The sequence below is a fragment of the Paramormyrops kingsleyae genome, chromosome 13 (assembly GCF_048594095.1).
Source record: "Paramormyrops kingsleyae isolate MSU_618 chromosome 13, PKINGS_0.4, whole genome shotgun sequence".
In the NCBI taxonomy this organism is placed as follows: domain Eukaryota; kingdom Metazoa; phylum Chordata; class Actinopteri; order Osteoglossiformes; family Mormyridae; genus Paramormyrops; species Paramormyrops kingsleyae.
The window spans coordinates 9,810,457-9,930,235 of record NC_132809.1 but is presented as its reverse complement, the minus strand read 5'-3'; the positions used below and the strand labels follow the sequence as shown (position 1 = coordinate 9,930,235).

The window sequence follows — 119,779 nt, the reverse complement described above, 5'->3', positions numbered from 1 at the left end:
AGGAAAAACCCCATTATACCAGAAACTGTTAGAAAAGATGTTTGTGGATGAATATCACGTTAATGTGTAGGTTGCCCTTTAAATATTTAAGTATTGCCCATAATGATTTAACTAGAACTCAACATCGGCAGTGCAATTTATCTTTGTTGCAACAATTGATTACATTTTTGCCCTATTGTGTGTATATCCATCCGTCATCTTCCAAATGTTTATCCAGTACTGGGCTGAGGGCTGGAGCTTTTCCCAGCAGCACTGGGCACAAGGCACACAGAATTAAACAGTTACAGACAATTTCAACTCACTGAAATGCATGTATGTGGACTGCTGGAGGAAGCTGACGTGCCATGGGGGGAACATGCGGGCTTCAGATCACAGAGCGGGGGCAAGACGTCGCCTGAGGCGACAGAGCTGCCCACTGAGTCACCATGTCATCCTATTTAAGCCTGAATGGCTTCATTAAAACCCTGCCTATACACACTGACTTATACATCCACTGCTTTGATGGAAACAAAGCAGTGGGATTTGGACACTCACCTACACAAAAATGTTTTCAGGGCAAAATGAAGAATGATTGGTTCAGTGAGATCAGCAATCACATTGTAGAGGTGGGTCCAAGCTAAATGACCAATCAGATGTCTTGGTCCTGCCTCCTCTAGTTGCTTGGGCCACATCCTCTTAAAGCTGAGTGGTTATCTCTCCTAACCAATCATGATTCATTCTGTCCTCAGAACATTTTTGTTGAAGTAAAACTCCCAGGAGCGGTTTGGACAGGCCATGTCAGTTTATTAGGGTTTTTTTCCAGTAGTTACAAGTTGGGTGGGAATAGGTTCACCACTGCATAATAGCCAATAGGAGAAATTGAGATGCATACAGAGAGGGCAAGAAAAAAAAAACAAGCCCAGGTGTGGAAGCTGGGGCAGCAGAACAGCAAAGAGATACTAGGCTTGCGTTAAAGCCACAGCCCAGGCTGCTAGAAACAAAGAAAGCACACCTGTCTGTAGATCTTAGAGAATGAGGATTTGGTGGAATGCCCCCCCCCACACACACACACACAAGGAGCCCCCCCCTAATATTGAAGGCAGATAGGTCTGTAAATGTTGCTTTATAAACCCCTGATGATACGTCTCTGTAAACAGTTCCATGACACCGCAGTGCTTAGTGTTTGTTCAGTTCTTACATTCAGCAGCTCCGTGTTCGCTGGGAGTTTTAATTCCTGTTTAGTGGCTCACGTAAGCTTTAGAGAAGAAATCTTTCATATTTCATTTGGGCTGTTTAATCTTGTTTTTCTTTTAGTTAAAATCAGTATGTGGAAAATATTTGTGCAGGAGGGAGTTTGATATTGAGGGAGACAGCTTAATAATAATATAAAGGCAGTGGTCAATTTATGTGGGGGGCGAATTAAGCCAAATTAAATATTGGGGGTTACACGTCCCCCCTGGTTCCTATGCCCCTGATTGAAAAGGCCAGGAAATTTCAGGCTCCTTATTAGGCAGAATCTTCCCTTTAAAGCACATCAAACAAATGTAGCAACTTATTTAAGAGCTGGAGTATGAATGGTAGCTGTGATACGAATAAAAGCACCGGCTCCCTCATGACGGAATTGTTCTCAAAGGTTGGCAAAGAGGGAATGAAACACATCTCATTCATTTCACTCTGCTTGCCATTTACCTGTGGAAAAGGGTCACAGCTGGGACACTCTCAGGAGATTAACTTGTTTTCCTATTAAATGTGGAATCAATAATGCATGGAATCCTGGGGCAGGTTGGAAAGGCAGCCAGTGGATTCTCTTCGCTCTCCAGCCCTATGTTTAATTGCTGTCAGTGTGAGTGTGTGTGTGTGTGTGTGGGGGGGGGGGGGGGGGGGGGGGTTCATCTTCGCTGTGGGAGGATCAGCCCGCCAGCTTGAGAGATGGTTGGAAACCACCTCTGATACTGAGATCAGGGGGGAACCACGGGAGCCGGGATCCCTGAGGGTCAGATGGTCACACCTGCACATCACTTACCAGGCTCTGCCTCTGTCTATAGTATTTGTAGGTGTTCTGAATTTCCATCCAATGTGATGCATGCACACCCGGCAGAGGAGAGCTCCCAGAAAGCACTGGTGCAATTTACAAAGCCCCCGAGGATGTGGAGTGACTGTCTTCGATTCCCACAATCTTCATTACGCATCTCCATCCAATCAGTGGCCTGCACTATCTCCCTCAATCTGCAAAACAGAGCTCTGTCTTCCTGCAGAATCTTTTCTTTCCAGCAAGGTCTAACTGGAACCCAGTAACAAAGAAACCACTCCCACCACGAGCACAGGCACATGTGTTAACACACCCCAGCTCTGAAGCACACTGATATCATTTTGTGCAGCGATTCAGTTACCTGCTTCGGATCACTGTTCCCTAACTGTACTGATGCTGAAAAAGCATTTTGCAATTTTTATTTTATTTTTCTTACCATTTCAGCCATGAACATCCAGTCCTTGTTGGAACGGCAGAAAAATGCACATGAAACAGCCACCCCCGGCGAAGATGAAACACGCCGTTATGTCAATCAGCTTCACTGGCAGCGGTGAATCTAAGCCCAGTGCCTCAGAGAGCAGCAATTACTGTGACCTCATTGGGTTCGTAACTCCAGAGTGGCAGCGGGAAGCCGCTCGTCACGCCGTTCCTTTCATGTACCAGGATCAGCGTGACTCAGAGCTAGTTGATGACAGTGAGCTGGAAAAACACGCTGCGGGTGCAAACGAGGGTGTCGGTGTCATCGTGTCACCATCGCAAAGCTATCTACTGACTGGAATATACAGAGCTCATTTTAGTATATTCTATTAGTTCATGTAAATTCTGTTGGTTTTGCTTTATTTTTTTAACTGGCAAAAATGTATTTCATTGCTGTTGCCAGCTGAAGTGAGCCAGTGTAAGAACTTAGGCCTGAGTTCAGACGATCTGTTCACCATGCCTTCAGGTATCCTCATTAATGACACCCAGCTCCGCCTTGTTAGCTTAAATGCCCCACTAGGGGGACCTAGCTGGATGGTTCGAGGCAGCGAAGGGAACGCTCTGTTTTGATGAGTTTCTTGCTGGCAGAATGCAGGTCGTGACTCCGTTAATTAAAAGATTGGTACATTAAAAGCAGGAGCTCAATGTGAGTGCCTGATGAGTTAATTCTTCCTCTCCCAAACAGCGGTAACTTTGGGCAAGATTCTTTAGCTAAAGTATTATAGAATAACTATACAATTTTATTGAGTAATTGAATTTAAAAAGCATAGTAAATAATTATAATACATGACCTAATAGTTTTGATGTACATTAGCGTGGTCAGCTGCCATTCTGATCTCACTTCATTTCATGCATCTAAAGTTGTTAATGGACTAAAGGAAGAGGGCGTGCCACTTCCTCTATGCTGTGTCTCTTTTTTGTGTCAGTGGAAGGGACAGGAATACTAATGGCGAGGGGGGAAACTGGTGGAGGAGTTGCATTTAAATAGGATCCGCTGTGATGGGCTGGCTCGAGGCGTTGCGCAGTGGAGAAGAGGCCATGACCGGCTGCTGCAGCACCGGCCTGGTGTTTTACCCCAACCGCTACAGCTCCCTGAGGAAGATGACAGATAAAACACGCTCACCCCTGCTGCTCCGCATTCGTCCCAGCTGTGGCACGAGCCGACGTCTTGTGCAGCCCCAGCTGCATCTGCTTTTGGCAGGGGAATAATATTGTGGAGGATTGTATAGTACAGAATGTGATTTGTCTGAGTCTGTGAGGCTGAGGCAGGGGAGAGACAAGTAGTTTTCCCCAAGGAATCTAAGAGAGAAATGACTAGGTGGCAACATACAGCTAAATGATCCTCCTGAGGTCGGAAAACACAGCTCCGTAATGATCTTAAATGTTCTTGCTGGAGCACGAGAGCAGAGGCGAGATTCTGTGCAGCCTCAGAAGACTTCCTCTGCTCTCTTACTGCCTCCTGCAAGCTCTTGGTGCTTAATCATCATTGATTTCTGCAGCAGACGTCCTCATGCACCTTTGCAGCCTCTTGGATACCCCCCCTCCCAAGGTAGCAAATATTCCTCCCTGGAAAGAAGGATGCTGGAGCCAGTGGCGGACAGGCATACCCTCAGGATATCCTGGCTGGAGGCCTGACTGAAAGGAAGCATTCTATGCTCTAGCCTTCATTGTCAACACTGTAGGACAAAATAAGCTCAAAAAGATGAAGGTTTCTTGTCCACCTAATGCTTTGTATCATGGAGGCAGCAATGCCCATTTGCATCCATATATGGATCTCTCTGATCCATTTATCATGGGACCTGCTACTACTTCAAGAAGAATTCTTTTAAATCTCATCAGTCTAAATTTCTTTATCAGTTATACTGTTTTGATGAATATGAACGACCACAGAGGTTACTGCCCCTTCACTAACAAGTTGCAAATTGGTGTCTCTGTATTTCTGTGTGTGTCTCCTGTGCTAGACTGGGAGTGTATCCCTGTATAATGAATCAGGCGGAGGTCCGTGTGCAGAACCCTCCACGGCCTTTTACTCTCCAAAGCCGAAAGAGAATCCAGAACACAATGTCGCCGCCGGGCAGGAAGTCAGAAACCCAGAACAGCGCAGAAAAATGGCAGGATCAGAATCCAAGTTGAAGTTGAAGTGTCTTTTGTATGGGCTGATATTTGTGCCACTAGAAACTGAATATGAATTTTGTATATTTGAATCTGCAGTTATCCGCATTACAAAACTGAATCTGAATTTAATAGTTTGAACCTGAATTTCAGTAACTTGAAGTAGCGTTTATCCTACCTCGAAAAATTCAGCTCGCAAATTCAATTTCAATCTAGTGTGACACACATCCGGGTCCTTGAGGAAAAGTAATCGACCGCAGATTCACAACGCAACTCATTTCCACGTTTACGGCAGTTCTGCAGGTCGGGGTAAATCATCTCTTTTACTATTTGGTCCCTCGGTTGAACATAATGGTGGCATGACCATCTCTAGTTGTGTTTTTTTTAATACCCAGCCGTGAATTTTTGCGAATCCCTTCCTTCAGTAGCAAACCTTGCATCGGTCTAGTGGCACAAATATCAGCCCATAGAGCTTTTACTGTCATTAGCTGCCTGCTCCTAGCTTACAATCCATGCAGAATAAAGCATGAAAATGAACCTAAAAGGTATTAAATCATTTTAATGTTTGTGCAAATACACTTTTTCAATCTTCATTTTTTTTCTTCTTTTTAACGGTGAAACACAAAGATGAGTAATAAGTTTCTATTGTGCATGTAGGCTAAAACAAAACTGCTTCATTGCAAATATGAGACCTTATACTAGTAAGGTCAAAAGGCCCTCACTAGTGCAACCAGTGGACATTTTGTTCTTTACTAGTGCCATAAGTGGACATTTTGGTACTCACTAGTTAACATGTAAACTGCCACATAATGTCACTAGTACTAGCACTAGTATCACTAGTAGACTACATGCAAATTAATCAGGCGGGACAAGGATTTTGATTGGTCAGAATTCAAACTGCGAGCTGGATAGCCTTAAAGGGCTCGCTCTGAATTGTGATGAACTGTTTAGCGGCAGCCTTTAGTGTTACACTGCTCAAAAAAATTAACTAAAGGAACACTTTTTAATCAGAGTATAGCAACTAGTCAATTTAACTTCTGGGATATTGATCTAGTCCGTTAAGTACAATGGGGGTTGTTAATCGGTTTCAGCTGCTTTGGTGTTAAAGAAGTTAATAACAGGTGCACTAGAGGGGCAACAATGAGATGACCCCCAAAACAGGAGTGGTTTAACAGGTGGAGGCCAATGACATTTTTCCCTCCTCATCTTTTCTGACAGTTTTTTTCACTAGTTTTGCATTTGGCTACAGTCAGTGTCACTACTGGTAGCATGAGGTGATACCTGGACCCTACAGAGGTTGCACAGGTAGTCCAACTCCTCCAGGATGGTGCATCAATATGTGCCATTGTCAGAAGGTTTACTGTGTCTCCCAGCCCAGTCTCAAGGCCATGGAGGACATTCCAGGAGATAGGCAGTTACTCTAGGAGAGATGGACAGGGCCGTAGAAGGTCCTTAACCCATAAGTAGGACCAGTATCAGCTTCTTTGTGCAAGGAGGAACAGGAAGAGCATTGACAGAGCCCTACAGAATGACCTCCAGCAGGCCACTGGTGTGCATGTCTCTGAGCAAACAATCAGAAACAGACTTCATGAGGGTGGCCTGAGGGCCCGACATCCTCTAGTGGGCCCTGTGTTCACTGCCCAGGACCGTGGAGCTCGATGGGCATTTGCCATAGAATACCAGAATTGGCAGGTCCACCACTGGCACCCTGTGCTTTTCACAGATGAGAGCAGGTTCACCCTGAGCACATGTGACAGAAGTGAAAGGGTCTGGAGAAGCTGCGGAGAACATTATGCTGCCTGTGACACTGTTCAGCAAGACCGTTTTGGTGGTGGGTCAGTGATGGTCTGGGGTGGCATATCCATGGAGGGACACACAGACCTCTACAGGCTAGACAATGACACCTTGACTGCCATTAGGTATCAGGATGAAATCCTTGGACCCATTGTCAGACCCTACGCTGGTGCAGTGAGTCCTGGGTTCCTCCTGGTGCACGACAATGCCCGGCTTCGTGTGGCGAGAGTAGTTCCTGGAGGATGAAGGAATGGATACCGTTGACTGACCTAAATCTAATGGAACACCTCTGGGACATCCGACGCCACCAGGTTGCATCTCAGACTGTCCAGGAGCTCAGTGATGCCCTGGTCCAGATCTGGGAGGAGATCCCCCAGGACACCATCCATCGTCTCATTAGGAGCATGCCCCGACATTATCAGGCATGCCTACAAGCACGTGGGGGCCATACAAACTACTGAGTACGATTTTGAGTTGCTGCAATGAAATTTCGCCAAAATGGACCAGCCTACCGCATCATTTTTTCACTTTGATTTTCGGGGTGTCTTTGAATTCAGCCCTCTGTAGGTTTATCATTTTCATTTCCATCAAACAATGTGGCATCCTTTCATTCCTAACACATTACCCAGTCCATATCAGTATAGATATACAGCATGATTTTTCCCCCCATTGAGATCTGATGTGTTTTCAAAGCGTCCCTTTAATTTTTTTGAGCAGTGTAGTTTGATTCATTAGACCAAAATGTATCTGTGTATAGTGACCTATTTGTTGTTGTTTGTTTTGTTGTATATTTTTTGCAGCACGAATCTATCTGAGTTTAGTAAGGTTGTGTTAGTTATAGCAGCAACCAGATAAAACTGATCTTTTAAATAAAATACAGTACAGAGTCACTGTAACAGTGACAATGTAAAGCGAGAATAGCACTCAGTAATACATTTCATGTCCACATAGAAATCCAGAAGCCTGCACGGTCAGACGCTTGGTCTGTTTCCTGTATTTCGTTACACTGTTTGAACTTGGAAGCGCAACTCAGCTGATCGTTTGCAAAGTTTCCTCCAAGTATTATTTCAGGTCTTATTGGCCGTTTAGGAGAAGACTGTTCACTTTGTTGGAAATACGAATTTTACTTTTGTTTCACTCGTGCTGTATCCTGAAGCTTGAATTAAATTTGTTTTTGTGGGGTTAATATCTTTCTCCTGGTTCTCTCTTGGCGTTTTAGTGGGGATTTCGTTTTTCTTGTGAGAAAATACGCTGAAGACGATCTGAATATTATTGATTGCTTATTGATTGATTTGTGCATATAGCGCACATTCTTTTCTCAAATGAGAAAACGGTACTTAGGAAAATCACTCTACGCATCAACCTCTTCACTTAAATTTCTTTCCCACTATTTTCTAAGTAAATTAATTTCCAAATATATACAGCTCTGGAAAAAATCATCTGTTTTTCTAGTGTCATTTTTTAAGGGTAGGCTGTCATGACCGTGCCGAGCACGGACCAAGGAAGCATGCGACGAAGACGAGGAATCGGGAGTAAGGGTTTTAATTGACATTCGGAGAGGCAGACAGGACAGAAAACGGCATAACACTACAATGACAGGACTATGGAAATAAACTCTGACGGGGACTTAAATACACCTAACTAACGAAGACAACTCAAAACAGCTGATAAACACTGGGAATCCACATGAGGTTAACGAGGGGGCGTGGCACAGGAGGATCGGCACGATCGGGGTGTGACATAGGCCTATGTATTTGAGCAATGGGAATGTTTTTGATTTATTCCATAAACGTCTTACAATATTTCCTCCACAGACTCTGTAATGTCATACATAGAGATGCTGATTTAAGAAATAATTAAAGTGGTTTCCTAATTTTCTCCAGAGCTGTATGTAGGTTCTTTCAGACACGTTAATTAGTCCCATATAAGCAGGTGTTAAATAATGTGAATGTAAATATTAAATAATGTGAAGCCCACTGCAGTGATTAGACTTTGGAGACTTGAACTGTGGTGGGCTATCAGTGCAACTCAAGATTTTTCACAAGTTCACAATGACATTTTAACAGTTTTCAGAATGATGATTGGCTCCAGTTATGTCCATTTAATCATTATTGCCCTTATTTCTGATTAAGATCTAATTCCATGATTAATGTCCAAATTCTATATAAATCTACATCCAAATTTTAGTATAGGTGTCACGTCTGGTGCACGAAGGGTGTTACGTCCCGCATGGTTTGGGATGAGATGTGGGGATGCTCTGGGCTCTTCGTGTGTGTTCTGTCTTTTTCCCTTCTAACAGGCAGAAGCGTCGGGATCGGATTGGGGGATTGATGACTCCGCCTGTCATCCCGGTTGTTCCGGTTGGCGGTCCAGCTGGCGTGGCATTTTTAAAAGCGAGCCCGGCTTGCTGGAGAGAGATCTCTTGGAGCACAATAGCATTTCTTTTCATTTGATACTGCCTGTGGTTGTCCGGTCGTTGCCAAGACCAGTAATGCTAATCGCTTTGTAAAATGTGAATAAATCACTGGAAGTAAAAAACAGACCGAGGAGATTGGGCATTTTTGTTCGGCTGGTTATTAACGTGACAGGACCATTTTGTCATTTGTCCTGACCCTAGACAGGGACGTGACAAAGGGATTGTGGGGAAGCAGATTCGGGAGACAGGAGTCCAAAAATGGGGTTTTATTCACAGAATGGGGAGCAGCACAAGAGAAACTTTAATGACAGACCTGGGGAAACAGATTTGAACGCGGACTTAAATACAGGACATGACATCAGAATAAACGCAAGATAAGTGATACGCTGGGAATTCACACGAGGGTAATGAGGTGGGCGTGGCACACATGAGGACTGGATGCGCTGGTCATGACAGAACCCCCCCCCCTAAGGCACGCACTCCGGGCATGCCCCAAGGGGAGCGGCGGACAGGACGAGACCGGAAAAACAGGACCTGAAAAAACAAGACAAAAGCATCACTGGGGCAGAGGGAACAGAACCGAAACAAAAAACAAGCATAAGGGCAAAAGCCAAGACAACACCTGGCACAAGACGGGAAAAGCAGACAGGCAGACCAGGAAGGGAGACACAGGGGAAACACCAATGGAAGGGACAAAAGGACCGGGAGTGAACGGAGGAACCACAGGGGGAAAAGAAACCGAGACAGGAGGGAGAGAGGGACGACGAGCAAACACAGGAGGCCAGACGGGAAAGGTCGGGGGGCAACGGGGAGCCTGATGGAGCCACAGCAGGCAATGGGCGGCAACTAGAGGGGCTGTAGGTGAGTGAAAGGCCGAAGCTGGAGGGACCCCGGGCGGCCGGGAGGCAGGAGCCGGAGGGGACCACGAAGGGACTGAGGAGGAAGCCGGAGGGACCAATGGAGGGGGCGAGGAAGAAGACGAAGGGGCACCAGCGGAGGCGAGGAGGGAGCAGAAGGGGACCATGGCGAAGGCAAGGAGGGAGGGGAAGCCACAGCAGGTGATGGCGCAGCCACAGCAGGCAGAGGCACCGTCCACCGACGAGCCATAGTGGAGGGACCCGCAGGTGAACGAGGCGTCGGAGGCAGGACCGCAGGCAGCTGACGAGGCAACGGTGGGGGACCCGCAGGCAACAGTCGAGCAGGAGCCCAGGGGACCGCAGGCGGGCGGGACCTGACCCCTGCGCCTATGTCCTCTCCCTTTACGGGACACCGACAGGCGGGGTTCTGGCCAGGATCGACTCTTCTGCGGCGATGGTGGAGGAATCCTCCTCCTGAAGGAGTCCTTTGGGGCAGGTTAGGGAGGTCCCTGAGGAGTCCCATTCGAGCTCCTCCTCTCCCTCCATCAAGGGGGGAGGCTCAAGGGTCAGGTAGTCTGGGACCTCCTCGGGGACAGGAACTGGAGTAGTGGGAGCTGGACCAGGTGCCAGAGGGTCTGGAGCCTCAGCAACGGGTGGAACTGGGACCTCAGGTGTGGGTGGAGTCGAAGGCGTGGCCGGGGCCTCAGGCGGAGCAGAGACAGGCGGAGCAAGGATGAGCGGAACAGAGACAGGCGGAACAAGGACGGGCAGGACATCAGATGCAGCAGGAGTCTTGGGACATCGGGCTTGGGCAAAACCTGGGCCAGGCCCTCGGGCAGAGCAGCAGGCAGCACCAGGACCTCAGGTGGAGCAACAGCCGCAGCAGGGGCCTCGGGCAGAGCAGCAGCCGCAGTAGGGGCCTCAGGCAGTGCAGCAGCCGCAGCAGGGGCCTCGGGTGGAGCAGCAGACCTGGCCCCTTTATGGACACTCGGGACAAGCAGATCAGGCTTGACGGACAGCACAGGCAGGTCAGACAGCACAAGAACCGGTGGGTCGGGAACATCAGGTGCCAGCGGGTTGGGAACATCAGGTGCCGGCAGGTCAGGCAGAACAGGCGCTGGTGGGACAGACGGGTCATGCAGAACAGGCGCCGGCGGGACAGGCAGAACAGGCAAGTCAGGCACAGGTAGAACAGGCACATCAGGCAGCATTGAGGGCAGTGTGTCAGCTCCCGGGACTGAACCCCAACCAGGTGGTGTCGCAGCAAGAGCCTCTGAGGGCAGCGGCACAGCTGTCGGGACTGGATCCACAGATGAGTCAGGAACTACTGTACAGGTGGGTCTAGAATTAAAAACTAGTCAGGAACTATAGGCAGGCCAGGATCCTCGGACGGGGCAGAAACCTCAGGGACTGGATCTTTTCCGCAATAGGCGTTGCCCCTTTAAGGGCTTTAGGGACCCCCTTTAATAACTGGGCTTATTCCCAGGAAGGGACGAGCTGCCTGAGCCGGCAGTGCAACGGCAGTATCGCGGGTTGGAAGTACTTGCCTGCTGGGCTCGGCGGTGGAGATGTCGGGGGCGAATTCTGCCGGATTCTGGATCGGGGAAACAACTTCCTGGAATCCAGCGGGGGGAGACGTGGCGAGAGAGGCGGCCCCCAGGAAGATCTCCGGCTGTTCCTTCTGTCTCTGCTCCTTTCGCTTCTTCTTTTTCTCTGGATGTTGGTGGTCAGTGGAGGCTGGGTTCTGTCAGGGAGGGCAGGCGGCTCTGGACTTTGTTTGCTTCCGAGCGAGATCGGTTGGAGCCTCATCTCTGTAACCCTCTTGACCAGCTGCCGGAGATTTTCACGAACCTCGTTAATGAGGTTCGTGTTCCCGAGCGGAGACATCCTCTGTAACAGGGATCCGCTCCGGCGGGCCATATTCAAGGCTACAGGATCCTCTCTAACCTCGAGCAGATTAAGCCAGTAAATGACCTCCTGAAGCAAGCTAACGTGATCGCTCTCGGCTTGTGGACGTGCTGCGTTGTGGAGGTCTGTTATTCTGTCACGTCTGGTGCATGAACGGGGAAGCAGATTCGGGAGACGGGAGTCCAAAAACGGGGTTTTATTCACAGAATGGGGAGGAAAGACAAACTTTAATGATAGACCTGGGGAAACAGACTTGAACGCGGACTTAAATACAGGACATGACATCAGAATAAACGCAAGACAGCTGGTACGCTGGGAATTCACGAGGGTAATGAGGTGAGCATGGCACACACGAGGACTGGACACGCTGGTCATGACAATAGGCTAATGGCATTGCTCTGTTTTTGTCCAGTTTGGTGTCTCATATTTGCAATGAAGTAGTTTTGTTTTAGCTTACGCACTCAGTAGAAACTTTATTTCATCTTTGTATTTCACCATTAAAAAGAAAAAAAATAAAGCAAGAAGTGAATTTGCACAAACATTAAAATGATTTAATACGTTTTTGGTTCATTTTCATGCTTTATTCTGCATGGATTGTCAGCTAGGAGCAGGCAGCTAATGACAGTAAAAGCTCACCAGGCTTTATAGGCTTACATTTTGACTGGGTGGAGCTTTTGCTGGAGAACCAAGCTGTTCCCAAGCAGCGTAAAGCAAGGTACAAAGCAAGGGTTACATCCTGGATGGGATGCCACTCCATTGCAAGGGACAGATACTCATACACTTTGGTGATTCAGAGACACTAGTTTATCTGGATGTTTTTGTGCTTTGGGTGGAGTTTCCAGAAGAAGCCTATGCACTTAATAATACAGAGCAGAGGCAGGAAATGAAAGCACGACAGTGAACATTTGTAGCAACAGGGTTATCTGCTTCATCATCTTAGCAGTGTTGAGCAGTCGTTGTGATAATGCGCTATACAAAAATACATTTGTTGTTGAGCTATTCATTATAAATATTCTCCTTATGGAACACAGTCAGAAAAAAGGGTACAGCCCTGATACTGTTTTATTCTCCATGGTGCAAACAACATCTCTGCATGCCCACGGGAGTTTCACTTACAGAAAAATGTCCTGAGGGCAAAACGAAAAATGATTGGTTCAGAAAGATACCCAATCAGATTGTAGAGGAGGTGGGTCCAAACGACAATAGGAGGTGGGGCCAACCAATTAGATGTCTTGCATGAATTTCGCCGAATAGGGGAAGGGGGTGGGGCACGACAAATATTGCCCACATACCGGGAAAATAGTCTGTTGGCCGATCCATCACACCCCATCAAAAAGAACCATCAGAGAAAGGCAGAAAATACTTTTAGGGCGAACTTAATTTTAAAGCTAAATATCTTGCATTGAGGTTATCGGCAACTTATGATTGGAACTATTCATTGCAGAAACGGTGGATTGACCCTCTTGCAATTATTTATTTGTAAAAATAGAAACTTTGTGTGGAAAGTAAATTAATGTCTTTTTATCCAGCTCCTAGACCTTTCCTGCGCATAGAGAAAGGGTAGAACAAAAATTTGATCTGTCAACGATTTCCATCTTAAAACAATTTGGAAAAATTTACAAAATTAAAACTGAAACATCAAAAAAAGACTGAATATTCGATATTCTGCAGATTTGTTACTCACCTGCAGATGAATATAGACCTATTTATAAATTTTTTGGTATAAGTATTTCATAAGAGCGCGCAAATACTTTTGAAAGAATACATGATATATTCGGGTCGGTATAACCAATTAAGTGGGGAAGATGTCAAGACATGTAACTGTGATAACAGGGATAAGCATCGCAGATCCTTTCAGGAAGTCACGGCGTTTTTGGGCTGATACGGTTAGGTTATCGGGGCAGAAATTACCAGGGAAATTGGAAGTGACGCAGTCCTTGAAAGCCGCGATCAGCGTCCTGTAGGTGTCACAGCGCTGGGCCAGACTACCGCGCTATGAACAACTTCTGCGAGTTCACTTCCCCGCGTCTCAGAAATGGTACGTCCCTCCCATTGTGAAGCCCCCTTAAGTAAATCATTTTAGCTCGTTTTGAGACTCGCCTTCAGCGGCAGCGGATCTGCTTTCCGGTTGTGCTTTTCAGGGCAGGCGATTCGCAGCTGCTCGCCCCAGACTGTCGGACCAGAGCATCGCGGCGCCGTTTCCATCTCTAAACGGCACCGCTGACCATGATGGATGGAGTCAATGGCAACAGGAACATGTCATATAGCCGATGGAGTTATGACAGGTAGGCTGCGTTGTTTTTTCTTTTTACTACACTTTTTCTTTTGCAGTATAAGGCATCACGCCGATCTTGCTCTGCTTATACAAGACTCATTACACGGTTTACCATGTTGACAGTGTGAAATACTCCGCTTGCAATACGTACCTGTATATCACGGTTAGTGGGCAAGTTGTGCATCGCCTGTGTGAGATGCATTTGACTGAATGATACGCGCAGAATTACGGCGTGTTCATGCGAATTATTTTATTACTGCGGTCGAAACGTCTTATTTGGATACTGATTTAGACAGCAGACTAATAAAGATACCTCTTGTACTGTATTTTGGCGACAAACTTCAATTACGGTGACTGGCATTAACAGCTCATAAAAATAAGAACTTATTATTTTTTTCAGTGATTAAAGTTTCTTCAACATATTTCATTGCGTTTATAATTGCATGCAATTTCTTGCAGTTGGTCAGATTTTGTAACGCTTTGTTTTCAAAGGATTTTTGAAATCGCATTGATCATTATTTAATGCAAATAATCGTTTTCTGGGTAACGTATTGTACATTCTCCGTTATATTGGTCATTGATGCTCGTGGTTTTCCTGGTTAGGGATCGTTTCTGTCCTGCTAGCTGCGGCTTTTTGTATGTGTTACTATTCAGCGTGTCGGTAAGTGTAGGATAGCCTTGTTTTGATTCAGCTGTGTTTTACGATACTGTCACACGCTGTAGACTCGCAGGTTCCCATTTGTCGAATATGCTCTTCCCCTGTATATCCGCTGACAAACCCCATAGTGTGATATATTTTGTATTGTGAAGATGCTGATCGTCGGACACGGGGGGCAACATGTAGCTCCCTCAAGTCTTAATTAACACAACGCGAATCACCACCCCGCAGCTGCTGCGGTTGTTTCTGCACAGTCTTGCATGCATGTTTTTAGATTGGTATTCAGTTAAAGGATCCCAGCGATCCTTAGAGACTGTCGCTAATCTTCTGGGTCTCTGCAGAGCTTATTGTCACTGAGCAGGATGGGGTTATTTGGGGGGTGCCTCATCTGAGATCCTTACATCACGTGTTGCCTTGAGTAAACACTTTCCAATGAACGTGAGGGTGTGGCCTACTGCTTCTGGTCTATGGATCTGTCCGCTGCTGAGGTCTTCGCTAATGGTGGAAACAGCTTGTTCATGAGACGACCAACACATGAACATATATGCAGGAGTCCAAGCAGCCCCACTAACAACACAATTTAATGTCCTACTGTTTACTGATGAGATGCTTTTGAATGAATTCTTTACATAGGTGAGTTCAAGCAATTTGACCCCTATATTTCCTGGTTAACTGATACATTTTCTATGTCCTCATTTGTATGGATGCAGCAAAGTGGTGACAGGGATTATTGATACGGTTTATCAGCCCTGAGATGTTTCAATCCTGGCTTTGTGGTGCTTTATGGGTCCTAGTGGTGGTAAACGGCGTGCTCTTTTATTGACATGCATATTTCCAGTTGGGTTGGATGTTGGCTCCTTGGTAGGCGAGGGACTGGAAAACTGTGGGTCCATTAACATCCCAGAGGTGACCGGGGCACAGGGACTTGTAAAATAAACCTCAGATGATCTCCCCCAAGGTGCAAAACGCAGCTGTATTATGCAGGAGAGCAACCAACATGTGCAAGTAAGATATGGCTCACAAATCCCCATATTTGGGGCTCCTCATGGCCTTGTGTTCATAGTGCAGGCCGGCATGGCTTTTCCCTGCAAGACGTGTGTTGCTCATATGGTTTCATTTAGTTGTTGTATTTTCTTTTTCATCTTGGGAAGAACATAGGATCTCAGAATATGGAAAGTATTGACATGTAAAGCTGTGCTTTTTTCCACCGTTTATGGATGCAATATGGAGATTCTCAGGGCGCTTTTTTCTGATGGGTGTATTAGCAAATATGGAAAACGGACTTTATTGGATAAATGCCTACAGCTCCCCTCATGGAAGAACAGACCATTTTACTTTGTGCTTTGGGGAGTAAGATCATTATTGGTTATGAGCAAAGGGGTATGAGCAGAAACGGCGATGGCTGTGTGTATGTGAATTAGCCAGGGAAATATCACAGAGGATAATACCGCCTACAGTTATCACTGGCTAATTTAATACTCATGTTGTGGTAAGACTAAAGCAGAGCACGCAAACTTCAAGAGCGAGCTGATGCTTTCAAGACATGGCAGTTTGAACGTGTCCTTGCTTTGATGGACTAGCAGGCGTTTCTGTCATTATTCACAGTTATACACGCCACTGCCTGTGTCATCCATTACTCACTGCCTCCCACTGCGAGATACTCCAGGTTCTTTGAAAGACATTTGTGGATAATGTTCCTTTGGTATTGCTGTGAAGATGTGAGATTGTGGTCAAGAACAGATCGATACTTTCATTATGAATTTGCAATTAAGCGTGCCCATCCATCCATCCATCCATCCATCCATCTCCTAACGATTTATCCTGGTCAGGGTTGTTGAGGCGCTTGTGTCCTCTCCCACGCAAAACATGGAATAATTCTGGGGTACACCCTTGACATTTTTGCATTCACTTGTTTTTGGTTCCCTCCCTGGGTATTGTAAGAACAGGCAGTCCCTGAGTTAAGAATATCCAACTTACGGACAACTTGTACCTACGAAGCCTATAATATTAAACATTTGAGTTAAATACAGCTTGTAATAACGAATGCACGCACTCCTTTTGTGACGCTCGTGAAAACATTGCGCGGCTTCAGAAGTTCGTCGCCTCGAGGTGCAGTGCAGCACCGTATGTAGTTACGTTTATTATTACTGTTACTCTTATGAAGATTGTTAATTACTTTTCTGACTTACCCGCAAATTTGACTCGGCAGACTTGGTGAATGGATCTCGTCCGTAGCCTTCGACTGCCTGCATTTCTCATAGTGCAAATATGTGTGAAAATGGGGGCAAGTGTCACGGTGAGCAGTGCAGGTGCTTATTCGCTTACTGACAAAGTTACATCGCCCACAAGGGAGTTTTACCAACATGTACTCCAGCTGCATTCACTAAAGTCTCCAACCTTTGTTTTTTTTATCATTGTCTGATTGTAATTTTAAAAAGGACTCGTTCCGAAGAGGCCTCTCTCCACAGCTGAGGGGTAGCTTACTTTATAAGCAAGTTCAAAGTTTTGGTTTTTCTTGGGTTTGACAAGGACTTTTCTGACCAACACAAGTTATTATCCATATTGTAGTAAAGAAAAAAATTATCTTACAATGTAAATTAATATAAAAATAATCTCTTCCCATTCCACAGCAGTATGATTAAAAGCTGTACATGTTTTTCATTCCTGTATTTGTTTTGTTTTAAAAAGATTTTAACAGTTAACACATGTTCCTGGCTTCTTTGCACTAACCTAGAAGGCGTATATGATTGTTATGCTTATGCTAATCCCGTTAGCAGACAGTATATTATCTCAATTGCTGGAGGAGATTTGATGGATGCCTGGGATTCTGAATGTAAACATGGCAGTTTCAACACCTGTACACCATGTCAATTAGTTCAGGCCTCGGGTCCCTAGTAATCCACCGAAGTATGTGGTCATGCTCTAAACCAGTGTTTTCCAATCCAGTCCTCAGGCACCTGCAGACATTCCATGTTTTCACTCCCTCCCAGCTGGGAGCAAAAATGTGGACTGTCTGGCAGGGGCCTATGAGGGAGCAAAATTGTGGACTGTCTGGCGGGGAGCTACAAGGGAGCAAAAATGTGGACTGTCTGTTAGGGAGCAAAAGCGTGGACTGTCTGGTAGGGAGCTAAGAGGGAGCAAAATTGTTGACTGTCTGTTAGGGAGCAAAAGCGTGGACTGTCTGGTAGGGAGCTACGAGGGAGCAAAAATGTGGACTGTCTGGCGGGGAGCTACGAGGGAGCAAAAATGTGGACTGTCTGTTAGGGAGCAAAAGCGTGGACTGTCTGGTAGGGAGCTACGAGGGAGCAAACTTGTGGACTGTCTGGCGGGGAGCTACGAGGGAGCAAAAATGTGGACCAGCTGTGGGTACCTGACGACCAGGTTGGGAAACACTGCTCTAAACTAGTATTGGTTTATCCCCAAACACTCGTTTTTGGGGGAAACTGTCTCAATGGATCATTGCAGTGAAATGTTCAACAATGGCTGTTGAAATGAATTCAGCCTAATTTGGCTCCTGCAATTTTCCCGTTTATGTGGAGGGTGGAGTGGCGACACTCTGATGCACTAATGGGGATGGAGAGCCTCTTTGGCCCTGGTCCGGACGGCAGCTCCAGCCTGCGGCTGGCGGGGTGCTTCGTGGTCTCTCGACCTCCCCCTATACCCACACCCCCCTCCAGATTCACTGCTGAGTCACTGGTTGTCCGTTGCTGTGGTTACTGTGCAGAAAGATCACCTTAGCCTCTGTGTAGACATCCAGTGTCAGAGCCCCTGGCAAGCTCTGCAGCCTCACTTCTGTTACGCTCGGACCTGCATGTGCACCTACTGCAGTTACAGAGCCCTTCAGCAAGGTAGCACAGCGAAGCTTTTGTATGTCGACCATCCAGGGTAGCATATTCTCACTCCAAAGAAATGAAATGAAATTTTGCTTTATCTTCTATCTGTACAGGCAGGAGTACAGACACATTTGAATGCTTCTTTTTTCACAGTTGCCATCTTAATCACCTTGTGATGGGAAGCTTGGATTCCGAACACAGGATTGGCTATTTTCTGGCGCCCTTGGAGGTATCAGTCTTCTGACTAGGGGTGGGAATTGGCACTGACCACCCGAATCAATATTATATCGATATATGTTTACCGATTCTATATGTATCACATTTTTAAAACAGATTTTGCTGAAGAGCATTTTAGCTCTACATTTAAAGACAAAGGCAGTAATGGTACATTCATTCCCTGTAATGGGGAAGCTACTTTTAATTACTTTTTTACTTATGATTAAAAGTAGTTAAGCTACAGCCAAGCTACTGTTTTAATATAGCAGTTAGCTACACTACAAGCTACAGAGAAAAAGTAGCTAATTACATTGAAGCTGTTTCATTCTTAATGTTTCATACTTAATATTTGTGCTATAGGATAGTCTTAAAGCAAATTAATTACAAAGAATGTGAAGCATGATATTAAAAGCTGAAATGAAAATCTATATTTCTAAACAATGTAACGTCAAATCACAATAAGGTTTTCAAAAAAAGTTTCTGTATTTGGTGTGAACCAAGATGCTTCACAATTGCTGTGTGGAAATTAGAAGGGTTGCAATAAAAAAAAAAAGATTTTGATTATCTGTTCAAGAACCAAAGTGCTCCTATGCATTTTAATGAAAGTGTCTAAAATATTATTTGCCATGAAGTATTTTTCAACCCTTCATTCATCCCCAGAGGATTCAAGCAAAAAACATGTATCAGAAATACCTGGTAGTTGAAAATACCCGTTTTTGTAGAGAGAGAAAAATAAAACTGACTGGTCGGTCCTTTATTTTATATGCAAAAATTATCATAGGTATAATATTCTGTATAATATAATTATATCATCTTTAAGTCATATTGTTGGGTGTTTTTTAACCTTTTTATCACCATTTTCTTTCTTCATTATTGTTACACAAACAGATACGAGTGTATACTGTACTGTGAGCTAACAGGGCGAATAGCAGCCTGAGCACGAGATGAATGAAGAAGCGTCTTGCGGTGAAGCTCGTGCTGCCGGCCGGCGCAGTCACGGTGTCAGAATGATCGTGAAGTAAATCAGTCCTAAGTTGGATACGTCGTAAGTGGATGACCTGTAGTATTTTTTAACAATGTAGCGTTTTACCACACTAAATAGCTACCTGTAAAAAAAAAAAAAAAAAAAAGTTACTGGAAAAGCTACAGCGTTATGCTACTTGTGGCAATGAGTTAGTTACAGCTAGTGCTAGAGAGCTCAAAGATCCTCCCCCATCACTTAAATCAGCAGTATGGGAACGTCAACACTGGAAACAGATAGAGTCGTTGAAAAGATTGTGTGTCTCTCGGTTCTGTTGTACTGAACTGATATTTTTCTGGAAATACAACCAATACACTAACTCTTTTTGGGAGTGAGGTGAAACCCAGAGAGGAGTTTTTTTAAAAAAGGTGTAAATAGTTCAGTTTGTTCAGAAATTGTTCTCAGGGAAGAGGTATAGAGATATTCAGTGAAAGTTTACATTTCACACACTTGTGGTTAGTTGTGGCTTTAAATTGAGATGGTGCAGGAAAAGTCTCTGTACATGCTTAGTCATCCATGATAGCACTGTGTCAGTCCCTCAACAAAATCAGTTAGGGAAACAAAATCACTGCTGACCATGGATTCAGGCTGACGGACTAATGATCACAGAGTCTTATCCTACTGAGTCACACACTGACCCCCTCCAGGACTGTCTGTTGGAGATTGAGGTTGGATTTGCATGATCAACTGACTTGTGCTTAGCTGGTGAACCATTTGTGCATGGATGTTCGTAAGTGAATGCAAAAGATGCTTTGTCGTCTATTTTATAGTGAATTGTGCTACAGTTTGAACACAGTGGTTCAAAGAGTTGCTTTACTTAAAAGACAAAAATAGACTACAGAATTTATTTGTATTAAAAACTATAGCTGCTAATCATGCAGCAAAAATCAGTAGATAGGTATGGAAGGCAGCACAAGAGGGATGGAGGGAGAAAAATAGAAAAATACTGATTTTGTTTATGAAGCAGCCACAAGGATCAACGATTTTATTGTCATTGTGCAGCTGGTGACACTCGCACAATGAAACTGAGCAGCAGCTTCCGTTGATGCACCCTTAAAACACATATGCTAAAGAAATGAAGCACAGTACCTGAATACAAATGCCGTTGTTACATTTGAGATTCTAGGAAGGCTGGAGTCAGGATGTCGCACAACAGAGTACTGGGCAAAATGAGTAGTACTGGGCAACAAAGTATTGACTGAGTACTAGACAGACTAAAGTGCAGAACATGAATTTAAGGACATTGACATGACGTAAAGACAAAAAAACGGTGGAAAAACAGGAAATGCATAGTAGTGCATATGGCAGCAGGACAACACTGTAGTGCAGCTGTGGCAACTAATTGGGTCGTCAGTGATGGGAGGGGGCTACCCAGGAAACAATTCTAAATTCTGAGAATGTTTACTGAATGTTACGATTAAGCTATAGAAACAAAGTGCCAAGTTTTCCTGATCTTCTCAGAATGTTATCCCACTACTACAGCTGCTACTACAATTAGTGCTGGGTGATATGGCCAAAAATGTTATCATGGTAAAAAAATTTCATATCAGTCGATATCGATAATTATCGCTAGAAATCTCAAGCCATTATTTCTCTCCAGTATAAGAAGAAAAAATATGGTTTATTGTAGTTATTAACTTTTCTTTATCTTCAGAATGTAACAGACACTTGCCAAACAGTAGTACATGTAATGGCCAAAATGACACTTCTGGAACAATTTGCTATATTTTCTGATCCCACTAGATGGAACTCTCTTTTCAAAACAGGGCTCAAAGCACGCTCGCTCAAAAGGAAACCAAAACGGTCATATGTACCAATCAGCATTTCGCAATTCACAAGTCTGAGGTAGATGATGAGCAGGTGGTTTTAATCATGGGAACGCTGTCCCTGGCATTCTTCCTATCAGTTCTTAATTCTCTGTGGATTATTACTGTCAGGATTTCACATGGACTGAATTTTACTGTGGGGTTTCCTTTTGGATTGCCCTTATTGAATGGGTTGCTTCCGATGAGTTGCCCTATTGTTTTGATGGTTTTGTCTGTTGTTTGCCTATGTGCCCTATTGCATTCTGTTTTGTGTTTGATAAATAAACTAGTGGCATGTTGTGTTTAAATTATATTGAACTTTCATCACGCTTCTGGTATATCGATATTGAGGAAAATTATATTACAATAATTATCGTTATCGTTTTATCGTCCAGCTCTAACTACAATTAAGAATAATACATTAAGGTTATAGTTAGAATGTTCTCTGCCAACTTTGAGAAGACCTATAAAGAACTTTAGCTAAAGTTCTGGGAATGTTCCCTGTTAGCTGGGTAATTCTTCTGGGGAAGATGCTGTTTCTGGGTCTAGCTGAGTAGTGAGGCATGATGAGATCTTTCACCAGATGGCAATAAAGTTAAAAGCTTAATGCTGGGGTGAGTTGGGATTGTGATGGGGCTGAAGGCCCATCAGAGGTAGTGATTGTTGTAGATCTTTGTGGTGTCTTGCTGTTGCAGGCCAATGATCTGTTCAGCTGACTCAGCCACTTGTTACAGGGATTACTGATCAGAGGCAGAGCAACAGGTGCACCACGCTGTTGCACATTAGGTCAGCATACTTTCCATAGTACACTGGTAGAACTTGGCCAGGAGTTGTTGGGGCACTCTGGCTCTTGAACCTCATTTTGAAAAACCAGCGCTACTGTGTCTCTTTGACTAATGAGGAATAATTGACAAACCCTGTATCAGTGATGTGAATACTAAGGAACTTGAAGCTCTACAATACATCTCTATTTATGTGGACAGGGAGGTTTTCCCATATTTGAATCTTCTAAAATCTGTTATGAGATCATTTGTTTTTCTGGTGCTGAGGGCCCGGGTGTTGGTCGAGCACCAGCTGGCTGGTTTTAGCACTTCCTCTCTGCTTGTTGACTCGTAGTTGTTGGCGATCAGCCTTATAACAGTAGTGTAGTGGTGATTATGATGGTGTTGGAGACGGAGGTGGGACAGTCATAGTGATGAGCGCTTTGATCAGTGGGCTCATTACACAGCTCTGTAGAGCATCTGTGCTGAATGGAGGAGGAGGGGGTGCCCATTCAGACAGTTTGATGTTGACTGGAAATTCCAATTACAAAGTTGTGTGTTGGAGTTTGGAGACCAGCTTGTTGGCAATTGAATGCTGAGTTGACATTAGTAAACAGCCTTCTGACATAGGTGTTATGATGGTATCTGAACAGCATAGAGAACAGCTGAGATGGTCTCTTCAGTTGATCTCTTTGTCCTTCTGGCAAACTGGTATTTGTTCAAAATGGGGGATATGTTGGCCTTGATATAGGCTAGGTCATTTAAAACACTTCATTATTATGAGACAGGACATAAGTCATTTAGATTTCAGGATGCATTTCATTACGTGTTGTACTTTGTATAACTATGTATGTGACAATTAATCTTGAATCTTGCTGTGGACTTTGGTACTATAATTATTGCTGGTGATGTTGGGTTGGAGACAGGTGGGGACTAGAGTCTGGGACAATGATACTGCTGAAGACCCTGCTAACTTTATGTGGATGCCCTGGTTTGCCATCTGGTCCTGGGCCTTTGTTCACGTTCATCCTATACACGGCTAACCTGACATCAGGGATGTATAGTGGCAGAACCTGATCATTTGAGGGTGGTGTGGTCTTATGGCTCATCCACAGTGTGATGGAAATCGTTAAGCTCATTTGTTATGGGCGGTATTGCCTGTGGCTGATGCTACTACCCTTGTAGTTCACGGTGGACTTGATACCTTGCCACAGTATTGATGTTTGAAGTGGTCTTTGGTCTAATTTTGGGATGGGCTGGCTACATGCGCTTGAGATATTCGTGTATGTACTGTAAGCTATTTATCCATCTGGTTGGGAAGGGATCACTGTTCTGAGATCAGTCTGATTAAAGGCCCCTGCCACAATGAAGATATTGCCAGAGTATGCTGTTTGCTCTCTGTTGGTGAGCCGGTTAAGTGCCTGTGGTTTTATGTAATCAGCAGTGAAGATGACTGCTGTGCCTTGCTTTTAAGCATGATGAATTCTCCAAAATATTTTCTGCAGCCTAAAATGTGTTAATGGAAATCTGCCTCATATTTTTGAATGTTTTAATTATTCACTCATACCGTATGTAATGAGTGGTCTCTGAAAACTATCCATATTTGCAGTGTGAAAAGTGGGAAAGCTAAAGGTCTTCTCATTAAACGAAATAAAACCAATTTCCTGCTTTAATGCAGTGAAACCGCACTGTTTTGTTTTATTAGGATTGATTGTTCCCAAACATTGGTTTGTTTTTTTATCTCTACCAGAAATCTCAGGCATGTTTTATGTGGCTCCTCTTCTAAGCCACTGCATTTAGTATTCTTTTGTTTAGTGTGATCTCTGTCCATGGTAATTTGAACAAATTTATTTTTTCTTATAAGAAGCAAAAATATTTGCATGGCTTCTGCACAAGTTTCTTTTGAGAAAATATTCCATCATTACATTTCAGTAGCTATTGAATCTTGATGTATCTCACGACCTGACCACTCTAATCCACCTTTGCACGTTATGCATGACATCGTTTTTAGGTACATAATTCCTCAGGAATGGTGTCCTCAGGAATATCACCCCCTTTGCCATAATATTCCAAATATTTGTATTGTATATGAACGTGCAATGTTTACTTTTTTTGCTCCCTTCCAGCTCTCTGCCAGACTACCCACATTTTTGTTCCCTCCCACCAGGAGCGAAAACATGGACTGTCTGGGGGTCCCCGAGGGCCGGTTTGAGAAACGCTGCTTTATAGCACATACTCATGCATTATACGTTTTAGTATTAATCTACTATCTGCTGCATATACACATGCATACTTCTTACATCAGGGTTGTAGGGAGTAGGTGTTGGATCTTGCAGGTAAGCACTCATTTCCAGCGAATCTTAATTTTATCTTGCTCTTTCATTAAGTCATCCATTGAGATTTTACGTAAGATTAATTTCACGTTAAAATGGTTAAGACCACTAGGTTTTGGGACACCATCAATTTTGAAAGTGGTGATAACAAAATAATTGATGTAAAGAGCATATCTCTTGGTTTGTCTGCTTCCCCTATATCTGGTTTCACCTCATCTGTAAGTTCGGATCCGTACTCCCATGTGATTCAAGGCTGATTATCACCATGTGACAGTTATACTCATGGGCTGAATCTTGTTTAATGGTATGTAAAGCTTCAAACTTCACTTTAATTTATGTCTCATTCTGAATGACTCAGTAGCTCTTTACTTAGCATATGATTTTTTTTCTATACAATATGAATTAATTAATTGCTGTGTGATTTGGTCGCGGCGGCACTTGAAATCAATGGTGCTAAAATCACAAAATCAATTTGGTGCTCAGTTTCAAGAGGACATCAGGTGCAACATTCCTGCCCCCCCAAAAAAAAATGACACAAAGAGCAGATCTTCTGTCAGTGTCTTGAGGAGGTCAGCTGAAATATTCCTGGCCCTGAAGCTCAGCCTTCCGTTTAAAAAGAATAAAAAATTCTAGTGCCCCTGGGTTGAGGAGAGGGAAATGGCTTTTGCTCAGGCAAGTGAAAACGGATACTCAGCTTTCGAGAGAAGAAGATGGGTCCCGTGGAGAATTTGCACCTGTTTCCTGTGAAGTGCTCTGTTTTATAACGGTTGAAAGGGATAAGGAATTGCAAAATGTCTGGGCTGCGTCGCTCCTGTGTCACACAGAAGGCTGCTCTATTAGGGTTCAAGGCCCAAATGGTGGGAAATTAGCAGTTGTGTTCCGCTATCCTCAGTCAGAGCTGTGCATCGACCATCTTGTGAGGGGAGACTCGGAGACAGAGGAATCTGAGAGATGCTGCGTGGTTCCGAAATCGGGTGACTGGGAGGTTTTGAGTTGGATCATCATGCTCCCGTTAAAATGGAATGAGGCTGATCAGCCCTGGTGTGATTTCAATCTTCATAAATTGAAGACTCTGGTCTGACTGTGTCATTTCACCAGCGATAGAGCCAAGTGTAACTCGGCAACCGAAGGGAGCATGCTGTGGAATCAGCCTGTTTTTTCTTATTTGATTACATAATAGGGGAAATACGTCTCCTTTCTTTTTAAAAAGAGTAAACTTTTCAAGGGGTTGTAGTGCATGCAGAGCCTCGGATTCTGATGGCATCCTGTGTTTCCTCCCTTCACATTGCTCTGAATGTATAAAGTGGACACTTCCTCCACCTTGCAAATCAATAAACTGTGACGTCAGTGTGGTATCTTCTCAGTGATGTATTGCTCTTGTCCCTGTATGGATGATAAGGTTGGAGAGAGAGTTCTTTACACAGGACTAGTTTTCATGCCCAGTGAAGTAGGGATGTACTGATCCACTTTTTTGGCACCCTGATCCAATCCGAATCATTATTTATTTAAATACACATACAGTAGACATTGCTGCATTTTTCATCTAAGCCTTGTGACTTCACAGTATTCTTCCGTATGATGTTTCTGCGAGTGCCTAATTACATTTGTTGTATTAAGTACACTCTGTTACTACCTTCTCTCAAAAGGATGGCTTTGCAAGCATTGCCTGGAGATGCTGGCTGACATCTCGATAATAAAGCCCTGTGCCTCGGGCTTACTGCAGCGTGTGATGAAGTCTTACAATCTGCGGGAGTGACGTAAATGAGGCGGACACGGGAAATTAAATAGGGTGGGCTTTGGCTCGACTTGTGGTAGCCGATGCTGATCGATTAAAAAGAAAAAAAAAGCCTGGATCGGCCATGATTCCGGTCCAGAGTCCGATATCACCTTGGGACATTACAGCAGCCAAATGCCGATGGCTCCCGGACACTATAAAAGCATTGCTGCTGATGCTTTCGATAGTCCCCAAAACGGTTCTGACGGATATGAGCTGCACCATCCTTGTCATAAGCAACATCTCAGGGTATTTCCTCCAGTGGAGAATTACATGTAGATACATTATGAAGCACTGATTTCCTGAAATATATTGACAAATTTTTATAAATATATAAATAAAATATAGTGATTCATGCACTTGCATTATTAGTTGTGCAGGTTTCACAGCTAGGTCACAAACATTGTTTGGCCTTTGTGAACAGAGGAACTTCCATCCATCTACTGTAACCACTTACCTTATTCAAAGTTGCAGGGGATCCCTGAGCCTGTGGCACCAGGCAGGGAACAACCCAGGATGGGGCACCAACCCTTCAGAGGGCACACTCACTCCTATGGGCAATTTGGTAACTCTAATCAACCTCAGCATGTTTTTGTATTGTGGGGGAAAACCAGAGAAGACCCTATGATGACATGGGAGAACTTGCAACTGCCACACTCATGGAGCCATGGTGGAGATTTGAACCCTGGTCCCACACATGTGAGGCCATAATGCCAACCACCATGCCACCCCAGAGAGGAACTTATTGAGGAATAAAACTGAGTGTAATACAATATTTAAAGTATGCAACAATATATATTATTGATATTTTAGGATTTTTTTTTTGTGATGGTACGGGAGAAGTTAAGACGTTAGTGTAGTGGTCACCCCTCATGCCATCTTGCACTGGGACTCTGCTCTTATACATGATCGGTTATTGGCACCAAGACCCCAAGTAAGTATGTTTTCCCAGGCTGTGGACTTTCTGCTCTTTGCTTACTGATCTAGTAAGCAAAATTTACTGATTTTGTCGAGGGGGGGAAGAATTCTTTGCTACACCCCTGCGTCTATTGATAAAGATGTAGAAATAAGACATGTAGAGTATGGTGAGAGAGAAAGCTTGTTTTTTATTGGTATTTCAGGAAAATAGCTTCTTGTTTGGCATCATCTTCTCGACATCCATAACTCAATCATCCTCACCTTAAACTCCCTATGCTGGTTATGTAAGTGACTCTTATTCTCTGTTCAAGCACCTTAGCTTGACTAAACATACAGTATATAAGATATGGTCTGGGACAGCATGTAAAATCCATGGATCGCCTGCAGGCCATTGGAATAGTTATACTTCATTGATCCCCATGAAGAAACACCATTAATTGCATTGCCCCCCCTTGCTTTCCATGAATCTTGGGGGTAATGGTCAAAGGGCAGCCACCTTGCAGCTCCCAGGGCATTGGGGGTTAAGGGCCTTGCTCAAGGGACTGTGGGCATGTGACCATTCTGCTAAGGCTGGGGTTGAACCAGTGACCTTTGACTCATGGTCAGGCGATGCCCACAGCAGGTCAATCAAAAATTCCAAGTGAGTATTCTGGAAAACGAGAAAAGTAATTTTCCTGCAGAACATAGGCTGTCCCCTCCTCCTGGGAAATCTTGCCGTGGTTATGGATCAGGTAAATGTTCACCTCTAGAGAATAACAGTAATCCCATTTCACACCAATTTAGCTGGGTACACACTGAGTACCGTTCGACGGGGCCTAACTACGTTCAATGGCAATTTCAGCCATTTTTCCATTTTCTCCAGAGCTGCTTTTTTTCTCTTTTTTTGTAAAGTCTCTTCTGGTCGAGGGCGGTACATTTTTTTTCATGATTGGGGCGGGGGGACTAGGATGCAGGAATATTGCCGCTGACTTCCTCATGAAACTGATAACCAAATCTGTTTTAGTTATTCTGCACTATTTCACGGAGAGGGATATTGCACCTGGTGTCTTCATGACACTGACAGCACAGCTGTGTTCCGAATCAAACGTTCTCTTGGTATCAGATTGTGTGATGTCATAGACACGCATGGGAATGGTGTGTGACATCCCCACAGCCTGTATTATCATATTTGCTGGAAAAGCTTGGATGTTTCCTTCTGAAATATGTGGAGCTGCTTTTTTGATATGACCAAAGGTGGTATTTTTGTGTTTGCTTATGGACATAGTCCTCCAAGAAGATCTGGACCACAATGGTTAATCGTGAAGAAAAGGAAGTATTTTAGATTGTATTCTCTGTGTATTTTCATAAGCCGATTTGAGACTGGATTGTATGTCTAACACAACAGCACAGCACAGCCCACATTTTCAGCCAAGGGACAGGTGATAATGTTCCATAGCCTTGCATAGTTGAGTTCGTTAGCAGGACGTCATACATGCATGAATTGTGTTTGATGCTTATTGTCTGGGGTTTAAAGTGACTTACAGTTTCATTATTCATATGTTGTGACTTAATTATTTGTCTAGCTATATGTATCACCAAATTCAGGTAAAGTATCTTACTTTAGGGTACAACAGCAGGTCCCCTTATTGTTACCTTGGGACTTTACCACTATTATCCTTCCTGTGTTTTTAGGAGTTTGAAATTTAACTGCATATTTGCATCTGCAAAATTTCTCAAACCAGTCAAGGTCATTGTACATACAGTATTTATATGCTTTCAGGGGGCACCAAGGTTAGATACTCCTACTGACCGGAGTACAGGAGCGGGTCTCAATGATGCCTTGACCATTTACCAGGTGCCATTGCATGGTTTATCCTTGCTGATGCATACAGTCAATAACAAGAAATTGGGGCACACGTCTCCGATCGATTACGCTTATCACCTCCTTCACTGCAATTTCAATCCAGATTTTAATAATATATATCATGATGTCGCTTGGGAACACATCTGTCTAGCAGGGATCACATTGCGCTCGTTGTAATCATTTGGGGCGCGAACATTCAAGTAGCCTTTAACACAATAGCCCTAAAATGACGTGTTGACTTGATGCTATCCACTAACACCTGTAGCGTGGCAGCATCCAAACCAGGAATTGGCCTCATATATCGCTGCTAGCTTGAGATCACTTTAAAAGTAGGATTTGGGTAATCTAGTAAAAGTAAAATAAACTATGATGAAAGTATATTTCACCCATAGTCTTTGCAAAATGTGTTTAAGTCGGGAAAGCAGCCAAAGTTTCAATCTCAAAAGAGTTAGCGGTTTTCAGGGTATATGTTTCAAAGCAGTGGGGATATCAAAATGATATTTTGTGTTGGCGGATAGTGCTGATGTACTGGCTTGACTCTATGGTAACTGGCAGCTTTAGATATAAAATTAAGTGACTAGCACAGATAAAGAGAGAAGAAGGATGAGACCTCTTGCAAAGAACAAGTCTTAACTTGCCGGAATTTCCGGAAACACTAAGCTCAGGACAGTCCTGTCCCATTTCACAGCCTGTAGACTATAAGAGATCCCAATTAATCCCCGAGGTCAAAATTTCATCAGCGACATGAAGTCAAGGTCCAATGCCCCCAATAAAAAAATTTCCGAGGGAGTCTTACTCAGCAGATTTCGCTGACCTGGGTGTCCCCGGGGTGCCAAGTGGGGAAAACGGAGGGTCATATGGTCCGAATTAATTGTGTTTCGGTTCAGATGACTGGAATCCGCCATTTGAGTACCCATGGCCTAAAATAGTTTAGAAACTGGATTACACACGCTGGACGGCTGCGGATGCTGTGCGTGTAGCCCAGATGGTTTCGTCTGGCGGAGATCATGCACATTGACTGCACATGTGGAAGATAATTGGTTAGGTGTTTCCTGTAGGTGGCAGTATACAGTATTTTCGAAAGCAGCACTACTCTGGCATTTTGTGTGGGAGAGGGGGTCCCAACTAGTTTTGTAGTAAGGATTTCAAAACACTGTGGTATGCTGTATTGACTTAAACTGTTCATAAAAGTTGACCCGTTTCACTACATTGCTTGTATTTGTGTTTGCTGTAATACATCTGCCCTCTCCTGGTCTGGTGGAATATCGCTGCTGTATGCCTGAACCGACCGCGACCATCCGCATCCGCAGCCAAATGTAGTACGAACACAAGCTTCTGTGAGCACGACTGTCCATATCCCGAAAGCGGAAAAGTAAAGAATGAACTAGACTTTAATTAATCTTGATTTCCAAATGTTGGGCAAGCTGGTGTCCACATACATGTGGTCCTATAGTGTATGTCTGTTCTCTCAGGTTGCTGTTTCATAAAATAAGACACAGTACTTATATTAGCATTGATGTTATAAGAACATAAGAAATTTACAAACGAGAGGAGGCCATTTGGCCCATCAAGCTCGTTTGGGGAGAACTTAACTAATAGCTCAGAGTTGTTAAAATCTTATCTAGCTCTGATTTAAAGGAACCCAGGGTTTTAGCTTCCGCTACACTAGCAGGAAGACTATTCCATACTCTAACTACACGCTGTGTAAAGAAGTGCTTCCTCAAATTTGTTTTAAAATGTTCTCCTGCTAATTTCCACTTATGGCCACGAGTTCTAGTATCTAGTAACATAACACTGTTGCTTTCTTCGTTGTCTTATAATTTATTTTGTCTGTTTACAAAACTGTGATTACTTACCAAAGGCAGTTATTCACAAGTAAATGCCAGTGTTTGAAAGTTGAAGTATGACTACATTTAATAGGTCACACTGTTGTCTGTCAAACTATGAATTCAAATTATACTAACAGAACTGAAAGCGTTTTTTAGTATGTGGCTCACAGTGGTGTTTTTCATGAATGCAGTAGTTTATTTCTCCAAAAACATTTGAAAATGCATTAATAACAGTGTGCCTGGACAATAAACAGTCTCTGTGTGTCTGAACGTGGTTTGGTAGAAAGCCAGAAAAATACTCCTCTAGAAAATGATTTCTTTTTTGCTACAATAGTGCATGTAGTAATTAATGGCAATCCTGTTTTTCACAAGAGGGCAGTGGCACCTGTTTATCCAGTACCTGTATGAGAAACAGAAGGCAGCATCAATCCCACATATTTGTATCTATGTACAAATGTATGTGCGTGTAAACTACTGGTTTATATACGGTTCCTTCATATTTGCACTAATTTAAATCTTACAGAACCCCCCCCAGATAAGCTGTTTTTCTGGCACGCGGGACGTAAAACAGGCCATACATTTAGGAGTATGTAGGGTGACTGCTTTCTGTGGCTCAGTGACTAAGGATGCAGTGGAACATAAAAGGCTGTTTTGTCACATGTCTCTCAAGCTGGAAATTGAAATTCCGATCACTCGTGCCAGAATAAAAGCTGTTTACCCATTTCCTGTCATGTTTCAAATGCATTGTGCGGACAGGTCACCATGACTTCAGCTGAGGACATTTTAACCTGACAGTTGATTCTCTTTAAAGGTTTCAGAGGATCGATATTATCTTTCTCCCTGCTTGGGCAGCATGTGCTCACCCCCTGTGTAATTTGTGTTCAATTGCGTGTCCTGATTGGATGTGTTGAACAGCGACATGTGACATGTTGCATTCATGCAGAGAGAATCTGAATCAAGAAGATGGAATCAGCTGTGGATTGAGATGAGGACAGCTGTCTGATCTTTATAAAAGGAGCTCTCGCACACTTAAAGGAGTGTCCAGACGTTATGTGCTCCCTCTGCGAGCGGCCATTATGGCTCATGGAAGAGAAATTCTGTTTCCTGATCCATTGTTTCTTTAGATGTATCTATTTACCCCTTCAACCATCAGTGGTTGTATGCAAAGCAGTCGCTGTGTACATCCTCGTCAGCACCATTATCACCATCCTGGTTGGTACCATTACTGGCAGTATTTGGAAATAAAGGCTTCAGTTTTTCACGTGTGGCTCACGGTCAGCATTTGACTTTTGCATGAAACAAAATTAGAAAAACTTGGAAGGAATGAAGAAGAAAACAAGATAATTGGGTAACACTGTGTTCCTAGAATAATTTAATTGAATTTGACTACTCACCCAACTGATGTTATATGAATTGTTGAATGTCAACTAAGAAGTTGTTGAAATGTTACAAATACTCTGTATATCCTATTTTAGGTGGACAATCCAAGTAAAGTGTTACTGATGATTGACTTTTCCAGACATGCTGTATTCCTTGTGGGTCCCAAAAAGACTAATAATGCCCAGCAGGGCTCCGGATTAGACTTATCCTTGCTCTCAGTTAGTCTCTAGAAGACGTATTTGCTCTGTATGTCTCCAGAAGATGCCTTTATATTTATAATTGCTTCTGCATGGAACCCAGTGAAGCCTCATTCTGTCTCTTCCCAAAAAGCGCCAAGCTATGTTCCACTGAAAAGGAACCTTTGGTGAAAACCGGTCAAATAATCAGGGGGCCAGTTCATGATTTACGGGGGTTACCTGTTCCTGTGTGCTCCAAGGTAAGGCTGGACGTGGATGGGTGGAAGAAAGCTGTTTTTTTTTCTTCTAAACACTCCCAGACTGGGAGCTAATTGCGGCTTCTCTGGGGTGTATGTACCCAGCTGATGGGTCCGGTTATAATGAACGAGGATATTATCCCTTCTCTGGATGTGATTGGGTATTAAAAGTGGACTATGGCTTTACACAGCCATGTGACTTGAGTGTGGCATGTTCTGAGTAGGCGATGTGGATAACGGAAATGTAACTCCATTGGACATGCATGGCGTGTTCTGTCTGGGTCAGGCTCGGTGATTTTCCATGCGAGCAGGTGCTAAATTTTCATAGCACAAGTGGTCAGTGATCTATGTTGTTCTGCCGACTGCGGTGCTAAATGAGTGTCGCCTTATGGCTTCCCTGCGATTGGGGAGGTTCTGGGCATCTGCACTGAACGCCAGATAAAGCCGCCATCAATGTGAAACGAAAAGCATGTGGGCACCGTACAGTAAATGGCCAATGGCAACAGCGCTGGTTTGCCTTACCGACTGTGTACGCCAAGCCAAAGAGAGGCCAGGCATCCTGCTGGCTGCTGCATTCATTCCTGGCCACCGCCTTGGTTGGAGCTGAATAATCCCATTGGGGCCGTACATGTTTACTGCTGTCCAATATGTAGCTCAGGGTTGATTTAAAGAGGCACACAACTGCCTGTTACACAACTGCCTGTTTTCTGATGAGGAAATGTCCTTAGCAGTGGCTTAGAACTGCGTGTGATTTATCACTCTTTCTGCAGAAAGGGCAAGACTGGCTGGTCTTCACGGGAGATTGTGAATTGTCCCCCTCATCCCTGCCACCCAAGCCCCCCGTTCCCCAAGCAACACTTTGAGGGCGAAAGATATAAACAATGTCAGACTGGCTCACACACAAGCTTGATTCTGCGGTCAGCTAAGCATTTTTATGTTGATCTGGACTAGAGATGGGCGATCCACATTTTTTCAGTTCCGATACGATTCCGTTACACAACTGCCGATACCGATACAGATTCCGATACAATTAAGAGCTCTTTTTACTTTGTTATACTTTATATACTAATTTTTTAAGCTAGTAAATACAGATGGAAAAAATGTATGACAAAATATTTAATTAGGCTACTACAAACATACATAACGTACTGTTCCACCTCGTTTGTTTTAAGCGTTTTTGAGGCATTTTCAGTTCAATATGAATATCTTCAAAGCAAGTATACACAAATGGCGAATGCTTAAAATTTTAACACAGTTTTTCTCCCATTGGTGTCAGCACAGTTACACCTTTGTTGTGATGGCAGCCCCTCTTGTAGCACAAGCTGCAGCGAGTTCGCAAAACAGTCCAATTAAGTTAGCGACTCTCAAATCATCCATTGCTTTGTTTTGTCTCGCAGTTGTGTGCGCTTTGTTAAATCGGATTGTCCATTAAATGCTATTCCCACCTCAAAACTTTATTTTACATAGATTGCAAATCGCTGTGCTACTGGTTGTGCGAAGGGTATGCGCATGACGTCAGAGCAGGCGGAAGTCACTGTACTCACACCCGCTGAGTAGCAAGAAAGAGTGAAGGGCAGCGATAGCGTTCGATTTGAATGCCGCAAAAAAACACATGTAAAATGGGAAAGAGCTGTCGTGCGATTGATTGCCAAAAACTAAATAAGTAAGTATAGGACGTGGATCGGTCACGCATGGCTGATACCCGATCCGTCAAATAGGTCTGGATTGGCGCCGATACCGATCCGAATATCAGTATCGCTGCATCTCTAATCTGGACATGTGCTTAGGATCATTATCCTGTTGGATGATCCAGTGATGGCCCAGCACAATGTTTCCAGGGCCTTTGGAGGAGAAACAGCCCCACAACCCCACAGAACATCCACCATATTTTACGGTTGGGATGAGGTTCTTTTCACAAACCCAAACCCATCTTCAATGTTTATTGCCAAAAAGCTCCATTTTTGTTTCATCAGACCATAGAACATGGTTACAGTCAAAGTTGTAGTACCATTTTACAAACTCCAGGACACTTGCATTTGTGGTTAACTGACAGACAAGGCTTCTTTCTGGCATGTCTTCCAAATAATCTGTTAGCATGAAGGTGGTGTCTGATGGTCTTTTCGGAGATGTGGTAGCTCCAAGATTTAACTTTGTCTTGTAATTCACCAACACTGATCCTAGGGGACATGGGGGAAAAATAAACTTGGGTCCTCTTCCAGGCAAGATTGTAACAGTTCCAGTTATTGTCCACTTTTTTATTATTGCCCTAATAGCAGAAATGAGCATTTTCAGGTGAGTGGCTATTTTTTTCTAAATTCATGACTTATGAAGGCCAACTCACTTCTCCCTCATTTGGTTTGTATGTTCTCTCATCTTTCCCATGTGGATGGATGACTAAAAGAATTCAGCCTCTGTGTCGCCTCATATTTGTACCGCAGTTAATCAGGAAGTCATGGATTACAGCTTGAAGGTTCTTCCACACTCCAATCAACTCAAAGATGTACAATTTACATGAGAAACATGATTCAGTTACATTGTGTTCACTATAATTTCAAAGGGTGCCAATAATTGTGGCACATGTGTTTTTGTTAATCGTTTCTTGACAGATTTGTTTTTCTTTGATTAAATTTATTTCAATGAAAGGTTGGATCTTCCTCATTATTTTAGTGTGACATGAAGCTACTTTAGCAAAAGGTGGATTTTTTCTAACCCTTTTTAGAAATCTTTACAAGGGGTGCCAATAATTGTGGAGGGCAGTGTGCATCATTGTGGGGACTCTCCATTCATTTCTATGCGGAATACTCTAATCCTGTGATTCTCAACCCATGGGTTCTGAAAGGAAATGTAAGAATTTTAAAATCAGCAAGCTCCTATGCTGATCCATGATCAGATTTCTCAGCCCCAATCGTATAATTAACCTATATAAACAGGTCTTGGGTCTGCAAATGCTTAGTGCAAAACTAGTCAGCACACTCAACTAATCCAAGAAGCCAAACCACAGATGCTTAGTTTAAAATTCATTGGCACATCCAATCAGATTTGTGTGATAGGCATTGATTGGTGTAAACTTGCTTGATCATAGCCTGATATAGGGTCTCGACTGACCTGACATGGTAAAAATTGGGTCGCAGTATAAAAAAGGTTTGAGAACCACCACTAATCATGGCATGACAGCCTTAACCCCTACCCAACCCTAACCTTGACCAAAGTCACAATTTTTTATAAAATTGAGTTTCCCCTTTGTTTACCATTTTTTCAGTCCCCACAATGTCAAAATAACAGGTTTTTATCACTTTGTGGGGTCATTTGGTCCCCACAATGTAATGTATACCCGGGCCACACACACACACACACCTATATATTCCTGCCTATATCCTTGTGCCCTGTATAACTTTATATTCTGGCTCCAGGTAATCATCATTTATGGGTCATGTAAATGTGAACTAACAACATCTGAAAGGTTTGCTGATGTAAACCTGTTACAGCTTTCAGTTGGTCTCTTGGTATTTCTTGATTCCTTTTCTGCTTTATTGGGAGGGTAGACAGTGTCGTCTTTCTCCATCTATAGCCAGTGCCTCTGGTGTGATGCATTTACACTACAGGCAGTGTAATTAAACAGACAAGTGGAGCTACTGATGCTAATTATGAAAGTTTTGGGGAGAAGATTTCTGAGAAGCAAGAAACTCACAGGTCCAGTTCTTGAAGGACCTGGTACAAGCTGCTCTCTTCATCCCTCCTCCTTCCCATCTCCACCTTTCCTAGTTTATGGAGGTCTTACAGCCTGTTTCAGTGGACAGGTACAAACCCTCCAGTAAACACCTAGACAAATGTAAGGATGTTAATTACTTAAATGAAAAACAGCTTGGACAGACAGTGGTGTAAATCCAGGCTGGTAATGGGTAGCAGATAGACGCCCACAGTGCCAGTGCTTGAGCCCGCTAAAGGGTTGCCGGGGTGACGCCATCGCTTTGTGCCTGGCTGGCACTGGGATGTCGGTGGTCGGTCAGAGGTGTAGCCTTTTGTCCGTTCTGTAGCCTTTGATTCATCAACCCCACGTTGCTTGTGACTCTCAAACAACAGAGCTGGTTTTCTGTGTGGAAAAGCTATTAGAAAAATATCCCCTTGTGTAAAGGAAACATTTTCTGATCTAGGGAGGTCTGTGAACTGTAATTAGTGCGACGGTACATCGGTATGTTAGTCGCTGTGAAAGGCTTCCTGTAAATGCACTAAATAATTCCATGGGTTTGCAGTTGGATGTTGGGAGCTGGTCATTTAGTTGAGGCTTCCGAACTCATTAGCGTAGAGAAAAAGAGGAGACTGGAATGTTCTATTGATGTCACCTACTGGTCACACAGTCAGTTGTCAACACGCGTTATGGACATTGTTCTGGTGGCTCTGGGAGGCTGCAGCTGGAACCAGGGGGAACCTTTGAATGTTCTGGCTCCTCATCATCTTCACATGCTGTGACGTGCAGATTTATGTTCAAGCTGCTCTTTATTCCCTAACCATGTGTGTCATTTTGCGTTAAATACAGCTCTACTAACAGCATGTATATGTATTAGACAAAGCGGCACAGCGGGCAGCCAGCTGAAATGTCCCACTCCTGTTTATCTGTCTAAGCATCTCAGGCTGTACCTACCTGCTCAACAGGGGAAGCCTCGGGAAAGCATGTATAATCTAGTGATGACAGAACCGTGACGGAGAACCGGCCCACCTGGAGAACCGCGGCGAGCAAAGTGAGAAACTCCCAGGATTCCCTGCGAGACCCACTTTTGAGCCCAGTTCACCTCGTTCTCTTTCAAATGCCTTTTCCTACAGCGCTGGTGTAGCAATGCTTAGTGTTTTAGTTAATCACTGGTCAATATCAATGAGGGGATACAGGGATAGTGATGAGGATTAAGGACTGGACACTTATTTTTAAATGTGTTATTAAATGCCAATGTCACATCTGTGAAATAAGGAAATTAAAAATGCAAAGCGTGTCGGTTTAGAGATGTTAATATTCATTAAGTGTGCATGATTTCAGTGTAACATTATCATTTTTTTTTTCATCGGTGTCTAGTATAAAACAAATGGTTCACGTTTTATAATTTTATAGTTCAGTGCACATTAAAATGTTCTTTTCTGTCAAACAAAATATAATTGCAGTCAGTAGCTACCTTTTTCAATATAAAAAACTAAGGGGAAAAAGCGTGCATGTATTTTATGTTACTGTAAGATTTAGAATACTTGGCTTCTGCTTACAAACCTCAACTATAAAGCTCTGTTCTAATCTAAATCAATATTAAAGAACATATAACGCAATATAACGGCATGTCTGAGACGCTGGTTCTTAGCGAAGGCTGCTTAGCACCGCTGTGCTGTCATAGTGACTCAAGCCCCGCCCCCCCCAGTCCCACACACTGTGTTGTGCTCTCGCTCCCACTGACCGCTTTGAATGTCACTGTATCTGAGAGATGACTCATCAAGCTAATTAAACAGCTGATGTATTTTTATTCAGATTTTTCTGCATGGCACCTCGTGTGTCCTAAAGAGCGGAGTAGAAATAGCCGGTCATGGGGTTATGCTGTTTTTCTGGATACGATATCATGGTCTACGTGTGAGATGCTTTAGGTCCAGCGTGATCGTGGTGTTGTTGTTTCTGTTGTATTTTTCAGTTGTTGTTTACTAAAGATAGCTAGAAGTTCTGGCTGAGAAAGGATGTATTGACTGACTATGCTAACCTGATTTTATCGGGGTATGTTGCTTGGTGGTTCCAGTAGAAGGTTCTAAGTTGAAGATCTCCATCTTTCCAGGTAGCAGCAGCTTGAGTTTGAGTTTTGGATTCCCCTCTTGCCATATCCTTGAGCGGCATGTACTTCAAATGGATTTACCATTTTTTACAGGTACGTTGGAATTTTTTGTGGGGGTCATTCAACCGGCCCAAACATGAACAACGCAGATGAGGTGCATTACACAGACAAGCGTAGGGAGTTACGAGGCTATTATATGGCTTGGTGGAGATATCTTAGCCCAGCCTGAATGTCCTTAGCAGCCAGTCATATTTCAGAGGAGAAGAAGCTGTTGGGGCACCTGTTCCTCTGGGTTGTGAGGCTTAGGGGCATGTGGTGGAGGTTAACTTGATGTGAGGACTTTCAGAGGTTAGAAAGTGTTGCGTACAAGGTGTGTTTGCCAGTCTTATTAGGCAATTTGGTGAGGATATAACTGTTTGAGGTGGTGAAACAGGGTTAGAAGATGTGTAGTTGGTTTGGAAGCGCGGTGCCAATATGTGAGTTGGTTTTATTTGTTTTGTTGTTTGTGACCGCCTGGATTCTCAGCCACATTCTGCAGGTGTCTTCACTCAGGTAGCTTCGATTTCCCTTAAATGTGTCTGCTTAGCGTCTTTGATGGTCTTTGCTAGTGCATGGTGGGCTGCCCTGTGCAGGGACTCACCAACAGGATTAAAAGCTTTGTTATGGTCTGTGATTCTGTCGCGGATTTCACTGCTGAAAGACAAGTCTTTGGTTTGGGAACAGGATCTGATAAGGCACACAGATAAAGATGCATCAGCTGATTTAGCAGCTTAATGTGTACATGGATATCAGTGCAGGCTTCTCTGAATGAGTCCGAGTCCAGAATCGTAAAGTGATCCTGCAGCGTCTGTTCTTGTCTGTCTGCCTTTGGACAGTAAGCGGTTCTTCCGTTTTCTTATAGCAGAAAACACTTAAGAGCTATAGTCCAATGTGCCAAGGTTCAGTTTGGTGGCTGTCCTGTACCTGGTACTCCTGAGATTACTTTAGCAGTGGTCCAGCGTTGATGTCCCCCTTGGTGGGGATATCTATGTCTATTCTGGTGCCTGGGCAGTCAAGCCTTAACATTGCGATGGTAGAAATCCCCATCTGTGATTATTGCATTCCTCATGTTACCTAATCATATTGTGCAAATATTGTATTGCTTTGTCCTCATTAGCTGAGAGGGGGGTAATTATAACTGTATGGGTAAACAGGACATTATATTATTATACATTTAATGCATGAAGTATTCCAGACTGGGAGAAATCTGCATAATGTTATTATCGTAGTTCTGGAATTTACCTCTGATTTTATATACCCTCTCCTGTTTGACTGGGATTGTGGTCCCCCATCTACCAAGTCTTACTGGGGCCCTTGGCATTGCAGTCACGTCTCTATGTGCCGCATCCAGCCAGGAATCTGTGGGTTTAGCCTCGTTTCACAAGAGCGCATAATTGAACAGTTTGCTATGTAGATGAAGGTAGGTGAAGTGTGTGTAAGTGTTTGGTGCACTCGGGCAAATACCTGTAGGCGGCAGACATGCAAACAGATTATAACCCACCTCTGTCATGCATGCCTGAAATTTCCACTCTTATCAGAGAGCCAGTGTGGCTCAAGGTTAAGGGTTAGGACAATGAGCTAGGGTGTGCATCGGCAGGCTAGGCTCTGTTGGTTTTGTGCCTCTTTACTTAACCACCGAGAAGAAAAAAAACATCTTGTTTGTTTATTCATTTATTTATGTTTTTTATTTATCTATTTATTTATGTATGTTTGTTTCTGCGGGGTCTCCTCTGAATTCTCTGCACGTTGTGGTCCGCCGTGCTGACCTTGCTACTGGGAGAAGTACCGGCAAAATGGGCAGCGGTCCACATTGCCACACCTGCCGTCCCCGGGCTGAGTTTGTACCGAAGCGATGTCCTCTGTGGTGCTGCCCAGCGGGTTTTTGCTGAAGGGGTTGGCTGTAATAAAATCAGCAGCTCGTAAATAAATCAGCCGGGCTGTGCAGATGTTTTGGTGAAGATAAAGGCATCTGGCCGTCTCGGGGGAGAGTCATGTGACCTGACTTATTTGTAATGATTTCGTTTTGCGGTGAACCTGTGCCCCCTGTTCTCTGCAAGATGTATAAACTGTTGTATTGTCTTGCTTTGCCCAAAAGTAGCTCAGATGTGAGATGTCATTCCATAATGTCCTTCCTAAAGCCCATATATTCCTGGATGATTAACCCCCATCGATTCAACTTTTACTCATCAGTCTTGAGTATATTTTTATACTCTTCTGTGAACTAACTTAAACCTGACCCCATACCTGTACACTCCAGAAAAGGGACACCCCCTGTCACATGCCACTAACACCATGGGTCTGTCCTTCCTTTTGACAGGAACATTTCCGCCATACCTCTCAGGGAATTCAACTTTTTTTGTTTCCACGTTCCCTGCAGACTCACTCCACCCAGTACGTATGCCACTAATGTCACTGCTGTAACCAGAAATTGTATTATTGCCGAAGACTGTAAATCAAGGAATGGAAATGGAATGCAAAATGTATTAGTGTCAGGTTGATCGCATGGTTTGAGTTAATCATGCTTTATTCATTGTCATGATTCAGAGATTGCTGGTATTCTTAGAGAAGTTTGTAGAATTTTTAGAATTGTCCAGGATGTAGCCTAGACTCAGGAAATGTAGCAGAAAGTAATGGGTTATGGCCATGTCTTCACCATTGTTATGATCTTAACCAGTGAGGTTGAGAATATTGAGGACAGCTGCGTTTATTAGACCACTAAAGGTAACTTGGGTCACTAATTCTCTCTCAGCAGCTCAAATTCATCCTTCTTATGCAATGAGGAACAGATATTTGGATCAAGATCCCTGGTTCATCAGATGGAACTTCACCTTGCATCATCTGGGAGGGGGGAGCTGTGAGAATTGAGAAGGTTCTTGATTTCTTGATGATGTGAGCCCTACGTTTCACATGGAAGTGGGCAATCAGTGCTCTTGGCTGTGGTTTGAAAAGGAACTAATTGGATTCTATACATGACAGCTGAAGCTTTGGCTAATGTGTAAAGGAGGTCTGAGGAGAAGCCATTTTTAACTCTCAAAGGTACACAAGGTGCATTTAGCATCCTCCCTTTGTGCCAGAGAAGAGGCCTATGCAGTGTGCTTGAAGCCTGCAGCGTCATCAGGCAGTCGCAGCATCCCTGAGGAACGTAGAGGCCTTGTTCAGTTTTGACAATCTCTACTGCCTTTGCTGTGTTACTGGGAGAAGAAGAGACCCCCAGATTATACAGACCAGTTGGAAAAAAAAACATTAGAATTTGCTTGTTGACGTATGAACACTTTCTGCGGCAGACTCTGTGTGTACGCCCGCAGATAATTCTAAGTACACTCGACAGACTTTGCTAAATTGATTGGAGGTGTAAGTTTATTCTAGAAGAAGCGGCTTCTTTCCAGCCAGCTGCTCTGTTTGAACTTCAAAGGTCAGTTTGCTTGACTCGATTTTGCTCATCTCTCTTGGGATTCCCGGCTCCTTTCCTCAAGGCCTTGGATAACGCACTGTGGTTTTAATCGTTTTCGCTGGGTGGGCTGTAGACCACACTTACATGACTTAATATCCAGTCCTGCCATTTATTGTAGCAGCAAAAACCTTTGCAGCTTGGAGTCAGCTGCTCCCTGCATCTGCTCTGTCCTACCAGGAGGTGAACAAGCTAATGACAAACCAGCATTTTCCCCAGGCATTACCATGTGACCCAGGGACACCTGACACCTAGGACTTCTTCCCAATGAATTTTTAATTGACTCTTGATTGACACCTTAAACACTAGACAGGGTCACTTACTTGCTGAATAATTACATCAACGAAATAATAAAGAGCAAAGGATGAGGGGAAAACTGAATAGACATGTAGATTAGATTAGATTAGATTAGATTAGATTAGATTAGACTTTATTAATCCCACAATGGGGAAATTCTTTGAGAAACAGCAGCAATAATGAAAAAGACAGTACAAAAAAGGACAGGATCCATAGGATCAGCAAAAAATAACAATACAGATAATAAAAACAATAGAAAACAATTTCTAAAACTGTATAAATATATAAGTAAAAATGTAAGAAAAAAAAGAAACATATATACAATGCCAGGTATATGGATGAACAGCTGCTGATATATATATATATATATATATATATACATACATAGACACACATATACATATATATATATACATATACACACATATATACATATACAGGGATTATATATACATACATACAGCTCTGGAAAAAATGAGTCCTCTCCATGTTTTTTAAAAATCTGCATTTTTAAATCCTGGTTTAATCCTGGTTCTGCTGACAGAAGGCTACACTGTAAGGCAGGCTGCTTCCGGGCTCAGTTTCTAAGACATCAGTACACAAGAACGAGGGGAAACAAGAGACACTGGCAATGACAAAAAAACCACCAGGTAGAGGGCTGAAGCAACTTTCTAATGCCAGAGATGACCATCAACTTATCTGGCAGTGTCTCATAAATGGAGGATGACCTCAAGTGACCCTCAAAAGGTCTGGGAAACATTAAGTGGTGTGAAGTGCACTGCTAAGACAATTCATAACAGGCTCCTAGAAGCAGGACTGAAGACCCATAAAGCAAGGAAGAAGCCCTTCATTAATGAGAACCAAGGAAGAGCCAGGCTGCACTTTGCAAAACAATGTATATTTTACACAGGTGCATAAAAACCCATAAACTGGAGAGATGAGTGAAATTAAAAATTCTGCTGTGGTCTCTTCATTTTCTCCAGAGCTGTCTAAGCCATTGTCCTTGGTGAGCTGAGCTGAACATGCTTAACCACCTTGGTTTCGGTGTGAGGAGTCACATCTTCCCACTGACTGCTGATACACATACTGATGATTCTGTGGTCACTCACTGTACCACTGGATTCTAGATGTGACCCCTAAGCACCAGTACAGTCCAAAGTCCCACCACTGGTTCCCTCTTGTCACATCTTTGCAGGGGCGAGGTGGCAGGAGGGCATCCCAATGGCAGCACAGGCCAGGGTTCTGTGCCCATCTGTTTATGGTGTGTGTGACAGCAGAGGCTGTAACTGTGGTGAGCTTTCTTCCTGGACATGGATACTGATAACGCACTTCTATTGGGAAACATCACAGCAAACAATAAAGCTGAAAGCCTTGCATGCAGTATGAAAACATGACTCCTTCCAGTTAGAAAGGGCTGAAATCTGAGCTGTATCAGGATTAGGTGAAGGTGCACTGGGGGTTGGGGGCGCTCTGTGTGGGGGCTGTGACTGGGATACGGAGATGCAAGCGCAGCCAAGGAAAGCACCAGGTATGATGGGTTTACTGGGGAGACCTTCAAGCAGCAAGTCACTGACTGGTGTTTTACCAGGCTGTCAATCCACGTCTCTGTTGTTGTACGGCTGAGAACGTTAGTAGCCCTGTATTTAATGTTTCCAGCGTCCTGCGGGATGTAAATTCGCATCAGCAAGACAAGTGAGGAATGCATGGTGCTATGCATGGTGAAGGTACATTATCATATAAGGTTATCACCGTATGAAAAACAATGATCAAAGATAAATGTGATATATTCAAATATGATATATTCATTTTATTTAAAAATTTATGAACATCAGTCAAAAAGGTCAAAATGGGGGATTCCCATCATTGGGGGACCTGGAGCAGGGCAGAAGGCTGAGGAACATTCTGGATGGAATGCCCGTACATTGGACAGCACTGCGCACATGCACTCAAATACACAATTATCCACTATTAATTCAGAGACACTGATTAACCAAAGTGCATGTGTAGGACCAGAATACGGAATGTGAGGAATCCTGTTGAGAATATTCTACAGGTTCTATATCTTTCAAAGGTTTAAAATGTCCTACTCGTTCCTAGCGGTCAACAAACCCTTCACCTAATTGGCTGCGTTTACATTCCATCAGGCACTTTGCGTCATTTACTGAGACACTGGCAGAAATCGCCATCTGGTTAATATGGCCGATTAGCTCCGTTCATCGGTATGAATTTACGAGCTGTGCGTTGTTTTGATATGACAGGATATCAGACTGCTGACTCGTGATGCTTTAGGGATAACAGCCATTAGAGTAATGAATTAAAGTGCTCATTAAGGGTGATAATAAGCAAAACAAAAATACAGCACTGAGAAATTAATTTGGGGAGATATGGGCTCTAACCTCATGCGGTGCAGGCTAAGTCATACCCCCCCTGCTCCCCCCCCCACCCCGTATGGTTCTGATTTGTTACTGGAGGCTGGTGCCGTCAAGCCCAGATAAGCGGCAGATGGGGGCAATGGGAGTGGTTTTGTAGTTGGGGATTTATGACCGGGGTCTGATGACAGGCTGATGGGAGAGGGCGAGACAGACTCTAAGGATGGAAACCCAACTGGCTACCAGCAGGATAAAGGAGCGGATCCTCTGGGAAGAACACAGTGTCTCATCGAGTGTGTTCCTCTGCCTCGATAGAGTCTCAGGGGAGTTCCGGAGGTGGCCGTCTGTACCTCCATGAAGACCAGGGAGATGTGGTGCCATCAATCCAGCACCGGAAATCCAAGCTTTCGGTGTTTGTGATTAATGGCCATAATTATTAAGGCTTGTCTAGCCATTGGTTGGTGTAAGAAAAAACAAATCAATCAAATGAAAATGTGAAATGAAGATTTCATCCCATTTCCTGCTGTTTGTTTAGGGTTAGAACTTGACCCCAGATTCCTTACGGTCACATTTCCTACCTATAACATGACATATTTCTGTACTGTGCTGAAGGGAGGGAGGTTTTGATATTGAATTTTTAATGTTCTTGCCCCCTCTTGTGGCTAGATAAGGTAAATCTCGGATCACAGGTACGGAGGAGGGAGCTGGAAGGGAAGTTGCAGGACTGTTTAATGCAGGGGTGTCAAACTCCAGTCCTGGGGGGCTGCAGCCCTACACATTTTTCGGTTTCCCCTCCTTTAACACACCTGATTCAACTCCTTGTGCTAATTACCACACAGCTCTTGAGCTGGATCGTTTGGGATGGAACAGGGACAGACCTAAGCTACACGGGGCTCCCCTGGTTCAATGCTTACAGCAGTGTTTCCCAGTCCGGTTTTCGGAGACCCATAGCCGGTCCACATTTTCGCTCCATCCCAGCTCCCTGCCTGGGAGTAAAAAAGGGGGCTGTCTGTGTGCCCCCAAGGACCGGGCTTGGAAACACTGACCTATAGGGATGCAGCTTCAGTGACATGGACATGGTGAGCTTATGTCTTTAACTGAATTATTAATATTTCTGAATTAGTGCTTCAAATGACAGTTAATAAATATGCCCTGATCCGTGGTGTACCTTATTTGATCTGTAATGTGGGTTATATTTGTAAAAAAAATATTCAAAATTTATTAGTTTTGCCCTGGTATGTGCTAAATAGCCTAAAACAAATGAAAATATAGCTAATTGTTATGATTCATTTATATTTTAATTGAAAAGTATTTTTGCATCTTAACATACAAAGACATATTGTATAACCTTTAAGCATTGCTTTTTAATAGTGGATGCATTGTGATCGCCAGGTTCCCATGGCAACAGTATACTTTCAGGGATACCAGACAGACCCCACAAAGAATTATTATAGCTGACCAGTAAAATGAAAGGGGGTGACTCGTCTCTTGGCAGTGTGTGAAAAATGTTTCCTTCCTCTCGGCGTGGTTTCGCCTGTTTTTATGGTTTTTCCTTAAGCGTGATGGCTCGCATTTTCAATCAGCTGTATGTAGCTGATGATGTCATACAGAATGATGTTATTTATCTGATGTCATACACAATGATGTCATTTAGCTTTTGATGCCGTACACAGTGACCTACAAAACTGTGATAAGGAAGCCTGGTAACAGTACTGTGACAGTGATACGTTTCCAGCGCTACCAGGAAAGGTGTTTCGATGACCTGAGACAGAATTGCCAGCCCACAGAGCGAAGATCAGCCAAGGGAAAAACAGGCTGATAGAGTCAAAACAGAACTATATCATGTTTTCAGGAGAAAAATAAAACTTTGGGAGGCACAGTAGCATCACACCTCCAGGGTCATGGGTTTGATTCATTCCCCACGCTTGTGTGTGTGGAGTTTGAGGTTCTCTTCCTGCTTTTTGTGTGTATTTAAACTCTCTACTTGGGTTCCACCTTCAGTCCATAAACATTTAGCAGTTACAGGAACTAGTGCCCTTACATTGTCTTTGTGTGTGATTCTGTGTGTGTGCCCTGTGATGGACTGGCATCCCGTCCAGGGTGTGCCCTGTTCTGTCTGGGAATGACCCATCACGACCTTGTACTGGAAAAGCAGTGTGGGAAATGGATGAGAAGGAAGAGGAGACACAGTATTAATGTTAAAGACCACTTCAAATGCAGGGTGACATCAGTTTATCCATCAGCCGTCTGGCTTTGTTTTGGAGTGACATGATTGGCGGTAATGGGATGACGTGACATAACTGTGAGGAAAAAAGCCCTTGACTGCACGTGAGTCACCAGCGCAGCTCATAGTCCTGCCCCCCCATGCATTGTGTGGGGGGTTGTGAAGCTTACTATCCTTTTATCTGCCAACGTTTTGGAAAATAGGATAAGAAGAGTGTGCTATGGATTCCACTTTGATCTCTGATCCATTGATGGCTATTTGAGGAAGGTTTTAGGTTTTAGCCACTGTTTGACTGTTTCCCGTGTCCCTGTCTTGGTTACCTGGCTGGTGGTAGATGGCAGGATTAATCCCTTAAGGCAGAGCAGGATCAGATAAATGGATTCTCCCAAAGAGAATTAGATCAAATCAGGAGTGAGATTACAGCTCCTCTTCTTCTTTACGCTCTCTTTTTCAGAGCATTTCGAATGAAAATCATCCCGGGTGATTTATTTTAAATTTGCCTCTGTAAATTATGCCTCCTTTGGGATAAGTATGAATAGGGTGCGCTCTTTTACCAAATATAGTTTTTCAAGTTGCACTGTAAAAAATAAACAAAACATTTAAACATCTTATAATTTTGATGCTTCAAAATCAATATGTCATTTGTATTTTTCTATGGTTATTTAAACTAAATTGTGGACTTTAAAGCACCTGAGATGGTGATTTTATTGTGAAATAATGAACTGTGAATTGCTATCATTTTATATATACTATGATAGTATTTTGCCACAAGATGGTACCACTGAGTAGTGTACAATGGTATTTTATGCTGCTTCTCACACATTCTGTGTACTAAAGCTTTACTAAATGCTTTGTTTGTAACATGCAAGTTTCTCTTCACAAAATCAACAATGGTTTCAAAATTATTTAAAAAGATACACATAGATTGATTTTATGTATTATCATTTTAGGTCCCTTGCAAACTGTAATTGTGATGTGTGATGGAATCAGTCTTGGGACCAGTGCAGGGTCTGGGAGAAGCTGAACAGGAAGCACAGAGCACATGGCAGAGGTCACCAGTCCTGGACAACAGGAGCAAACCGGCAGACCTAGAGGAATCTCACACCATACAAAGAGTGCATGCAAGCTCCACACACACACACACACACACACACACACAGATACACACACTCACACAGACAGACAGACAGTGAGGGATTTGAACCCCTCAACCTTGGAATCACACACGACTGGCAATTGTTCAGATGGCGCTGTTCAGCATAAATGCATGTCTTTGGCCTGTGGGAGGCGACTGGAGAACCTGGGGGAAGCCTGCTCAACACAGAGCAAGCAAACTCAACACACACAGAGCAAGGAAACCCAACACACACGGAGAGAGCAAACTCAACACACACGGAGCGAGGTTTGGGCCGAGGTGCCCAGTTCTCGTCCTTGGTAGCGATAAACTCTAATACCTTGATTTGCGTCTGTGGACCCTCAGCCTCAGAACACAGGTCCTGCCAGGATACTAGATTCCTCCAGCCTACAGGTCAAAGTCAAATTATCGTATAATCTTCAGCATTGTGAACCCTCGTCATATGCTGAGATCGTTAGTCATAGTGCAAGAAACAGTGATAAATAGAATATGAATATGAGCATGAAAGATATTTAACAATCTGATTTTAAACACACCATAGTGAGACATGGACACAAGACAGAGAGAAAGATACGATCAAAAACACAGTTAAAAAATAGTTAAAAAAATACAATTGTGCAAATAGGCAATGAATTGTTAAAGTACTCTGTGCCATTAAAGCTCGTCAGTATTAAATACCCTCTGTCCGCGTTGGGAGCAGAGCCAACAGGGTGGGCGAAGAGGTGCTCCAGCACCCTCGAGTGGCCCTTATTATTTATGCATAGGACCGATCAGCAAGTCGGCCTCTCAGGTCTGTGTTAACAGCTGCCACCGAGACAGATAATTACCCACAAAAAAAAACCGTTGCCATGGTTCGAGCACATAGCGTCATCTGTAGCGCGTGGAGGGTCCTGGCCCGGGAGGTGAATTTTCGATTTATAGGGTAGTTCAGGAAACCTTATTAATATTCATGAGAATATTAATAAGTGCTACCTGATTGGCCGGTGAATGCAAGGTGGAGCTGTTTAAAAATAAGACTAATGCTGTAATTAATTTGTAATGAATAAAACTCATTATACTCCTGTACACTCGTAATAGTTGTCTCATTATTTAATAGCCACACCTGGTATAAGCTGGTTTGCTTAAGGTGTTTCTACACTCGACGTTTGCATTTAAGGACACAATATGTATTTGCATAAATACATCATGACACCATTTAATGAAGTAATGCTACTGTACATAATCTATCTTACCGCCATCAGGTAAACTTTTGACAGCAAAAGGTTGTCAGAAGTTTAGGTCGCACATGTCGATGGGATCATGTTCACCGGCCAATCAGTAAGCGTGTCTCTCAAGAATATTAATGAAAATTCGCGCCCAAGAGACACCTGGCACCAGCCCGCGATAGGTACCTTCAGGTCCCGCCACAGAGATTCAGGGCTCATACAGGCTTTATCTTTGTGTCTGTATAAGTCCCATACTGTGTGTCTCCAGGATTGCATGGGTGAGCGGTTTGTTCACGTACTGAAACGATGGCGAGGGGGGCAGACAGCTTCAGATCCTAAACCAGCTGCCGGGTATCCTCCGTCAGTAATGCAGAGATAGCAAATCACTCATTTACAGTCTATGCGTAATGCCAGGACAGCCACACGGTGGCAGCACTGTGCTCTCGAACATCTGCTCTGTGAGTGTCAGGAGTTTCAAAGTTTTGTCACATACACAGTTATACTCAGTATAATGTGCAGTGAAGCTCCAGACCGTGAAAAGAGGACATGAGTTTAAGAGACAAGACATAAAATATTAACAAACATCCGATAATCTTAGATTAAATAAAATAATTAAATAAACTAAATAAAGGACTGTCCCTGACTTACAACCTATGAGACTTACAATGACTCACATGTATCACTGAAGTTTCAAAAATATATTAAATAATTTGCATATAAAAATACATTTTGGGCAGCTGTATGCCCGGAAGCTACTTGTGCAATATATGTTCCACAGAAAAGTAGTTAGACGATCTCAGCTTCACATACATCTACCATCTCCCCGTGGAACTGGTGCCTGTAAATTTCCCATCGTGCATCAGTGTGTGTCCTGTGAAGCCATGGAATTGGTGCCTGTAAATTTCCCATCGTGCGTCAGTGTGTGTCCTGTGAAGCCATGGAATTGGTGCCTGTAAATTTCCCATCGTGCGTCAGTGTGTGTCCTGTGAAGCCGTGGAATTGGTGCCTGTAAATTTCCCATCGTGCGTCAGTGTGTGTCCTGTGAAGCCGTGGAATTGGTGCCTGTAAATTTCCCATCGTGCGTCAGTGTGTGTCCTGTGAAGCCGTGGAATTGGTGCCTGTAAATTTCCCATCGTGCGTCAGTGTGTGTCCTGTGAAGCCGTGGAATTGGTGCCTGTAAATTTCCCATCGTGCGTCAGTGTGTGTCCTGTGAAGCCGTGGAATTGGTGCCTGTAAATTTCCCATCGTGCGTCAGTGTGTGTCCTGTGAAGCCGTGGAATTGGTGCCTGTAAATTTCCCATCGTGCGTCAGTGTGTGTCCTGTGAAGCCGTGGAACTGGTGCCTGTAAATTTCCCATCGTGCATCAGTGTGTGTCCTGTGAAGCCATGGAATTGGTGCCTGTAAATTTCCCATCGTGCGTCAGTGTGTGTCCTGTGAAGCCGTGGAATTGGTGCCTGTAAATTTCCCATCGTGCGTCAGTGTGTGTCCTGTGAAGCCGTGGAATTGGTGCCTGTAAATTTCCCATCGTGCGTCAGTGTGTGTCCTGTGAAGCCGTGGAATTGGTGCCTGTAAATTTCCCATCGTGCGTCAGTGTGTGTCCTGTGAAGGAGGCGCCCTGTTCTTTGGGATTCCTGTGAGTTTGTGCCTTGGGCTTTCGGGTAAACTGTTCTTGGTAAGAGGTTTGAAGAGGGTTTGCAGGAGGCGAGTGTGGAATGAGTGACTGAGAAAATATTCGCTCATGCTCAGGAAAGCTTGTGTTGGTGCTTGCCAACATTACCCCCCAGCCATGCCCCTGGGGAGGTAATTAGGCCTTGGTTGCCATGGTTTTATTAGAGACCTGTCCTCTGCTCATGGATTGTGTTGTTGAATGGTAGCTGTGTGATCTGAGCTGGGCCGCTTGGGGGGGGGGGGCAGGGTGCTGAGGCATTACCAGGTTAATAGTGATGGATCCCTGTGCCGGATCCTTCCATGGGAAATGCAGAGACAGCACATCACTGCAGTATAAAACACTGTTAAACTGAACACAGACTCCTTTGCTTGAATTTCCATAACGTGCCAGGAAATCTTCAAAGATTTATACTTAGAATTTTTAAATTGGCTTTGGAGAATTGAGAAGATTATGGCATCATACACTTGGGGGAAAATGAATTTAAAATACACAAGAATTAATATGTAATATGTTTTAATGACCATTGCAGATACTGCTCAAAAAAGTGTAAGATGTGTCCACCAGCTGTCACTGTCTGTTTCCCTTGTGGAGAGATCTTTGCACATTGGCTGTGAACATGAACTTTAGTACCATGTTCTATTGGAGGTTCATGTCTGATCCAGAAGATCAGTGTGGCATTAATAAGCAGCAGGATAAAGAAGGGGTGATGTCTGGACTGGAGGGGAAGCAGATGTGGGTTTTGAGGTGAAGGACAGCCATATGGTGCCCTCTGATGATAAACATGCGTCATCCAGAGGCGGCTCTGTGGTCCTGGACAGCTGGACCGCAGTCTGTCGCCATGTCCTACTCTCATGGAGGAGACGTTTTCAGGGCTCTGCTTCTTTAGTCCAGAAGCACCTCACATCGGAAGGAGAATGACAGAGGGCAGTGGCGGATGCTGATTTTAATAAGGTCGAAGCACCGTGTGGACAGTTGGCAATATGACCAAAAATGTATATATTTTTTTTAATTATGTTAGAAGGTCAGCTACTTGTATGTAAATTCTGGCTTCCTTCAAAACGACTTCTTTAGAATGAAGTCAACAACATTAGCTGCCATATTACTGCAAAACCTCTTGCACAGCTTGAACACACACAGCTTAGTTAGCTAACTAACTACCAAACTACTAAGAATCACTGAACTCCAAAATCACGTAATCGGAGCATATTCTCCAATAATCTTATGTCTATTCTCCATTTAGACAAAGAGTGGAATTTCCTATACAATTCCACTGAAGTACAGCACCAGTGGGTGTCTGTGGGCTGTATTTATCCTGGTTTCGAAGGCGAAAATAATGTATATACTGTTGGAAACAACTTCCGTGAAATGATGAGTGTTGTGGTTCAATTAGTAAGATACAATACAATTTTAATCACAAATAAAATAAATTTGCATTGATACATTTACTAATTCAATTATTCAAGGCAATTTTTTGGGGGGTAGCTGGGCTTCCTGTGTAGTCGTAGAACTACAACTTGTTTGTGGCAGAGGGAAATAATGTATGTTATGGTAGGTCTACCTGTAGGCAGTTTTTCATTTCTTGTGGTACCTGCACCCAGCATTTCAGTGTTTCCTGCGATCGGAACTCCACTACAGCGGCTGCCCAAAGTTGTGAAGGCACGGTGTGCAGTTATTCTGCCAATGAAGGGCTCTATACCCTCCCACAGTGATGTCCGCTCCTCAATATCCTACCAAATGATCATGCCAGTCTCACGTCCATGGAGTTACCCTCCTTCTGCTACGGGGCATGTGGTGTGGCAGTCATGACGAAGTTATACGGCCATATTGGGCTGTATGTTCCCAGCATGGCTGTGTGTGTGTGTGTGTGTGTGTGGCCACGCCCAAGGAGGCCATGTGATGACTGACACCTATTCACTTCTCACTCATCCTCTCACTGGTACACTGGAGATGACACGTGAAGAACGGCCATAGCCCTCTCACCGTGGAGGAGATCAGCTTGCAGTGTAATACCAACCCCTCGTCATTCACAGCGTCTGTTCCTCAGGCCACCAGACCTTATGGGGAGGTTCGTAGGGGGGTGTGCAGGGCCGCGGTCCAGCTGGCCACCCCCAGGCGTGCCTCTGGAGGGTGACTGCTAAAGCCCACAACCAGAGCTGCTCTCTCACACAGATGATGAGGGAGGGGGGATTGCAGCTATTGACCTCGTTCCAAAGGCCTCTGGCACAGCGATTAAGCACTTCCTTCAGGAATCTAGTATGTGTCCCGGAATCATGACCTGGGTCCTGCTCCAGGTGACGCCGTGCTCACGGGAAGCTAATAATACCACTGCCATTAGCGTAGCACGGGGCTCTCTCTCCTCAAGTCTCCTGGCAGGCCTTCCGCCCCCCACTCAAGCCCGGTCGCTATGCGGGGGATCGGCCGGCTCTGTGAGACCTGTATGTTCGGATCTTTCAAACTGCCCCACGACACCTTATTCCAACACGTCCCACTGAGCTGAAAGGCATCCCACCCTCGCTGGGGACTGCGTGCTGTATGACGGCTGTATGGCAACCGAGATGTCACACATACTGGATTCACTTGGTGTGGCACGATGACTCTCACACCACCAGGGTTGTGGGTTCGAATCCCATGCATGGTGCATGCTCTCCCCGCGTCATTCAGGTGTTCTCTGGTTTCCTCTTGCAGTCCAAACATATGCAGTTAGGCTAACTGGCACCTCGAAATTGCCCATATTGCGTGGTTGACTGTTTATGTGCGCTGTGGTGGACGGACATCCTGTGCAGTTTATACCCCTAACTTGTACCCTATGCTGCACCCACCCCCCAAAACTCAGGCTAAAATAAGTGGTTAGAAGATGCATGGATTCTTACACTGGTGCTGATATCTCAGTTCACATGTTTTTAAACATATCATGCGGATGGAGCCCTGATAAAATTAATTAAACTTAAATTAAAAATGAAGTAAACTGAATACCATCATACACTTGAGGGCAGGGGTGTCGTTAGAGATTTCGGGGCCCATGAAAGTATATCCTATTGGGCCCCCAACCCGGACCAATCATTCGGGCCCTAAGTGTCCTCCCCTTTACAGCGCTCCTGCCCGAAGACGCATTTCTCTGAAAGGTGTAATGAGTCTGTTGTAAAGGCTGTTGTTATTTTTTGTTCTGTAAAAAAAAATTACTTACTGGGGGTATTTCTGCGTTAATATTATTTACTCTTATTTATAATAAAATGTCAATGTCCAAAGTGGTGTCTATGGCGTCCTCCTTAGAAGATGTTCTCCGTTAATTCCGGCTGCAGATTCCCCCCCTCGCACGAATTGGTCCATTTGGAGCGGGTGCTGCAGTGGGGGGCCTGACAGTCCTGTTTAACACACACACACACACGCACACGCACACACGTAGGGTAAACATATCCTTACGGGGACCGCTCATTCATTTCAATGGGAAAAATGCTAACGCTAACGCTAACTATGACAACCTTAACTTACACAAGAGTTTTTGCATTTTTAGTTTTTTCATAGCAGTCACCGATTTTTATAAAATAAAGTTTTCCCATATAGGGACCAGGAAACCGGTCCCCGTAAGGGAAAAAAAACGGATATTTATCACGTTATGGGGACATTGTGTCCCCATAAGGATAGGTAAACCCGCTCACACACACACACACACACACACACACACACAGACCTGTACTCATATCTTTGTGGGGACTGTCCATTCATTTCTATGGGCAAAACCATAATCCCAACAATGACCATAAGTAACCAAAGAAAATACAAGTTTTTCAGTTTTTGGATTGCAGTCACAGATTTTTATAAAATCAAATTTCCCTTTGTGGGGACCTACAAAATGGTCACCACAACGTCAAAATATGTCAGATAAATTTGGTCCCCACAATATAATGTCTACCTGGACCACACACACACACACATGCACGCGGCCAGCATGCCCCGTAATGAATCACTCCATACACCGCTTCGCTTTGAACTCTTCCGCTCTGGTTAATTAGTGGCTTATCAATGCACGAGGAAATGCACTGTTGCCATGGCTGCCGTTTCTTGGAGAGGGATGTGTGGCGTTGGGTGGAGGCGTACCTGGGCGATTGTAACCTGCACACAAACACACACGCACACAAGCTCTCATTTTAATGTATTCCCACTCCAGTCTTCAAGTGACCTCTGAATATCTTCATATGAAATGAGTCGCCTTTCAACGGTAAACCGAGATGGATTGTGCTCGCCCGTCACCCACAGACCTTCCATTGAATGCGCTGCTGCATTTAACTCGCATTGATTATCTCTTCTTAATGCTTATTTTCTGGTGATGCATATTTAAATTATTTATTCACTGAGTATAATTAATATTATGTACCCTCAACAGATTATTGTGATTAGGTATAGCTACAGCTACTAAATAGAACTTTAGGCTGTCGGTCACGCTGCAATACTTGCTAAGCCCTCATGGGGGCACTGCAGAGCCAATGGGGAGTAAACAGTAACAGAAGATGATGTGATACTGGCTGATAGGAAGGGGGTGTAGTTTTCTGCTAGATGGGACAAGGAATCCGCTGTGACTGTGCACAGGGATTCGTCAGGCTGATGGATTATTAACATCACTCTAAGCAGCCAGTCTGGGTCCCTTTGAAGGCTGCAGCTTGTGTTCAGTTAATTTATTAAGCATTTCAAAATGAAGGGATCAGTCCTTGGCCTGTATGAATGTAGTCCACGTGGTCAGGCTAATTCAGAGTTTAAAAGTATGCTTGTAGTAGCAGAATGGTGCATCACCACCGGGGTTGCGGGGGGCAGGGGGTGCGTATAATTTGCTGAAATATGTGGGCAGAGTGTGTGGCTGTCGCTTTTCTACGTTTCTTCCTTGCTTTTCCCCTGAGAACTTGAAAATGGGTTAGCTTGTCCCCCCCCACCCCTCCAGACACAGTGCCATTCAGGTTGTTATTTTAAAGCCTTCTCTACGCCTACCCCCACCCACCCACCCCCCCCCTTGGGGGATACAAAGGCGACCAGTCAGATGTGTGCACCCCCGTGCCCATCGCCCAGCAGGACTGAGGGCCGCTCACTGCTGGCTGTCTCCCAAGAAACTGGCATCCATCCACGGGTATCAAATATTTACCAGCGGGCCGTGTGTGAGTGTCTGTGCGTGCGTGTGTGTCTGTTTGTGCGTGTGTGTGAGTGTCTGTGTGTGTGCGTATGAGTGTGTGTGTGTGTGAGTGTGTGTGCGTGCATGAGTGTCTGTGCATGCGTGTGTGTGTGAGAGTGTATGTGTGAGTGTGAGAGTGAGTGTCTGTGTATGTGTGCCCCGTTTCTTTGGCTGTCTTGCTCAGTTTCGTCCTCAGCTTCCGTTATTCCATGCCCGGAAACAGGAGCTGCAATTCTGTGACAGATAATCGGGCAGGGAAATCCCGGGCTGCTTGTATTTTTATCTCACAACGTTTGTGCTCTGGCTCCCATTTCCCGGGCTCTTTCTTGATCCCTAGTTGTGTGACTTCCAGACAGTGGAGCTTGGTGCCTCACACAGGGTCCATAGCGCATCCAGGGAAAATTATCACCTTTCTGGCAGCTGCGTTTAAATAGTGGGATCACTGCCAAACTTTTAGCAGTGCTTCAGCAGCACTGGAATTACCTTTTAATTTGCGTTTTGAGTTGCTTGGTGATGCTGTTATTTGAAGGAATTTCTTTAGGTTAGGAGTCAGTGCTCTTAACTACTATGCCACCTGCTGCTCAGTCAATAGTAAAGCTTCTATCATAAATGGTAATGTACTGTAGGAGGGTGTTGCATTACTGTGTCCAGGAGAGCTACGTCAATAATACAATACTACAATTAAATGTTGAATTGCAATTCTGGTTTTCACTATTTTGCATTGACATTTATATGTATTCATACCCATATCTATAGTTTGATTAACGTTCCATCAGTACCCCTCAGTACCTACTTACCACCTGTAGATGGCGGTAGTTGTAAAAGGCCAGTAAATTCCCTTTGGCTTGTTCTGTAACTGCCTAAGCCTGTTATCATGCTTCCTGGCTTACTAACGGCAGCACATTTGCCATGGCAGAGATAGGAACATCCCCTGTAACATTAAAATCAGACGCGTGGATGTACTTTAGGCTTTCGGGAAGCCGGAATTTCACAAGTTTTGTAAGAGTGACCCGTTTTGTAAGCTGTGCCTCACTTGAGTACAATTTTCTGGAAACACAACTAATCTTGGAACACATCTGTTCTGGCGTCACCCTGAGGAGGTCGCACAAGCCACACAGCACATTGACCCGCAGAATTAAACACTGATTCTGAACGTGCCAAAAACACAAGTAACCAGTTTGTTTATCTGCAAAGACATGGAACTTTGTAACACTGAGGAAAATGATGCTTTCAGAAGCATCTTACACACGGTGGAGCCCCGGACCATGTCCTTCTTACACCGCTTCAGTACAGACATGGCCGTCCTAGGGCCTGACAAAGAGAACAGCCAGTAGCTGAATCACTAAGCAGAGCACATGGAGTTGCCTTTGCTTGTGACCCATGGAGCATCAGAACACAAGCGTTGCTAGAAATTCTAGGCCCCCTGACAAAATGTCACTTTGGGCTCCCCCCCCAACATTATGTAATTTTATAATTTAATGTATTCATGACCCCCCTGAATCTGCCCTACTGCACCCCTACTCCACAGTCATCAGCTCCTATATGATCATACCCTCTTACTTCATATCAGATGAGTGAAATTTGGTTGCTCACATTTTGTAGATGAGAGTCTCGTATGAGAGTCATGCTGCAGTAACCTTGCCAGTTATCGAGGACGGTAACGTCGCAGGGAATGCAGCTGCAGTCCGTAAAGGTAATACGGCAGACATGCCGACTGCTGGTAGGGTTTGCTGCATCCGTGCCCGTAAAGTGCTTTGCATACACCTTGATTCTGGCCTCTCCAGTCACTCTGAAACAGCAGATTGTGTGTGTGATTGATGGGGGGGGGGGGGGGGGTCTGACTGAGTCTGGGTGTCCCAGTTCTTTAGGCAAAGTAGAAATCAAATAAGTCAAATCACATTGTTTTTTCAACATTTGTTCACAGCTTATGTCATAATGCTTTGCTGGAAAAAGTAGCATCAAATATTCTAGGTCTGTATTATAGTTACTGACTCGTGATATGAATGGGTATTTAATTTGTCCTTTTTAAAGTTTAGTAGTCCTGTTAGGTCAGGATTTCTTCTGAGTGTCGTGATCCCCACACGTTGCCGTGATGCACCATGGCTTTTCGCACCCTGACGCATGCACGGCAGTAAGTGTTGCGAGGCAGCATGCGGTGCCCAGGGCCCTGCGTCCAGCCTTCTGTGCCTGACCCAGCAGGGGGATCCCGCGCATGACTAGCGATGAGCTAAATCCACTCGCCGGCGCTCGGAACGCCACTGAGCTGGCAACGCGCGAGACAAATGTCTCTGAATCCCTGAAAAGATGGCATATGCATTAGGACGGCATTGCAGGTTGGGAGGGGCACGCGTTATTGACAGGATTCTGGGATTTTGTCAGTCTCGAGCTCTGTCACTATTAATTAAACATCGGACTTGCAGATGTGTCTTTGAGAGTGCATCTGCAGGACGTTAGTACAGCGAGTCTTTGTTTGGTCCGAGCGCGATAAATCAGAGGTAATAAGGACTGCCCCCTGGTGCCCCATGCTAATGAATTAATGAATAAATCTGAGCCCGCAACGCTCACAGGCGCGTGTGAGTCAGGAGTGTGACTCGGGTCATGAGAGGACTGGGACAAAGAAGGGTTGATGTTACCTGTTTGTCTTTCCTATTGACTGGGATGTTGGTGTAGCGGATCCTCCTTTGAGGGGGAAGAGAGAGAGAGGAGAGGGAGAGCGAGCGATTGAGTGAACCGAGGAGGTGGAGAGAGAGAGAGAGAGAGAGAGAGAGTAGGGCAGAGAAAGCAGGGAGCCGAAGAGAGCGTGTGCAGTGGGAAAGAGGACACGGAGAGGAAGAGGAAACAGCATCTGCTGAGCTCGCCATCGAACCCAGTTACTGCTGAGATCTCCAGGTGCGCTTTCTGGATCCTAGGGCTGGCTGGCTGGTCCCCTCCAGCCCCCCCTCCCCAATCGCCCCACTGCACACTCCCCCCCAACACCAAGCAGGAAGGCTGGGGAGGCGCAAACGATCCACACGGCTTTGCTTTCTTCCCGGGGCAGAGGATGGTCGGGTCGAGCCGGCTCTCTGTCGCCAAGACCACTGCCACCACTGCCGCACATCCTGCCCCTCCGCGTGGGGGCCCCGCGACGCCTGAGACATGAGCTCCAAGCTGCACTCCGACTGGATCCCGTACAGGTACGGTGCTCCGCTAGCTGCAGCTGAATGGTCCTGGCTGGGTTGGGGTCCTGTGGGAGCCCCTGGGGAGTTGGCTGTTCTGGTGGCAGCCCTCAGAGTGAGGCAGAGGTCGGTGGGCAGCCCTCAGAGTGAGGCAGAGGTTTGGGTGCAGCCCTCACATTATGGCAGAGGTCTGTGGACAGCCCTCAGAGTGAGGCAGAGGTCTGGGTGCAGCTCTCTCAGCATGGCAGTGGTCTGTGGACAGCCCTCAGAGTGAGGCAGAGGTCTGGGTGCAGCTCTCTCAGCATAGCACAGGTCTGGGGCAGTACATATAGCGAGACAAGGGTCTGGGGGCAGCCTTCATAGTCGGGCTTAGGTCTGGGGGCAGATTTCACAGTGGTCTGGGGCTGCCCTCATAGTGAGGCAGATGTGTGGGGGCAGCCCTCACAGCAAGGCAGAGGTCTGGAGGCAGCCTTCACAGCAAGGCAGAGATCTGGGAACAGCCCTCACAGTGAGGAAGAGGTCTGGAGGCAGCTCTCACAGCAAGGCAGAGGTCTGGAGGCAGCTCTCACAGCGAGGCAGAGGTCTGGGAGCAGCCCTCACAGTGAGGCAGAGGTCTGGAGGCAGCCCTCACAGTGAGGCAGAGGTCTGGGAGCAGCCCTCACAGTGAGGCAGAGGTCTGGAGGCAGCCCTCACAGTGAGGCAGAGGTCTGGAGGCAGCCCTCACAGTGAGGCAGAGGTCTGGAGGCAGCCCTCACAGTGAGGCAGAGATCTGGGAACAGCCCTCACAGTGAGGCAGAGGTCTGGAGGCAGCTCTCACAGTGAGGCAGAGGTCTGGAGGCAGCCCTCACAGTGAGGCAGAGGTCTGGAGGCAGCTCTCACAGTGAGGCAGAGGTCTGGAGGCAGCCCTCACAGTGAGGCAGAGGTCTGGAGGCAGCCCTCACAGTGAGGCAGAGGTCTGGAGGCAGCCCTCACAGTGAGGCAGAGGTCTGGAGGCAGCCCTCACAGTGAGGCAGAGGTCTGGAGGCAGCTCTCACAGGGAGACATTGGTGCAGCAGTAAAGTTCAGGCAGATCCGTGGAGCCGAGCAGTGAGTTTTGGGCTCTGAGCAAACATTTTGCTCCTTTAAGCACTGGAAAGGTCTCACATGGTGAAATGCCCTCTTCTGTTTTTACCATTATTCATTAATCAATTTGACTCTTTTATTCATTTAATTGCTAATAACTTGGCATATATTGCTTTTATGTCTGAATAAATTTTAATGCAAGTGTAAGTTTTCAGAATTTCTCACTGAAGACCTGTAGGTTTATCTGCCCCAAATTGTCCAGCCTTTACTTTAGTTGTCTGCTTTGCTCGTATATGACCCTGCACTGACTCATTAAGCCTGTGAATGTGGGATGAGTCCCTCACTGCGTGTGGAACCTCCTCTGTCCAGACACCTGTATGTCCAGTGGTGCCCCCTCCTGCTCGGTTAAAGGCAGCGTTCCACGCAGTTCAGAAATGCTTGGGGGGATTTCGGCATTGATTAGGTTACTTTTCCGGCTTGAGGAGACAGCAGGATGTGTGTCTGCTCTTGGCGGCATGGTACCTGCTGCTTAATGCCCCCAGAAGCCCCAACGCCATAACTGTGCCGCTTCAGCCGCTCCCATTGGCTGCTGGTTGCTACAAGTTACGGGAGCCACTGCCTTCCGCTTTCATACTGCCTGCCTTTGGGCCCTGAGAGTAATACTGAACTACTTTAGCTCTGTTGATGCTGCAAGATGAGAATTAGCATTTAGATATACAGAAGGGTGGGGGGGAGAGTTCTGGACTCATAGATAATGTTCATTTGACAGAAAATTAACTTCACTGCACTATATATAATTAATTAGAGCTAGTTTGGGCTTTTGGTAAATAATGCAAATGTTGTAGCCTTGAAATCACATAATGGAAAAAAATGTACTTGCATAATATTAAATATATTTAGAATTGTCAGTGAATTTTCATTTAGTTTCACCGCATATACACTCAGTGGGCACTTTATTAGGTACACCTGCTGATTAACACAAACAGCCTGATCCTGCAAACAGAGAACCATGCAGCTGCAACTGAATACACACTGCAAGCAGACGTGGTCAAGAGGGTCACTTAGTGTTTGCTTAAGAATTATAAAAGATTAGACACCTGATGTAAGTGATTTTGGGTGTGGTCTTATTGTCTGGACCAGGGGTGGCGGTTCCAGCCTCTCAGAAACAGTCACCCTCCGGGGACTGTCACACACTACTGTCCAGAGTTTACAGAGAATGGCATAATGAACAGCAATCATCCTGTCAATGACATTTTTGTGGCTGAAACTACCTTGTTAATGAGGGGGATCCGAGGAGAATGACTCTAAGATGACGGTGTTTCACTTGTACACTTCCTAACAGCTCAGTTCTGCAGAGAAAGGCTTTGCTGAACTTGTCTACCCTTAAAGTGGTTCTGGAGGCAAAAGTGGGTCCTACCCAGTTTCAGGTTCTGTGGACGCTGTGTGCCGTGGCGCCCAGATGCCTAATGTGGAGAATGCAGGCCAGTTTCAGGTTCTGTGGACGCTGTGTGCCGTGGCGCCCAGATGCCTGATGTGGAGAATGCAGGCCAGTTTCAGGTTCTGTGGACGCTGTGTGCCGTGGCGCCCAGATGCCTCATGTGGAGAATGCAGGCCAGTTTCAGGTTCTGTGGACGCTGTGTGCCGTGGCGCCCAGATGCCTCATGTGGAGAATGCAGGCCAGTTTCAGGTTCTGTGGACGCTGTGTGCCGTGGCGCCCAGATGCCTGATGTGGAGAATGCAGGCCAGTTTCAGGTTCTGTGGACGCTGTGTGCCGTGGCGCCCAGATGCCTGATGTGGAGAATGCAGGCCAGTTTCAGGTTCTGTGGACGCTGTGTGCCGTGGCGCCCAGATGCCTGATGTGGAGAATGCAGGCCAGTTTCAGGTTCTGTGGACGCTGTGTGCCGTGGCGCCCAGATGCCTGATGTGGAGAATGCAGTCCAGTTTCAGGTTCTGTGGACGCTGTGTGCCGTGGCGCCCAGATGCCTGATGTGGAGAATGCAGGCCAGTTTCAGGTTCTGTGGACGCTGTGTGCCGTGGCGCCCAGATGCCTGATGTGGAGAATGCAGGCCAGTTTCAGGTTCTGTGGACGCTGTGTGCCGTGGCGCCCAGATGCATGATGTGGGGAATGCAGGCCAGTTTCAGGTTCTGTGGACGCTATGTGCCGTGGCGTCCAGATGCCTGATGTGGAGAATGCAGGCCAGTTTCAGGTTCTGTGGACGCTATGTGCCGTGGCGTCCAGATGCCTGATGTGGAGAATGCAGGCCAGTTTCAGGTTCTGTGGACGCTATGTGCCGTGGCGTCCAGATGCCTGATGTGGAGAATGCAGGCCAGTTTCAGGTTCTGTGAACGCTGTGTGCCGTGGCGTCCAGATGCCTGATGTGGAGAATGCAGGCCAGTTTCAGGTTCTGTGGACGCTATGTGCCGTGGCGCCCAGATGCATGATGTGGAGAATGCAGGCCAGTTTCAGGTTCTGTGGACGCTGTGTGCCGTGGCATCCAGATGCATGATGTGGAGAATGCAGGCCAGTTTCAGGTCTGTGGACACTATGTGCCGTGGCGTCCAGATGCCTGATGTGGAGAATGCAGGCCAGTTTCAGGTTCTGTGAACGCTGTGTGCCGTGGCGTCCAGATGCCTGATGTGGAGAATGCAGGCCAGTTTCAGGTTCTGTGGACGCTATGTGCCGTGGCGCCCAGATGCATGATGTGGAGAATGCAGGCCAGTTTCAGGTTCTGTGGACGCTATGTGCCGTGGCGCCCAGATGCCTGATGTGGGGAATGCAGGCCAGTTTCAGGTTCTGTGGACACTATGTGCCGTGGCATCCAGATGCATGATGTGGAGAATGCAGGTGCACATGCTTCCCTGCTACTCCGTGGTGTTGGCTTTTCAACAGCAAAGATCCCCTTTGGCTGGCATCAGCTTCTCTGACCACCAAGCGAATGTCAAGTCAGAGTGTGACATCTGGTCAAATTTGAATTTTAATCTATCCAAAGGTTCATGAATTAATTGTGGCATCGAAAAGAAACAAAGCACTTTTAAAAACCTCTGCATCCTACAGTGTCCTTGGAAATAAGCTCTTTCATCACTGATTAATTAAATTAGGTTGTTTCAAAACAGATAATTATATGAAACAAGCTACTGAGACTTCCATTAAATATCAGACTGCCTGGGGCCAGATCTGGAAATAAAGCATCACATCTGTTTATTATCCACCGGTGTTTCTGAAGCATGCAATCGAATTATTCTGGCACTAGGCTGCTGGTTTGTCGCCTGCCCCACCCCCTGCCCCGCCTCTGCCCCACCCCCTGTCCCACCCCCTGCCCCACCGTATCATCCACTCAGTGACCTTTGCTGGTAAAGCTCACTGATCAATGGAGTGCATCTTCACGTTTTTACCAATGAATTTGACATACACATCAATGTAATGCTGGATGACCACATTCTATGCATGGCTGTCTAGACAGCATTATTATCCAGTATGAAACTGGTCAGTGTCTTGACAGTGCACTCTTATGTGGTTTCTGAAGCCTCATTTGTCCCATCAGTATTAATGCTTTGTAGTTCTTCTGAGCTGGGGACGTAGGTATTTTTGTGGTTTATGAATGGATGGGGAAGAGTGGCTTCCAAGCCTCCAGAGACAGAGCTGTCTGATGTTGTGGAACGTAAGGTACTAGATGGAGCTTCGGGTTTGACGTTTGGGGGGTTGGAGGGAACAATTCAGATGTACAGCGAACCTCCCTTATGGGATGTCCATAGTCCAACTGTAAGAGATTATCAGCCACTGAGATCATCCTCAGCGTCCCTCCTGCTGCCCCAGTCGAAGTGGGTGGCTGTTTCGGGCTATTTAATGTCCTTCTGCTGAGTATCACACATGCACTGGGGGTGGTGACCGATTGGAGATGGTGGCTGTGACACAGAGCGACACCCCCCCCCCCCCCCCCCGACGGATGTGCTGTACCGAGACATGGTGGCCCATGAGGTGGCCTTGGTGGGGACGGTGGCCAGACACTGTATAAGGGGGCTCCCCCTGCTCTTCAGTGTCCTTCACGGGCCATTTACCATCCTGATGAGAGGCCGCCCCCACCCTGTCCGTTGCCCCCGCCAGGACAGACGGGGGCTGCTGTGAAAAACAAACCACCCTCCTGATGTCAGCTTTGGGGGGGGGGCGGGTGTTGTTGGCAGGGCTCACTCAGCTGCCCCCACCAGTTGCCCTCATTAATGCAGCATGTGCTGGACACTCTCTGGAGAGCCCTGGGGCACTTAGAGAGGACCAGAGGAGCTCCAAGGTCTAAACCCATAAGGCAGAGCTTTTATTGTTCTCCGGAGGGCTTTCAGGCTCCCAATTAAGTGGCTGATTGTCTGGTAGCTTTTGTTCCAGCGCACTGTGCTGGACTGCTTAAAAGAAGCTGTATGACGTACAATACTACACTGCTGTTAGAGCAAACATAGACTATATATACTGTACACTATCATTCAAAAGTTTAGGGTCACTAAGAAATTTCCTTGTTTTCCATGAAAACATACATGAAATGAGTTTGAATAGGAAATATGGCTAAATAAATAGGAAATAGCCTTTGACGGAGTTAGAAATAATCATTTTTAAATTCAAATAATAATTGTGTTCTTCGAAATTTACTTTGGTCAAGGAGTCCTCCATCTGCAGCGATTACTGCCTTGTAGACCTTGGGCATTCTAGATGTCAGTTTGTTGCGTTAATCTGATGAGATTTCACCACGTGCTTCCTGAAGCATCTCCCACAAGTCGGATTGGCTTGATGGGTACTTCTTACGTACCATTTGGTCAAGCTGCTCCCATAACATCTCAATAGAGTTGAGATCCGGTGACTGTGCTGGCCACTCCATTATACAAAGAATACAAGCTGATTGCTTCCTCCCTAAATAGTTCTTGCACAGATTGAAGCTGTGTTTAGGTCATTGTCCTGTTGTATGATGAAATTGGCTCCAATTAAGCACCATATACAGGGCATGGGATGGCGCTTCAAGATTCCATCTTCAAGATCCCTTTCACCCTGTACAAATCTCCCACTTTACCATCACCCAAGGAGCCCCAGACCATCACATTGCCTCCACCATGCTTGACAGATGTCGTTAAGCACTCCTCCAGCATCTTCTCATTTGATCTGCATCTCACAAACGTTCTTCTTTGTGCTCTGAACACCTCAAACTTAGATTTGTCTATCCATACCACTTTTTCTAGTCTTCCTCTCTCCAGTGTCTGTGTTCATTTGTCCATCTCAGTCTTTCTTTTTATTGACCGTTCTGAGATACGGCTTTTTCTTAGCAATTCTGCCTATAAGGCCAGCATCCTGGAGTTGCCTCTACACTGATGACGTTGAGATGGTGTTTTGCGGGTGCTACTTAATGAAGCTGCCAGTTGAAGACCTATGAGGTGATGGTTTTTCAAACGACACTCTCTAATGCGTTTATCCTCTGCCTCGGTTGTACAGCGGGGCCCTCCCTCTCCTCTTTCTGTGGTGGTTAGAGCCAGTTTGCGCTGCTTTGTGAAAGGAGTAGGACGCAGCATTGTACGAGATCTTCAGCTTCCTGGCAGCTTCTCACATGAAATAGCCGTAATTTCTCAGAACAAGAATATAGTTTCAGTAGAAAGTTCGTTGTTTCTGACCATTTTGAGCTTGTAATCAAACCCACAATTGCTGATGCTCCAGATACTCAACTAGTCCAAAGAAGGTCAGTTTTATTGCTTCTTTAATCAGCACAACAATTTTCATCTGTGCTAACAGAATTGCAAAATTGGTTTTCTAATGATCCATTAACCTTTTAAAATGATAAACTTGCATTAGCAAACACAACATTCAACATTCCACTGGAACACAGGACTAATTGTTGTTGATAATGGGCCTCTGCACACCTATGTAGATATTCCATTAAAAAACAGCCATTTCCAGTTATGATAGTCATTTACAACATTAACAATGTCTACATAGTATTTCTGATCAATCTGATGTTATTTTAATGGACAAAAAACTTTTTTTCCAGAAGCATGGACATTTCTAAGTGACCCCAGACTTTTGAACGAGTGTAGATTAGACTGTACTCTGCGATGTCATACATTCCATTTTTATAATGATCCTTGAGTTTATAGTATGATACTATACCTACAGCAGTTTCATCCTTGAGTACAGTGATCCCCCGCCGTATCGCGGTTCAGCTATCGCACCCCCGCCATATCGCAGATTTTTCCCCGAAGCGTCACAGTTCTCTGTGTATCGTGTACCTTGCTTGTGATCCAATAGTTGGGAGCAAACTTTTTGTGAACTTTTCGTTTTATTTTAAGCCCTACGATGGCTCCCAAGCATCCTGCATCTTCTAAACCTTCTGTGCAGTAGTGAGCCTAAGAGCCAGAGGAAGACCTTGACCATTCAGGAGAAGGCAAAACTCCTGCATATGTTTCAGGAAGGAAAGCATTACGCGGACATCGCTCGCCATTACGTATACAGAGAGAGAGATAGACATGTATATATATACATATCCATTACATATTATTATTATTATTATTATTATTATGTTACTCATATCCTTAGCCCAACATCCACATATCATATATGTGTTTTAATAGGTTTACATGTGTTTAAAGCTTGTGGGAGGGGTATTTTAAGGCTTAAACTACTAAAAAAATGTTTATTTATATGGTCTTTCTATATCGCGGATTTTTACCTATTGCTGATGGGTCTGGAACAACTTCCGCGATAGACGAGGGATCACTGTAAATAGTGTGATACTATACCTACAACAGTTTGGTCCTTGAGTATATAGTGTGGTACTATACATTCAGCAGTTTGGTCCTTGAGTATATAGTGTGGTACTATAACTACAACAGTTTGGTCCTTGAGTATATAGTGTGGTACTATACATTCAGCAGTTTGGTCCTTGAGTATATAGTGTGGTACTATAACTACAACAGTTTGGTCCTTGAGTATATAGTGTGGTACTATAACTACAACAGTTTGGTCCTTGAGTATATAGTGTGGTACTATAACTACAACAGTTTGGTCCTTGAGTATATAGTGTGGTACTATAACTACAACAGTTTGGTCCTTGAGTATATAGTGTGGTACTATACATTCAGCAGTTTGGTCCTTGAGTACATAGTGTTGTGGTATACCTACAGCAGTTTGGTCTTTGAGTATATAGTATAGCACCTACAGCGTTATGGTTTTTAAGTATTTAGTACAGTATATAGGATACCGTTCTATTAAAGCAGAACTTGTTTAGGAGTTTACAGTACTAAGTCTTAGATTTAAAAATAGGACACACTTTTCCTTTTCATTTATTTGTAAGATTAACATCACTTGCTTCAGTTAGCATTCTCACACAGAGCTTCACCGGTGGGCACCTCTTAGCTTCCGGAAGCCTTTCTGAGGAGTGAGCTGTGCTCCAGTCCTCTTTGGCATGTCCGTTTTCGCCTTTTGATGTAGGTGTGCTACTCCAGGATAATGGCGGCTTTGACACATCACTGCCATAGCCTGCCTTGTTCTCTGCAAAGTCCTTCACCACGATGGCTGCCAAGGACTGTGAAGATTTATCGGAAGACGCCACGTCGTAAAACAGATCCCGTAAAAAAGCCGAAGTTTCCGTCAAGCCGTCGTCGCGGTGTGCCGGCCGGCCGCCGGTCTCCCTGCTTCTGGCGGCTGTAAAAATAGCAGATATGTTCTGGTAACGGCAGAAGCTGCCAGAATTCTGGCATGCAGGGCCCACAAAGTTTCTGTGGTCTGAGTGCATCTTCCTGCCAGAAACATCATGTTTTCATTATTTAAAAGTGTAGCTCTTTTAAAGCCAGGAAGGGAATCTCAAAATCCACCTCTGGACACAGACAGGCAAATAAAGCCACTGTAATATAAAAAGCACACTGCCCTGTCTTTGCGTTCCTGCTTTCATATATGGTGAAGAACGGCTTTGTATATTATCCCTGTGCCATAAGCTGGGCGCTGATCCCGTTTCTGCTTGAGTGTAGAGGTTTTTTTGCATTTCTGATGCTTTTCTGGTTTAATACCCCAAAAAATAATCCCTGAAAATGTCATTAATTTTCTTTTTCAAGAATAGCTTTTCTTTTTCTTTTTGTGAATTTATGTAATCTTTTTCAGTTTCATGAGTATAGGATTAGGACTAGTTTCATTAAAGTCAGAACTGAGAGGAAGTTGCTTTGTGTGTCACAGTGTTTGTGCATGTGTCTATGTAAGAACATTCGGGGTGCCAGTGAAGAGGTCGCTCAGGGCCTTAGTGATTGATAGGCTCCTGACTCCGCCCCTGTGAGATGTGATAGGCTACTATCATCCAAATCCTACCCCGCAACTCCACATCACGCCCAACCCGCTACTAGAATCCACTTATTGCCTTCTAATTTAAAGGCTTTTAGCTTTAATTGTCCCCATGATTCCAAGCAACACAAATTAGGGGCAAATCACTGGATGTGTCACAGCACATTAGAAGGAGTGTGTCTAAGCACGAGGCAGAATGAATCACAAAGTGGTTCAAATCAAACAAGTTTGGGATTGGGTGGGGCTGGTAAATGCGCTGATATCTCTGGTCACAGAGGGTCAAATTAGTGGGCTTCTGTTTTTATTCTTATCGGTACCTTTAGAGGTGAGGACGGGATTGGGGGGGGGGGGGGGTCAGTGGCGGCCAGCTTGTCAAGGAAGCTCAGCTCATCTTGGCGACCATAACCATTGCATTTTGTGCTAAATACATACTATGCCTGCATAAGAGTGGTTGTGATGCCGTAAGGTTTCCAGAACGGCTGAATTCAGAATGACCTGTCTTCTTTTTATTAGTACCTCGGCATGTCATTTGATTTTAATTCTTGTTTTTGGTTTCATGAGATCGTGTTTCAAATGGATTAGGCTGTGTATTTTATTTTTCTTGGTGTCTGACGCTCTGACATGGTGATGTGCCTGATTGTGTTCTCCGTGCGGCCTGTCCCTCCCCATGCCTTTAATTGGCCTCACAGTTTGCCTACAGTGAGGTTGTGCTATTTCCATTTTGATGGAAAGGGTGTGACGGCCTGACAGAGGTGCACTGGCTAGAAAGGCGTCTGGCGTGGAGCGCCGTGAACCCTGATCCGCCTAATCCGGCCGCTGCTGTCATTGCCGAACTTGTCCCCCCCCTGCATGCCAATCAGGTCGGAAGGACATAAATAACCTTTCTAACTGTGCTGTGAGCATGTTGCTCCCAGCATCTTCCCAGTGGGGCCACTGGATACCATTAAGTCCCGCGTCTGACATCTTTCAGATGCCTCCTAATTCCTGTCCATTTGCCTGAGTCATGACTCTGGCCACATCAAAGTAAACGAATTTTACACAAAAACAAATTCTGTTTCATATTTTTATTCATGTTTATTTTTTCCCCCCGCTAGTCCATCTATCCATTTTTAGTGTGGGAATTGGGAAATAATTATATATTTTGTTATTACAGAAACTTAAATGTAATATCTGTGTGTGAATAAGACAAGAGAAACATGAAACTATTTCTTTGTGACTCAAAGAGGACAGTGTGGAGTCGTGTACTGTGGTGCTTCTAAGGAGGTAATACAGGCACAGAAGTCATGCAGTGACTATTTAAGAGCTTACTAGTGTTTCTAACAAACGGAGACTCCACAACCATTTACCAGCTAAGAGGTTGATAGATGATGGAGCTTCAATATTGTAAACAAAAAATATATTTGTAATTTGGTTTACTGTACACTTCAGAAATTGTCTGTAATTGACAAGGAGGCCATTGATGACGATTAGTAGTCCTGAGTAATGTGGCTTCTGACCCCATCCTGGGTTGGATTACTGAGGACTGTCAGTCACCGCCTGCTTTAGCCATTGGAACTGCAGGGTTAAGGTAACCAGTGGCACATTAATCCTACCCAGAGTGGGTTTAGGTTCCTGATTAACCACGCGCCAGCTGTATGCATTGTTGTTGAATTCTGGTTGAGGATGTAGACCAGCATTCAGTTCAGTGGCCTCGAGCCTTGGGCTTGAAGACATCTTTATAACCCTAAGCTGATTAAGCAGTTAGAAGATGGATGGCTGGATGGACTTAGACTAAACTGATAAAAAAAAATGTTCGAGGCTATGCATGAAGATTGATAAAAAAGTAATGTTTGAGGCTATTTGCATTGTGCTCTAATAGCTATGAAAAAAGCTTTTTTTAATAACCCCAGGAACAAGGTTCATTATTAGATCGCAATTCCTCTGCGGAGCCTTAAAAGGAAAATGCTCACCAGGGATGTCTGAGAAGGAGACAGCATTCAAATTCGCCCGAGGAGCACCTCATCTAGGTTCTAATGACTTTTCGAGCAGTTAATTTCCTTGTTCTGTTCAGTGACCGATACAGCATACAGATTTGAGGTTATATGTGAAGCACCATGGCGCTGCCACGGGAATTGGAAAGCGTGGAGACGGAACTTCCTGTGCCACGCCCCGGACCCAGACAGCCTCAGCAGCCTCTCAAAGAAACGTCACGTGGGTGAAGCTGGTCTTTGTCCCCATCTCGGGAATCCCAGGGGTCAGGCAAGGCAGGGCTCTGGTGTCATGTTACCGTTGGCGTGATTGTGTTTTTAACAAGGAGCTGCCCTCAGATGGGGCAACCGTCTGGTTTGTCTTCCAAAAACCACGGATCGTTGAAAATGTAAAATCTGGGAAAACTGCCAGCATGTTGTGTATAAATGACTTATTAGAGTGAACACAAACATTGAAGCATTTAAATAGAGCAACCGATGGTAATCATGTAAAAGCTGGCAAAGACAGCTCTGCTCATGTAACGGTGGATGTGAACCAAACTGAAACACTGCGTATTCTCCTTCCACAGCACCTTAGATGATGAGAGCAGCACCTTGCGGCAGCAGAAGCTGGACAGACAGGTAGGTGGGCAGACAGGGTGGAAAGAGTGAACGGCGCAGAACCCATGGGCTGCCACCGGCTCCTGTCATCCTCTGCGGCCTGGCAGAATGGGTGGGTCTTCATTGGTTCAGACACAGTGGTTAGACCAGCACTAGCTAACTCCCATGAGCTCAGTGCTACCAGCCTGGAAGAGAGAAAGCAAGACAGAGGAAGTCTGTAAGTCTCTCCCCAAGAAACCACACTGCATGATGGGCTTTCTCTGGCCCAGACTAATGAGTTACCTACAGCAAGGAGTCTGCAATTTGACAATATTACATTCAGAACGATGCCCCCAGGATTTGCCGTTACGGAGAGAACGTTAGGATCACCCTACTGTTCACCTTCTATCAGTTGCAGTTGTACGGCTCATACACGCATCTAAAGTTCTTCTGTCAGCCAAATCTGTTTCAACACACCAATAAACTGGTAACAGCAAACAGTAGGTAGTGCCTTGGATCTCTTCTTCTCTCTCTTTCGTGCCCTCATCCCAACATCAATGCGCAACGTGCAACGCATTCACTATTTGGCAGCGTAGCGGCATGGACGACATAGAGGAGCTGGTCCCTAAAAAGAATTTGACATCGGTAATATTTTTCTATTAGGTTTTGTTACCTTATAAGGCTATATTTAAAAAAAATAGGTTAATTTCTTTGTACTGTTCAGTAACTTGCAAAATAGTCTTAAGAACCAACATTAAAAAGAATTGTGATTAAATCGTGGATCGTGATCCTGTCTTAAATAATCGTGATATGATATTTTTTCCATATCGCCCATCTCTGCCTACAGCTATGCAAGATTTGGCAGCTTACATATGACTGAGCAGCCATCTTGAGTTTTATATTACCGCACCATTGAGCCGCTGTTTATTTTGACTTTTAAAAATGAAAAGTGACTGCTCATTTACTCTCTGTTACATCATCTCTGCTCTCCTGGCAGAGATACGTTAATGGACAGAGGTGCTCTAGGCTGTATTTCCCGCCAAGCGCATAGGTTTTAATTTTCTTAGTTGCTGATGTGAATAATTGTTAATTTAATTGTTAATCGTGCAGTAATCCGTGCAGCGTGAGCGAAAGACCATGGTGTAGTGATTGACGTAAATTCACAATCAAAGGTATTTGTAGTGGCGATTGACTAAAAATTACCTACTAAAACAGCATGTGAAATGGATAGTAGGGTCAGTTGAAAAAAAAATCCAGTTTATTGTTTGACCTCTAAAATGAGTCTGCATGAAGATTTAAAAATATGTTTGCCACACGCATTTAATTAAAAATCTGGAAGATGAAGTGCAGTGATCTGAAACAAGCATGAAGTGGATCAAGTGGGGAGCTGGCTGAGATAGCCTGCCCTCAATTAATGCTCGTCCGTCAAATGCTGCTGGAGTTTACTCTCACATTTATTTACAGACGCTTTTATCCGAAGTGATGTACAATAGAGAAAGCGGGGTCAGCCTGTCCCCAGAGCGGTTCCGGGTTCCGGGTTCCGGGTTGCTCTAGGTGCCAGCAGTGATGACCTTCTGCTCACAGGCACTGCATCCTCTCCCGCAGAGCCACACACCCTGGAGTCACAGAACAGGCTTCAGTGTCTTTGACGCACCACCACCCAACAGCAGCATAGCCGCACTTCTTTTGTTCTCTTCCGCAGCACTGCGTGTGACACATAACAAAAGCCATAAAGCCATTTACCCGATTGGAAAGCTGCAATCAGCAGTCTGATCAGTATCCTCCTTGTCAGCAGCGAGTAGCAGAGTCCGGCCGTGGATTATCTCAGCTGTCCTTTGCGTCACGTTGCTTCACTTCAGTTTGGATGCTTTTGCTCATGGGAGTTTTACTTACACAAAAATGTTCTGGCAGAAGGAAGAGTGATTGGTTCAGAAAGATTACCAATTAGATTGTAGAGGAGGTGGGTTTTAGCAACAAGAACCAGGACCAACCAATCAGATGTCTTGGTCCTGCCTCGTCCAGTTGCTTGGACCCACCTCCTCTGCAATCTGAGTGATGCTTTTCTGGGGGGGGCATGAGCTTTGCTGTAAAGTACTGCCCAGGAGTAACATCTCATGTTGTCATTTTGTTGATTAGGGTGCCCTGGGCTGCGAGTGAGACCTGTTAGGGTTATGGGGAGCGTTAGGCCTGTGGGCTACACGAGGCTTCCTGGGGGCTTCAGCTGCAGCTGGACCAGCGGTAGACGCTCCACAGAGCAAGCTGGGACACTTGTGCGTGATGAGCCGAGCCTGCTCGATTACCCCGGAAGGTGATCAGTGTCCAACTCCGCATTTACAGCACGTTGGCAGGGTCATACCTGTTACCGTACTTAAAAAAAATTCACAGTAATACGTGTGATATATTCCCAAACGAAATGAATCTAAATAATTCGTCTGAAAATATAAAACATTTACCATTGGTCTCCTTTAGCCCAACTTCGCTATACCTGAACGCACATTGTCTCATCATGTAGGAAAGAATGTGGGTATTCAAGTTTTCATCCCAGAGCTGAAATATCTCCAGATGTTTTGCACAATTTATGGGAGAGCTGATGTGTTACAGCAAACGCTAATCCGATTTTTACAGGTATTTCGTGTCCATCGGAAGCCTTTCTGTCATGGTGAAACGGTTTGGTTTGCTAGGCTGGGTTGGCCGCTGTAAGTGTACCGCAGGGGGCTGTCACATAACCGCAACATGCTGGAGCCAAGCGGTGGGGCCTCCTGGGGCCGTAAGCTCCCCGGCGCTGACCCGGGTCCCCGATTTACCGATCAGCCCCTTCATGAATATGTCATAAGCAGTGCTGCCGGGATTCCTGCCTTTTAGGATCCCAGTAGCTCAGTGCCCGGAAGGAAGTTATTCTTATTCTTGTGTGCTTTATAGCGCTTAACAGTGGCAGCACGAGGTGGCCGGGTGCTTCCTCTGGTTTCACAGTGCCAGCGTGCTAGCGAGACATTTAGCAGCGCGCTAGCGAGACATTTAGCGTGGCGCTAACGGATGTTCCCCGCAGGTCTGGGTGCGGCTTCCGGGAAGACCGAGCCTCTCCTCCTGCCCGAGACAGCTGGAATTTATCTCCCACCTCATGGGGGAGCAGGAATGGCATAATGGGGTCATGGGTCACAAGTGAGACCACCTGCTTACCTACTAGCCAGGATCAGAGTCTCCCATGACACAGATGTCTGGAATGAGTCTGTCTGCCTTGCCGTGAGGCTGCCAACCGTGAGTTGGCAACCTCTGATTGGAGGACAGTGCTGCACGATGAATGACATCAGCAGTGTGTCACATCCACTTTTGGGACAGTCTGGAACTGGAACTAAAATGTAGCTTAAAGACTCTTGGATTTCTGGTTCATTTTGATAGTGGAATAAAATCACATTTTGAATAACAAAATGGCATTTTCTGCAGAACCTCTCCTTAGTCATTGCCTCCATTTGCCATTTTACATTATAGAGTTCCAGAATTTTCACAGGAGGGCCTAAATGGGGGGGGGGGTTGCTTATTTTTTAAAGAAAGGTGTGAACTTGATTTATTTTTCATATTAAATATGTTGCTAAATGTCAGTTTATGTATGTTAGGGTATTGTGTGAATTTACTTAAAATGGCCATTTTGTGTGTCTTTGTGTTTTCCCCCTTAAATGTTGGATGGTGCTGGCCATCCTATGTTCCCCTATGTAATGTCGGGGAGTCAGTCTTGTTTAGTCTTCAATGAGAGTTGATGGGTTTGAAATACTGAAGCATGACCTCTGTTTCCATGATGCGAAAGCGGTCCTGTTTCTTTTGTGTACCCCTTTGATAATATATATTTTGATTATGCACTTATGTTCTTAATAGGTGATTTAACCCTTGAGTAGTTGCCTTAGCTATGACTAGGGTCAACCTGCGCATATGTAAATAAATCATTAATTTTCTTGCAACTGCTTTTAGCTGCATGCCTCCCTTACCAGCCATGTCACTTACAGTGTGTATGTTGGCGTTCCTGCCTGCAGCGCGCCCTGCTGGAGCAGAAGCAGAAGAAGAAGCGGCAGGAACCCCTGATGGTGCAGGCTAATGTAGATGGACGCTCGCGTGTCCGCAGGACCAGGCAGTCGGAGGAGCAGGCGCCGCTCGTGGAGTCCTATCTCAGTGGCAACAGTGGCGCCATTTACCATGGTAAGGCCTGTTCAAACGGAGTGGAAATCGAAGCAGAATGGATTACGGTGCTGTAGCATCGCAGAGATTGTCTTAGGAAGTTACCCAGCCTGCAGCATTGATCGAGGGGAGGACATTTCAGGGTTAAAGAAAAGCTAAAAATCCCTGCGTGTGCCGTATTTAACCCTGCTCAGGGATGATCATTTCCCCCGCACTCGTCAGCGATCCCGCTGATTGGCCTCCCCGAAGAGCTCATTCACACTGATTGTGCTTTGATGAGCCAGGCTGTGCTGCCTGCCCCCACCCCCCCCATTAAGGGCGCGGGGCTGATTACCGCCATGGCGACAACCCTGCAGGTATCCCAAGGGTGACTGCTTTCATGTTGTTTGTGTTCGTAGGGAGCTAGAGGTCGTTTTATCCTCCAACCCACAGAGGGCGCTCTCACAGCGATGACATTAATCCCCTACAGGGTAACTGCTGCTCCATGACAACCATTCAAACCTGAGTGGACAGCTAGATTTCACCAGCTCTTGTCTGTACATCTCACCAGTCTATATATGGAGGGTTGTACGTGGTTTCTTCAGTGTGCAGTGAAGGGATTCTGGACATTTTGTATGAAATATAGATACCTTTGGCTTTTCCCCCTCAAACTACCATCCTGGTCTGATTGGCCTGGCACTAACACTTAATTTAAAGGTATCCCTCCCCCCTTCCCCCCCCAGCCTGCCCCCCCACTGGTTTAAGAGCCCTACAAAGTTGCCTTGAGGGGAAGGAAATAGGTTTACCTCTATAAAAAAAGCCTTCAGGTAAAACTGCTGAAGTATCAACATTACAGGAAATATTGGGATCTTAGCCACAACACAGCATGGTCTGGCACAGAAATCAGTCAGCTGTGTTTGAAGGGAAGCTGCCCAGTTCGACTTGGTTCAGAGTAATTTTGACCTGTGGGGGGAGGAACCGGATATCAGTGTATGCACAGCAGTTCCAGGGCACCTCCAAGGTATCAGACGCGGTCTTCAGTCTGCGTACAAGCCTGTCAAAAGCAAAGCGACAGAAAAAGGGAGTACTTAGGAATGCAGAGCAGGCATCTGCAGAGACGACTCCTCTCCTTCTGTTCCGTCCTCTGGGCCCTGTGGGCGGCCATAGGCTGACATCAGTTACTAGCACACAGCTGCAGACTCAATTCATGGTGCCCAGAAAGTTAATATGCTTTTTTCCAGTCTATTCTAAGAGTGAGCTACAGATACAAATACTACAAATATTAATATAAAACGATATGAAGGTCAACTGAAAATCTACCGCTTATCTTGTAAAGCATTTCTGTAAATTTTTTATTATCATTATCATTATTATTTTATTAACCATAATTACACAGTAGTGCTTGATTTAAATCATAGTTTTTCCAGGATAAACCAGACAGACTGAGCAAAGCCTTGCCAGTTTGGCATCTTCTAGAAAGTGACACACATAGTGATTCTATGCAGTTTCCAGCTCTATGTTATATCCTTGATTACACGTCACTGTCCCGTTCGATATTTCTCATCTGCAGAGGTCGCCGATCTAATTTACCCTCCGCTTGCCATTTTAAATAAGTGCTGGTGAAAAGGCCATCTGTCAAAAGGTGCCTGGCTTATCTCTGAAGAAGGCTCTGGGTTGCAGTTGATTTCCCCCGCAGCCATTTTGTCGGTGGCGGCGCTTGGGAAGCACGGACGATCGCCGTCCGTTAGCCACCCATCAGTACAGCACAGCACGGTGCTCGCTAATGTCCGTCGCTCTCGGGTCTCAGGAAGGTGACTATGTGGAATGGACTGAGTAAAAAATACCTTGTCAATGGGCTAATTTCACGCACTGCTTTGTACGGGAAAATTAAATCCCCTAATGGTGCAACTTGGAAGGCTTTGGTGTAGTGGTGCGTTCAGAATCCATTCTATTTTCTGTGAAGCACATTTGTTTGTTGCCAGCTGAGAGTGAGAGATTTCCTGTTCCCGCGAAAGGCTGCCTGTGTCTGTCCCCCCTCCCTCTGCAGCCCCACCTCTGCTAACCCCCCTTCTCTCTCTCCTCTCTCCCCTGCTCTCCCCTCCCGTCTCCACCCTCCGCTACTTGCTCCTGCTTCGGCCTCCTCCTAACCCCACGCCTAGTGCAAGAGGCCGAACAGGAGGAGGAGAAGGAGGTGGCGGAGCCCCCCCAGGCCCCCCGCTCAGGCAAAAAATCCAAGGGCGCCTCATCCACCCCCCAAACCAGCAGTGGCAAAAAGGAGAAACGGGGAAAGCACAAAGGTTCGCCGCATGCGGCTGCCGGCAGCCAGATGGTTTCCCAGCATGCATTGCTCGCCCGCAACCCATCATGTTCTGTCTGCCTGGAGAGCTTAGGCTGGCAGTGTGGCAGGTCATGACCACAAAGCTCCTATGCTGGTCCCAGTCAGCATTTTATGGGAAGTTAACTTGAGATAACTAGGTTGTATAATATGTATAGCATATAACCCCGTATGATTGAGGGTGACCTAGCCTGTGAGGAGTATAGCGTATAATCATGTATGACTGAGGGTGACCTAGCCTGCGAGGAGTATAGCATATAATCTTGTATGACTCAGCATGACCTAGCCTGTGAGGAGTATAGCGTATAACCGGTATGACTCAGGGTGACTTAGCTTGTGAAGAGTATAGTGTATAACCCGTATGATTGAGGGCGACCATTCCTGTTAGGAGTATAGTGTACAATCATATATGACTGAGGGAGATCTAGCCTGTGAGGAGTATAGCGTATAATCCTGTATGACTGAGCGTGACCTAGCCTGTGAGGAGAAAAGTGTATAATCATGTATGATTGAGAGTGACTTAGCCTGTGAGGAGTAAGCGTATAACCCATATGACTGAGGGTGAGCTTGCCTATGAGGAGTATAGTGTATAACCCGTATGACAGAGGGTGACCTAGCCTGTGAGGAGTATAGCGTATAACTCGTATGACTGAGTGTGACCTAGCCTGTGAGGAGTATAGTATATAAATAATCCTGTATGACTGAGCGTGACCTAGCCGGTGAGGAGAATAGCGTATAATCATGTATGACTGAGGGTGACCTAGCCTGTGAGGAGTATAGCGTATAACCCGTATGATTGAGGTCGACCAATCCTGTGAGGAGTATAGTGTACAATCATGTATGACTGAGTGTGACCTAGCCTATGAGGAGAATAGCGTATAATCATGTATGACTGAGTGTGACCTAGCCTATGAGGAGAATAGCGTATAATCATGTATGAATGAGGGTGACCTAGCCAGTGAGAAGTATAGCGTATAACCTGTATGACTGAGGAGTATAGAGTATAACCCCAGGTGAGTGAGAGTGACCTAGCCTGTGAGGAGTATAATGTATTAGAGGCACCATGATGATGTTTTCCTGCATCACAGGATCACAGTCATTAGTGCATGCATTTGTCAAGGGGTAGGTAGTTTGTTCGAAGGGGGTCCCATTCTCACTTGTTCAGACTCTCGTTTTCCACACTAATTGGCAGATGAGCATGTAAAGATAGCACCCAGTCAAAGGTCTCCTATAATGACAGGCAGGCAGATTATTCTTGCAGGCAGATGTTCTGAAATATCAAACCATAAGCCAAAATCCCCTTTTGGAGCAGATTTCCGTTTTGTCAGTTACATTCTTTTCTTCTGCTGTCTTTTCTTCTTTTTTTTTTCCTCCGTCCCTCTCATCTACGACCTGGATTTGTTCAGATAAAGCTGTCGTGCCTCTAGAAGACCCGTTCTGGTGGGGAAGCTCAGGGCCTCCCCTGCCTTTCGCTCCTGGAGGAGGCACAGTGCCTCCATTGCTCCTGGCAGTCAGAGTGCAGATCTCAGAAGGAGACAAGAGGGGAGAATATGCACGAGAGGCCCAGGAAGCTGTGGAAGAGGTCTCCTCTGCAATAATTGACCATGACATATAACACGCCACTTATTATAGATGTCCGAATTGTACTCTTTGTAAACCAGGCATGTTTTCTTATGGGTAAAGAGACAGAAAGTAGTACACAGGGCAACCAGAAGGTTGCTGGATCAAATCCCCCCTTTGCAGCTCACTCCCACATGGAGCTTACCCTCAGCTCCTGTGTTGCTCCTGCTTCGATCTCCTCTTAACGCCGCGTGTCCTGTAAGCCAACTAAGTTTTGCTGTTCTGTGTATGGGTCAGCGTCCCTGTGTATTATGTGTAGGGGGCACAGTGCTCACGCACACACCTTGGCTGAATGTGACTGGGATTTGTTGCTACTTCACCGTTGGGTTGTGTTTAGCTGTACTGGGAAGCATATTCTTGGCTGGTAACGCCATACAGGAGGGAAGCAGGTGGAGCGTACATGTATTGATTAGTTGTTTTTGCGTTATTTTTATGTTAATGGGTGACTTGTTGAGGCAGGATTGTCAGAAGCTGTTCAGTGGAACAGCCACAAGGCCAGTCTCACTAACAGAGCGGAAAGGAGTCCTCGTCTTTGAAGCTTGATAACCTGGCTTTTTCCGTCTGTGTGAGCAGACTGGCTTATCGTCAGTGCTCGCGGCAGCCTGCAGCATCAGGGATGTCATGTTCTGCCTCGCATTCGGGCTAATTGAATGAAAATGAGACGGGTGCCCGATACGTACTGGAGCTTAAAAGGGAAATAGAAAACCTGATGTGGGAGGCTGTGGGGGAGCGGCCTCCTTTGGCGGAGGCGTCTGGGTCCTAGAGGGAGCTGGGTTACTTCTGTGGGTGTTTGTCTGGTAGGGCGGCCATGCCTTGTTGTGTTAATGGAGGACATTTTTAACAGGAGGTATGGTGGAAAATTAAGTACCACAGAGTTTATGAAAAGGGGTAATGACTTAGTGTTCAGCATAGAGTGCAGTGTGTGTACCTGTCTGTGTTCGCTTGTGCATGTATATAAACACCACTGTGTTTGTGAAACGCTTTGCGCATGGATGTGGTAGGTCCTGTACGTATATAAATGCATCCGCCGGTGTGTAGGAGCAGTGTATGCGAGCCATTGTCCTACCAAGTAGCTGAAGGCATTGTGATACGGCAGGAATCGATGGCCCGGCGGGTCTCCAGGATGAGGCCCAGGACCCCAGCGGTCAGGTCCAGATTCTGACGGTGGCAGAAGAGGTGGGGAGCGACAGTGTGAGCGGCGGCCAGCAGCAGGGCAAGCAGGACCTCCGGGTCAGCATGCTGAAGAAAGGTACCTGCATATGCATGTGCTCACAATGACATCATGTATGACATCAGGAGTGGGAGGGGCTCAAGGTAACATTTTCTCCCGGGGCGCAGATATTGTAGTTATGGCCCTTTAAGATGGAGAGGTAATGCTCTCAACATGGCAAAGCTTCTGCAACAAAACCAGCCACAATTTAGTCACCTGTACACATTGGGGGAAAATCAGGGTCTAAAGCTGGCCCAGAGGGACACACCCTGAGCATGTAGGCACATGTTGACGACCCAGTCCGTCTGCCCCCCTCGCTTCCACCGGGGCGTACCCAGCACATGCCTCTGGCCCCCTATCCTGGCACAGTCGTGAGCGATGGAACGACAGCTGCCTGGCCACCTGCGATGCTGTCTTCCTGCGTGCCACCTGGGTGTGGCAGCCTGTCTGGGTTGTGGCTTTGTCTGCTTGCCGGAGCCCTTGGAAGGACCTTCCTCTGTACGTTTCAGCGAACCGCTTAATGCGAATCACTCTCGCAAATCGTCAAAGTCTATAAATAAAAATAGCAAGTCTCTTCCAACAGAAGCATCACTGAAGCAGGGCAAAATAAATATACCAGACAGGAGGCAATACCCGTGTCATCTCCAGAACAACACTGTGCCCCTGCCTTCTCAGTGTGTTTAGTATCTATATTTGGATGATATTCCCATACTGTTCCAGCTGTTCTCAACGATGACATGTTTTTCTAAAGGCATTTCAAGTAGCATGAATTTTGACGAAGAGGAGGATGACGAGGAGGAAGATAGTTCCAGTTCTTGTCAGCTCAACAGTAACACGAGGCCTGGCTCAACCACAAGCAAGAAGTCAGGAAAGGTACGCACCAGCATTCCAGTAGCTGTAGGTAAATCCACTTTCGTTCTTGCTGCTGTGCCGGAGTCCCGCATATGTAGGCCAAACGTGTTGCGCGGCTGTTAACGCCCATTGTGAAGTCACCGCGCCTGGAAGCAGAGGAGATCGAGTGGCGTGACACCTGTGAATCCATTACCATAGGCGACATTCATGTGGGTTCACATGAGGGCATCGCCCGAGTCAGAAGGTGGTGTGTGTAGTACACTTCCTGTATGTCCCGATCTGAGCATTAAACCCATTACCACCCAGCCCTGCTCACCAAGAGGGCAGTGTAGGGGCAAGCACTGCAGAAATTAGCGGGGTAAAGCCTGATGACATCAGCATCTCACAGACATTCACCCTGCATGACCCATGTAAACAAATTTATTAACCCACTGATAACTTAGATAGTATCAATGGGGCCTCTTTGTATAAATCCTGGAGTGGAGACTGTCATGATGATGAAATATCACATTAATGTCAGATATTAGGGTTTCATTTACTGGGCTTGCCTCTGGAACATTGAGACCATAACTGGGATTCTCTGGTGTTCCAGTAAAGCGTGTAGTGATTCGGGATGAAGTATTATTCTTTTCATCATCCCCCTCCATCATCTCACCCAGGAAGCGGCCTCCGCCCCCACTCCCCCGGCCAGCGAGCCTGCCATCGACGTGGACGACCTGGAGGAGTTCACTCTGAGGCCCGCCCCTCAGGGGGTGACTGTAAAGTGTAGGATCACACGTGACAAGAAGGGTATGGACCGGGGAATGTACCCCACCTACTACCTCCACCTGGAAAGAGAAGACGGCAAGAAGGTTAGAGATCTGGGTGGGGTTAATGGACTTTTGGAAGGCTGGAAATCTGGGAGGGTGGGTGGGGATAATAGACTATTCTGAAAATCACAGGGATGTTATGATCTTTGTGAGCTCCTTTATCTTTAATTTATGTTGCATCCCAATTTAATAATACCTCAGATGGTAAGTCATAATGACTGAAATATCTTTAAGGGCCCAACAGAGGAAGAGGTTAACTGACCAAGAGCTATATGTTTCTGCATTTACCTGGTTTACTGTGGTGCACTGTGCCCAGGTGTTCCTATTGGCTGGAAGGAAGAGGAAGAAGAGTAAGACGTCAAATTACCTCATCTCCATCGACCCAACCGATCTCTCTCGAGGTGGGGAGAGCTTCATTGGGAAACTGAGGTGGGTCTGCAATCCTGGAATTTCTTTGTTTGTTATGGAATTCATGTTTATTTCTCAATGTTTGTTATTATTATCTGCCATTCTGTCCAGGATGTACCCCAACCTCGTGTTTTGCTGCCTGCAGGGCCCATCAATCTAATAAGCGACATAGGCAGCTACCTCGGGCACCAGCTTCTGAGGCGGCACCAACTTTAGCCTGCCAATCACATGTCTGTGCGGCGTACACTGTCCAAGACAAGTATTCATACCCTATGCAGTGCTAGCTCAGAACAGCACACGATGCGGTGTGAGAACTTCTGAGGGCTGTCAAACAATTATATATATAAAATCGCGATTAATTGCACACCTTGGTGATTAATCGCAAATACAATCATCTTACATAATACATGAATATACAGATTTTATAGTCTGTATATTCCTTATATATAATATTACCCATTATTTCATTATTATATAATATTAAACAACGTCCCATCATTTGTACATTTATTTTAGCATTAGTGAGAGTGGTCAGCAGGGGGGTTGTGATCCATGGGCTTTGACAGTCCCTGCTGTTTGGTTATAGCCTCCAGCCCCCCTGCGACCCTGACCAGGATAATTGGTTAGAAAATGGGTAGTAGATGGTGTTACTATTATTGTTGTACCTGGAACAGTGTTTTCAGTAATTTCAACAGCTTATCATCTGGTATGAGATGGAATAGGCAGAACTGGATAGGGAATATGAAATGATAACGAGTATTCATCTTCTGTATCCAGCAGCATATAATATTCACCCACATTTTTGTCACCATGGAGATTATTTCCAATCAGAAATTAATGTCATTTAATGAGATCACACACCCAAGAGGACTGTGATTTCATGAATGGCTTGATTTCCTTCTACGCAATAGCCTACTTCGAGGTTAATAAATAGCTCCAGTGCAGGATATTGGATGGTCTACAAATAAATGGAGGTCATTTTTTTTCCCGATTATCTAATTTTTTGTGGCTGTGCCACAAGTGCATTGTTTTGCTTTGGCAATTAATCTGCCCACTTTGCAGGTCACAGAGTTGGGGGAGAGGTTTGCAAGCTGATTAAGGATGATAGATGGCCCGTGTTTATTTACTGCTGATGAGCCCCCATCCCCTCCCCCCACCCCCCCTTCGGGTGGCATAAGCAATCACCATGCTGTGCCTGTTTATGCCGCAGGTCAAACTTAATGGGAACAAAGTTTACGGTCTACGACAATGGATTGAATCCCACGAAGAGCACTTCCAGCTTGGAGGCCAGCAACCTGCGGCAGGAATTAGCAGCTATCTGCTATGTGAGTTGCCCTTTTCCGCTCTCAGACGTCTGGCAGCATGATTAGCAGAACGCCTGTCTGCTGCGTCACTCACAAATACAAGGGGAAATACAGGAATCACTGTCACCCTGACATATGGCATTTATAGAAGGTGCTCCTGGCTCAATAGAGTGTATCAGATCTCACTTAGAAAATATAATAATTGAATTGTGAATTGGTGAGACCCCTAGTGTTCACATAAAATATAACAAAGGCAGATGTTATGTTTAATGCACAGCACTCTTTAAGATAGCTATATATATTTTTTTTGACTGCATGTAGCTCGAAAAATGTTTCTGAAATTGAGAAAGGTGTTTAATTTCTCAATAATATAATTGTTATACGATTATGTTTTTATCTTTATCTTAATAAGGTCTATGACTGCCCCTTTGGGACTTTGTTTTAGGAAATAATTTTGCGATTTAAGTTTGGGATTTGTCATTTTGATAGATTTAAATTGGTTGGTAAAATGTATATGGTATAGCTTAATTCTGGTGTTATCCAGTTAACGCAATGTTTTTTGGACATGACTGTGCATGCAGGTATTAATAGAATCCTAAACCTCATGTGAAATTTAAGCTTATTTGATCTCCTTCTAATCGTATAATGTTATGCTGTTATATAATCCTGTTTCCTTTTCAGGAAACCAATGTTTTAGGTTTCAAAGGACCTCGAAAAATGAGCATCATAATTCCTGGAATGAACATGGAAAACGAGAGGGTGTCCATAAGGCCCCGAAATGTGAGTATCGTGTTGTTTTGAGGTGGGCAGGGCAGCTTTTCTAGAGCTGCATGCCTGTCCTCTGGAGGGATCCCTGGTTTTGGACCACTGTCCCCACTCCCCAGGACCATGAGTCCCTGCTGGCCCGGTGGCAGAGCAAGAGCACAGAGAGCATCATTGAGCTGCACAACAAGACGCCTGTGTGGAACGATGACACGCAGTCCTATGTGCTCAACTTCCACGGCAGGGTCACTCAGGCCTCAGTCAAAAACTTCCAGATCATCCACGATAACGACCGTGAGTGTCAGTGGCTGTGAATATCCCGGGCCGTTGAATGAGTCTGCTGATAGCTTTTAGCTCTTGGGAGTTTTACTTACCCAATAATGTTGAGGGCAGAAGGAAAAACGAGAATTGGAGGAAGCAAGGAAAATCAGATTGTAGAGGAGGTGAGTCCAAGAATCTAGCGGAGGCGGGACCAAGACATCTGATTGGTTGGTCCCACCTCCTCTATAATCTGATAGGTTATCTCTCAGAGCCAGTCATTTTTCCTTCTGCCCTCAGAACATTTTTAAAATTCCAATAAGCTTCCTTGTAGGTGGTTTCTTTGTGTCATATACACATAGTCCATATTGCTGATAATTGCTAGTCCCCGTCGTAATCGAGCTGCCTTGACCGAACTCTCTCGTCCCATCCCAGCGGACTACATCGTGATGCAATTTGGTCGAGTGGCAGAAGATGTCTTTACCATGGACTACAATTACCCAATGTGTGCCCTGCAGGCCTTCGCTATTGCCCTCTCCAGCTTTGACAGCAAGCTGGCCTGCGAGTAGGGCCCCAACCACCTCACTGCCTATCTCCTGTGGACTTCCACAGCCCCATACTTCCGGCTACCGACCTAGGGCTGTGGTGACCAGGCCCACACTCTATGGGCCCCATGCGGCTAAACCGACTGCCTGCTTGTACAAACTCTGAGCTCCTGTGGGATGTGTGGAGACGGTCTGGTTAAGTGCGAGGTACAAGGCATCTCCCTGTACTGCACGTCTTTCTTCAGTTTCTGCACTGACATCAGGCACAAAGGCCAGGATACCCAAGTCTGTATCAGTGATAAGCACAAGGAGCGATGGAACGTTGAACTGAAGGCTTCTCGACGTACACAATGTGTCAAGTGAAATCATGACCATGAATGAGTATGACTACTACCATTGTTTGTAGGTGTGGTGCACGCAAGTGTTGATTTACCCATGAATAGCTTTTGTGTGAATGGAAAGTGTTGCTAGCTAGCACTAACCACGTGATATTCGTTAAGTTCGGAGAAGGTCTTGTGATCACCTTAACTTTCTCACATAGTGACAACTTGATCATCATTAGTTGAATAACGCTTTATAATACTTGTATTGAAACTGTGAAGATTCAGTCTGGTTATTAAAACACTTCATATTACTTAATGTTTCCATTTCAGTTATATTGTCTAATTCTAATTTCAGTAGTAATGGTATTATTAAAAGATACTATGCGGTAATGGGCCAGATTTGAAATTTCACTTGAAACACGCTAGATTAATTTTCTTACCTATTTTGGTTATTTTATATTTGCTTGCGAGTTGCAGTTGAAGGCATGTAACGCTATTTAGGCATGACTGGATTCGCAAGTATAGAGACTGGGGGGTGATTTGATGACCATGCACTTTCTTGAACCTGAAAACACAACGTGGAAGTGGCGCGCTGGAGCAAGACAGACAGCTGTAAATACCGTGCCTTTGGGGTCAAAAATCCATCGTAATGCTTTACCTTGTGACACTAAAGGGATTTCTGCTGTAGCTGCTGCTCTTTTCTTCGTTTTCTCAGCCCAGTGACTGCAACTTGAATGGAAAAATGAATGGCACACGTTACCGCTTTTTTGTACATTACGCGTTTTCTCAATTTATTTCCGGTATTTTTCTAACAATTTCGAGATCCAGTGCTGATATCAAGCTGTCTCTCTCTTACGTGGTTGAGACAGGCTGACCCTGGTCTCAGAGCTATGCTATTAACCACTGTGTAACAAAAACAAAGTATTTGGTAAAACAATTGATTTTTTTTTATATACCAAACGATCTTTCTGCCATAGGCTGAGGTCTTCCGTCTCCTAGCAGATAACGACCTGGATTTCTCCATCCTATGTACATACGTTATTTGACTTTTCATATAAAGGTTGTCAGTCATATATTTTCTAAGGTTTTGTACGCTCTTGTGAGATGTCTACTGATCTGTATAATTTTGGTGAGTTCTAGCGCACACTTTCTTCTACATTTAGGTTTTCAGCTTGCCGCACTTCTCTAGTACAGATCACACCAGCATCCGTGTGATCATCCTTCACCTACACCACCTCCACTGTGCTCTCTTTTGTACACTAACTGTGTCTTTCAATCTGTCTGGTGACAGAGCAAATACGTCGCTTTGAATCGCTGCGTACTTTTTTCTACTTAATTCTTTACGTATTTTTACGCCGTTATTTAAAACATTTTTAATTTCAGGCCCACTCACTGTTTACTGAACATGAATAAAATGCCTAATTTTAAAAGCATGAAACAAATGATAAACTCTTGCCATCAAGCTATTTTTTTTTTAAAGTTTAATTCTACTGTTGCACTAAAACGTCTCGTTCAAATAAGGTGTTTAAATAACTTTGCGTGTTTAAGATGAACTCCAAGAAACCTTTAACTGTGCTTTCCATATCAGTTTCTGTGACCAACAGCTAAGGAAAAAAAACAATTTTGGTTATTGTGATGTGATACTGTAATTATATTAAGTATGTATGTTGTTCTGTATACAGTGTTTGTTTACACAGATTATTATAATATACAAAATAAAATTTTATTCTAATGAAATACCAACCTTCCTGTAGTTGGTTTTATGACAGTGAAAACTAGAAAAACTACATATCACTGCCAATATAACATTTAACAGTGGCACAGAACTAAGTACACAATTAATATTTAAACAAAAAATGCGTCCGTAACTATTTTAAAACCTAAGGTTAAAACAACAAGACATAGCACGAGGTATGAAAAAAAAAGTCAAGTGATAACTAATTTTGACATGCGGGTAAAGATATAAAACTCACAAAAGGTTAAGATTTCAATCATGAGCAAAACTCAATTTTTTGTCCATCCCACCCAAAGTGACTTCCATTTGTAATGCTGGGTGTTCTGTTGGAGTAATTCAGGTCGTGCTTCGCTGTGGGGTATCTCCAGGGATAGGGCGAGAACCTTCCCACGATGACAAGGCCAGGGAGCAGACCGACTGCTACACACAAGTGGGTTGGATGAGGCTGCCCTCCGTGGTAAGAGGTGTCTTGGGCAAATTTTCGTTTTATAGGGTGGACTGAAAAACTCATTAATATTCATGACAGAAGCGCTACTTTATTGGCCAGTGAATGCCTTAGACAGTTCACCAGCCAATCAGGTAACTTCTCATGAATATAAGCATTCTCCAAAATCACTCTGTAAAATGAAAATTCGCTCCCAGGGTGGGGGGGATCAGCCTTCCACTTCTTTAGTCAACAGGCTAGTGACTTCCCCCTCTGGATCCCTGTATTTTTTATTTAACGACTGGCAAGTTAAGTTAAGCTATACTGTCAGAATAAACTACTGCCAGATGTGACATGATATATGCAACTTTCTAATTAATTTCATTTTCATACTGGGAAATGCTCCCAGCTTGGCTCCCAGACTGATAATTCCTCCTCTGCCAGGTTGCCTGAAAATGAGGCGGATGCAGGTTCAGGACAAAGGGCTTAAAGGAGTGTTTCCCAACCCAGTCCTTGGGCAACCCCAGACAGTTCATGTTTTTGCTCCCTCCCAGCAATGTGGACTGTCTGGGGAACCTCAAGGACCAGGTTGGGAAACTGAACTCAGGTGGTCAGAGGGTTGAATAGGGCTGGTCCACACTGCAGAGGCTGATGGAGAAGTGCTATGCCGGCTCCCTCCTGCTGCGCTTCCGGAGTGTGCCAAAGCCTAACGCCTCAGCTCTCTCGGTATCTGAGGCACTTCCTTCTGCCTCAGAATCAGTCGTGTGGAGGAACTCCTGCTCATCCTCTTCATCCTCTACTTCATTAGAAGCCTCGCAGTTAAACCTCAGGTTCTCTGCTATGATGATGGGGTCCTTCTCATCATCCTCTTCATCGTCCTCCTCATCCTCCTCATCTTCCTTTGTCTCCTGGATGTTGTTGTTTGAGTCAGAGCTCTCCACCGAGTAGCAGAACACCATTTTGATGTCGCTGAAGCTGATCCGCTTCCTTTCCTTCCTTCCCTGTGCTGCCCTCATGGGCACCTCTTCCACCTCCCTTTCTCTCATGGGGCTCCGAGCTCCTGCTAATAGACATGAATACTCCTCTCTCTCCCTGCCCTCCATCTCCCCCTGGTGGACTCCATCAGAATCTTCATCTTCCCCTCCTTCCTTCTCATCATTTTCTCCATCCAAGTCCTCGTCTTCATCTCCTTCGTCTACTCCATCCAGGTCCTCCTCTTGCTCCCCCTCACTGTCTACTCTATTCTGGTCATCCTTCACCCCCTCTCCTCTATTCATAGACAACGACTCCTGCTCATCCTCCTCCACTTCCATTCGTTCAGCCTGCTCTTCTGCTGTGGGCAGCCAATTTCCCAGCTCCTCCATGATGATGGTGCCATCGCGCTGGCTCCTGCAGGGCTCCTCATACTGCGGGTAGGTTTCCTCGGGGTAGCCTGCGAGGTGACAGACAGGAAACTCCAACCCCTGGTCCAGAATGAGGTGGTTCAGGTCTGCAAGTCTAACAATCATCTTTTCATTAAAACATTAATATTAATGTTCCCATGTATTCTCATCTCAGGTAGTTAATAACTAGAATATTATGTAATAGAGTGGTTCTCCAACTGTGGTACCCATGACACCAGAGATACTCAGAGCGCCCCCAGGTGGTATGGGAGACGACCGAGGAATTTGTTATGGAAAAAAAAATATGGGAATTGAAATTTTAAATAAATGCAAATTACATGATAAAAAAAAAATCTTAATTTTTTCAGGATAAGATACTTTCATATTCTCTATTATGATACATTTGAGATGTATTATTGTGATTTTTTTCTCACATTGTTCTTGGCTGAGTGGTACTTGGTCCAAAACATTTCAGAACCACTGATATTAAGGAAAGAATACTGAATAAATCTGGTCAATTACTTCTTACAGCTTCTTTTTTTTCATCAATGACTTTTGTTATTAATTTACTTCCATACTTCTTAAGCTAATTCTATTCTATAAACCTTACTATGGCCAGCCAAATTGTCATTTAATGACATAAGGTTTAGTCATAATTCCTTGATTTTGAAGTAAAAATTCAAGGTCCACATATCTATAATTCAGTTTTCACTAGTAGAAATGTCATTGCAGATATCTGCAATTTAGTTGTTACTAGTAGAAATTCACATTCAAGATGTGCGCTATTTCAGATCTCTAAAATATAATTGTCAATATGTGTAATTCCATTTTTTACTAGTAAAAACTTAATTATGGATATGTGGACCTAGATTTTTGACTAGTTAAAATTAAGATTTGGATGTGCGCACTATGAGTATTTACTAGTGATAATTGAATCATAGATATCTACAATATGACTTCTTATTAGTACAAATGGAATTCTGGATATGAGGCAAAAGTTCAATGGAAGTCTATGGTAATATATTACTAGTAAAGATATGATATACATTTTTACTAGTAACAATGCAGTTCTTATTAGTAAAAATTACGATTCATACTAGTCAAAACTGAATTATAGATATCTGGAATTTATATTCTACGTAGTAAAATTTTTATTTTTACCAGTTATAATGTTATTCTTAGTAAAAAATCAAGTTATGATGACAGAGCCTTATACTATTAAAAGGCGATTTGGCTTTTGCCATAACGTCCCTATAAATAGGAGGATAAGGCTAAGGACAGAAGAGGTACATCATCAGGAAGCCACACTTGTGCCTCTAGGGGGCCACGTGGACACACCTTCCCAGCCATCTGCATAATGTGTCTGCTCTGCCTCCATCTCGGGGGACAGCGCCCCCACCAGGCGGCTCTCCTGCATCATGCGGGTGACTTCCTTCAGCTGCTGCAGCAGCCTCTCTTCCTGCGGCAGGGGGATGTTTTTGACCCTGCGTGCCGGAGGGAAGGGGTTCAGGGGGGATGGGCAGAACACAGAGTGGTGAACGGTAGCCGGATGGAGCTGAGCGTCACTTTCTACTCATGCTGGCCGATGTCAGCATCCACGCAGTCTCTGTATCCATCGCAAGTGTAAACATCTAATACAGTGTTTTACAATGTATTGTACTCTGTTTTTTTCTGTATTTAAAGTAAAAATACTAATTTACAGTCAAAGTAAAAAGTATGTGAACCCTTTGGACTTATCTGGTTTTCTGAATGAATTAGTCATAAAAAGTGATCTGATATCTAAGTCACAGGTACTGATATACACAATGAGCTTAAGGCAATATTATACAAAAAAAAATCTACTCTTTCATGTCTTTATTATACAAACACATTCAATGTTCACAGTGGTGGTGGAAAAAGTAAGTGAACCTTTGGATTTAATAACTGGTTGACCCTCCTTTGGCAGCAATGACCTCAACCAGGCGCTTCCTGTAACTGCAGGTCAGACGTGCACATCGTGTGGGGGAATTTTAGCCCATTCTGTCTTGTAGAACTGCCTTAACTCTTCCATATTCTTTGGTTGTCTTCTGTGTATGGCTCTCTTCAATTCATTCCACAGCATCTCAATAGGACTGAGATCTGGGCTCTGACTGGGCCACTACAAAAGGCAGATTTTATTATTCCATTTTCCTGTCAATTTGCTGCGATGTTTGGGGTCATTGTCCTGTTCCATCAAAATCAAACTTTTCAGTGTTTTTCATCAAAGTAATTCTAGGCCACACCTCTGACCTCTTTTCATTAAATGGACTCCATGTTTGCTAAATTCTGACTGCAATGAGCTTTTTAAAAAGTCGTTAGCTTAAGGTTCACTTACTTTTTCCAACCTTCAGTTTCACAGTTTGAATTAATTATTCAATATGATCAAAAATTCTCTGAAAATATGTGTAAGTTTAGTTATAAGAGACTGTGTTTGTTCATTATTGTGACTTACATGGAGATACGACCATGTTTTATATGGGAATTACACATAAGTATAGTAAATTCCAACAGGTTCACAAACTTTTTACTTTGACTGTATTTACTTTTCAGTTACTGATATTTAATCAGATGCAGAAATTATTTACTTATTCAGTGACAGTAGGTATTTACTTATCGTATCACATTCATATTCGACTATTTTCCACTTACGATGGGTTCATCAGAACGTAACCCCATTGTAAGTGAAGGAGCACCTGTACTTGCATTTACACTATATATATATCTACTCTACACAATATATATAAAAAAACAGTGTGGAGAAAAAAGACATGCATGATCATCAGGTTTTGGAAAAATGATTATTCTTCTCCATTATTTAAATATGCAATTATAAAATGGACTGTGAAGTTTCAGCAATCAGACAAACCAGCCTTCCCTCTGTGGACTGAGACACACCTCTGGAAATGCAGACTTACATTACATTCAGACACCTACAGAGTGACCTACAGTGACTGCTACAACTGACTAAGCAGCAAAGGCATAAAAAGTAAAACGAATCGAGCAAGTTCTGTTAGCAAGAATTATGCGGGATGCTTCTCATGCTGAGGTTAGTGGTGTTTCTTCTGAAATAAAAGAGAACATTCTATATTCACCTGCAGAGATCTCTGGTACCTTTCTCAGCCCCTGTGTAAACATCATGGACAAAAAGCAACTTTTTAAAGCAATTGTTTTGTTTCACATTAAGAGTGCCACTGATACCCTTCCAATGTAATGGAACTGAATCACAAATGTTCAAAGAACCAAAAAAAAGAGAGAGAGAATAACTGCAGAGATTGGCCTGAAAAGATCAGAGAGCTCATCTGTGAGCAGAGTGGGATTCCTGGCTTTGGCCTGTAGCTGTGCAGTGTGCCCTCCTTGAGTTATTGGCTCAGCCCTGTGTAAATGTCTACATGGGGCATTTACCTCTTGGAATTGCGGCCTGCTTTCGACACTATCTGTTCCAGGGCTTCCTCTGTCTCCTTCAGCTTCTCCTGAAGCTTTCCCAGCTCGAATTCAGCTGGGGGTGAGAAAGAAAAGTATCAGACCACGCTACACTTCTCCTCTCAATGTTCTCATGATCACAAGTGTTGCTTTATTTATTATTTTGATCATGATACAGACTGAAACAGTCCATACTCTAGTACAGAGTTTCCCAATCCGGTCCTCAGGGACCCAAAGACAGTCTGTTTTTGCTCCCTCTGAGCTCCCTGGAGCGGCTGTGAGTCCCTGAGGACCGGATTGGGAAACACTGCTCTAGTACATTATGTCTTGGGGGGCGGGGGGTCAAAACAGTGACATCAGCAGTTTGATCCTTTTTCTTAGCAAAAACAGAGCATGTCCTGGTACAGTATTTCACATTTTTGCTCCCTCCCAGCTACTAACACACATGTACCAAGTGTTTGGAGTTCTTGATTGCCAAGTTTAGGTGTGTTGGAAGCTGGGGGGGAGCAAAAACGTGGACTGTCTGGGGGTCCCTGAGAACTGGGTTGAGAAACACTGACCTAGTACATAAAGTTGACCGCATACAGAGCACACACAGGGGTATTCTTCCCCACTCAATATGTTATTTTATTTGTTTTGGTTTTTTTTTTTTGTTTTTTTTTTTTTTTAAAAGTGTTCAGGATTCCTCTGAAGCATAGTACAGACCGAGGGATTTACCCTGATTTCCCCTGTCTGATGGTCTTTCCCCACCCCTGGACGTCCCTGTGATGAACGGATCTAAACCTTTTAGTGCTAAGGTATAGACATGTGGTTAATTGGCATTAGGTGCTGCTGGGCTGATATGACATTAGTTTGCTAATCCAGGTCTGACAAAGCCAGGAACAAAACACTCCCTGGGAGCTAGATGAGACCTTCATCCACCTTATCTGGAGCAGCCAACATCAAAGCCGCTGATGTGCGCAGTAGGGCTCTGACAGGAGAGGAAATCAAAACAGCCACAAGAGAGGATCCCCCCCCCCCCCAAAAAAAAACAAATAATAATAACAACAACAACAAAGGAAGGGAGACACTGGGTAGGACTTGTTGCCAGGCAATACAGCACCCATTCAGGGAATGCACTCTTGTTTTCAAGCAGTATTTGGCTGTTAAATATGTAACCCTGTGCTGAGTTATAATGTACATTACATTCACAGCAGCACATTATCCAGGAATGACCTCACAGCGGCGCATTATCCGGAAAAGACCTCACAGCGGCGCATTATCCGGAAAAGACCTCACAGCGGCGCATTATCCGGAAAAGACCTCACAGCGGCGCATTATCCGGAAAAGACCTCACAGCGGCGCATTATCCGGGAGTGACCTGACAGCCGCACATTATCCGGGAGTGACCTGACAGCCGCACATTTGCCGCACATTATCCGGGAGTGACCTGACAGCCGCACATTATCCGGGAGTGACCTGACAGCCGCACATTATCCGGGAGTGACCTGACAGCCGCACATTATCCGGGAGTGACCTGACAGCCGCACATTTGCCGCACATTATCCGGGAGTGACCTGACAGCCGCACATTATCCGGGAGTGACCTCACAGCGGCGCATTATCCGGAAAAGACCTCACAGCGGCGCATTATCCGGGAGTGACCTGACAGCCGCACATTATCCGGGAGTGACCTGACAGCCGCACATTTGCCGCACATTATCCGGGAGTGACCTGACAGCCGCACATTATCCGGGAGTGACCTGACAGCCGCACATTTGCCGCACATTATCCGGGAGTGACCTGACAGCAGCACATTATCCGGGAGTGACCTGACAGCCGCACATTATCCGGGAGTGACCTGACAGCAGCACATTATCCGGGAGTGACCTGACAGCCGCACATTATCCGGGAGTGACCTGACAGCCGCACATTATCCGGGAGTGACCTCACAGCAGCACATTATCCGGGAGTGACCTGACAGCAGCACATTATCCGGGAGTGACCTCACAGCCGCACATTATCCGGGAGTGACCTCACAGCAGCACATTATCCGGGAGTGACCTGACAGCCGCACATTATCCGGGAGTGACCTCACAGCAGCACATTATCCGGGAGTGACCTGACAGCAGCACATTATCCGGGAGTGACCTGACAGCCGCACATTATCCGGGAGTGACCTGACAGCCGCACATTATCCGGGAGTGACCTCACAGCAGCACATTATCCGGGAGTGACCTGACAGCAGCACATTATCCGGGAGTGACCTGACAGCAGCACATTATCCGGGAGTGACCTCACAGCAGCACATTATCCGGGAGTGACCTCACAGCAGCACATTATCCGGGAGTGACCTCACAGCAGCACATTATCCGGGAGTGACCTGACAGCAGCACATTATCCGGGAGTGACCTGACAAGCGCACATTATCCGGGAGTGACCTCACAACAGCACATTATCCGGGAGTGACCTCACAACAGCACATTATCCGGGAGTGACCTCACAGCCGCACATTATCCGGGAGTGACCTGACAGCCGCACATTATCCGGGAGTGACCTGACAGCCGCACATTATCCGGGAGTGACCTCACAGCAGGACATTATCCGGGAGTGACCTCACAACAGCACATTATCCGGGAGTGACCTCACAACAGCACTTACGCATGTTTTTTCCAAGGTTGCCTGAATTCACCACTGGGCATCTGTGAAGCGCTGTTGTGTTTCTTCCCTTTGATGTGATCTGTGAATGAGAAAGGTCTCCTTTTTTTGTTGCACATCTATAAAACAAGGCATTCCGATGATGACACAGCAGCCCTTCCTATTGGCAAAATACAAGATCATGAACACACATCCCAGCATTCATCTACCAAGATACTGTGAATTATATCTTTAAGAAGCTCTGCTGACCTTTATTTTTAACCTCAGTGTGTGCTGCTGGACAGAGGCTCACCTTGAAGAGGATGTACAGGATATAGAGGAGAATCCCAAAGCCATAGATGGGAAGGATCTGTCCCACGAGGCTGGCCTTCCCTCCCCCCACAGCCCCTACAGGCCTCGTCTTAACCTTGACATAGGCCTCTGGGCTATGAGCCTTTGAATAGGGCTGCCCAGGTCCCAGGTGTGCTTGGCCCTCTGCCTTGTTTTGCCGTTGCATCATGGGAGGTAATCGCCCAGGCCCAACTACCAAAAGAAACAAAACAGCCATGTTCAAAACTGACAGCAAAAGTGGTCAATGGGGCAGTTGCTCTATTAGTTTTGCTGTAGCTTGGAGTTTTAACTGGAGCAAGCCATGTGGTTTTTTACACTTCACTGCTATGTTCTCTAAAACTGCAATTTATATCTCAACTGAGGTTTAAAAGACAGGTTTAAAACAAATGACCACTAGAGGTCACTTTTTCTGTGGTTTATCTTACACCTGCTCCACAAATAGTTTAGCTGCAGTTTGGATTTTTGTAGTTTAAACAGGCCCGCAATTCACACAGTATTAATAACCTATTTAACAATTTTAAGTCTTTCATCGTGTAGCCTATTGCGTTATGCAGGCAAAACTGACAAAACCATTAACCAAAGGCTTGAGTAACTACATAGGGTTCATATAAAATGTAAGGTACCGTGCTTAAACTGAAGTTAGAGGGTTATTGGTACAGTAGTATGCAAAAGTTTGGGCACCCCTCGATAAATAACATTTTGGTAATTTTTTAATGGAAAAGATGTAAACACAGTCTCTGTAGGATATGGAAAATATCACAATATTTTCACCAAACATTGATGCATAGTTACTTTTTATGTCATAAATTGAACAAAGACAAAACATAAAAACATTATTGTGGCACTCTGCAGAAGTTTGGGCAGCCTAAGAGTTCCAAAGTCTGAGATTCTTTTTACAAGGTTTCAGACCTTAATCAGCTCATTAGATCTGAGGCATGGCAACAGCTGTCATTAGTAAATGTCAGCTGGTGCCAATTTCAAAGCTTTACAAATACTCTGACTCTTCAAACCTTGTGCACACACTTGTGGACACTCAACAACCATGGGTTCCTCTAAGCAGCTGTGTAAGACTCTGAAAAATGAAAGTTATTGATGCCCACAATGGAGGAGAAGGCTACAAGAAGATAGCAAAGCGTTGTCAGCTTGCAGTTTCCACAGTGAGAAATGTAATTAAGAGATGGCAGTTCAGGGGAACTGTGGAGGTCAAGATGAGATCTGGATGACCAAGACAACTCTCGGAGAGAACTGCTTGTATGCTGATCAGAAAGACAAATCAAAACCCCCATTTGACTGCAAAAAACCTGCAGGAACATTTAGACTCAGGAGTGGTGGTGCATCGTTCTACAAGACCTTCATGAAAGAATCAGCAGAAGAAAACCTTACCTGTGTCCCCATCATAAAATCCAATGTCAGAAGTATGCAACAGAACATCTACAGAAGCCTGATGCGTTTTGGAAACAAGTGCTGTAGACTGATGAAGTTAAAATAGAACTATTTGGCCACAATCAGCAACGGCATGTTTGGAGAAAAAAAGGAGCAGCATTTCATGAAAAGAACACCTTGCCAACTATTAAGCATGGGGGTGGATCTATCATGCTTTGGGGTTGTGTTGCAGCCAGTGGCACAGGAAACATTGCACGGGTGGAGGGAAGAATGGATTCCACTAAATACCAGCAAATTCTGGAAGCAAACATCACACCATCTGTAAAAAAGCTGAAGCTGAAAAGAGGATGGCTTCTACAACAGGACAATGATCCTAAACATACCTCGAAATCCACCATGGACTACCTCAAGAGATGCAAGCTGAAGGTTTTGGAATGGCCATCACAGTCCCCTGATTTAAACATCATTGAAAATTTGTGGGTAGATCTTAAGAGCTGTGCATGCAAGACGACCAAAGAATATTACAGAACTAGAAGCTTTTTGCAAGGAAGAATGGGAGAAAATCCCAAGTACTAGAATTGAAAGACTTATATAAAAAGCATTTGCAAGCTGTGATATCTGCCAGAGAAGGAGTTACTAAGTACTGATTATGTAGGGTGCCCAAACTTTTGCAGAGTGCCACAATAATGTTTTTATTTTTTATCTTTGTTAAATTTATGACATAAAAAGTAACTATGCATCAATGTTTGGTGCATTTTTTCCATTTCCTACAGAGACTGTGTTTACATCTTTTCCATTAAAAAATGACCAAAATATGTTATTTATCGAGGGGTGCCCAAACTTTTGCATACTACCGTACTTACTTACTGTGTTTTTAAATCTCTTATGATTAAGTGTTAAGTTTAAAGTGCAGCTTGCATTAATGCACTCGTCTACAACAGATTGCCCTCATGCAATTACATTTTTCGGCAAAAGATAATAGATGCGTCTTCTTAATGGAATACCTTTTTCAGTTTTATTAAAGTTAATCCACCCTCCAAATATATGTTGATATGCCTGTGGTCACGATAGCCTAAAATAAGACAATTCACTACATGGGGGCGGGCTGCCGAGTTGAAGTCAACATCTGCATCTGTTTAGCTCCTTCTGGATGAGAGATGCGAGTCGCATCCCGATCTATGGCCACACTGTAAAGGACCGCACGATGTCACTCGCTCCTGTGATGTGATTCTCAGGACGAAAATCTAGTCTCGAAAAGCGGTTTTTAATAAGCCACTTGTCCTGTTGATGAAGCACCAGATTTCGCGTGGATTTTGTTAAACTGTAACTGCAAGTGAACTGTAAGAAGACTAATGCTCCGTTTTGTAGATTAAACTGGGTTAAAGCCCCACTAAACTAAACTAATGATAGGAGCAAATGCCCTACATTTTTAATCTCCGGGACATTTACACGTTTGAAAATGGCATTCTCTGATTCATGGTAGTTTAACAACACTGAATGGTCACTTTTTTAATGAATACTGTCCGGTGGCAGTACTTTTGGCATTACGTGTTACATATCGACTGCGAAATCACAAAAAGAAACATCAATAAAAATACAACTTGACAGTTAACCCATAACGGCATTTGCATGTCCTGGCGTTATAATGAGATAAAAAAAAAAAAACATCAGCAAGTCGAAACATTTAATATGCAATGATAATGCGTCACCGACACCGGACAAACACATACAAACTGGATACAATTTTAATCCTTACAATAAAATGTTATTAGAATTAAATACTTTACCCTGCTGATCATTTGAAATATGGCTAACTCGTTTGTCGTACAGTTCGAAACATATACACTAAAAAGAATATACTATTTCAATACCAGCTTGTTTAAAAAAGAAATTGCAAAGCGTGTCACCGTGCAACGAAAGTTAGTTTACAAACAAAATCCACGTCTGTACCCTTACCCTCCGGCTGCCCCAGGTCCTTTTTCCCTCTGGATAACAGCATTTTAGGAAGCAGCAAAGACAGAGAAAGAAATAAACAAGATACAAGTGTAACTTTATGAAAAGGTGACATCGCCATCGTTAAAATTAAATTCAAACACCCCGAAACGTTCTATTTATTGCGATGACAATAATCCCATTCCCAGTTTTTATCAGGAAGCGGACGTGACGAATGCGGCGTGTCACGTGATACCCGAGGGTCCAGCGACAGTACACTTGTGATGGATGGGTCCGTTTGTTTAACGAAAGCCTGTTATATGAACGTATTGCACCAACACATTGGATTACTCCATCTTATTGTACTAAAATAAAAATGTTTCTTATGAAATTCACTTATTTGTTTAGAAAGTCCGCGATCCACTATGTATTCCCCACATTGTATGACAACTTTTTGTCTTCCGCGTCGCGCATTGCTAAGCCTCCCAGGTAGCTGGGGAATATTACGAAGAATTATAGGCGGCCGCTATCAGGTGTGCCCAATTTTAAAGAAATATCCACGCAACTAATTCTCCTTTCTGTAATTATTTGACCCTGTTGTATCTTACCATGCCCAGCAGGTGGCAGGGCGGAATTTTACTGGCCTGTAGCGGATCATTCTGGGAAAGGGAAAATGTAAATACCATTTCCAGCCACCAAGCGGCACTACGCTTCTCTGTAATAGCACTTCAGGCAACCGATTTTATTTATCCCAGTTTAACAATGCCAAATGATAAAACTTCATTTAATGGACACTGAAATGACACTTGGCCCAGAGAAGTACGTTAAATTTAACAGAGGTTAATTCAGTTCTAAATTTTTATCTTCTAATGCTGACCAAGTGGGATGCTTGTTTAATTTTTACAATATAAAATTTTGGTAGTTATTGGTTCCACACAAATTTTATGTCGTGCACGACTCTCCTGTCTTCACAGAATGCTTTACTGAAAAGGTTAATAATGTATCCGCTCTGTTTTGCATTAGCTGTGTTTGAAAACATTTTAGATTTATGAATGTCATTAGGGACCTTTTGGACATTTTATTACAATTTGGAAGTGGTGCAGTTGACAGGTACAGTTATACTAAGGTGGATTAATTTTAGATAAAACAGAACTAATTGTGTAGTATGTAATTATTTTAGGTATATTCTTACCATATATGTGAGCAGAGGTCAACAGCATGGCAAATTTTGACGGACATTGTGATCAAAATCCAATTTTCACCTTTTTAGCTTTTTTTTTTTTAACATGAAAAACGTAGCCTACAATGTTTTTTTAACCATGAACGAAGAGTGTTTGTCTGTACAGTCTGTTGGCGATCCCTTTATGTAGGGATGCCAACATTGGCCAGCTGGCTGGCGTAAGATTTTCAATTCGAGGCAAGTCTGTACACACATGCGCACACATTTACATGTATGTATCAGTTTTATTGCACTGTAAATAGTCTTAAGGGCTTGCAAACATCCCCATCGCTTTTGATGTAGGCTATCTAATTTAAGATTTATTATTGGAATAGTATAAATTTGCTGTAAGATTTCTTACGTGAGAGCCTAAAACCATGAGTGTCACGCCAGATGCATGAGAGTTGGCAACCCTGCTGTGAGTAAAATGTGTACTTATTTTAAGTATACTAACCACTGACGTATGACCGATCAAGTATGAGTAGCATCCGATTGTGCTGCTGGAGCTCCCTTAGTACCTGGGGTGCAGGGTGACCGCATGTGCTGCTCAGCTGTCATTATCCAGTTGTAAGTGTGAGCGCAACTCGTCGCACGAGGACACAGAGAACTCAATGGTGCAGGAGCACGCGCCGATCCGAGCGCCGCCGTCTTGTCAATGCCATCATCGCAGAACTGGCCGAATTAAATACTTTTAGGGAGACCACAGGAAACCTTCAGACAGCAATGGCACAACACAAATGGTGTAATTGTATTAACAATATTAACATCTAATGAGAAATAGAATGCGTTGTTGTTCTTAAGGACTGAAATTGTGACCATAAAGGTTACATAGTTACAGCAAGGTCTAAGACTCATTATATAACAATATCTCATGTATGCTTGTATGCTTTATCCTCACACTGTACTTCAGCTCCCATGCCTGAAGAGTGTGATTATTTTTGTGTTACTGTGAAGTACTCAGGAGTACAGTGTTGTATGTGTGTTTCCCCTTTGGGGGTGTCCTTTTTGTTTACAGTCTCGTTAAACCCCCTTTCCCCCAGATAAACAGCTGAAATGTAGAATTATGGCTCAGGGCCCTGACCTTGATAACAGGGTGTGCATTGTGAGAAGACAATACAATCCAAACAGATGTAAACACTAGCTTCTCCAGCTCTGCCGATGGCCGCCAAATACTGCTGCCAGATGCCAGGCGAGTGTTTTGGTCTTTGTCAGATTGGGGCCTCTTCACCATGTGTTTCCAGGAATGGGCCCTCATCCTACCAAACTGTTTAACATTCCTGGTGTAGTGAGCCAGACCATATTCCAGCTTACTTTGTGTCCTTGTTCTTCCTAATTAATGGTTTCTTCTGAAAAGGCTTTTGTCGGTCATATGAAAACACACGAGCACAAAGTAACCCATCACGGCTAAATTTAAGGGTGCAAAGTAACGTGAAAGCGGTGCAAAGGCCACAGTCTGCAAGAGGAATGTTTGTATGTTTGGCAGCTGACCACATTCATGTAAACACGTGCAGACGAAACGAAATCCTGAACATGGGCCGATATGCCCGGGATGCAGGTCAGTAAAGGAGCGTGCCCATGGAGGAGCACACGGTGGGGCGTGTGGCATGTGGCGCGGCCTGTTAATCCAAAAAAAAACTTTTTGCCTCTGTACGGGGCCTCCCATCTGCATTCACTTTTCAGAATTATTTTTAATGAGGCCCATTTAATTAGCTAGGAAGGCAATGCCGTGCAGGTCAGGCTCAATGTGCCGTTTTTGTTAATATTATGAAAAAGTTTATATGGGGGGGAAACAATGAGCTTTGTTTAGTTCAGTGAAAGTATATCAGGAGCTCAGGGTCCTCGTTCTTGGCAGCAGTGGATCTGCAAACGGCAGGACGATCGATGTGCCTTAACTGTGCTAAACTGCCTTCAGAAGTAGCTGTTTTATTTTCCCTACATGTGTGTAGTTGATTTTTGTTGCCATGTCATTTCACACCATGGTAGCAAACCAAGAATACGTCGCCTGAATGCCTCTCTGTCTTTCAAAGCAAAGAGCTTTTTTATTGTGTTGCAGTATCAAATTGGTGCACCGATAGATCTCATTTTTGGTTGATATCGATGACTGGGTAACTGGCAATGGGAACCTTGAAGGACGAACAGTACCGACTGCCAAGTCTGTGCAGTTGTAGCACAAATATGTCTGTGAAATATGAATGTGATAGAATTGTCTGGAAAGCTCTGTGATGTGTACCTTCTGTGAACACGATGTGTGGCTCAGAGGGATAGGCCTCTACTCCCGTGTTAGGAAGGTTCCCGGCTCTAAATCTGTGCTCATCAAAATAGCCAGATCTCTGTTCTGTCCTAGAGCGATGTCGTTAACCCCCCCCACCCTAATTGTTCTATGGGGCACCAGCTTGGACCCCAAGCTTCTGTCTATATATACAGAGTGCCAGCTCAAAGCATGCCCCAAAGCAAACCAAGAGCGCCATCTAGTGAGATCAGAAAATATAACAAATGGTTCATGAAGCTTCATTTGGCCATCACTACTGTACCCGTACTCCTGCAAATGGCAAATAACGAATCATTTTATGCAGTGACTCAGGTGGTTTCTGTTTACAATGACCAGAGAATATATGGTGTTGGGTGGGTGCACCCTGCCTATTGACTGGCATTAAAATGACAGTAAAGGAGACCTTTTGGGGCTCCTTAGTGCCAGGGCTGTCACATTTCTTCCTGGCATTTCCTGTGATGCTATACAGTGGCCATCAGAAATTGCCCTGTCCTGCCAGCCCTGTCACAGTGTGGCACCGTGTCTCTCTCCTGTGAGGCCCCACCATGTGGAACCAGTATGGGACCATGTTTAAAAAAAAGTGTTAGAACCTGCCCAAAGATTGGATCATTTTAAGGGGAAAAAACATTTGCACATTCACTCATCTTTAGGAGTTGATATGATTTTTTTTTGCTTCAGAGTGTCCTTGGATGGTTCTGCTTGGCGGTACTAAGCCCTCGCTGAGAAAGGCCAAGAATCCGTGTTAATTTCACAGCGAGATGGCTGCAGCTCCCTGACATCACTTTAAAGGTAGCCTATTGAGGGGAGCCATTTCCTTGAACGTGTGGACAATTGATTTGCTCCGTTTGACACGTCGAGTTATTCGGCTGTGAACGCTGTTTCTGGCCTGTTGTGTATGTGGCGCCCCCCTGCCTTTGTTGGTAAGTGGCCCCGCCGAGAGATTCCTCAAGTGCATCGCCAAGACGTGCCTCTGATCCCTATCAGTCAGTATATGGCGTCCTGTCATTTATTAAGTGTCCCTGGCTGCCTGTAGGAGGCGCAGTTGAGCAGCAGGCTTAAAGGTGTGTAACTGGGCGTCATGTGGAAGGATGGGGCCGCCTGGTTCTCCTGGGGTGCATTCTTACTGATCACCCAAAATAATGAGTTATAGGAAGCAAAAGCACTCCAGGGGTCTAAACTGTACCCTGCCGCCCTCCCCCCAACCTAAGAGAACACAGGGTCTCGACTGAGTCCTTAACATGTTAGGAAAGGTCGGTGGCATTACCAAGCTCTTTGGGTGGGCATTTGGGCACTTGGAGGGGCATCAGTGTTTGAATTGTGTCTTGGTAGGGTCCCCTGGTAGGTCAAAGTTGTTGGCTTGGAGGGGAGTTTCCGAAGTTTACAAGTGAAGGGTGGCATTGAATCATATTTTTAATTTGGTCTACTTGGTCTGTCTCTGGTGGCTGGGCAGACAATCCTTTTGAGTGGACTCTGGCCACGCCCTCCCCACCCCCCAGGGAAAGATGTTCTGGCAGTCACAGGGCACCATTTCAGCCTCTGCTGATGCTCAGAGTCTCTCTGCCAGGTCTGTACATCGCGTTTAACTGGCACATCACCGGGAGATGGGCTGTACTTCAATTAATGGTACCACAGGCATCTATACTTTATGTACGACCTTTGTGTTGTGATGGCTACAGCCACACAGTAAGACTTGAAACATATATTTACATCCTTAGTTGATTTGTTTTGTATGTTTTTGTTTTATTTGCAGTAATTCATAGGTCTTGATTTTTGCCTTCTGTGGTTGGGGTAGCATATTTTCATATTGTAGGGTTGTGTTGTAGGGTTGTGTACAATGATTGTTGAAATCAATCATTTGATTTGCGGTTATTTTGGTTTTGGGGGGGATGGTCTTTTCTATGCAGCATAACGGTGTGGCTGAGGGCGGAGATCTCCCAAAAGGACAACCCCTGGAGCAGGAGCAAGCCATGTGATGCCATGGCAAGAGGGGGGAGTTGGGGTTTAGTTGTGTTTTGCTTTGTTTAATTATATGTAGTGATTATTTGGTGTACTACGGTGGCCCTGAAGGGCAAAACACAACGACATTTCCAAAAACACAACGACATTTCAAAAAACACAACGACATTACAGAAAACACAACGACATTTCAAAAAACACAACGACATTTCCAAAAACACGACATTACAGAAAACACAACGACATTTCAAAAAACACAACGACATTTCCAAAAACACAAAACACAACGACATTACAGAAAACACAACGACATTTCCAAAAACACAAAACACAACGACATTACAGAAAACACAACGACATTTCAGAAAACGGAAAGGGTAGGACCAAACTTCTTGTTCGTGATTGGACTGTATCCTTGGAGTGACATGGGTACTGTCCAATCACGAACACGATTGTATTATTTTGCATCTTAAATGAATATACATTGTATTCATCACATGTATGTATGCAATACTTAAAATGCAGATGTAAGGTTAAGTCTTATGTTAAAAGGTTTAGAGAATGATCGTATTACCTTATTTTCCCTGCAGTGTTTTTTTGTGTACTTTCACGATGGGGTTCCCAGGGTTGCAAAAATATAGTAAAATAACAAATTAAACCACTTAAGTTGCTAAATTATTTTGTGGCCATAGTAGCAATCCAATTACTGACCTGTAAATCTGCATCTCATTTGCTTTTAAGTATTCAAACAGGATCTGGATAAACTCACTGGTCAATTCAAAGCAATTAAATGTTTCTAAATGCATTATCTGTTCAGTCTTTTCCAGAATTGAGTGTCACAGATATGTGTGTGAACCGAACGCAACCATCAGCAACACAAAAACACACACACACACACCTACAGTACCAGTGTGTCTGCACACTCAAATTCACTGAAATGTCGTTGTGTTTTCTGTAATGTCGTTGTGTTTTGTGTTTTTGGAAATGTCGTTGTGTTTTGTGTTTTTGGAAATGTCGTTGTGTTTTTTGAAATGTCGTGTTTTCTGTAATGTCGTTGTGTTTTGTGTTTTTGGAAATGTCGTTGTGTTTTTTGAAATGTCGTTGTGTTTTCTGTAATGTCGTTGTGTTTTCTGTAATGTCGTTGTGTTTTTGGAAATGTCGTTGTGTTTTGCCCTTCAGGGCCACCGTAGTTTACCCCTTTGTGTGTTAATTGGTTTGGCCAAACCGCTATATATGTTCCCTCATGTTTCTTTATTAGAAAGTCAGTTTGTTTCAGTTAATACTTTGCTTTGTAATGTTAAGTTTTGTTCATTTTTGTTGACCTCTTTTATGGGCCCAGTTATTAAGATCTTGAGTTTATTATTGTTTGTATTTTGGGGGTTAATAAAGCCCTATTTCTTTAATTAAGTTCCTGTGTTTACGTTGCCTGACTGCTTGGTCTCTCACAGTGTGTACAGGCATTAACTGCATCTGCCTGAAAAAAGTTTCCCTTTGCTGCGTAAAAGTTGCTGGAAAGTCTGAATTGGGAGGACGGTGTTGTGGAATGACAGGTTGAAATTCAGGCGTTTGATGTTACAAATGACAGTGAAATTAAACGCCAAGGTCTCTTTGAAGTGATGAATGTCAGGAGTTCTGGCTATTGGTCAAGTCACCGGCATGTAATAATTACAAAAAGGAGTGCAGTACCAAAACATGGAGGCAAAAAGTCTCTTTGTTTCATTTGTCTATATGATTGTTAGTGGAACATCAGCAGCAATGCAGCAATGCCATTTAATGTTCATGGTTCTCTTCTCATTTCTGTGAGTGTGTGATACCTCTACGGACCAGCAGGGGTCATGGAGGTTACCGGCACTGCTGTATTTACCACTTTAAGTCCACTATAGTTGGCTTGAATATAAGATGCACCTGTATAAAGGGACTAGAACTGTAACTGACAAAAGGGTCAAACATGTTGCATGTAAAACATGTTAGAACTATACAAACGAGAGGAGGCCATTCGGCCCATCGAGCTCATTTGGGGAGAACTTAACTAATAGCTCAGAGTTGTTAAAATCTTATCTAGCTCTGATTTAAAGGAACCCAAGGATTCAGCTTGCACTGCATTATCAGGAAGACTATTCCATACTCTGACTACACGCTGTGTAAAGAAGTGCTTCCTTAAATCCAGTTTGAAATGTTCTCCCGCTAATTTCCACCTATGGCCACGAGTTCTTGTATTTGAACTAATGCTGAAGTAACTATTCGGTTGAACAGCATCCAAACCTGTTAGAATCTTATAGACCTGGATCATGTCCCCCCTCAGTCTCCTTTGCTTGAGGCTGAACAGATTTAGCTCAACTAACCTTTCCTCGTATGACATTCCTCTAAGACCAGGAATCATTCTTGTGGCCCTACGCTGCACCTTTTCTAAGGCCGCAATGTCCTTTTTAAGATATGGTGACCAAACCTGCACACAATATTCTAGGTGAGGTCTCACCAAGGAATTGTATAATCTTAGCATTACCTCCCTTGACTTAATCTCCACACACCTGGAGATATACCCCAACATCCTATTGGGTTTTAGGCTCGATGTTGATAGAGAGAAGGCCATGTTCATATTACAGACATGCTCAGCGGGGCAGGAGCTGCTGTTTAAGCATGCCTGTGTGTCTAGCGGCATTGCAAAGCAGCGTGGGTAAAGCCAGAGACTTCTCCTGATGAAGACAGGGAGACCTCTAGGATTTGCATGGCGAGATGTCGGTGCCACTGATGTCCCTACTGAGCCTCTCTGGCTTCCGGCCAGGTCAGCCGGTCTGAACAGAGAGAGATGCGTTTGCTCTCTGCCTCCTGGACTGTCGGCGGGATTTGGAAACCAGAGAACGGGCTGCCAGGGGGTAGTGTTACGTCACCCTACCCCACTGTACCTCCAGGGGTTACCTTGAACGTCCTCGTCTCGCGCCAAAGTGATTACGATTAGCGTGGTGTAGAAAACTGTGTGGGGGGAATTCTTTCCAAATGAACAAGTTAACTTTGTAGTGGAAGCACTTTATCTCCGGGGACAAACAGCCCCGACTGTTTGCGGAATATAATTAAGCGGAGGCATCTTCTAAATGTCACCCCAGTCCTGCCACGTTTCAAATTCTCGCGCATCGACGGAATTTAACGAGATGGCGGAGGAATCCGTTTCCTGCGAGCGCGTGATAAGCCCCGAGTACAGTGGAGCACTTTCATTGATTGCCAAAATAAAGCATTTTGTATGCAAATCGCAGGATGGGGTAGCTAAGCTGATGCAGCCTCGTGGACACCGAATAATGGCCTTTGCAATTAATACTTTTGCATGCCGTCCATTGAAAATTTCAGCTCCTATTTAATGGTTGTAAAACGTTTACACGTAGTGGGAGAATGGGGAGCTAAATGCTTGGGGCTCCAATGGATTAATGCTGAAAGCCAGCAAATAAACAAGCCCCCCCCCCCCACCGCCCCCCAAGAAAAAATCTCTTTCCTGTTTTCCCCCCATTTTGTTTCATGTTCCTGCACATTTGGATTAACTGATAATCTTTGAACATGAAGGTCTTCTGCCCCTCTGGGGGTGGGTAAAATGGAGGATTGGACGCAATGCCAATAGAAAGCTTACTCACCCCCCCACGCCCCCCAGGGTGATGCTTATTATTGTGTTACAGGGTTATTCAGGAAGGTCTTCATACGGGGAAGGGGAGAGGTGCCAGGACGTCTCAATGTGGCCGTCCCGCAGCCGAGGAACATGGCACATTGCCTGTCCTGCGTCCAGTCCGCTTGTGCCAGCTGTGCATAGAAAGCCCCCCCTTTTTAAAAGCTCCTGGAGGGGAGGGGGGCGGTGGTTTCTGGGGGCTGTTAAAAGTGACCTTGCCCGGTTCTTACGGTCCATGTGCTTCTAGCGCGATGTTCGGTTACCGTAAATTCGCAGCAAATGTGAATCACTGGAAAATGAAAGCCGATGTCTTTTATTTATTTACATTACCGCGTGCACATGGCATTCATGGACAGTAAGGCTGTTTTTTTTCCCGGGTTTCATTTTCACAGCAGGTAGCTGACAAAACCTTTCTGACTGACCGTAACTATTTAGTGGGGCATGCCACATGTGGGACAGCTGGCCGGTTCTGGGTTGATTTAAGCCTGAGCTTTCCAGGGCCTGGCACCAGTTATGGTCATAATGTAAGCCCATTGAGATGTAAGATGTATGCTATGGCCTAGGAGGCTGGGGTGATCCTCAGTGTCTCTGCAAATGAAGACACCTGATTATTTGCCATTTTATGTATCAGGTTAGAGTTTGCGATATTTGGATATCCATCCATCCGTCCATCTATCCATCCATCCATCCATTGATGCCTCCATTGCTTTATTTAAGATCTTTTCAGATGTTGCTACTCTGACCGCACTGCATGCATTATGTGAAAACACTGTAGAGTGTGTTGCACTCCAGGCCATTTATGGTGTGCTTGGGTTTGAGTGCTCCGCAGCGGCCATCACATTGGAGAGTCACATGGTTGTTAGGTAGATTGCTGGATCAATATGCGTCTCCTCTAGTTAAATTTATAATGGATCCCTGGAACTAGCGTGTACTCTGGGGTCAAGGTGGGTGATGTTCCTATTTATCCCCTTCATGGACACTTTGACTTCTCCTGTTTAGTCTTTTAATATTTTGGTATGTGCCGCAAGGTCCAGACATTTTCCCCCTAGACAGAGATGAGATGAATGACAAATTGAGTTCACAGACTCCTTTCCCTGAATTTTTTCTCATTTCTCTCTGCTTGTAGTCAAACAATGATGCAACATTTGCACCGTTTACATGTTTACATTTGCATCATCACAGACCTGTGACAATATGTTTGCACATTATAATTGCACACTGCATATGATGTATGTTACGTACCGTGTGTATGTATAGATGTATGTTGTCAGTATGGTACCTGTGGCAACGTTTTGCATTGCACTACTTCAGTTTGCGCATACCATGACATACCTTGCATTTTCTTTTCTCTGCTGTGTATCTCACGTCTTCTGTTTATTCGCTGTGTGCGTTATGCCCTAATTGTTAATTGTCTATTGTCGTAGTGTCTTCAGCAGTAGCTGTGCCAACAGAAATTTCCACCGGCCGTGATTGTGTGGTAATGAAGATTCTGATTCTGGTTTGAGGATATGATGGATTATTGGAGAATGTGCATCAGTACCACGTGCATTCAGTTAATTTGGGTCTCCTTAATTAGATGAGGAGTTAACAATGGGATGGTATGGCTTCGAGCCTCAAAGAGCCAGCTTCCCTTCTGTGGCCCTGGGCACACCCATATCCCTTCTCATGAGAGAAACCGTGCTGCCGTGCCTCCATGGCTCACGGCTGCTGGTGCCCGCTCAAATGCCAAGCTTATTGTTTCATGCTCACATTCTCAAATGTCAGGGCAGGGAAGGAAGCGAATTGTCCTTCGTTCCCCTGGAATAAAGTCGACATACAAGATGAAATAGTCTGGGCTTCAGGAACAAACTGGTTTAGTACATGAGCAAACAGAGGGAGCTTTTGGATTTTTATTGGCGAAGTACAGGTTAAGTACCTCGCACAAGGAAAACACAAAGGGCACCTATTGTGGGACTGAATCGGCAATTCGGTCTGCAAGCCTGTCCTCGAGCACCGGATTGCCTGCTGTCCTTGTAGGAAAGTACTTGAGCAACTGGGTTTTGCAAAATAATATTTAAAGGATTTTTCTTATTGAGAGAGAATGTTTTCTAATGCCAATGCCATTTACAGTAGCATTGAGTCCTTGCTATATTCCTTATGGAGAACTCTTCCAGTCATTCTCATGCATGGTGTTTAGGCCAACGCCTAAGTTTCTAGCTTGGTCTCCTAAACTTCCCACGTAATCTTTGTACCGTTACTCTAATACAGAGGTGAGCTTTAGCTGTGTAAATTAGAGCCCTGTCTCTGTTATTGCTCAGAGATGGGCTATAACGTTATCACCATGATTCCCCTTGGCTCCCTGATGTCGCTATCTTGAATTCTGCAGCTTTGTTCTTTGTCAGACTTCAAGGGATTGAAGCCCCCCTATCTTGCGGCTTCAGGTTTGGCCACAGGAGCATGGATGGTGGTGACAGAGATCTGTGGGGGTTTGGGGGAGAGGTTTGGTCTGGGTTTGCCAGAACTGAATTTCTGACAGGACGCACAGGGGAAGGTAGGGGAATCCCCAGTGTGCTGTCCAGGCTGGAATTTGTGCTTGAGAAGAGTGTTTAACCTTCCCAAATCCCAATTGGTCTCAGCAGGGTGCTCCAAACCCCCCCCTCCCATTTCACCTCCCAGCTGCTCTGTGCCTGCAGATGGATCGATGGCCTGAGTGAGCATGTCCCTCCCGCTTTTCAACTGATCCCTGCCACAGGAGCTCCCCGTTAAGTCTCTAGGCGTGACCTTCTCCCCAGCTGTGCTCTTAACAAACAAAGGGGTTTGTTTTACATGCGTCGTCGACGCTGGGACTGGCGGCCCCTACGTGGCGCAGATGACACCGCACATCGTTTCCCGCGAGAAGCACGTTCCCCACCAAAGGTCACACACGGAGCTCTCTGTGCGGAGCGACGAGAACTCAATGAGAATCTATAGCAGTGTTTTTTTTTTTCATTGCATTTTAATGGGATATTTATTTAAATCTAAAGAGTGTTCGTAGCCCCTTGTGGCTTATTAAAAGGTGCACTGGTGGCAGCTCTTGCTTGCGTGTTATTTCGTATTTATTGAAAAAAAAAACAACCTTCTTTCCATCAGTGTGTTTAACATGCGGCAGTGAGGACGGGAGATCTCCCACACGGCTTAAATATAATAATGACTTTGACTACATCTCCTGAGAACCGGGCAGGTGAAAACTGAACATTCTGGCCGCATTTAAGGAGGATTTTCTCACCCACCTCCACTTCCGAATATCTTCATATTCCACCTTGATCTTCTGCTGACTGTTTCCAAGGAGGTTTGTCAGGCAAGGTGAATCCCCACCTTGTGCGTGATGATGAGAAGTCTCAGTCAAGTCCTTCATCTCCAGCATACCTCTTCTAGATCTGTTCTTTTTTTTTGTCCAGATAAAGTAAAATTGAATTTTTACAACCAACCAGGAAGATAATGGTGGTTTGAAGAAATCTTGCAGTGTGCACCAAATGGTGTCAATAAGCACGTGTGTTTAGCAGAAATGAGGAAGCTTTTTTAATCCATGAAATCTGTAATACAAGCATGGGTCCAGCCCACTGCATCTTCCTAAAGGAAATGGAAGAAAAAAAGTTTCACCTTCTACCTTTCAGTCTTTCTCTTGACTCCACACACAATCACTCGCAGAGTTTTGCAAAAGGCAATGGAAACTCTTTAACACCATTTAGGCAACTTTGTTTATATTTTAATCCCCAGAAGTGAAGAGATTTTTGACTTATCTTGTCCGGGATGGAAGTTACAGTGCAGCCATAGACATGTTCTCCACAGGACAGTACAATAAAACAATTAAATTTCAATAATACAAGAAATAAAACACATAATGCAATTCGATTCTGATGATACAAACAATATATATATTAAGCATATAAAACAAAATAGAATTCACAGCATTAAAAGCCTAAATATTGTTTGTATAACTAAATGGTACCCTTTTCCAGTATATAGTGGCTTAATTTAGGTGGTTTAACTCTGTACATGGTGGTGCATGATGGTGCAGTGGTTAGCACTGTTGCCTCAGTCCTCTGGGACCTGGGTTCAAGTGTCTGCCAGAGTTCCATGTGTGTAGAGTTTGCATGTTCTTCTTGTGTTGTTGTGGGGTTTCCTCTAGGTACTCTGGTTTCCACCCCCTCAGTCCAGAAACATGCTATGGCTAATTGAAGTTACTAAATTGCCCGTAGGTGTAGTTGGATGGATCTGAGTTTGCCCTGTAAGAGGTTGGCTCCTGCCTTGTGCCTGTAGCCTCCTGGACGGGCTTTGGATCCCCCATGACCCTGAACAGGATAAGTGGTTTCAGAAAATGGATGGAAGTCTATTCATCCATTTCCTGTAACTGTGTGTCTTATTCAGGGTCACAAAGGGTCTATAAGCACAAGGGAGGGAACAACCCTGGATGGAGCACCAACCCGTCGCAGATCACACACACACACATACACACACACATCTATGGACAATATAGTAATGCCAGTCAACCTCAGCATGATTTTGGACTGTGAACATGCAAACTTCACACACATGGAGCCAAGGCAGAGACTCAAACCCTGGTCTCAGAGGTGTGGGGAAACAGTGCTAACCACTGCATCACCCGGGTTTAAGCATACACTGCGAAAAAATAAGTTGGGTATTTCAGCTTCTTTTGTTTTGTGTAATAAATGTGGACTTTTGTTTTGATACCAGCCTGGTTCATTATTAACTCATCGATAGTACCCCAATTCCAGCTGTCAGATTGATTTGGCTACTTGGCTACCCACACATGCAATGGAGGCATGGGCATCTTGCAGTCTCAGTCATGGTTCTAAGGATGCCACTGCTACCATAGTGTTTCAGAAAACAAAATGTCTGAACCATTTACCCACTGTCATATCTGCTTGGAGCCTCCACTGGTGTGACTGAAGTGTCCACGATGAAGCTTTGGAAGTAGAGTGAGGTCAGCATTGCAAGCTCACTCAGCCTTTCGAATCTCAGCGGCTGCTTCAGTAGTTTGTGTGGAGGACATTCCTATCTGAGATACGTGGTTTTAATGAAGAGTGCGAAGGCTTCACTTAGTGAAACTGCCACGTCATCACTAGCTTTCTGCCAGGAATCAAGGGATGCTAGCATAGTGTGACTTTCAGTTACCTTTGAAACTTCAAAACGATTTTCCAAAACTTTATTCAAGTCCTTCAGATTGGTGACTCCCTGGTCAGCTGAAGCATAGACTCTGTTTTTGTCCACGCCTGTCTCGACCTTTTTAAGGGAGTAAGTGAACAAGCAGCTTGCTGTGGTTGTACGGTTGTGTGGTATTGCAGCCCTCTTTCTGAAAGTGGCTGCAGCTCACCCAGTGGATCTTGTGGAACATCAGGATGGTCCTAACTCTTTGGATGACCCACTTCTTGTCTCTCCTGAGGTGGCGCATTCTTTTGTGAATTTTGCAGTATTTCGGCGAGCGTGTCAGGTTAAGTGTCCCGGCTACAGCATCCTCAGAGCTGACAGACTGCGCACTCCTCTTCTAAGCACCCAGGACTTTGTTCCCCCTTCGCTTTGCACACCAGTCCAAACCTCATGGAGACATGCTATCTGTGACCCACTGGATGGGGCTGGAAAGGCGCCTGTTGAAAATCAATCCTCCCCGCTCCTATCGCCGTGGATACCGCGAGCGGGAAACAAACGGGCACGAACAATGCGACGTATACCACGTATCAATTACACTAATTGCTGGAGTATCTATACCTCAGCGTCTGGTGACATGTGGCAGCTACCAGTTTCACCCCCCCCCCCCCCCACATGCTGCAGTGAGATGATAATGCCTTCCTATTGTTCTCCCCCATCTGCTACCTAGATAAGCCCCGGCTGTACACAGATGATAATGTGCGCAGGCGGCCTAAAACCTGCCTGCTAAAAATTTCCTTGGCCCTAGAAAAAGCTTCCATTAAGTCCATTGACCCTCTGTTTGAATATTAATGAGGTAATTAACAGATTTATTGTCCAGTGCTGCTTCTACAGGGGCATTTTTTAATGTTGTTTTTTTTTCCTAATGATTTTTATGTTTTTTTATTTTGCTTCTTCTATAATTGAATCTTTGTAGTCACCAGCACTGATTGTTTGCCATGGCAACGGGGGAAAATTCCTGTCTGCGTGTGTGTTGCGTAATTTTATTTGGGATGATGAAAAGCTGTGGGGGGGGGGGGGGGGGGGGCTGCATCTTTATTGAGGATGTCAGCATTTTATGGGCCACGTCCTGCCATGTTATAGACCTTTGAAGGAAATCTTCCCGTCCGCTTGGTTTCTGAGCGCAAGGTGGGACGTGTGCTGATGGGAGCTGAACCTTGGCAGGCTTGCAATGCTTTGAGGGACCCGCCTAGAGTCACACTCCCATCTGTGAGTTAGGGTTTGTCAGTCCATGAGGTATCTGCAGAGTTACAGGGAGCCCACCAGTGTCATTACCAACAAAGCAAAGGTTATGGTGCTGACCATGATGGGATAGTCACCTAGTATAATGTATAATTCATTTGCTGTGTCGTTCTCTTTGTTTACAAGTTATTTGTTGCAGAGGATTGTAATGTAAAGCAGGTTTACTGACTTAGCGAGGTTTCTTGAGGCTTTCTTTCGAGTTTTGGGTACTACAAATTATAGGTCAGTCTTAAATGGGATTGAAAGAGGCCTAAGTCCCGCCCTTTCACCAAGAACATGTATAAGAACAGTCCTTTCACCAAAAATGTAGCCTATATAAGACACACCCTTTAAATAAATAGTATGGATGGGTGATTCCACTGATTAACACTATCGCCTCATCTGTCTGGGACCAGGGTTTGAGTCTCCGTCATGGTTTTACGTGCGTAGTTTGCATGTTCACCCCATATTGCCCCCCCCCCAATAACATACATTTTTTTTTAGAAAATACCACTTATTTGTGATACCACTGATTTTCTTTATGATTCGATGCCCAGGTGTTTGAGATGTATTGCTTGCATCAGATTCAAGCTGAGCATATATTTGTCATTAAACAATACAATTTCTCAGTTTCAACATTTGATACGTTGTCTTTGTTCTATTTTTATCAGTTAAATATGGATTTATATGATTTGTAAATCATTGCATTCTGTTTTTATTTACATTTTTACACAGCGTCCCTAATGTTTTGGAAACTGGGTTGTAATATACCCTACAGGTCAAGTGCAGCAAAGTGTTATTGTGTGCGAGTGTCAGTCCCAGTCAGTCCCCACAAGGCCTGTGCCTGTTCGTGGGTCTGGGTTTGTCATTAACAGACTCTCATTAAGAATCGAAAAGGAGAACAAACTTCTGCGCCCGGTCATCAGAATGTGACCTTTTGGGAGCTGATATGCTCCCTATTACCACACGCCATTAGCGTGCTGAAGCCTTGGTCATTTTCACCTTAATTTGTCCAAGACAGTGTCGCCGGCAAACTGTGACGTGCGCCGTGTGGATACATTGAATATGCAGAGACACGTTCACCAGGCAGCCCTGCAGGAAACGTCAGAACGATTGGACGAGGTGCCAGCGGATAACGGCGGTAATTTCGGTAGGACACGGTAACGGCCCTGATCGTCGACGGTGGCCACCTCAAGATCATCTACGGCACAGTTGTGAGGCCGTGGTTTTTACGACTAGAGTATTGATCTAATAATCAGTCTTAATAATCTGCCGTTGAACATCGTCTTCAGAAAGCATCCTGGGAATTCTCCCCATGCAATTGTACCCTAAACTGCATCTGATTTAATAGATGAACAGTGGTTTCATGTAGACCTGTAAAAATTAATCAAAGGGGCACTCTGTCCAGAAAAGTCACACTGTCTGCAGTTTGGTGGTCGTTGTGACACAAGCTTGTGAACTAAGCTTATGGCTGTCCTCAGGTATCGATCTCCCTGGTTTAAGGAGCTGGAATTTGAGCTGTTAGGTGACTCTGCTGAAGCAGAGGCTCAGGGACGCTAAGTAGGCAAAAAATGTCATTATTATTTCGTTACACTATTTGAAAGTTATTTACTTAATTTTGTTTATGTCGGAAATTCAATTCTTTCCAAATAAAAGCCTGCATTTCAAGTGGTTACCTCCGCAAGATAACTTAGAGAAATGAACTCATTTCACTGTTGTATGGAAATTTTGGTTCATTACAATAATTTTGTCTGTTATGGCAGCCACACGATATTAACAGCAAGGCCCTACGGCCACAGTCCCCATTATTATGCTATAGATCACGCAGTGCATCAGACTCATAAAACCTGTCACCTAAAGGTGCCAAAGTTTTCAGCGTGTGGCCCATCTTGTTCATATATTTCTAGCGACGAGGGCATGGAGACGAGCTGCCGTATTGTCACAGCTTTCGGGGGCCCATTTTCTGCCAGTTAGTGATTTTGTGTGCCCCCCACCCCCTGCTATCCCAATTTTAAACATGCTTTTCCCTACCAGCATCGACAAGCCAGAGATACGGCTCTCGTTAAATGTCTAAATATATGCAGCATTCTTTTCGGTTTCTTTTTTGGATGATACTTTTGTCAAGATTTGTGATGGAACAAAAACAAATCAATTCCAGACTTGTGAACTCCAGTAATGTTTTTTTTTTTTTTAAACTACGAGACGCTGTTGCAGAGTTTGTCAGAGGGACCTTGAATCTGAAAAACTTAATTGTAAGGAAATATTTCACCTCATCTGGTACTCCGGCAAAACCTTGCCGTAATTAGCTTGTTTGCATGTTTGATAGTTTCCCCGCCATACATATATTAACTTGTAAATGAAGGTGTAATTATCTTGGCTTTCACATTTTTAGTTAATTATCTTATAAATTTGCCTTTTAGTGTTCCAAAAACAAATTTAGATTCCCACACATTTTTTTTCCAGCTGTCCTAATATTTTGATGTAATTAAAAATAAGACTTATTACAATAAGTAATGCTTGATGAATAATGTCAAGCAAATAATTCTACAGTTTGAGCTTAAAAACAGATGTCAGTCATCAAAAGAAGCATTATACAGTGTTATTTTTAATTGCTTAATTTCCATGTGGTAGGCTGTACTCGGCTCGATGGTTCATCCCAATTCTTTGGAGAACTTGTCGCATACGTCTGAGTTCTGATGCTAGATCCCTTGAAGGAAGAGTCAATATGCCCATCCATAATTGCCAGAGGAAACGTCACGTGGACAGGACTCGTGTTCACTTGGGGAGGGGGGCTAAATTAAGGAAGCTACCTGTCAGCTACGGACACAAAGAAACTCAGCGTCGCTAAATTGTTTCGCGCGTGAGGTGTCGGTGTGAATCGGGATGCTGAAAGCCACCCCGCTGGGCACGGAGATTTTAGCCGTCGATCACTGCACCGGAAATCACGCCGTGTTTCTCGGGGAACAGCAATCTCTGGTAACAATCAATTACGCCACATTCTGCCTCCGTTACAGTTCCCCTCGGCGTACGATGGCGAGAACACACTGGAAAATGTTGCTCGTTTTCCTTTTTAGGTCTGTTACAACATGCATGGGCGATCGCAGAAATACACCATGATAGGGGCCTTTGTATCAAAGTTATAGTGCAAATTGAGCTGGGAGTTGCTCCATTAGCACAGGGAGGGGGGCTGCACGTTTCCCAGATTGAGTTACTGTCTCGCGCTCAGTTGCTCCATCTGTTTCCATTTAGATTATGACTGATGATCCTGCGATCTGTCACTTTTTTAAATGACCAGCAGCCGCCTGGCTGTGATGGGATAGACGGCACGTGACGGTGGCCGATTTGGCGGCAAGGACTGCGGCGACGTAGATCAAATGTGCCGGCTCTACCCAGAATGCCTTGCTCTGGGGAGGCTGGACAGTGACTGTGATGTACTGCCAGAAGTGGAGCTTCCATAGCTGTGCCCCTGTTGATGTAAAGGCCCTAATTTTTTGCAGGATCTCTCAGATTCCCATTTTCGGGGCCAAAAAAGGAGAATTGAAGGTCCTGAGTGATGATAAAGTCACATTTGCGACTGAACACCAGAGCCAGGGCTGTTCCTTACAATATGGCTTCCTGCCGAACACGGTGACTGATCTCTCCTTTCCAGCACCTGATCTCCACTGAGGGGGTACAGCAGAAGTGGGGATGTGGCTGTGAATCATCGTTGTCCACGTGCATTATGTCCCACAGTTCCCCAGGAACCAGGAGATTTGCACAGATCCCCTTGACCTCCTGACTGTAATTGTCTGAAATACTTGCTGTTATACATTTAAATGTAGTTGAAGGGTCTCCTGTAGAGAAGAATGTGGTTTTCCTCATGTGGATTTAGTTAGGCTTGGGTTAAAGCTTGTGAGTGACTGTACTGTTTAAATTTTTTTCCAAGAATAAAGCATCATCCATGCATCCATCTTCTTTAACCGCGTATCCAATGCAAGATTGTGGTAAGTCTGGAGCCTATATACAATTATGGAAAGTGCCTAAACGGACATAATAACTTTCAAATGTAGACTCAGTTATTGGAATGAAGGAATGAGTTTGCCATTTGAATGTAACTGGTCTGTAATGCATCTTTAATTAGATATATAGCTTATTTTCACATTCTGTGTGCTCAGGCTGGAAAAAAGAACATATTGTATCTGGTAGGAGTGAAGATTCTTGCAGAGATGGACTCTGTCATTTCCAGTTAAAGGCGGGACTTTGCACATTCTCTTTTCCTGACGAGGCCGGCGGTTCATTCTTCTGAAGGTCGCCTGTAAATGTCACTGATCCAGGGTGCTGCTGGGATGTCAGAGGTGGGCGACGTCAACGGAGTGGGCGCATTCCACAGCCGCCCCCCCTCATTCCGCACAGAAGCGGGAAAGACGGTCCGCAAACGACTCGATTATCGCAGCGCTGACTGAGAACGTCCCAACTTATTACAGCCCTGACCTTTCAGAGGCCTTTCGGTGTGATGAATCTCACGGGAGAATTTGCCGCGGTCTCCCTATTCTCGCGGTTGCCACCAGAGCTCACCGGGACAGACGTTCCGGGGGCAAAACGTCTGCTTCCCGAAAAAAAAGGAGAAGCAGAACGTTCCGGATCTGCAGGCCTGTTGGAGCGAGGCAGGATGTTAAATCCTCCGCTTTACCTTTGTGTCCTTTGCTTTCAAATTCAAGAGACTTTGAAACATGGGACCAAGGGAGACACTAGCGTACTGAGTTTAATCAAGACAGAAACCCTTCTCTGTGAGTGTTCCCCAAAGGTTCACATCAAAAGGTGTGTTCAGCTTTGTGTGCTTATTAGTCTATTAAAACACAGATGGCTGACTGCCTCCGCTAATTAATCATATATAACGTTTCCCGGTCCCCTTTAATGAAAGTGTGTCAGTGTGCTGGAGATCAAACTTGTGCTATGTGGTAACCGGTGGCCACTAAAAAGTACGTCGACCTGACGAAGAGCCGTTTGCCCGATCGCCTATTCACACCTAGTCATACCGTGAACCTGCCTGCGTTTGACCGACAGGATCGGACTCACTTCGCGCTCATTGGATATGCACACCTGAGAGTTGCTGATACTAATTATGGGGATACGGTTTGAATCTCATTTCAGGCTCTTAATTGGGCACCTGAGGGACATAAAACACAGTAACAGAGAGATGCATATTGTGTGTATGTGTCTATAAAAATGAGAGGGGCCTTCTGCCTTGAATTAGAATGACTTTATAATTAGACTTTCATTTCCCTGACAGCAAAGACATCAATACAAGGTGCCTGTCATCAGAGTTTGTCGTTAAGGCTTGTTGAGAACTCTTTGAAGAAGCAGACTTTGGCAATAAACTTTACAAACAGGGACTCCAATGACCCTTTCGCCTTGAAGACACATGGTTATGTTTAC

At 44.6% G+C, this 119,779-nt stretch overlaps 2 protein-coding genes and 1 long non-coding RNA gene across 9 annotated transcripts; 1 reads left to right on the top strand and 2 right to left on the bottom strand.

Moving 5' to 3' along the window:
• The first annotated feature begins 12,891 nt into the window (after window positions 1-12,891).
• Window positions 12,892-85,920, top strand: LOC111842715 (tubby protein homolog). Of its 4 annotated transcripts, none has more exons than XM_023809622.2 (13): window positions 12,892-13,610; window positions 13,714-13,857; window positions 71,031-71,082; window positions 75,063-75,225; window positions 77,343-77,480; window positions 80,235-80,387; window positions 81,100-81,221; window positions 81,860-82,051; window positions 82,326-82,438; window positions 83,628-83,742; window positions 84,403-84,501; window positions 84,606-84,777; window positions 85,177-85,920. In XM_023809622.2, exons 2-13 carry the CDS (start codon window positions 13,799-13,801, stop codon window positions 85,308-85,310), a joined length of 1,512 nt encoding a protein of 503 aa, XP_023665390.1. In that variant the 5' UTR covers window positions 12,892-13,610; window positions 13,714-13,798; the 3' UTR covers window positions 85,311-85,920. The 4 variants fall into 4 exon arrangements, with proteins under 4 accessions (XP_023665390.1, XP_072554247.1, XP_072554248.1 ...); XM_023809633.2 differs by lacking the exons at window positions 12,892-13,610; window positions 13,714-13,857 and adding exons at window positions 57,855-58,873; window positions 59,022-59,157; XM_072698146.1 differs by lacking the exon at window positions 12,892-13,610 and having other exon boundaries at window positions 13,652-13,857.
• Window positions 68,961-81,983, bottom strand: LOC111842744 (uncharacterized). 4 transcript variants are annotated; one of them, XR_011982193.1, is made up of 7 exons: window positions 81,856-81,983; window positions 76,272-81,346; window positions 75,990-76,146; window positions 75,034-75,232; window positions 72,784-72,944; window positions 72,493-72,656; window positions 68,961-71,246 (listed from the first exon to the last, which is right to left on the bottom strand). It is a non-coding gene; the product is annotated as an uncharacterized lncRNA (long non-coding RNA). The 4 variants fall into 4 exon arrangements; XR_011982191.1 differs by having other exon boundaries at window positions 75,990-80,296; window positions 80,392-81,346; XR_002837985.2 differs by having other exon boundaries at window positions 75,990-81,346.
• A 1,398-nt stretch (window positions 85,921-87,318) lies between the features above and the next one.
• Window positions 87,319-99,120, bottom strand: ric3a (RIC3 acetylcholine receptor chaperone a). Its single transcript, XM_023809653.2, has 6 exons — window positions 98,894-99,120; window positions 95,517-95,746; window positions 95,228-95,306; window positions 92,571-92,664; window positions 90,489-90,634; window positions 87,319-89,200 (listed from the first exon to the last, which is right to left on the bottom strand). Exons 1-6 carry the CDS (start codon window positions 99,009-99,011, stop codon window positions 88,431-88,433), a joined length of 1,437 nt encoding a protein of 478 aa, XP_023665421.2. The 5' UTR covers window positions 99,012-99,120; the 3' UTR covers window positions 87,319-88,430.
• Between the last annotated feature and the right edge of the window lie 20,659 nt (window positions 99,121-119,779).

Coding starts and splice junctions, on each gene's coding strand:
- LOC111842715 (XM_023809622.2), top strand. CDS start 13,799: ATGATGGATGGAGTCAATGGCAACAGGAACATGTCATATAGCCGATGG. Junction 82,052..82,325: donor AAAGAGAAGACGGCAAGAAG/GTTAGAGATCTG, acceptor CACTGTGCCCAG/GTGTTCCTATTGGCTGGAAG. Junction 82,439..83,627: donor AGCTTCATTGGGAAACTGAG/GTGGGTCTGCAA, acceptor TTTATGCCGCAG/GTCAAACTTAATGGGAACAA.
- ric3a (XM_023809653.2), bottom strand. CDS start 99,011: ATGGCGATGTCACCTTTTCATAAAGTTACACTTGTATCTTGTTTATTT. Junction 95,307..95,516: donor TCCTGTACATCCTCTTCAAG/GTGAGCCTCTGT, acceptor TCTCATTCACAG/ATCACATCAAAGGGAAGAAA. Junction 89,201..90,488: donor TTATGCAGATGGCTGGGAAG/GTGTGTCCACGT, acceptor GTCACCTCGCAG/GCTACCCCGAGGAAACCTAC.